Here is a 144,179-nt window from a genome sequence, read left to right as displayed (position 1 = left end):
TGTGCCTCTTTTCAGCTGCATGGCAGGTGAGCCACAAGAGCAGGAGCACCAGCCTGAGGGGCTGATCCTCTTCCCACTAACACCAGTGGAGTATTTCCCACTGCCTTGCATTGCCTGCTGAAGCAGATGAACCCATGCACTATGGTGTAATAAGCATTCTCGTGTCAATAGAAGCACCCCATCCTGCACCACTGTTTCTGGTTGTACTAAACGTTTCAGTTAAGCAGCACTCTTTGATCATGAGCAGAGTATGCAAACCACTGTGTCTATTAGGATACTTAGCAAATAGTGATAATTATAATACAATTCATTGGTCTTCAATCCCAAGGTGTTGCAATCTCATTTCCCATTTAATTGATTTTTACACTTGCAGTAATAACTTCATGCTCAAGCAACAGACAGTATCAGAAAGACTTAAAACAGTTTTACTGTTGTTTTGCACTCATGTTCTAGAAGTTGTTATGCTATATTTGAATATTAAAGCAATATATTAAATCTTCATTTTAAAACCCAGAAAATAACTGATCAGTGAAATCAGTGCTGTCAATTTTTACATAACAAACACAGAATATGAAAACAAACCATTTTGTAAAAATACTGGTTTTCATGGCTCACTTGGCTGAACTGGTATTTGAACAATAGACTTGGCTTTTGCTGCAGTATAAACCAATATTCATTGGTAAATCTCTACCTTTTTTTCTTAACTCGATAAAATGTGTAAAGTTCTTACACTAATAATGAACTTTCATGCTTCTAAAAGTGAGGTTTTTTCTAGAAGACAATAACAATCAGCCTAGTGGGGACAGAAAATAAAACTGAATTTCTTACACATTTTATAATCATCAATCAATTGGCATAAATACCAATTGAGAGGTGCCCTCTCACCACACAACATGCCACCACAGGACCTAAGACATGGGATGGGAGAAGCCATGAGAGCAGCAGTAACACTGGTAAGGTAACAGCTATTGCAGCCATGTTTCTCCTCAGTATATAAGATGCATTCTATCTTTCTCCCATCAGTAATTTAAACCCTTGCAAGCAGGTCAGGTTCTGCAGAGTTGCCACCAGAATCCCAGAAGCCTCTTCAGAAGGGTAGCCAAAATCCTGGGGCAGGTCCCCGGGTAATCTCAGAGCAATGTGACATGAAGGGAGACTGGAAGCAGAGGTGGCAACCAAGGAGCAAAGGTTCAAAGCATCACTTGATGCAAGTGACACAGGGAGGGACACAAAAGCCACATGAATGGCTTACTCATAAACTGCATTGAGACACACAATTGGAATTCAGATGTGGTCAGAAGTCATAGGCTGTCCAAGAGAAACATCAAAAAGATATTGCCTAAATAAAGGTTTTAGTCCTCTGTGCTGCCAAGGCACACATAGCCATTGGAATAGCAGCTCTTAAAGAAAAGCAGATTATTCTCTCCCCAACCCAGTCCCTAGAACAGCCTGGGGAAAGACGACAAGCTTATTGTCCAGCAACCACTACAACTTCCAACATTTGGGTTTAGATAGGATCATGTCCCATAGCCTCTCCACCAAATGACAGAACTGCCCTGGTATCCCTATGCTCTGCTCAAATACTGGTCTTGATTCAAAACAAGAGCCCTCACATTATGCACATTGATTAATGCTCAACCAGTCATGGACCCAGAAAGGAATTTTCATGCTACCAAGGAGATTAGCATCTCTGGGTCATCTCATACTACTGTCCTAACCCCAGGTTACACAAACTGAGGGTTTAAGAAATCACCATGCATTTTCGCCAAATTAAACTAAAAATCTACTCAAATTTAAGAGATATCAGTACAACTGTATTAACAATAGTCTTGTTCTTACAACCGCTTAATTATTTTGTACTTTTTAACAGGTGTGAAAAACTCACATCACCTTTAAATATTCATGGGCATTTTTAGATATTTCATGATCATTTTACAAAATAAGGTCTTTTTGAAAACCCTTCTGTTGTTACGTACAAAACGGCAGTTCTACACTCTCTCATATGCTCCCAGTACAATGTACAGGAATTCTTTTATCTTGTACAAAGCAGACTATAAACATTGACTGCTGCAGAGAAATAATACACTAGAAATAAGGTTTTTCAAAGCTAAAGTGATTATGGAGGCCACACAGCTCCCATTCGAATGAAGAGAAATTGCATTTCTGGATCTCTCATGCAATTTTGAATCATTCATTATTCTAAGATTTTACCAGTTTGAGAGTTGTAAGTTTAGAGTAATAAATGAACAACGTTAGCTCTGATGTGCAGTGGGAAGGCTTCTCAAAGCAGAAGGTTTGGTTTGGTTTTCTAAGAAGCCACAATTGTCGCTTTGTTTTCTGCCCACAGAAAAATGACCCTCCTCATAGAGTATTTTAACTTTAGCAATGAAGCTCTATAAACACATGAGCACATTTAAAATCAACCATCTCACCTCTGCATAAACTACAACACTTAACTACTGTTTCCCTTCCTTCTTATCATCTTTCCTCTGCAGAACAGAAGATGTCCAACCTAAAGAAAACCACAGGCAAATCTTTTAACTGCACATTAACAGCCCTCTCCCCCCATATATATATATTTTAAGGGTCTTTTGAAGCTGCTGAGGTGCAACAGAGTAATAATGGTTTAAGGAAGCTGGGTCCATAAATGGCTAAGACAGTAAGGTAAGGCAGGTGCAAGTCAGTGCTCGGTCGGGCAGGGTGGGGTGGGTTATGGGTCAGTGGCTGGTGAGGTGTTGTATTAGGGACTTGATTTAAACCACGACAATACATCTCACAGATTGTACAGGGTGCATACAATACTGCAATGATTCTCAAAATATAGATCATATGAGAGTAGTAGACATGAACACTTCTGATGGTGTAAGAGAAAGGTAATTCCAGGTTCATTTGTTAATATTCCCTGTATAGCAATAAAAAGTATGAAATGTGTTGTACATAAAGCCTGTTGGCAGACTGTACAAACAGGTAATAAAGGAAAAACTGAGAGAAACAAAAATGCATTACCTTAACATCTCACAGCTCCAAATATAAATATACACACATCAAATATTTTTTTATATAAATACATGTGTATATACACATATATAAATATACACATATGTAAATATATTTCTCAGTATTAAGAAATAGGTGGAGACAATGTAGTTTAACTCATTAAGGGATAACAGTAAATACACTCCCAAACACTTGCCTTTGCCATCAAGATTAGGTTAATGCTCATAATTTCAAGGTTTCCAAACTTGGGTTTACTTTATCTTGTTATTACTTAGTGCTGAGTTATCACAGAACAGGTCTGTTATCCATTCCCTCTCTCTGCTTACCATTGTACAAGCAGCAAAAGAATGCAAGTCACTTACGATCTAGCCAGCTTACAAGTCTATAGATCGGGAGTTAGTTTTACATGTTTCTATGTCATCTTTATTCCCCAGGTATAGGATAAGTATGACAAGCAGAAGACTGAGCAGATAATAAAACCCTTGAAGCAGCAACTACACACAGACTTAATGAAGTTTTGCTTCCGTAACATAAATGGAAGTCAGGAGAACCATGGCTGAGATATTTTTCCTCTTCCTTCAGACAGAAGGGCTTCAAATAAACATCATCTCTTCACTGTTTTAGCCTCCTTTTTACAGCCAAAATAATAGCTTACGTTAGTGATGCAACAGGTTTTATTCAAGCGGTTTCAGTAGCATGATTGCAGTCATTTGATCTACAGTCGTTCAAGAACCAAATACAGGTTAAAAATTACTAGCAATTAAGCAAGTATAAGATGCTCCTATCACTGTAAAGTCATACACAAGAAGTGGAGAAAAGTCACAACATAACAAATATTTTGGTGGGTTTTACCCACATTCATAAGAATTCACAAGATAATGCTTGGACAATGCTGAGATCTTTTCAGGGAACCAAACAGTTCACACAACTTTTAGAAACTGTCAATTAAAAACATTACTAATTGTCTAAAACCAGGTAATAAAGAATCAGATCTGGAAAGTCTTAAGAATCAGATCCTTAAAAGCTAAACTCCAGCTGAAACCGTTGTGCCTACGTGTGTATGCCATAGTTGAAGTTCACGCTTTCCTGCGTTAGGTCTAAGTGAACCTAAAACTTAACCTGGGCACCAGTAAAGGTCACACACTTTGGGCACTAAACCCCAAATAAACAGGAAAAACCATCCCACAAACAGCAGGTTAAATATATACAAATATATTTTTATTTGGTATTCAACCACCATTGTCTTCAAATGACAAATAGAGGCAAGGGATGGAAGGAAGATCTTGAAAGTCATTCCTGCATTGCACTCCTTCACTGTTGACAGCCCTGGTACCCACAGCACACTTAGGCTGCGAGCAGGGAGACTCAGGGATAATTTAGGAGGGGATCACTCAGTATAGCCCCTCAAGGCACAGAGCTGTGTAGCAATCACAGCAGAAGAGACAGGGTATTTTCATATCCCTTGGACAAACTGTGGTGGCACACACCATGAAGCAGGAACTCCAGTAGCCACAGCTGTACATCATTTGTAAGTCACTTCAAAGACTAAAAGTAGAAACCTTTTTAAGTGCTTGTACACCATTACCTGATGTTATTATGGAACACTCACATGTGAGCACTGCTTATTCAAAATAAACAAATAAAAGCCTCTTTTCAAAATTAAACCCATAATTTGTTTCATAGCACATGATAATTCTGTTCCATCAGTGTATGCACTTCATCAATCCCTGCACTTCATCAATCCCTGTCAATCAATCATTCAAAATCCCTTTTACAAATGGAAAAAGACAAAAGTGAAATGCTTTATTTTCTTAAGCAATGTACAGCAAAGAGCACAATGTGCCAACTGCAGGAAGCCAACCAGCATGCAAGCATCTGGGAGCAGTGAGCACTCAATGCAGGAGCAAAGGAGGGAGCCACTGAAGATGATTTACTGAAGCAAGTCGCAAGGCAAGAAGCACTTGGATTAATGGATTTGACTGTATTTATAAAGATTTGTGCTGCCTCTCTGAATCAAAGCAGCATATCTAAAAGCTGAGGAGAACCATGGAAGGCATCCTAAGTGACTTATTGCTTTGCAGGCACACAAACTACTCTGGCATGTAGAACATCCAGTGACGGCTGCGTTCTAGACAGTGAGAATTTCAACACTGATAGACGAGGCAGCAGCTGCTGTTGGACCAGCTGTACCTTTGTGTCTTTGATCATCAGAACCACAGAGCACACTGTGGTATGGCATCAGCCCAGCTGCTCTGCAGGTCAGAGCACAGGTACATAAAGCAGAGCTCTTTAACTGCAGGTAATTAGTATTTTAAGTCACTGTCTCTTTTGAAAAGGCCAAGAAATGAGAAGAGCCCATAATGCCATGCTTCAGCTCAAACCATAACATGGATTTCTCTGCTTACAGAACAACTCTTTACCCAATCCATCTCTTTCATAACTGACACCTATTCCTAGTAGTCACTAAATTTCTGTTCAAGACATAAACAGAAATCGGAGCTCTTACAAATAGATATCTCATGTTTAATATCACAAACATCCTGAAACCTGCATTTGCTGTATGAGGCACAAAATGCAAAATTCCTTTGTAGCTCATCTTGTAGCTTCCCTCTAGGTAGATTAAGATCATAAACCCTACCTGATTCAAGTTATCTGCATGTGTTAACATCTCACCACTGCCCTATGCCTTTTCCCACTAAAAAACAAGAACAGCTTTAGATTCTCTTTCCAGAACTTCAAATAGCAGATGGGAAGATACCTACTAAAGATGTTTCTTACTCAAGTACAAATAATATACTGCCATCAATAAAGCTTCAGAACTTGGACTACTACAACCTCAAGCCTGTGCTGAACTAGAAAACAAAACTCACAATAGAGCTCACCTATTTTTAACAGCACGTGTTGAAGCAGCATACCATAGGTCAAAATAAAGTTCATGGATCATCATGTTACACTGTTCTTAACACATTAAAATGGCTTTAGATTCAAAGTTCATGTGGATAACTAAGGTTAAGACTTCTAAATTTTGTAGAAAATGTTCAAAATTAAGTGCAACATATGTATATGTAGCTTGTTTTAAGAAATTCACTACCTTACAAAAGGAATGTTCAGAGTGACCTAAGAGATGGTGAGACAAATTTTCTGTTGCATATATATGTGTGCCCATATATATATATTTAAATATATATATATATATAAATATACGTTTTACACTTATTTGCTTCTTTTCTCCAAACCACATTGCAGAGTTGGGAAAAAATGTAAAGCAAAAACTATTACTTTGAACATCAGAGTTTATACAGTTGTAGATAACCAAACTCATTCCACTTGGTCAAGCATGCCCAATGAATGGGAATGAACAACTTTCAGGAGTTACACCTTCCAAGACTTGAATGCATGAACAACTTTAGATAGCAACAGCAGCAGTCACAGAAGGAGGTGTTCGCATACCATTATTCTCAACACACAGGAATTACATATTTAAGTCCTTGTCAGAGCCTGCATTAGCTTGTCAGTATTAAGGCACAACAAAAGTCAGTGTCACAGTTAACAACTGGAATGCTTTCCAAATACCAGATTGTGATTGATGATGAACAAAGGCTCTTCTCACTGTTGCCCCAAATCAATGTTCAGGATTTATTGCCAACATTACAAGTTAGTTCCTCTAGCTGTGCACAGTTACATGTAAGCATATTATAGCACGAAGCACATTTGCAGAACAGGTTTACAAAGCGTCCATTAAACTACTTATGTATGAGGAACAAACCCTTCCAATGCCTTATCTGATGCTACATTTCTACGGTCCCCTCATAAATGGCTGTAACATTAATCTTTGTGAAAAAGAAGTGTCACCAACTGCGGTTTACCAAACATATAATGACTTGCCCCAGGTCACACAGGAAATCTGTGGTAATGCATGGAATGGCTCCTGGGACCTCAGAAATCCCATCCCAATATTCCTGCCCTGATCCCATCCATCCTCAGCTGTACTTAATTTGACTGAATTACTGATGGCAACAAACAGCAGAATCTAACTTTCAGATGAGCTGATTTGTACATTGACTCAATCCATAACTTTTGTCTCCTTAAATATAACATGCTGGGCAAACAGCCCATCCAATAACCCTGAAAAGCTTTTGGCTCAGCCTGCAAACACATTAGCATCAACTTAAATCTGCTGCTTTGTTTACTATATGAGATATCTGCTTATGCTCTATAGGCATAGAGACCCAATACAGAGCTTTCAGAACAGCTTACAGCATGAAACTAGAGCTACCCACTAATAAAATATTTAGTCAGCTTTAGCTGGTATTTATTCCTCCAAAACATTATGGTCCTCCAGTCTCCTTTTCTGGTCATGGACTTATCATGATTTACATTCAAAACCTTCATGAAAAGGTGATTCAGACAGTGTCTGAATCTGGATCCACTCCCGCTGCTTCTGAAATGGATTAAGGTGACTCCAGTCCTTCATCTGTATGACTACAGGTTACAGCAAAGGCACCCTTGATTTAAGCTGCCAGAAAGCAAGACAGGAAGATCACTGAAGATGCTGCTCTTTGGTCTGTTTAAACCCATTACAGAACCCACACAGCCATATAGGCACCAGAGTAAATCACCGGGTGGAAGAGGCCCACATTCATCAACAAGAGGCTTTTCTTGTTTCTTTAGTTACAAACATAGCAGGCCTGGGAAGGGTCTAGTGAAAGCTGGAAGGAACACCCAAGCAGCATTGGAAGTGATAATTTATTGACCATACCAGTGTAACTTAACACACCGACTGAAAAGACAAGGATTGTATCTGGACCACTGAATTACCCACAGCTCAGCAGGGTAAGCAGATTGCTGCAGGCCAATGAAGTCATCCGGCAAAGTCATAAGCAAAATTGGTACTAAAAATCATACTTTGCTTTTACTGGTTTTCAGAGAAAGGAAGGAAAAAAAAGTAAGATTTTTCTCATTATTATTTTTAAATGCTTAGAAGCAAGTTGAGGAATCGTTACCAAGACACCCAGCTGGAATCTGGAGTCACTGGTTACCCAGATGGGCAGCAAGGGAGCCAATCCAAAAATCTGGAGTGCCTTTTATCAATCTTTGCAGCTTCCAGATCAAGCGCTAGCATTCCAGAACTGACTTGACTAGTACTGGCTTAACCCTGTAAACCACCAGGTGCCAGCCCTTGCATGTCTCTACCCTTTTAAAAGCACATTGCTGTGGAAATACAAACGATACACAATGCAAAACCAAAGTAATATAGAGCACAGAATGGCGAAAGAGCTTATTTTAATGTGTTTTCTTGCTTTCCTTTACCAATATATTCTTCTGCCTCCTGCCATCAGAAATAGGGAGGGCTTCATCATAAATAACACAGCACGATTCATAAACACATCTTCCCACATGCCACTTCCAGTAACACCTCCACAAAGATCAAGGCCATTTTACAGCAAAATGAGAGAAACAAACAGCTATGGAAGCATTTCATGGACATGACTCCATGTAAATTCACTCATGACAGTTTAAGCATGTTCTTGGAACGTGTTTTCCTTCTTCAATGCTCTACCACAAAGAAAAACAGAACAAAACAACTGAGACTAAATTAGAAAACATGGATTTACATTTCTTCTCTCTTACCCCCCCCCCCCCCCCCCCCCCCCGTACAAACAGATAAGGAAACTGGAAGTAAAAGACAAAGCTAAACCCATCTGTATTTCGAATGCCGACACACCCAGGAGCCTTATTCACTGCTCCAGTCCTGAGTTCTGCACTGTCAGAATCCGCTTGCTGCTGCCAACGAAGTCCTAAGCCTGTAAATCAGCTAACTAGCACTGCTTGTTTAAATTCCGATGGAAATTAAATAGGAAGCACGGGACTTAACATGCTTACCTACTATTGAGGCTCCTTGGTAAGAAGGGGAAAAAGAAAACCTCAGGAACTGAGGACGTTTTTCTTCCCTTGTGAATTTAAATAGAGAAATCGGAGACCCCAACGATCTTCTGCAGCAACCCACTCCCATCACACCGCAAGGACAGCTCTTCACTGAGGGTACAGGAATTACTGGCAAGTCTCACCCTACATGTCCCCAGTCAGGATGATGATTGCTCTTAGCCAAGCACTGTGAAATGCAGGGCTTGGCACCGCTGAGACGAGCCCCCCTTTCATGCAGACCTGCATCCACCAAACCTACACCATGACAGGGCATCACAGAAGAAGATATCTCCACATCTGGCTATTCTAACAGGGATTTACTACCCAGTACCCAGTCCCCCTCACCTATTGCTTTGCCAGACTGCCTGACTCTTCTGGGGGGGGAGGAAGTTCCTATTATCCCTCCCTATTTATCTCAACCATTTCTCACGCAGTATAAGCTCTGGGCTCACGGTCAACAAACCCCAATGGGAAGAAACAAAGCCCCACTAGAGCTATACCAGCAAAGAGAACACCCTCACAAGCTCTCCAAGAGGAAGGGACCCCGGATAACTTACGCCCTCGTGTATCCCCTCTCTCGGCAAAGCGTTTCGGAAAGCCTCCCTTCGCACCGCGCTGCCGTCAGCCAGCGCTGAGAGAAGCCCTCCCTTCTCTCCTCCCTCCTTCCCTCCCTCTCTTCCTCTCCCAGGATGTCAAAGCCACCTCACACCACCTCCTAACCTCAACCTCGACCTCTACAGCGTCACTGGAGATGTGTATTACAGAGCTGCTGGCACCAGTAGCAGGGCTAGCGCTGAGAGAGGGGAAGAACAGAAAAGCAGCTGCTTCAAAGCAGTTTTGCTGGGAGAGCAGCTGACAAACAATGCTGCTTTTGTTGAAAGGCATCTAAGTCTGCTTTATAATACACTTCAGTAACTACAGCTCTGCTAAAATACGGATGCTAGATGTGCAAAGTCTTTGTACGTTACTCAATGTACTGGCTTAGACACCTCAAGCATCAGTATGTTAACAGAGCTGTAGTCACAGAATAAGAGTACATTTAAGCAGTACTGTAAGTAGCATCCAAAGGCAAGAAAAAAGAAGGAAAGGAAAGCCTGGGAGACCTAGAAGGAAGGCATGTCACGGGATAGGGCTGACAGACAGCACGCAGCACTGGTATAAATATCTCATTAAAGGAGCAATTGTTTTTAACCCTCCATGACATGCTGCCTGTTACTTTGGAGGTGGTTTTTCTTCCCCAATTAACTTTAAAAGCTTTAAGCAACAAGTTTAATACAGGAAATCAGAAGCTAATTTCATCACAACAATTAAATCAACTTCAGTTCATCTCCTAACTAGGTCCCATTGAAATAAAAGCTGGTTTTCCTACCAGCTCCTCACACCCACACAGAGAGCAGTCAAGAGGGTTTTTAACATAAATTTGCTAGTCTATCCCATTCTTCATACTACAAGCACAGATGCAAACCTCCTTTTTGAGTGCAAAATAACTTGGCAGGACATCATTGCAGTGGAGAACGGAGCAGGTCAGTGAAACAGGAGTCACTGGGAAACAGAAGGGGATATTCTAGGCCAGCAACACTAGGGTTTATTTTCTAAAGGGTTTTCTGAAAATACCATCATCTACAGTGAGGTTCAAAGATGACAATTAACACCTCTCATGCTTATTCTAATGTATCATAATTTCACCATAGAATGGACAAAGCTGGATGCTCTTACAGTTGTCGGGTTTCCCCATGCAACAGTAGGATCTAACAGGGAAGGCTACTACTTTCCCCAGCTGTGCAGTTTTTTAACCAAGAAAGAAAGCTTTATCTTAAGCATACAAAATCTGGTAGTGCAGGTACAACGATCTTAAAGCTTGAATTGTTTCAGCCACTAAGGCTTGGTAATTTTGGTCAGAAAACATTAAGGCACACATCAAGAAGTAACAGAAGACAGGGTTTGATGTGCTATTGAAACCAGAAATTTTGGAGCAAGGGTTAAAGAAAACAGGAAGTCCAAAGAAATGCAAAAATAGAAAGGACCTATTCTCTGTTGCTGTATACATTAGCTCTGGCCAGTGCTATCTGGAACTGATTCTGAACTAAATCTAACAGTTCTCAATACTGCTTCCATTAAGATCATAAATGGAGATAGTTATGCTGGATTCTTTTAACAAACAGATCTCTTTCTGTACTTACCCCCTAAGCTGAGTTTTGCTCCCATACCACTGACATAAGATGACTGAAGTGACCTACAACTTCATTCCCAGACCAAAGCAAGTGGCACTATTCTTCTTGCAGCCTGCTGAGGCAGAGTATTTTGAATCCTGCAGCACAAAACCTGCACCAAGTATAATACAAAGGGAGCCAGGAATCAAACATGCTAGGAAATTGCTGCATTGAAACACACAGCATGAAACATTCATCTTTCCCCTATTCCTCTTCGACTCATTTTCCAGACACATCTAAGTCATTTCATTCATAGCAAATTAAATCAATAATGCTTTTAAGCTCTAAGTACATAGAGAGTTCAGCATAATGCTGCACCCCTTTCACATCTAACCCCTTTCAGAATTAAACAGGAGCAAATTCCAAGTGTAAAAGGAACGCTGGAGCAGGTCCAGCATAGCCATTTAGGTTGTTTAGGTCGTTTTATAAGTAAATGCGCATCTGGACACCTATATTGGGGCTCTGAAAAGGATGGGGAAAGCAACAATATTTCAGTTATCCTTAGTGGGTTCCACTGGGTGTCAAAGCAGCTTTGTTATGAACCTCTCCTCTCTTGGGGTGGGGAGGAAAGCAAGGCATTTCACCAGTTAATGCTGCTCTCCCACACTTCATTTACTGACAGTTGTGCAGTCCAGGCTTCCTCAGCCTGCCCTGCTTCACCATGAGCAGAACAGAACATCCCATTGAGCTCCAGCCAGAGGATGTGCTTTTGAGGCTGAAAACTTGTGACTCAGCTCAGTAACAAGTTACAACCCCCAGATCAACAGATTACTGCCCAAAGGTGCATTTCCAGGAGAACTCTTACATCCACTGAGCTTTAGAATGTTTTTTCCAGTCACGGAGGTAATGCCTTTATTACTTTACAACATAACTAACAACAAGAAGTGGCCAAAACCACCTTTCACCGACCAGCAGAAGGAACAGTTTCCTCCTACCAAAGAATGCTTCAAGGGTCTCACCATAAGAGTTTTCTTCTGCATAATAACAGACTACTAAAGTAAAGAAAACATCTCTGCAGCAATAATTCCTTCAGCAATAAGCTAATAAAGGCCATCTCTGACAGGAGCCCTTCCTGTCCTACCTCCCAAACCACTGAATGAGGGACAGCTTTCACCTTCCTGGCAAAGCAAGCCACAGAAGCACTTGCCCATGCCCATATATCAGCTTTGAATGACTGTACATCAGAGCCTTGGGTATGGTGGTATTTCAGAGTCAAGTTTGTTAGTTTGGGTTTTTAAGTTCCATTCTTCATGAGGGTTACTTCATGAAGATAACAGCAACAGATGAAGGGATACATCACAGGTTTTTTATGAGCAGCAGGTACATACTCTTCCCAGAGGAGTCTCCACCTGTAGAAAGATCCAGATAACATCTACCCATCTCTTGATGCCAGTTCTGTCCCTCCCTACCTAACCTATCCATTACTAACTCCAAACCAAATCCAAAACTGAGGAGTCACCTTCACCAGAGGGAAAAGCAAAAGAATAAAAGCATGTCACCTATATATCTTCCCAAACCCTGGCAGGCTTGTAGGGATGAGAATCAACAAAATGAAGACAAATTAACAAGTTATGTTAATTTAGTAGGATACGAGGTACTTGTTTTTTGCTTGGAAGGGTAACTTGAAAGAATTGTCCTACACTCATTCCATTTTTCCTCACTGTTTTTCACCTTCCTTTTCCTCGCCCTCAAAGCCTCACTGGTATGAAAGTCTGACTTCATTTACAGTATAGGCAAAATGAAATCCTCCACCGTTTGTTAATTTCCAGCATTAAGTCTTCCTAATTAAATTTCTGTGCATCTCTGCTTAGTGTTTGGAACATAATTGAAGGAAGTGGTTCCTCAGTTCAGTCACTTCTCCAAAGAAGAAGACTCTTCAGGAGACTCTTCCAAAGCCAGGAACAGGAAACTGTCAAACCAACCTAACAACTCCCCTGGAAACCAGAACCACAGCAGATAGCTTCCATTAACATACTTGGAGGTGGCCATGATGTAACCCTTACATACAAACTTGCCCGTGCACATAAACCAAAGCAAAACCAAACTGCCAGGATTTATTGAGAATACCTTTTCCTCTGCACCTAAGTCATGGCTAGGAGAAAGTGTTGAGGAAAATGAGCAGATCCTGAAGCCAAAGAGTGAGATGCTGTCAGGAGGTGGTATAAACAGGGGGAGGATTTTATAGTGTCTTCTATTTCTGATTGAAACCCAAAACTGTTCTCAGCATTGAGATGCACCCCCTCAGCCTGCAGATTCATCTGTACTTTTAAACACAAGCTTTTGTGTTAAATAGCAACAACTGAAAAACCAAAACCCACCCCCTCCTCAGCACACTATGTGTTTTAATGGAACCATCCTTGACGTGTGATATGAAGGCAAATTCGTTTCCTCTCAGCCTGACTCAGTCTAATGGACTTTGAGGCTGATTTTTTTCCACTCCTCTAATGACTTGTTGCAATGGAGATGAGTGCTCTGAGAGCAGCAATGCCATCTCCTGGCACAGTTCCTGTGAGAAAGGGCATTTGCTGAATACCACTGAAAAGAAAACTCCTGTTTTGGGAAGACAGAAACTCAGACTCCACAATAAATCTCAGATTTTTCCCCTCTCCACTGCAGTTACTGTTGGGCTCTAATTGTTCAGGGGGACTGAAAAGAAGCAGTGGGAAGGAACACAGTGCACTGTAGGAGCAAACTCACTCAGATGTCTCTTAAAGGTGCACCAAGACTATCGCCACAAACGAAGATTTACAGCAACTGGAAGGTAAAGCGTTGTGCCTGTGTTGGATGTGTTCAAAGCTCATTAAAGTAGGATGCCAGCAGGAAGGACAAGTAGTCAAACAGAGGCAGCTTTGCCTATCCCTGGGAAAATGCTTTCTGTATCAGCAAACATTTCACGCATCTGACTTACTTTACTTTTGTATTCCCAGCCAGAAAGTCTATATTAAGGAATAGCAAAGATTGAAAACATGTGTGATTTACATTAAGGAAATAAATAAGTGCTAGCAAGTAATGACTTCCTCCCAGTCTGACTTCCTCTCTAATTGGCATTTGGAAGTATAGCAAGACAGGCTTAAGATAAAGATTTCCCACTAAACCTAATACTGATACTCTTTTCACAAACCATTTGTGAGTTTCACACTATATATTGAGAGGACAGACCTTAAAGACTGAATGAAAAATGCAGACCTTAAATTTTTCTCCTCTGAAATAATACTTGAGGAGACAACATTGAGGAGTTATTTGCTGTGCCATTTGATGGCAGGAGACAACCCTGGGCATCACATGTGCTGCAAGGATGCTAACCTTGTCATCTCAGCCAAAAGAGCCCATACCCTGCTGCTTTACAGATACCACAACCGCAACCTGCAGGCAAATTACAGTTGATTCCTTGCTCTCCAACACTGTCATACTGCAACTCATCCAGGGGTGATATGCTCTCCACCAATGAAAAATGATTCAAGGAAATCAGCCACCTTGATTCTCATATGTTGGTTCATTATCAAACTAACTGTCACTTCCATATAGGTATTTTATCAAAGAACAGTCTATTTTAAATGTTTGTGCTTTCATGTATGAGAAAGTTACTTTGGGCTGCAATCTGCAAACTGCTAGAAAAGGTGGAAGTGTTCTGGTTTCATTTCCAACCTCTTTGATGCCTTCCGGTGCTTCTTTCCCACTCTCTATCAGTTTTGTTTTTCACCTCTCTCCCCGACATGATTCTCTCAATTCCCATTACAAAGGGCTTTCCCCAGCTTCCCTGTACAAAAGTTGTCATTTCTTGGTTTTGCAACTAAGTTAAATGCAGTTTTTACAGATGGCTCCCTCTGTAAAGAGTATAGCCTTCATCAACGCTTATAAGTAACCTCTTAACACACATGGTTGGGCAAAGAAAAACTAGAAAACATGAATTTTAGGAAAAAAATAAATATTTACCAGGCTCTTTTTATTATAAAGAAAAATTATATGTTTCAGACTTGTACAACATACATGACAAGTACCACCAAAACAGTCCTCAAAGCACTTCAAGTCCTAGTTTTCTGTCTTACGTTGGTGAACAAGTTAACAGCCTGTACCATCAGGAGCCTCATTTAGGAGATCAATGATCATTATATGCTTTCTACATTCCCAAGTCCCCATCCTCCTTATGGCAGCACCAAAAGCAAGAAGACAGGAGGAGAGTTTGATGCTTTTACAGGCACAGCAGATTTGTCACCTGCCCAACCCTAACAGCAGCATGGCAAAAGATGCTACCTTCCAAATAAGAATAGATTCTTACTGCAAAATGAAACTATTCTGACTTTGCCTAAATCCCTAATCTTTAAATCTTGGCTTTCTATGCTGATGCTGACAAGTATCAGTTTGGTTCGGTCTAACATTTGTTGGAAAGAACAACATTTTTGACAAACAGGGCTGTCTGAATACATCAGCATCTTGGCCTGGCATGGTTTGGAAGGTTATGCCCCAACAGACACTGTTAAAGCATTAAAAGGAAATGAGAGGAAGAAATAGAGTTTTGCAGCCACTGGAACTGCTTCAGGAGCTGCCTCAATTACTTGAATTACATGAAACTCACAACAAGAGCTCATCTCTCAGGTCTTGAGAGAATCTGTATGGGAAAAACACTGACATTAATTCTTAGATGTCTCATGAAAAGAAAACACCAAGCAAACTGTTTCCCACACTAAGTAGGCCTAGAGACTTGTTCCCATCAATTCCCATTAGGCTAAGATCAAGGCTTACATATATGCTCTAGTCTCTCAGCAATTCTTACTAGTTGATACTAATTCTCTTTCAGAAATTTGTTAACATTCCACAATATCAAGAATTTAGATATGAATATACTTTGATCAGATTCCCTGCTCATTCCCTGTCTTATCAAGGCATGGCCTACAGCTGAAGTGTGTTTCTCAACAACTGTTTTCACTTACCCCATGAGCCACTGAAGAGCCAGACTATAAGAACCAGCCAGACAGGCACTTCCAAGAAAACCAGATTCTTACTGGAAGTATCTTCAGTTAAATGAAGTTTATCCTCTGGATACATTTACATAACAATCACTAACAATGTCCTCACATGCATGGTAAATAGAACAAATAGACAACAGCACTCAAAACATGAAGCTGAATAGCTGATAGCATCAGGTTTGGTTTCAAGGCTTTTCCAGCCAAGCATTTTGCTTGTTTCTTCTTTTGTGAGGAAGACCAGTCTTTCAAAATACTAGTTCTTGGGACTTGCCACCCTCATTCTCATCCAATGACAAAGTTAACTTTTTAAACATCATTCAGATGTTCAGTATTTGTCATCATCAAGCAATACAGCCAATAGCACAGTTATGTCTAGCAAATACAAAAAACCTAGAGGATAAGCAATGCTCCAGGAAGGTGACTGATAGGAAAATGGTGCTACTGATGTTTTGGAAGCTGAATATTTAGTTTTCCCTTGGTTTTATTATAAGTTCCCAATTTTAAACGACTCCTGTGTCTCACAGGCACTAAGGCACACGAGACCAAGATGAAAAGCTCTATTTTTTTAATCTTGTTTTTCCATTTCACAAGTGGCACACAGGAGTTAACCACACTTCCAAAACAAAGGGTTGACAATACACCAGGGCCATTTCCAGAGGTGAAAAGGACACAAACTGTCACGTTCAGATGGAGGGGTTTGAAAGCACAAGCTGTATTCTTACCTCAGCTATCACCATTGTTCTCAGTGTGAGAAGACAAGAGACTATCTGAGAAGGTTTTGCAGAGAGATGTGAAATCACAGTCTGCAATCCAACTTCTCATCAGATTAAGAAAAGAAGCAACAATGAAGAACAGGCCACAGACTTAAGATCATTATCTTAGCAGTCTTCTCATACAGGTTTAATATATTCACCCTTTTGTAGGCTCCAACAAAGCTACAGTCAATGAAGATTCTCTTCCTATAGAGGTACCCAAGATATGAAAAAGCTTAGGAAACACAAACCAAATCAAATTAAACAGCACTTAGGGCTAAATATAGTAATTCTGCAGATCAGAAGCCAAACACAGTGGGGGGATTTCCTGTTAAATTATGTCTTCAGAGACTGCCCAACCACACGAACAAGGTCATTTTACACCTGTGCCTAGAGGGTTATTCAGGCAACAGAGCTGTAACTATAGCCTTCCTTTTGCAAGTGCAGATAAAAACCTGAGGAAAGCACAGAAGATGGTCTATGATACATAAGCACAGGCTAACTGAAGTGTGCACACTGATCAGATGTTTGGCTACTTGAGTTATATGACTTCTCTTCCAAAGTTCATGCATCTGGGTAAACACAACCATTTCCTGTGTCTGGTGGTGTCCAAATTCCTCCTGAGTAATCCCAACAATGTAAATTTGGAATCAGAAGTGAAGTATATGTCTTGTCAAATCATGTCCACCAGTAAACAGTTTCCAATAGTATTTTTGTCTGGCAACAACATCAAATAGTAGCAACACCAAGAATTTGGGTTTTGTTTTGCCTTTTTTAACCTGTTTGGGTTGGTTATTGTTTCCCTCCTTGTATTCAAAGTAACATCAATTGGCCCCTCACCACTGCAGCTTCAAAATGAAGTGAATCAGAACCAGGCAATTCTGTGGGTAGCAGATGACATACCTGCTGCTCTCCACCACCTTTCAGAACTGATTCTGCCAGCTTGATGCCAGCTAGACAGATCAGTTGTCTTGCAAACCAGGATTACTGAATGCTCTTTCTTCAAGGAGATGAGACAAGAGTTTTCATCACAACTGATGACTCCTCATCTTAAACAATTGAACAGACTTCTCAACACATGTATGTTGATATTTGAATTGACACAGCTGCTGATCCCTGCTTTTGTAAGTCACATTTGTTGTTTGGTCTGTTGTGGGGCAGACAAAAAGCTTAACACATTCAACCTGCCTAAACCAAGACAAAGAGTAACCTCATCTGCAATCTGCAGCATTTCATTCAGGCTTAGGACAGAGAAGACTCCAATCTTCCCTGATTCCTTCATTCCAAATGTCCTATTCACAAGTGTGAAATTCTCACATCAGTTTTACAGCCCCACAGTGGAGGGGAAAAAAGTCTTCAGTTTAATGACTGAATAGAAATGATATACACCTAGATGCAAAACTGCTTTCACTTCTGTCAGAATACAATCCTCAACAGAGATATGCAATTACAATCAAGGGCTACAGTCTATCCCCATTAGGTTTGTACAGGTATTCCATCTACAGGAGGTATATAGGTCAGACACAAAATGTCCTGTGCAAACCATTATTCAGGGCTTAGAAGGATTTCTCCAAATGCACACTGACTTCTATATGTGTATTTGTTGCTTAAAATTGATACATTGCAAAAAAAATTATACATTAAATGGGCTTTGAGTTAAATACATACTCATTAACATAACTAAAAAAGCAATAAAAACATCACCTTTTATAGATATTTCATTACTTCCTCTTGTTCTTAAGTATGGAAAAGGCAGTGGCTCAGCTACCATAACCTCTGTTACCATGGTAAATATTCTGCCACACACAAATCCCTCTTCCTACAGACAGATACCAAAAATACATTTGTGCCAACTCCAAATCAGACGATTGTTTTTTTCACTTCTGAAAACACATCTATCTTCATAACTGCATTTAGGTAGAGATCATTTTATGACAGCTACAGTCATTATAACTACAGCTATCAAGAGTTTAAAGACAAAGATAAACCAGCCACTTACAATAAGACATTTTTATTGTGTTTGTTTTCAGAATACGTTAATGCTTCACTTTTTCTGCTCTAATCCCTTTAACTTGCTACAATATGAAACACGTATCTTTAGAACGCACCTTAGGCCAGCATTATAAGCCTAGAGGGCTTATTGCCATTTCTTCATTAAACATGAAGTCTTTGGTACATATACTCTATTTGATCCTTAAAATAGGTATAGATTTCCAAAACAGCAGACATCAAGTAAACCTCCATTTTATCTTTCAGCAAAGAGCACAATGCTGTTTTGAGTAAGACTTGATATAGCCTTTTTGACAATAGTGTATGCTCTACAACTGAGCCTCTGTTTAAAGTAGCAGCTTCAGAACATGTTTTATAACACATTGATTTATCTTGGGAACTGCTGAACAAAGACACTATGTATTCTGTAACTGAGCCACTCCAGGCACTTACAGACTCATTCTTCAGGTTGTATGTACAAACCTTAGAAGTTCTATTTGAAATCTAGCTGAATTAGAATTCAAGACAAAACAAGTATTGCTATCCTGTTATCTCTCCAGCCTTTAGCACAGGTTCAGTTTATATCCAGATGTGTTTCCCAACACCATCTTACACCACTTAAAGATCATTGGCAGTGTATTCCACAAGTAGAACTTGACCAAATAGAGTTAAGAACATGCTCTGAAATTTGCCTTCCTTAAGTGGATGCTGATTTTGTGTTGCAGAAACAATACTGCAAATTACAAATACAATAATAAGGGATTTCAAGCTGTAGCTGAAATCAAGGTGACCAACTGTCATGGGTTCAGTCATTTTGACTGCTGCTGCTGAACCCATGACACCAACTTCTTCAGTTCCTTGTTAAATAGCAGCAGACCTGGACGGATTATTGGCTTATGTCCTTGGTTTTTTTGTCATAGCAATAGTGCTGTAGAGAGGTGGAGGCAGCTTGGTTATGCACTATGTGCCATTTCTAGCATTTCAAACCCATGGATCATAATTAGGAAAGTCATTGTGACATTCCAGTGTTAACCTCAAAACAAAAACCATTATGTTGTTGCTCAGCAATTCTGTGACTGAAAAGAATCTCTAACTCTGTGAAGCTTTGATGAAAAGAAAACCAAGAAGGAAAGGGCAGAAATCACAGATGTTTTACATCCATACTTTCACCAGCACCAGTTTGCAGGAGAAGATGAGGATGCTGGATTATTGCTGCCTGTTGGCAATGCACCAGTAAAGCTCAATGTCAAAAGCTCCTGTGGGCACTGGTCAAATTAAAACTCAATGCAACAGGAGATGGCCACCAAATGCCTCAAAGGACAGGTACTCCTAGAAGTTTACATATTTCTACATTAGCAAAGCTTAAAAAGGTAAGTCAACTGCCTTTCCTATAAAGTGGAGGTTACTGGCTCATAAAGGATTGAGATGCATCACTCTGAAACAGGCACAGTTAATAACACAGGCTAACAGATGCTGAGAATACCAAAATATGTTTAATTGCAGTGAGGGCTGTGTCAGGTCACATTACAGATAACAGAGCTTTTTACCACCCCCACCACTGCATCTCACCTCTATGCTCTATCTGCCTACAAGTAGCCCTTGAGGAAGTAATTTAACATTACAGGGTATTATCCAACTTTCTCCAGTGCCTGCTCATCAGCTTACAAACCTTAACACATGCACAATATTTCAGACAAAATGCTTTTATACAGAATTCATACATCCTTGCTTTACTAAATATAGATTCTCTTCTCCAAGCTGAACAAACTGAAGGGAAACTAACAGCTACTGGATCCAAGGGGAGTTTTGCAGAGGTACTTTGACTTCTAAATACTTATACCTAACTCTTCTTGCTCACTATTTGCTCTGTCTTCCCCAACAGCCGTTGTGATCATAGTAAAGCTTCCCCCTTTTGCATTTTAGTGCCACAGAAACCCAAGTTCATCTGTTGTTCTTGCTCCCTTTTTAATTAATACATAGTTTTTTCCAATTGCAAACTAAGAACTTCCTAAGTTACCCTAAAAGAATTACTGGAAATCAAGTTCATTGTTGGTTTGCTTTTCTTCTTTTTCTTTGTCTCAGCAAGTGATCCACTGTTATGATTAATATTAAGCAAACGTTTACTGAAGATAAACTTTTCCCTATAATGGTAAGATGACACACATAACATCTTTGTATTCCTGTAACCTGTAGGAGATAATGAATGCACAAATAGCGCAAATGTGGTAGTCTTACAGGAATGTGGGCTTTGGCTCTAAAGACCTTCCTAAGATCATATGGCTGTTTGAAACCAGATACACAGGAAAATCTGATCTGGCAACTCAAACTGACTGTGCTGAAACATTCAGCCTTGGAATTGCACTGTGCTCATGCCAGGTTTCTACAATAGCATTTGTTCATCTATTGTCATTGCGTGGAAAATCCTCTGTGCTTCTGATCCCTGATAAGGGACCAAAATGAGAGAAACTCAGACCAGAGGGAGGGGTGTTAGACCTGTTTTCTTGTTTTCAGGTATACACCAACATTATCCATATTAGAGAGCCCTAAGATTGCTTGGAATATCCACTGTGTCAAACACCAGGCATGCAGGAGACAGCAAATAACGCATACCAAGACAACAATGAACCCAGCAACCACTCAAGGTAGAGCATTTCCAGTGCAAGCCTCCAATAACTGCAGAGAAGTTTCCCCAGAAATGGTCTCAGTAAAAGGCAGGTTCAGATACAAGAGACTAAATTATTAGTAATGCAGGCTGGATCTAAACTGTCAGTGTTTACCCTGTTACAAGAGCTGCACAAACGCAACAGCCTGTCTGCTATACCAGGGAGCAAACCAGGCTTTGGCTCCTGTGCACTGAGCAGCTGCTGCTCTCAGCAGGAACTAAAGTACCACCTTGAAGCAAGGCCAGGATATCAGCACCCAGCCTGAGCAAGTTCAAGCTCCCAGAATACTCCTGCAGCCACGAAGGAGTTCTACTCATGGCAGAGCGCTTTCATTTCCCCTGCCAGCTCCCACGCCTCCCACCTATGTGCATGGGACACATCAGAGGGAACTGTGGCTGCTGCTGGAACAAAAGGCACATTCCGGAGAGCAGCAGCAGCTGAGGGTCACAGATGAGCAAGGACTGGCAATGGTTCCACATGCAGAGGGGGAGGAAAGATAGATGTCATAAACTAATAAACCCATCTCAGAGGATTCCTGTAGCTGTAAGCACACAGAAACAGCCTATAGAACACACTTCACAACAGTTCTGGGAGCATGCTACATGCTGCTAACTTGGGTCATATAAAAACCAACCCGGTTCAGAATGAACTGCAAAGTTGATTTTCTCCTCTTGGAGTGGGGGTGGGCACCTGGGGAGAGGGGGTGTTTGTGTTGTTTTACTTTAAATCAGAGATTTTGGGTGCATGCTTATTTCTCGTGGTGCACAGGAGTTACAAAATGGAAGTTGCCCACAGTTTGCTATGTTCTGAATATAAGTTGGCCAGTCATCTAGAATTAGTTTTTTCTTTTTTTCTTAAAGAAAAAGAACTGTGAAACTTAGAAAAACTGCAAGAGAAAATTAGTTAAGTCTGGGCACCCTCAATCTTTTCAGATTCATTCTCTTTCTTCTTGGCCCATCCCTGGCAGTGTTCAAGGCTGGGTTGGACAGGGCTTGGAGCAACCTGGTCTAGTGGAAGGTGTCCCTGGCCGTGGCAAAGGAATGGAACTGGATGAGCTCTAAGTTCCCTTCCAACCCAAATCAGTCTGGGTTTCTATGATTATGTAAGTCACCATTAGACACAACATAAACAATAAGAGGATTTACAGCACTGTTTTGTTAGCTCCCATCCAGTCAGTCTGAATACTTGAAATACATCCATTGTGCATTTGGAAACAGCCCATGAGATTGAAGTTCCCATAAACTTACATCAAAACCTCTGACACCTTTTGCACACCATTTCTTCGTGTAAACTTGTGCCTCATACTTCACACCCCCCACAAAGTCATGCTACTCACAACAATTGCATCAATATACCTGTGAGCATGCTCAACATTGCAAAGAGCAACCTCTGGAGGCATCAAAAGGTCCTCCAGGTTGGTGTGTTGTGAAATACATGATCCTTAACTTATTCAGAATAAGCAATAGTGAATGTCATACCTGATGCAGGGGTTCCAGCAAAACTAACCGGGTACCTAAAGAACTCAAAATCCTAAAAGCAGTGAAGAACAGGATGACAGTTACACCATTACCTGTTTGGACCTTCACACTAGCAGCTTGGCATGAAGAGACCAGTCACTTCCATGGAAGATCATCTTAGTAAATAAAGCAATTCAAATAAAGCTCAATAAGAAGGGGGTGTATTTCATGAAGCTTCTTACCCACTTTTCAGCAAGCACAACTTGAAGTTACCAGCAAGACAGCAGGTAACTTCAGAAACTTGCCTTGGTTATCAACAGTCAGAACACCACAGAAAGAGAACAGGTTACCAACTCCATTTCCTGTAGCTACTATTTTATATACACCAGTAGAACTGAACCCAAAGATTTAACAAAGGGGTGAGGGTGGGAGGTTGATGAATTAATCCTTGTTGCATAAACAAAGATTCCCTTAATGCAGGAAGTCCCAGTAACTGTCCCATTACATACTGCACTCTTAGTACTCTATAAAAGCAAGTTCTGCAGATAAACCAAAACACTTCAAGACCAGGCAGCCAAGACAAAACACCCCCCCCCCCCACTCAAACAGTACAAGCAGAGACAAGAAACAAGCTGTAAATACTGTACAGTCCCACAAGTAAACACAGCCCATGTTTTGTCATGTTGGGAATCTCAGGTATGACCTACAACTTGAACAGAACTTAAACTTGATTAATGCAGAGCAGTTTCACGTAATCCATACCAGTAGTTGTGGCACAGAACATGCAAAACCAGATACAGATATTACTCCGGGATGTTATTACAGAACTAAGGCACATTTAAACAGTACTCCCCAAAGTGACTTTGGAAACTGCTTCAGCTCTGAGGGTTACAGTTTTGTGTCCCAGGGCAGGAGGGCAACAAAGCATGACTTCAATGCCATAATCTCATTAGCAAAACTACCATGCTACTGCTGTTGTCTGTCCATTGAGGGCTTAGCACCCACTAACCTAGTTTGGATGTTCAGAGAAACATCAGGACATCAAGCACTGCATATTAGTCATCAGAGGAGAAATGATTTTAGCTAAACTGAAAGAATTCCACCTTGGCACATTCACAGCTCTGGAAGTCTGCAGCACTGCACTGTTAACCCACCTTTTGTACAGCATTACTCCCAACACTTTCAGTGAGGAAAGCCCAGCTTCCAGCTCTAAAGCTTTCCAGCTTTATCAGGTTGTTGCAGCCAGCCACCAGCTCACATTGCTATAAGAAATGTGCCTCAGCAATAGACTTTGAATGCAGCCTGTTTTCCACCCAAGTTCATAAACCTCCATACATTAATGAGCAGCCATTTCTAGCTCACCACCCCCTTTACTGGCTTTTTGTTTGAAGAATATATATCAAAATTACAGATTACTGTCTTTTAATGGTACATTTTGAAGTTTACAACCTGCTAAATACAACAGTTGTGTCTAAAGTCCCAGCTTTCTCACCATAGGGCAACGAGGCACTTAAAGGAGAATAAAAGAGAAAGAAAGGACAGCCACCAGAACAGAACATATTGTGATTAGTCAAATATTTTCCCTACTTTGTTAGTCAGTTCTTTATTGACAGTTAACTAGAAGACTTCTAAAGTCCATTTACCAGTTACTGTTCATACATATAGAAGACATTTCCTTCAATGCAAACACACCAGCAGGAGAGGAGGCCCAGATAAGCTCTCTGTGGACCATATTCTCAGTGACTGTAGCTCGAGACTGACACCTGAGGATGAGCTCAGGTGCTAAAATTATTTTTCTGTTGCTATAAATATATATTTATATATAAAAATAAAAATACATTTTTCTGTTGCTGTGCCTTTTCATTTGTCAGTCCATGTATGACATCCCATGCAGTGATGTATTTCAATATATCATGATAATGACACATTACAGAGAACCAATTCAGGTGGAGCTGTTTCAGGTCCTTGGAGGAAGACAGCCTGAAGAGGCTCAAGTAGTCCACAAAACCCACTCACGCCTAAAATCCCATACAAAGAAATGTCACAATATATACTTCAGAATAGAACTTAAGCCAGACACTCCACATTCTCCATGACCGTTTGCATGTTACTGTTACCTTACAAAGACCTAACCATGGGAGGAAACAACGACAGATACTAAGAGCAACGAGTTATCTTTCCACCATACCTATGTAGGGCTCAGTATTTAGCACCGAAAGGCTCACAGACCTTATGTTGAGGCTTTCAACAGGATTTTTCTTTGTTTTCGTGGTTTTTTACTTACTGACAGGAAGCCCTATTCCTTCAATATTTAACAGGAGAGTTAAGAAGCAAAACCTCTCGGACAAGAGACATGCAGGAGCTTCTTCTTCCAAAGCAAGCAATTGTATTTGCCACTGCACCCCAAAATGGTGGGCAGTGAAGCCAGCCGCTGGGGCAAGGGGGCTCTCCAACTAGTCCCTAAGCAAAACCTTAAACCAAGAGCCAAAGAACCAGTCTTTGGTAACATTGTCATGTCCCTAAGAGAGGGAACACAGCAGAGGGAGGGAGGACAGAATCAGGGAGATGGGAAAGGGGGAAAATATAAGAATTAAAACAAACAACAAACTTAAACTATAAGAAACAAAGTCACACACACACAAGGAGCACAAAAAACAAGCAGGAAACCAAAGTCTCCCCAGAACTACTCATAAGATACACATGAGAAAGCACGCGAATAAACTTGCTAACACAGAGCATCAGAAACAGCAACACAGTAGATCTGATGCTAACACAGAAACCAGTATCAAATTGCAAACCTTAATTCAACCAATTTCTTAAGCATTTATATTAAAAATACAGCAAAATAAAGCACTGATCACCCATGACCAGCCACCCTGTCTTGCAGGCTCTATGTTTCAGCTGCCGGATGCCATGAAAATGGGATTGAATGCCAAGGCCTGCCTGTAATTTTTGCAGTTTTATGTGTTATGCAGACTTTCTGCTGCTTGTTTTTAAGAAGCTCCAGTATCTCTATTGCCTGCCTCAAGATTGTTATTCAGGTGACTGAAACACAAATACTAGGGTATTTGTTGCTATACCCTAATACTAGGGTATAGCAACTGAGGTAACACCATAGCATAGTAATTTTTACGTGCAATCTGCATACACGTAGTTTCATGTGCTAAGTGAAACTAATCTTTTTCTACATCAGCCTACATCTATTATGCAACACGTTTATCACGCATCATGTTTCACATATTAGAAGACATTTTCACATCTTCACAGTTAGAAGACATATTCTAGCACCCATTTCCTTTTGATATGGTTAGCTGACAGACATGTTCTTCCTGCTGTTCTCTACCTAGTGCTGAGATGCCCAATGCTGGTTTTCATGTCATTCTTGGTTTTGAACAAATCAGTCCTAATCCTCAGGAGGCAGAATGCAAAAATAAGCTTGAATCAAATTAAAGTTCAAAGAAACCTTGCAAATGGGGAAATGAAACCGATCTCATTTTTGAAATGATGGAACCAGAATCCATGCCAGCAAAGAGGTGAAGGCAAACACAGTGTCCAAAGCAAAGCAGCTGCATGGGTGGGCTGGGAGTCTAAACCATCCATGTAAAAGAAACTTAAACTCTCCTCAATCCCACAAACAGCAGGAGACAAAGTCCTACAGTAGGAAAAACCGAGGGAGTGGGATAAAGAGCAGTGGGTGAGAAAAGGCAGGACCAAAGCCCACCAGTAGTATGTGAATAGTCAGTAGTATCTATGGCTCAGACATAACACTGCATACAGGGTTTTAGAAGAGTTTGTTTCCTCCTCCTTTACAGGAGAAAAACATACAATGGTAGAAGCCAAAATCTAGTAGCTGGAAGGGGAAACTCCTTGAGAAAAGAACAAAAATAGGAACACTTGCTCATGCAGTTCCACATTTGGAGTGTTCACTGGAATGGGTTTTTGTCGAGCCCTAGGTGGAGACCTCATACCAATCAGACCTCATCTGTTAGAGCTCATGTAGTCTGACAGGCTGAAGAACTGCACCATTTGAGCATAGAGATGGATTGCTATTGCATCCAAAGAACCACGCTTGGCATCATACACAAGGCCAGACACACTTCCTATTTCCTGTATCTCAATGGCTTGTGGTGACTTTGGCTCTGCTAGTAACAAGGTATCAATTAAAACCTGAAGGTCTCATACTGGGGTCTCTTAGTAGTCATGAACATCTCTTGCTTCTATGTATTTACAACAGGGGAGAGCTTCGCCACAGAAACATCCATAGGGAAACAAAGCAACAGGAGTTCTGTGTCTTCCAAAGTCCACCTCCAAATGCATCCAACCATATTCCAGAAACAAGTATCTTAAATAGGAAAAGGAAAATAAGAGGCCCTACACTTCCAGGCAGCATCTTACAGACAGGTCTTTTACCAAAAGAGACTTATGCCATGCCCATTTGCACTTCTTTCTTCTTTACTTCATAGCAAATATTGAAAGGTTTGCCCTAGTGTGAAGCAGGAAAACTCTGGAGCACCTAATATGTTCACAGGACTGGAAAACTACTTCTCACCTAGCTCTAATACAGACTTTATACATGGCATGTTGTCAGGTCTAACCTACCTACACACTAAAACGCTTGGACATTACAACATATTGGGATGCCTGTCCTACAGCTGAATTCTCACTTTTCCCTTTAGAATGCAGCACAGCCACTAGGTATAATTTAGCCCTGCAGAGCACCTGTACCAACAGCAAGACCATGTTCCACCTCTTCTAGTAGAGGTGGCCCTTATGTTCTTCACTAAATCATAGAACTATTATTGCCTAACACAGCATTTAGTATCACCTGTTTCCATTTAACTAAACATACTCAGGTCAGGTTCAAAGCACCTGTGCATTTATTCATGGACTTTGAAATTCTAGTGAAGGTCACACAACAAGTTGTGTGTACTTTATAGTAGAGGATAGCAGAAATGCAGTTAAAATACCAAAATCCACAGCAGCCATAGTCCTTCCTAAACACAATTCATTTTAAGGATGAAGAGGACAAAACACGTGGGAAGACAATGAAACAACTGTAGTAGTCAATACTTTTCATGCATGATTTCTACCTGCTCATTCCAGATATGATGTCATTTTCACCGAGGGTCACAGTTGCAGTTGGAAGTGTTCCTGGTCCCAGCCAGCACACAGAATGAGTTGTATGCAAAGGAGCCTGGTTGTGTGAGGATTCCTGGTGCTTCAGGTGTTCACCTTTTTGCCTTTACTGTCTAGAACTTCTTTCCCCTCCCAGGCAGTTTGTCCTGCTGATGCTGCCAACAGCACCTTGTATGGATTGCAATAAACCAGGGAGATCCCTGCTTGCTGCTCTCCCTCCTAAACTGCAAACTTAGCTAATAAAACCAGACACTTATTTTCCATCCCATTTCCAGCAAGGAACAGGAAGTGCCAGGATCTGTGGGGTGAGGAGGGTAGCTGTTCTCGTGGCATTTCCAGCTGGGGTCGGAAGCAAATCCACACAAAGGCCTTTTTGCTTCAGTTACTCAGCCCAAACTTGCAGAGCATAAGGGGGAGTGACACATTCAGACACTCCTCCAAGCTCTCTGGTGCCTGTCCCAACGGCAGACCCCCGAGGCTGCCTTGCCAGCGGTACTACCAGTGACAATGAACCAAAAACGGGAGCAGGGTAGGATTTCTATTTGGGTTTATGCTGGAGTACATACATACTAAGATAACCTGATCACTCACTGGGAATCCTTTGAAACAGCTTTTTCTTTATGAATTTTATTAATAACCCCAGCGACGTTACAGCCTCAGCAGGAAAGACCAAGCTGGACATGCTCTGTCCCTCCATTTCTGCCTCTCCCATTGCCAGGGAACACCAAGAGCTCATGGCACGAACCGGCCCCCCAAGCAGCTGGACAACCTCAACCCATTCCTATGCCCAACTTCACCGCTCCAAATGTAAATCAATGCAGCAACCACTGCACACCCTTTGCAAGAAGGACGGATGAGCGCTGTGGGAGCAGCTGCTCGCAGACTGCTGCATGCCTGACGTTCATTGAGGTTTCACCCCGAGGTGGTCTCTGCTACAGTGGGAACACACTGACAGACGTGCTGCGCTGCACCACTGCTGCTCGCAGGAGCTGCGCTGCATGCCCGTGGGTGAAATGGTTTTCAGGCACCTGCCCTGTTTGGAATGATGTCGGGGTGGGCATGGGCTGTTTTCCATGGTTTGTTTCGGGGTGGGGGTTGTTGCTTGGTTGGGTTTTTTGGGGGGGGCTGTATTTTATGGGGTGTTTATTGAAGGCCGAGCAGAACTGAAACGCACCTACCCCTCCACCCCTGCACCCTCTGCCATGCTCCCTGCTCCCCATCTCTCTCCATGCCCCCCAGCACCCACCTGGCGAAGGCGCGGCGGGCCGGCGGGGGGAGGCGGACCGGCTCCCGGTGCGGGGGCCGCGGGGGCAGCCATCTTCTCGCCCCTCCGACTCCTTCCCCCGGGGCCCTCCGCTCCTCAGCCCCGAGGCACCATCGCGGGGACCCCGCGGCCCAGCTGCCGCTGACCTTGTCGGCTGCGGAGCTGCGCGGAGGAGGAGGCCCCGGCGCCGATGAGATCATGGACAGCTCCGCGGCTGCCGACGGGAGGGGGCGGAGGAGGACCCGCCTCGACCTCGCATACGCACAGCCTTAGCACACAGGCACATACAACGCTCGCTGCCCTGCATCTACACGCTCCATTAACCATGTGGTTAATTAACCACAGGTGTTAATTAACCACACATGTGGTTAATGGAGCTGTGTGTGGATGCAGTGAGTGTGGGTACACGTTCGCTTTCGGCATTCCGGCATCTGAAGGGGGCCTACAAGGATGCTGGAACGGGACTCTTCGTCAGGGACTAGCAATAGGGCAAGGGGTAACGGGTGTAAACTGAAACAGGGGAAGCTGAGGCTATATGTAAGGGTGTGAGGTGGTGAGGCACTGACACAGGTTGCCCAAGGAAGTGGCAAATTCGACAGGACAGGACCACATCCCTGGCCGTGTTCCAGTGTGGACAGAGCCTTGGGCAACATGGTCTAGTGTGAGGTGGCTGGAACTGAATGATTTTAAGGTCCTTTCCAACCATTCTGATTCTACGACACAAGTAGGGCATCCCTGGGCAGTGGGCTAAGCTCCAGCAACACTGCCCCCCCCCCGCCGGGTCTTCATTTTAAATGATGACAGCTTGTTATAGCTTCTCATTCAGCCCTAAGTTTCAAAACATAGGGATAAAATAGCAATTTGTGTTTCAGCCAAATGCACATATTTTGAGCTCAGGTTGGAAAAGACCTTTAAGATGACCAAGTTCGACCCTTTCCCCAGCACTGCCAAGGCCACCATTAACCATGTCACTGAGGGCCTCATCTGCAGTGCTTGTGAACTCTTGTAGGGGTTGTGACTCCACCATTCCCTGTTCCAACGCCTGAACACCCTCTCAGTGAAGAAATTGCTCCTAATATTCAGTCTAAACCTCCCCTGCACAGTTTGAGGCCATTTCCTCTTGTCCTGTCACTTGTTACTTAAGAGATCACCCTCCACCATTATTATAGTTATTACCAACATGATTATCATCTTTCTACACCCTCTAAACATGCAGGGCTTGCAACTGCCGGTTGGAACATGAAGAGGGGAGAAGGCTTCCTTGTTGCCTGCATTCTGACACATTATGGCCACAAGGGACCCTATCATAGGGGAGTCTCATCTCCCTCAGGCATAAGACAGGAATTTCTGGTGACTCCTAGAGCAAACCCCAAGCAGCTTCTTGACCCACAGTGGTGTCAGAAAGACAGTTTGAAATCACAAAGTTCAAATGAATCCATTATATTATCCCTAGCCAAGTGGTTCCAATGGTTAATTCCACTCCCTTATCTCCATATTTTAGCCACAGGAACTTGTTACGCCGCTGCCTTTCACTCATACTTAAGAATGGCACCATGTCTGTTGCTGTACCAGCCCTGCAGCTGTCAAGCACCACCAGCTAAAGCAGTCTCTGGAAGCACAGACTCAGAAACCACCATGATTTCTGCTGCATAAGGGAGTTGCTCAATTTACTCCTACAAGCTAATTGATTTAAAAACTACTTAGTCTTGCTTGTGAGTGGATTGAGCCAATACCTTTAGTCCCACCTCTGACTTCATATTCCTACATCCTTGCCTTGCCAATGCTTCTAACATGTGACGTGTCTCTTAATGAAATGAGAGATAAGGAAAACCATTAATTCCCAGTTGGGGAATGTTCCACGTGCAGGAGACCTTTTAACAAACCCATAAAAAAGGAAGTTTAGAACTCTAGGAGCATGAAACTCGAGCCAAACACCATTTGAAGATAGATCTTTCTGTTCCCTACAAGAGCTTTCATTCTGTTTACCCTTATTTCTGCCATCAGCACACTCCATCTCCACATACTTCAGAAGCAATGCCTGCCCATGTCATCTCCATCACACAAAGGCACTTCTCATCCTTGGATCTCACTGGGTGCTACAATGCTACATGTGTCAAACAGGTTTACTACCGGCATATTTCCACCCTGCAACAGGTAGGAGGAGCTCAGGAACACCAGGGCCATGGAGAGACTGGGTGGATCTGGAGGAAGAGGAGAGTCAAGAAGCACTAACAACTGGTAGCAGTGGTTGGAATTAGATACTTAGTCAATGACAAAGCTTCAGTTTGAAGTCCACAGTATTTAAAGGTGCTGCTGGAGGGTGGCTGCCAGGGGACCTCATGGCTCCAGTGATGCTGTTCACATTCAGACTTCCTTCCTGTTTCCCTGCAAGTCTATTTGACCACTTATCTCCACAAGTATGAGGCTTCTTTGCCTGTCTCTCCCTTTCCTATCCCCCAAGCCTTTGCCAGGCAGAGGACTTCCCTCACCACTGTGTGGTGATGCAGTGATGCAGTGTGCTCAGGTGCAGCCCACTCCCAGTGTGAAGCTGCTGAGGGCAGGTGGGGACAATCAAGGGCAGTAAAATTCCCAGGAAATTAACTTTCCTGCAAAGCTGATCAAGTGCAGGGAAGTTCCCAGTGACCTTTTACTGTTATGGCCCCTGGGACTTGAAAACCTTCTCTCCTAAGCCCGAATAATCTAGGAAGATTCAGCACTGGGCATGAGGACAGCCCAGGAGAGCCTCAAGATACCACATCCCAGTTTTCTTTCTATGGTGGCAATAAACGTCCCAGCTGGAGGCAAGAAAGAGCAAGCTCTGGTACCCAGTGACTGCCCCCTGGCAGTGAGGAGGGAAGGAAGAAACCAGCCTTTGACCAGCCCAAGGCGCCAGCAGACACAGTGAAACAATACAGATATGTAAGGAATGATTCAACATTTTCAGTTCATCTGCTGTCTTACAGCAGCAGTGCTTCACTCATGGTTTCCCAGCCAGCCTGTGCCCTGCCTGAAGAGGAGGACTAACACTTGTAAAGGCAACTGCTTGCCTTAGAGTAATTGAGGAGAGTACAAAAGGGCAATGCTCATCTACGTTAGTTAAAGCTCTTTGGGGACCTTGCTTCAGCAGAGCATCATGCCCACTGAAGACTTGTCTCTACAGTTCCACCTGCACCACACAGGACATGCACAGCAGGTACTGTTCTTCACCTAACAGTCCTTCACAAAGCACCTTCCAGCTTGAAGGACATACACCACCCTCACGACTGCTAGACCCAACCTGTAGCCCAGAAGCTGTAGCCAAAACAGGTGAGTGCATGCAAGATGCTAACATCAGTCAGGAAAAACCCCACACTGAAACTAAATCCCACACTTGTTAAGATCCCTGGAGCACAGCAGCTTTCTTGCTGCTCATCCAGCTTTGTGTTTCCACATAAGAAGTAAAAACCCGGACTGAAAATGCTCTGTCCCTCAGCCTCTCCCCACCATGTCTGCTCCAACACCATGTTTCAAAACACTACTACTTGGCTTTGGCTCCAGACAGAGGTCTGTGCCAGCAGGAGCTGGATTTGGTTCTGGAGGAGGAGCAGAAACAGAAGCAGAGGGGAAAAATCTGACTACAAATTAGATGGAGGGCAGAGTGGTTATGATTTTTTAGGACCACCTAAGGGATTTGATGAATACATATTTAATCGGGTATTATAATTTTCCAAGCATCTTTGAAACCCTCTGCCAAGACTTATGTACCATTAGTTTTCATGGCCCCCTCTGAGAAGCAGCCTGTTCTATCTCAACACAGAATATAAGCTTCACCTTAATGAGGAAAACCCCTTATCTGCTCAAAGGACTGAGTTATTCAGTCTAGGATATCTCTATTTCTAAGTTGCCCTTTTGTCCTCAGTTATATCCTCTTTATACTATGGTACTAACTCTAATATTGTTCAACCTCTTGGTGATATCTGCAGGTCCTGGATTAAATTACCTCCTGCAAGCAGCTTTATTTCCACCATTTAATGTACCCTCTGCTGTGCCTGGGAGTTCAAGGCCAGGTTGGATGAAGCCTTGGGTGATATGGTTTAGTGTGAGATGTCCCTGCCCATGGCAGAGGGGTTGGAACTGAATGATCTTAAGGTCCTTTCCAACCCTAACTATTCTATGATTCTATGATTCTCAATCACCTGTTAGCATGGCTTTGCCCTGTTACCTGCCTTTTCACTTGGGCAGTAATTTTACACTCCAGTTCTTTTTGGATGACTAGCCTGTAGGATTCATAATAACCAGTTTCCCATGCTAAAATATTTCTAGTATTGGGTCATAAGTACTCTACTGTGATCTTCTGAACAGCCTCTACCCCTGAAAGATCAGGGTTTCTTGAGGGATATTATTACTGGGTATCAAAAACAGGGGCCAGCTTAGTCAGCCTCTGATTTTGTACCTGACAGGAGGATGCTGAAGTCCCCCCATTGCCTGCTGCAGCAGTTCAGAGCATCACTGCTCCAGTAACAGAATGGTGGGCAGAGAATTAACAGCTGGATAATGGATAAATGAGCCTGATCTCACCCTGCCCAGTCCCTACGTGAGGGAAGAGATGCCTTGTTCATATAGAGATCATCAACTTTCACACCCTTGTCAGATGAAGATAACATTTACACAGTGCTGCATCAAGCAGCATGGCTGCTCTTCCTTCTTGTCCTCTCTATCGTGTCTCTACTTTACAGCAGTGCTGTGCTGGCAGCAACAATCCCTTTGGATTGCTGTTATTTTGATTTGCCAAGCGTGAGTGGCGAAAGGCTGAGCTGGATTCTCATACAGCATCATCTCTATTGCTTCTTCAATTAAAAAGCATCACCCTGTACTTTCTGAGGACATGTCCGTGAGAAAGCCTAAGGATATTTGCAGTGGCTGACGCCAATCAGCTCATGCACTGGCTTTGCAGTGCAGCCATGCAACGTGATGCACTCACCGCCTTGTAACAATCATCGTGTGGTGTGTTGGAGAGGAAAGCTGCCTGCAGACAGATCTGCAGACAAAGCAGAGGCACCATGGAAACTGCTAGAGAACAAAGGCATTGCAGAAAGGGATGTAGTAAAGTGGGAAGCAGTGCCACAACCACTGCGGAATACCTAAAGTACTTGTCTTTGCTTGTGTTCACCTCCCAGACTGCAGCATCTGCTGCACCCAACTGAACTGTGACCTGCCTAGGGATTCAGCAGGGTCAGGGTTTGTGCTTCCTCACTTCCAATAAAGAAAACTAATCAGAAATCAGGACAAGCAGATTTATTTTGCACAGAACTGTGTTTTCTATCTCCAAGGTGATGATGTAAAGTAGGGCAGCCTGTGGGAAGTACAGAGGAAGAACATTTACTCTTTAGAAGGTGTCACCAAGGACTGAAAAAGAACCTACCAGAAGGGATAATAAAGTAGGAGTTAAAAGTAGTCTGCACTCTGGAGAGTCAGGGGCCATTTCAAGGAAGCTTCAGCGCCTGTTTATCTATGTTTTTAGTTTTCCCTGTGTGCCAAATGCTGGTGCTAGGGTGCAGAGCTAAAGGAAACCTCAATCCCACCAGGCTACTCTTAATTGTTCTTCATTTTAACATCCGCTGTTAGCCAAATCTTGACCTTATTTGTTGTAAGACAAACCTAGGGAGTGATACTATCTCATTCCAGCTAACAAGAGTCCATGCCATATCTTTGTTGTATAGCAGTTATAGTGGAGCCCATAGGAGGACTCTGACGGTTTTGGCATGAAGCTGACATGCTGAGTCCACCATGTGTCATCTTACTTAATGCAGGAGCAGCTGAAATGCCATGTAACTGTAGTTTTAGTCTAGACTTTGAAACAAATTGTATGTGCTCCTAAGTGAGAGATAATGTGAGCACTTACAAGAGACGGATGTCACTGGAAAACAGTATCTTTACTTTGTGACAAAATTAGTCCTTGCCTTTTGCACAGCAGAGTGTCATGGTTTAAGCCCAGCTGGCAATCCAGAACCACATAGCTGCTCCTTCACTCCCCTCCTTTCCTCTCCCTGCTCCCAGAGGGATGGGGAGGAGAATTGACAGAATGTAACTCCCATGGGTTGAAATAAGAACAGTCCAGTAACTAAGGTGTAACACAAACCACTACTACTACCACCTATAATGATAATGATAAGGGAAATAGTAAGGGAAGAGAATACAACTGCTCACCACCTGCTCACCAATACCCAGCCTGACCCAAGAAGAGAGCTAGACCTTCCAGGTAATTGCTCCTAGTCTGTATATTGGGCATGACATGCTGTGGTATAGAATACCCCTGTAGCTAGTTTGGGTCAGGTGTCCTGTCTCTGCTTCCTCCCGGCTTCCTCTCCTCCCTGGCAGAGCATGAGACTCAGAAAGTCCTTGGTCAGAGTAAATGTTACTTAGCAACAACTAAAAGCATCGGTGTTATCAGTGTTGTTCCCAGGCTGAGAGTCAAAAACACAGCACTGCACCAGCTACTAGGACTGAGAAAAATTACTGCTACTGCTGACCCCAGGACAGTATCCACCCCTTATCCCATACCTTTCATGTCATGCTCAGGTCTCACATTTTCCAGTATACCATCACTCTTGTCACATATATACACACACATATATACATATACATACACACACACACAGAAAGATTGTTCCTTAGTGCATGGACCAATCCCTATAAAGCTGCTGAGTTCACCCAGTCTATGATGTCAGGCTCCATCTCCTGTAACAGTCTTTCAGAGCAGGAGAGGCTGTGTGCAGTGTTGGATTGTTGCTTGATGATGATACTGCAGAACTCGTCTGGTTTCATCAAAGCTCATTCTTTGTTGGGATGATAGAATCACAGAATAGTTAGGGTTGGAAAGGACCTGTCATGGTTTAAACCAATCTGCACAGCTTGTTCACTAACCCCCCTTGCTCCCCCAACTCCCAGAGAGTTAGGAAGGAGAATCCAAAGAATGTAGCCCCCATGGGTTGAGATAAGAACGGTTTAATGGCTAAGGTATAACATAAATCACTACTGCTACTACTACTACAAATAATAATGATAAAGGTAATAACAAGTGAAGAGAATACAACACCTCACCAGCCACCGACCCATAACTCACCCCACCCTGCCCGACCGAGCACCGACCGATACCTCCTCCATTCCCCCAGAGCTCCAGCCCTTCCGGGTAACTCCCCGTTACATCCTGGGTATGACGTGCTATGGTATGGAATACCTCTTTGGCTAGCCTGGGTCGGGTGTCCTGTCTCTCCTTCCTAGCAGAGCATGAAGCTCAGAAAGTCCTTGGACAAACCAAACCTTTGAGCAGTAACTCAAAACATACTTGCTATCAGCAACCGTTCCCAGCCCAAAAGTCAAAACACAGACTGCACCAGCTACCAAGGAGAAAAAATGACTGCTACTGCTGTACCCAGGACAGGACCTCAAGATCATCCAGTTCCAACCCCCCTGCCATGGGCAGGGACACCTCACACTAAACCATATCACCCAAGGCTCTGTCCAACCTGGCCTTGAACACTGCCAGGGATGGAGCATTCACAACCTCCCTGGGCAACCCATTCCAGTGCCTCAGTACCCTAACAGGAAAGAATTTCTTCCTTAGATCCAATCTAAACTTCCCCTGTTTAAGTTTCAACCTGTTACCCCTTGTCCTATCACTACAGTCCCTAATGAAGAGTCCCTCACCAGCATCCCTGTAGGCCCCCTTCAGATACTGGAAGGCTGCTATGAGGTCTCCACGCAGCCTTCTCTTCTCCAGGCTGAACAGCCCCAACTTTTTCAGCCTGTCTTCATATGGGAGGTGCTCCAGTCCCCTGATCATCCTCGTGGCCTCCTCTGGACTTGTTCCAACAGTTCCATGTCCTTTTTATGTTGAGGACCCCAGAACTGCACACAATGCTCCAAGTGAGGTCTCACGAGAACAGAGTAGAGGGGCAGGATCACCTCCTTTGACCTGCTGGTCACACTCCTTTTGATGCAGCCCAGGATACGGTTGGTTTCTGGGCTGTAAGCACACACTGAAGCCGGCTCATGTTCATTTTCTCATTGACCAACACCCCCAAATCCTTCTCCACAAGGCTGACCTGAATCTCTTCTCTGCCCAACCTGTAGCTGTGCCTGGGATTGCTCCTACCCAGGTGTAGGACCTTGCACTTGTCATGGTTAAACTTCATGAGGTTGGCATCAGCCCAGCTCACAAGTGTGTCAAGGTCCCTCTGGATGGCATTCCTTCCCTCCAGTGTACCAACCAAACCACACAGCTTGGTGTCATCGGCAAACTTGCTGAGGGTGCACTCAATCCCACTGTCCATGTCAGCGACAAAGATGTTGAACAGGACCAGTCCCAACAGGGAAGTTAGGGCCAGTTGTTGGTGACCTGAAGACATCTAGTTGGTGGGCTACAAAAGTGCCACACAGCAGGCAACAGCATACAACTGAGTTCATCAGCTGTTATCCCCTAAAATCAAATCCCCTTGAGGTACACATCAGATTTCCTCATCTTCCTGCATTACCCATCAAGTATATCCATGTCCCCGAGCAAAGCAATCCCACAAGTGAGTTTCCCTGAAGCAGGAATAACCCAGGCTGTCTTCCCCAGCAAATTCTTTACGTGCATCACAGGAACTTTGTCCCCTTCTATAATAAGTAAAAGTTCCGACTGGGCTGGGCCAGCCCTGTTAGCAGATCCTCTGGTGTTGACCAACCAGGTGGCCTTTGGTAAATGTGTATCCCAATGCTTGAAAGTTCCCCCACCCATTGCTCTCAGTGTAGTTTTTAACAGCCCATTGTACCGTTCGATTTTCCCAGAGAATGGTGCATGGTAGGGGATGTGACATACCCACTCAATGCCATGTTCTTTGGCCCAGGTGTCTATAAGGTTGTTCTGGAAATGAGTTCCATTGTCTGACTCAGTTCTTTCTGGGGTGCTGTGTCACCACAAAACCTGTCTGTCAAGGCCCAGGATAGTGTTCCGGGCAGTGGCGTGGGGCACAGCATATGTTTCCAGCCATCCAGTGGCTGTTTCCACCATGGTAAGCACATAGCGCTTGCCTTGGCGGGTTGATGGGAGTGTGATGTTATCCATCTGCCAGACCTCCCCATATCTGTACTTCAGCCATCATCCTCCATACCAAAGAGGCTTTAAACACTTGGTTTGTTTAATTGCAGCACGTTTCACACTCATTAATAACCTGGGCTATGGTGTCCATTGTCAAGTCCACTCCTCAATCACGAGCCCATCTATATATTGCATCTCTGCCCTGATGCCCTGAAGTGTCATGGGCCTACGAGGCCAAAAATAATTCACCCTTATGTTGCCAATGTAAGCCCATCTGAGCCACTTCAGTCTTTAGCAGCTTTATCCACTTGTTCTGGTGTTCCTCAGTGGCCTGATTCTTGGGTACAGGAGCATCTCCATGGCATACCTTCACGGCTAGGTTCTGCACCCAGGCAGCAATATCTTGCCACAGTGCAGCAGCCCAGATATGTTTACCTCTGTGTTGCCAGTTGCTCTACTTCCATTACTGCAACCACCCCCCCAGGGCATTTGCCACCATCCATGAGTCAGTATAGAGACTCAAGTTCATACTGAAGTTGTAGCATGTCCAGTACAGCAGCACTCAGTGGTGGTGTGACTTCGTTCAGGCCATGACAGTCTAGTTTGTCTTCACTCTGTTAGACTTTCACACTGGCCATATGGGGCTGTTAAAGGGTGAGCAGGTCCTACTGATCACTCCCTGACCCTCCAGTCTATGGATCAGCTTATGGATGGGAATCAGGGAGTCTTGGTTGGTGCAATATTGCCACCGGTGCACTGTTGTGGTCGCAATTGGCACTTGTTGTTCTTCAACCTTCAGCAATCCCACAACAGAAGGATCCTCTGAGAGACCAGGCAAGGTGGACAGCTGCTCAGCTTCCTCTGTCTCCAAAGCAGCAATACCAAAAGCCCACTGGTACCCTTTTGGGTCTTTGAAGTAGTGTTGTTTCCAGGCTGAAAGTCAAAAACACAGCACTGCACCAGCTACTGAGAAAAATTACTGCTACTGCTGAACCCAGGACACAGAGATACTGTGGTTACACAACCAAGTCAGCTTGCTGAGGCCAAGAATATGATTCACCTCTCCCATGATCTGTGGTCATGCATGCAGTCCCCTGCAGAAAGGATCTGTTCTGCCTGTGTGAGGGGCCACCAACAGCTCCCAGCACTCATCATCTCTCAGCTGCAAATCCCAGGTTGCTTCTTTCTCCTTAAGGATTTTCACACCTCTTTAGCAAGGCAGATCTAGAAGACTGTTGGAAATAACAGGGAAGTACAGTACCATGAGCTTAATATTATCACACCAGCTTGCACCTCATCATTAACACTTGCCTCAGAAAAACAGTACTGAAGGGAACACTGAGAAATCAAAAAGCTTGTTTCACTTGGGAAGCCAAGATGCTCAGCCAAGCTGCGGCTGGTGTCAGTAGAGTTGTCCAAGGGTGCAGACCAGCCTCTTCCAGGAGGTTTCAAGCATGTCCAACTTTAGGGATGATACAAACCAGTCTGTGATACTATGATATATTATGTGGCCACACTCAGTGCCAGCCAGCACATACCTCCCCCCTGCAGAAAATCCAGCCATTACTTTCTGATACAAATTCCTCAGGAAGCTCCCTAAAGGAATGGTCCTTTCTTCTGCACGCACCATTCAGCGCCTACCACCTACCAGTTACTTTAATCTATTTGAATACTTCATAGACATGCAGACTGGCTTAGGTTAGGAAAGGACCTTAAAGCTCTTCCAGTTCTAACCCCCTGCCACAGGCAGGGACACCTTCCACTAGACCAGGTTGCTCCAAGCCATGTCCATCCTGGCCTTGAAGAGCCAGGGATGGGGCTACCATTTCCCTAATGTTATTTGATCATTCCTTAAAACTGTTACTTTCACACATCAAAGAGACAAGTATACACAATTTAGGACAAAATAAATACTGAGTACTTGACCAACAAAGGAAGAAAGTACCTGTTAAGAGGAGTGGGCTACATTGTCATATTTCCCTAAAGGAAAGAATCTAACTCAACCACAGCAAAATACTTTCACAACCGATGGGCTATAAATTGCAGCACAGGAGTTGTAATCAGGGCATCTGAAAAAGGGATGGTGCCAAAGTCAGCCTTTAAAACTGCAAAAGGACTCTGTGTACATCTCCCTGCTGGAAGCTACAGTTGACCCATTCTGCTGCTGCAGCTGTGTCTGTATATAGTTTCACTGAGAGAAAAAAAATTATGGCCATATATATCTATGTACAGGTATAGTCTAAACCCAATTGGGCTGCACAGCTCCATGCTTCATTACCTAAATAACTTTAAATATTTTGCCTCTCATTCGAATTGTATTATTCTGTCTTTTTTTTCCATTAGTGTAAGAGCACAGTGATGGATCTGGCAAAGAGCAATAGGGTTTTAGGCAAGCTTATGGGAAGATCATTAGAGGGCAAGGGGTTCACTTTTAATCCTGGCATCCAGGAAAACACTGACAAAGAGAAAAGGAATGGGCATAAATGGAGGACAGGAAGGAAAAACATTATGTGAATTAACAGGAAAAGGGAAATTATTTCCCTCTTGCTTAGAGTTTACAGAAGACTCACTGTGGTTTTTCCACAGCTCTGATTTTTGGCATAAGAGAAGCTCTGGTGCGAATGCAGATGTTGGGTGCCCACCTGGGTGACCCAAGGCAGAGCAGGGGGCAGCATCAGGGCACAAACCCTTAGCTAAAAGCATAAAACACTGACTAAATCTGCTCATCTCAATCATCTGGCTCTTCTAAGATCAAAATAAACTGTCATCAAGTGATAAACCCAGGAGATGAGGTTGTTTGATACTCTTTTCTGTGCTCTAGGGGCAGAGTTTAATCTACCTTTTCACATTTGACACAAGAGGTATGCACAGCATAAACCAGAAAACACCCCAGAGCTACTGCTGGGAGAAGATGAAGTAAAACATTTGAGGATGAATTGCAGTGGCATAAATAGTAAGCTTTGCAGAAGATGTTTCAGTGCAAGTCAAGGAATTTCAGGGGATTAAAAATTCAGCTTTCAGTTTTGAGAGTGTTAAATGTTGGAATAAAGAGAAAAATAATATCAAAGCAGCATTGTATGTAAGAGAGAAATTATGCCTGAAACTTCAGCCAAATGAATAGGTAGATGTTTCTGTATCTGCCATAGTGTAAGGCATCAGAAGCAAGAAAGCCTACAACAAAGCCTATAACAAAGGAAATATAATATAAAAGGAGGTAAATGGAACAGGTAACAGCCACCATGAAGACAGACCTTAGCTTATAATCAGTGACAGAAAATTCCCACTTTGTTACCTTGCAATAGGAACATATTTATTATTATACAAGAATAACTGATACATATTAATTGCCATAAGGGAGAAAACTCAAAGTTTTTGCATTTACAGTAAGGCTGTTTTGGCAGCCATAAAGCTCAGCCTAGAGAGCACAGCCCTTTTCTGAATCAAGATGTTATCAGTCTGACTAAATTGAGGGAACAGATCAAGTACCCTTTCAATTTGTGCACACAGAAGAGGTCTTCTAAGCTAAACCTTGCAAGAAGTTATCTACTGAGGCACCAGACAGCATGGGCAAGACCTGTGGGAGCTGCTGCATTCCCAAAATACACACCAAACAAATACTACACATATAATACTATAACACTACAAATACTAAGTAACAAAAAAAGCCACTTTTCATAGTAAAATCACATTTCAGTGTGTAGCAAGTAAGGGAAAGGAAAGCAAACAGAAAAACTAGTGCTGGTGGTGAAAAACACAACCAAACCAAAGGAGAAAATGGCACAAAGCATGAAGACAAAAAGGTATTCAGCCATGTCTGCCCAATACATTATTCAGAGGGATGGGGAACTGGAAGAAGCTCCCTCCACAGAGTCAAGGAATCAGTAAGCTTCCTATTTTTGTATTAATTCTTCTTTCTTACCAGAAGCAAAAGAAAATAACACATGTAACCTGCATCCCACACATCACGATGTATGCTCCCACCACCAGACAGCGGAGATCTCTGTGTTGATGAAACCTGCATTCATCTGGTTTGTTATTGACTATGAAGAGTAAATCAGTCCAAACTACCCAAATTTCTCTGTGGATAGCTCTGCTGTTTGAAGCAGGGAGGGTATTCAACCCACATGAAGCAGTTTTAGTTATCCTTGGAAACGTTTTTCCTCAGCTTGATGAGTATTTCTCTTGAATATACTAGTAAAGCATCTTTCTGGTCCAATTAAGGCACTAGATGAGAGCCAAGGATTATGGGCTGATAAATGGGGACCCTATGTCCCAACACCTGGTCACCTTGCAGGCTCCATGGGAATACAGGGGACTTGTTTCTCTCCCCTCCCCACCCCCAATTTATGTACAGAGTTTAATTCATAGGATCAGGTGGGGTGTAAAGCACACTAGATGCAGAGCTGCCCTAAGCATGTGGCAGCTTTGCCCTCTGCTGGCCTGAGCCTCTGTGGGGTCCCTGAAGAGGCCCTGCAGCCCAGGCACAGGCAGGACCCTCCAACCACACAGATGTGTCTAGGAGAGTAGAATAAAAATGGGATTGGAGCCCCAGCTGCTGCCTCCTGCTCTCCTCCCACCCTTTTAAAGGTGAGAGAAACGGGGCAGTTTATGACCTGAAGTAAAATGCCCCTGCAGGAAAACAGGCAGCTTTCAAGTTTGCTCCTTCCCTTTATCTTCCTCCCACTTTTTTCACTCTCGAGGGTTTGTCTGGTTGCACTCGAAATGCCATGAGGCAATAAAACTGCAACAACGATGAGTGAGTTTTGAAGCAACCAAAACCGAGTCACCTTGGCAACAGCAAGCAAAGCTCTCCCATACTCTGTTCCCATCTTTTTATAGTGATTGGTGTGACTTGAATAATGGCTATGCATGCTAAGTACACATCAACACAAGTTCCAGCAAAGGGGAATGAATGGGAGAGCTGGCCTGTGGGTTGCCAAGTTCCCCAAAGAATTGCTTGGCTTACTGGCATCAGCAGCTCTCAGGTTTCAAAGGAGCTAGAAGTAAGTTTTTTTCCTTGACAAACTGATGTTCTCCCAACCATTTCTTTAACACACTGACAAAAACCTACTTGTGTATTAAAAAAGGTGAAACCCACCAGAACATGTTAGCTGTGCACTAGTATTTAATATAAATGTTCTTCAATACTTGCAGGACCAAATTTTTAACCTGCCACAAAAAAAAAGAAATGCATTAGAAATGTCAAGCTTTAATACCAGTGGTACAAATATAACTGTGACATTCTGCATGTGAATTAGCTAAGCAAGCTGTATGCCTCCATTACAGAGCCACTACTGATGCAAATAAAGCGTATCTAATGCTAGGAAGAGTGTTCTACTTTCCTTAGGGAGTAACTTCCTTATCACCTCACAGAAACTTAACCACCTGTAGGTAAGATAACTGTGTTATTTCTCCACTTAGGCACATTTCACAGTCACCCAAGCATACCTTATCTAATTATTTTTTACAGCATTATTCCCATAATTTAATCCCATCTGAAATCATTAGATGCTATGGTACCATTAAGTAAGCAATTATGACAAGTGACCTCTGTTCTAGAGGATGTGGGCAGGCAAGTGCCTTTGTCATCTATCAGAGCGTAGTTTTACAATTTGATCTAGAGCCTCTCTAGAAAAACCTAATTTACTTACCTGTTAGCTTTCAAGGACCCCCTTAAAGTCTGGTTTAAATAGGATACAGAATAGATCCTAATGAGAAAAAACAAACCAAAACAAATCCAGAAGACCAGTATTGGGTGTGTAAGACATAATGGATAAAAGTGGCAAAGTTAAATCAGGCTTGGTCAGATGGTAAAAACATTACAGAATTAGAGTTCTCAAAGAGAAGGACATAGTCTTTGGGAAATACAACATGTCAACAGAAGAAGCAGATAAAGATTTAGCAAGTTCTTTCACTGCAGACATCAACATGCCAGACAAAAGTACTTCAAACACCTCAGGATACTTCTAGTCTCCTATTGGATCTGTAATTCAGTTAAAATTCACTGTAGTATTTTCATTTTTGACTTTCTGCATGCTCCAGGTGACTCTAAGACCTTACAGAAGAAACTCACAAATTAACACAAGGTGTAAAATCAAAAATAATGAAGCTTTCCTGCAATAAAGGAACAGGTAGAAAGAGCAACAGGGTGCAAGCATTGTGCTGCAAGTGGGATTCTGCACTGACAGCAGACTGCTAGCTACTGCAAATGTGCAAGTCCAGTCATCGTGGAGAAAGCTGCTGGGTTTGAGCATGGGTGTTTTACTAAAACCAAGTTCCTCTTTCCAGTGCTTGTACTGCACAAATACAACCTGGGGGAGGCAGAGTCCCAAAATGGGAGGACACATATCTGAAGATGTGGGTAGCATGAGTGTCTGTTAGATGCATGCAGTGGCTCTGTGGCTGACAGCAAGGTGGCCCTGCTGCTCTCTTCCTGCATCACTGAAGTCTGACACTTCCTCATTAAAAATGACTCTTAGTTGCCATCACATCAACCACTGCACACCTCAACTCCCATCCTCCTTGTTGTCCTTCTTGCTCCTGAGCTTTTTATCCATGCAAAGCACACAACAGAGCCTTGGTCCCAGTCAGCAAGTTGGCACCATGAAGGTAACCCATATGGTCCCTGCTGTAAGACAACAGTACTCACTAGACCAACCTCTTAGGCTTTTAAATGTTGGGTCAGAGGAGAAATCAAAGAAGCCTTCAGATGAGAAGATCACAGATGATGAGATTTACAATCATTAGTTTTGGTTTTTAACTGAAGATCCAAATTACAAATGTTCTAGTGGCACTGAAGGCCTCACAAGGTCAGATACAGTCCTGTTGCTACCACACAAAATCTGTGGAAAACAGGCAAAAATGTGAGTGCTAAAAATAATGTCAGATCCAGCCCTACACTAGGTCACAAAGAGCAGAATCAATGCTGGGTTTTGCTCCAGGCATATTTACGTGTAATGACATTCTTCCAAAACACTTAGCAGCCAAGGGAAACAGAAAAATTGGCAAAACCAAATGAGGAGTCCAAGGTTATAAATTCCTATAATTTTAAGGTCTTATCCTGAATTTTAAGTAAGATATGGTATTTCCTGGGGAGATGAGGGGTGTGGAGCTGAAAAGGGTATAAAGTCACTGTTGGAAGTTCCTAGGAATGGATAAACCAAAAGAAAAACAGGACAGAACACTTAAATGTAAGCAACAAACTGAACCACTGCCAGTAGAGGTGCGCCAGACTTCACTAAAGACATCACCCTCCATTGGCACAGCCCTAGAGTACCTCTAGGGATGGTAAAACTCAACAGATGGACTCCTCTTCTTAGCGTATGTTGAAGGGGAGGGCTAACAGATATTAACTATTATATTTTGTGTACTCAAAAACAAGCAAAAAATCCCACAAAACCCCCCAACAAAACAAAACAAACAAAAAACCTAAACCATTCTAGCATACTTAAGAATTGAAGCTCACTTTGTGAGAGGACAAAGACCATGTCCCCCATACCTGACCTCTGAATTAAGTGGCAAAAATACTATTATTCACTTCTTCAGAAAGTATTAAACATCACCTTTTCCTCCTGAAGCCAATTTCTGCACTTGTTTGGAAACAGAGAGGAAAAAAAAGTGATGTTTAATTGTAAAGACTTACCCTGTATAAATATGGAAAGGAACAGAAAGGGTGACTTCTCTTGCTGTGTGTTCAAGTCAGGAATTATTAACAGAAGAGCAAAACTCTACAACTTATGCTTTTGCAATTCTGCTCCACTCTCCACAAAATATAAAAAGCCTGAATCACTCATGATATGAATTATTTACAACATGGATGAAATTTGACTTAAATGAACTTCAGCAGAGAAACCCAAAGCATTTTATCCCGATTAGGCTGTTGGGGTTTTTTTCTCTATCCATCACAGAAGTGGAAAAATAGAATAATCTCCTGTCTTTCAGGCAGGATGCCCAAGAGACATTCACTGACCAAATCCTTTTCCTAGCTAGATATATCAGTTCTCTCCAATGGCTCATCAAGTATCTTACACACTTAGTGTAAGAGAAAAGTTGAACATTAAACAGTAATAATGAAAATCCTGCAACTGGACTAAGTATCTGAATGCTGCTTAAGTGCATTCAGGACACACCAGCACCTGGCACAGGGGTCAGTACCCAGCCTTCCTTCCACAGCCCCCTGGGGGGAATTGTTCATATGCAATTTCCAAGAACCATTAGCAAGCTCTTCCCCTCCATCCTGAAACTTTGTCTCTTATCTTGCACTTTTCCCCTCCATATTTCTGCTGTCTTTATCCTGATCACCACTACACCCTCCTCATTGACTCCTGCTAATCCTCTCCATTCCTCCATCAGCACCCCAGGAGAGGGATGCAGTCTGCTGTCTGCTGGTGGTTCTGATCCTGATCCCAGCCTTGTGGGAGACTTGGTGCTACCTGAGCTTATGGACCATCCAAGGAAACACTCCTGAGCACTTGCTAAATCACAAGTACCAGCACATAAATGGTGCTCCGTGAACACTCCTCCATTCTCATTGTGCTGCTTCTCCACATTATCTATAGCTTGGATAGTTTCATTACAATTCATATGCTTTGGCATCATCTTTTGAAATACAGTTTTTCCCATTTTTTTAACTCCCTTGCCTCTTGTTCTCCCCAACTTCAAAACCACTGTACCTATTATATCCACACTGCTTTCAAGAATTCAGGAGAAATAGCGCAGATTCTTAGCAAAAAATACGCCAGGATCACCAAATTTTATTGGAACACACATCATTAAAATAGCTCCACTGCTGCAGTAATTTGATAGCAAAGAAAAAATGTCAGCCTACCTTACCAACAAAAGCTACAGCTGTTAAACCACCTACAGTGTCATGTGAGTTTCCTTCAAGAGCCTCTGATGGAATCTTAGGAATGTACTTCCAGGTTTCCAGCTAACTTGCTCATCTTCCTATTTATAAGGAAGTTTCACGCTTTCATAAACCAATGTGTTAGCATCTCATTTGCCCTGCAATAAAATACACTAAGGCAATCTCACAAATAAACATGTGAATTTATCTTTACATTAATGGAGAGATCTCTAACAGCACACTTACACATTAATTTGTAACCTTTGCTATTATTCTATCTTTAGGGTTTTTTTATTTGGCTTTTTGTTTTTTAAATACTGCCAATCTACAATGAAATACTTCAAGGCACATTGAGGTCACCAGCTTAACTTGTACACCACACAACTTTGGCACTTATCTGTAAGTCAGAATTACTTCTGGAGCTACAGTAACCAGATGTAACAAACAAAAGGTTTCTTATTTCCTCCTCCCGAAGAGTCTTCTAAAAAGAAAAGTCTACAGTTTAGTGTGCACTTCACACAAGCAGGCTTTCTTCCAGACCTCTCAATGACAGATTTTCTGATAGTTCTAGCCACTGAAAGATACATGGAAGGTTATATAATCATTCTGTTGTAATTCTCAACAGTGTGATGGACTAAACAGAGACCCTAGGGTGAGGTTTATATTTGGCATTAACCAGGTTTATAACTTATAGTGTCATAAAGCAGAATACACAACTGAAAATTTCTCAAGCATTTTATTTCATAACCTAGTGCATAAAACTTTAACATACAACAAAAAAAGCAAACAACAACAACAAAAAAAAGCACAAAACCCAAAGAACAAAACACCCCAAAACCAAAATCAGAAGTGAACTAAAGCAACATCTCATAATACACTACTTTTTTCCCCCAGAAAGCTTTACCTACAGGCACAGAAGGGGTAAACATTCAGCCTATTTCCAAATGGGATTGAGAATAATCTTCATACTTGCAGCCTGCAGAATTATGAATCAAACAGATCAGGTTTTTATGCCTCCTTAGAAAAGGTTTAGTTGCTGTAAGCAGTGGGGTTTGTGGAGTTTGGGGTTTTTAAGTAAGTAGGTCACTTTGAACAGCACAATCAGTCTTGGTCAGTTATTTTCAGTGAAGCGAATATGTTTACTTGTTTGTTGAGTCTTTTCGAGTCTCATTCTTTCAGCTTTAGCAATTAACTGCAAACAGAAAAAACATTGTAGAAAAGGTTAGAGGAAAATCAAATTGTTATAATTTTATCTTGTAACTATGAATATGTTATTCCTCAATTTACCCAACTTCATAAGAAAAAGCTGTTCTGTGAAGAGCTGAGCTAACCCCTACATCTGATAAAAAGAAAAAAAAAAGGTTAAAGTAGCCCCTTCTTTATTGCCTTCAGAAGTATCACAAATAGTAAGGCATCTCTTCAATCTCTGGACACTGCAGCATCTTTCATTCAATCCCTTCTTCCTCCTAATATCATTGAAGGTAAAAAATTGCTTTCAAGAGAATAAATGAATTTCAACTTCAGAAGTCCCAAAACGCAGTTTCATGCAGTAAGTTAAAACTGCATTTATGCTGTTACTGATTTAAGGAAAACAAGGTAACACCATTAATAAAGAACCTTAGGAATACCGTGTCATTTTCTACACTCAGCAAAGAAACAAATCCATGGAAATCCAGATGAAAGGGATCCTTCAGGCCGGGAAAACAGCACAGCACATGCCACAACCCTGCTGAGAATTTATCTTGAGAAATAATGGTGCACTTTGGAAGAACATGATGCTGGAATCCCTCACTCAAAACTGGCTGACCAGGGATGCATGTGTTTTTAGCTGTATTTTAAGGAGACTGCCTGAATTACCAAGGTACCTGGCTAGCTGCTGTCAGTGCTGAGGTAAAAGAAGTAACTCTTGTAGGATGTAACATGCTGATTTCCAGCCTCTGTGTACTGTGTCCTTAGGCACAAAAGCAAAACCCCAGAGAACGTTAAAAGCATTATTGTTTTTAAAGCATCCATACTAGAACACTTAAGGATTTAACCATAGTATTGCAGCAAAGTCATCCTAATAATGCAAAGGTACAAGCTTTGCTACTGTGATGCCCCATTAAGATTCCTCAACCATAAGTAAGAGCTCATGAAGTAACTGTTACATGAATAATAGGAGAAAAAAACCCCAAAACACAACACAGGCTGCCTCATCTGAATAAAAGTGAGAAAGCAGGAAACTGCTGTGAATCTAGGCACATGCATAAGGCACTAGCATAAATACATGTTAACTTATCTGAAGGAGCCTACTAAAACATATTAACTGGTGCTGAGGTTAAAAAAAATTAAAGAAATCTGCTCACCAGGCAGTCCAGTAAAGTTGGCTAGATCTGAAACGTTTTCACCTAGAAATCAAATTATTTACTATTTATCCATGATAAATTTTAAGCCCTGCAAACACCGCATCTCGCACACAGCACAGGAGTACAAGGTGTGGTGCTGCATTGACCCTGGTAGCCAGGAATGACACTCTTACACATATGCTGCCTGGATGTGGTTTGCTATGCTGTAATAAATACAGTTACACTCCCACAGTTTTACTGGTATGTTTCCCTGAGCCCCCAGCATTAAACTTGATTTGTAATCCTTAACATGTTCTCAACAGCATCACAGTAAGTTCTGGTAGAGGACTTTCTCATTCTCCAGAGGCAAAGCTGATGTAAATATGTAACTAGGAGCTACTTTTACTCTCTGGTATCTGAGAAATGGACTAAGAGTTAAACTCTGAATAGAAGTGAGGAGTAAACTGGCTCACTCATTCAACATATGCAATGCAGAATCAGAAACACTGGAAGGAAGGCTCTAGGATGTGAATTAGCCAGTTTGTATCAGCGAGTGTTTCTGTACCTGCACCTCAAAATTTGAAGAGGCCTTAAGGATTCCCATTTTGAGATCATCAATTCAGTATCAGCACCTATTCCTAAGCACATCACTGTTCAGGTACCCAGCCCTTCCATAGATACCAACTTCAGAGAACCAGCAAAAGGGGCTTATCTGTGACTCTCTCCTCCCTCCTCCTACCCCCCCCCCCCCCCTTAGCACAGACTGAGAACATCTTGCAAGGACACAGTCACAGAGCCCCAGGCATAATCAGAAGAGAATAGGGCGGGCTGTGCCCAGGCATTCCCACTATCCTCCTTTCCCATATATTCTGCAAATTATTCCACCCTTCACAAACACCCAATTCTCACTTGCCCACCAAATGCCTTTCACTTCTACCACCACTCCCACCCTCTTAAACTTCCTCCTTCTGGTAAGAGGGTATCCAAGGTGTAAACTGGGTTTAGCAGCACCTCCCCCAGTGGACAAGCACCCAAGTAGAATGCTTACAGCCACTCAGGCCTTTGCTTGGTGCACAGCAGGCTTCAGTCTGGAGAGTTTAAGGCTACAGACCTATAAACTGCCTGAGCTCTGCATAAAACTGGCACTGCCCTGAAGGAATCGTTCTGGCAAGAAGCTTTTTTATCTGTATCACTGAATCACTACAATTGTTTTATTCCTCAGTTGAATAACTGACTAAAGAGAACATGCATTTGGAAGGGACAAGAGAAAGGAGCATAGAGATGATGATGAGTGATGAAGGCCTGGGAGAAAAGCCAGACACTGAACACCTTTTTAACTGCAGAGAATAGCTAGGCACTAGTCACAAGTTCTGGGGAACCCTGGGATGTCTGATCTCTTTTGGACATTTAGGTTACCACAAGAACTATGCCAGAGAAAGTAAATTCTATACCACTTTTTATTATGGGGGTGAGGCGTAACACCAGAAACCCTCTGTTGAAATGATCAGTAACCTTACCCTGTCATGACAGGTTATGATATATCTTAGGCCCAAATTTAACCACACTATCTGAATTAAAGTATAAAGTGCAGCCTTTATTGTAAGTATAAATCAGACAATAGGCAAATGCTAATCTTCAAAGAGAGATCTTGTAAGGGATTTTAAAACAGCATTTGCAAGAAAGATTAACTGATGGCATACACAGACCTATGTGTTTATGAATCATTACTTTTTTCCTTTGTTTTATCCTGACCTTCAAAATACGTCAACTTGTGAGTACTTTGGGAAGAATTTTCAAATGAAAGATTAAAATTAAATAAACGATTAAAAGAAAATAAAATTAGTGAACAGAAAGAAACACTTTTTCTTATTCTCAGTTTGTGTTTCTGGCATACAGATTGCCAAAAAGTAAGTAAAGCATTAAGAGTCATTGACTATAGCGAGCCATTCTTTTCTGGATGCTTTACTTAACAGTGTTAGCATTTAAATAGTATTCACTAAGCTTTGAAGTTAACACCTCCCAGCCTTGCAAGGGGATGGGTAAGGGGGAGGAAGGAGCTTGCACCCTCACTACCATGGTTAAGAGGTCAAACAGTTGATATTTGAAAGCCTCGATGTATGTTATTGGCAAATTTATACCAGTTTGGTCAACAAACATCAAATCTTCAGAAGATGAAGAACAGAAATGTGAGAGCAGAGCACCTACAGTTCAAATCGTATTTTTGTTCAAAAAACTAAAAGTACATTAAAAAAGAAAATAATAATTAAAATAATTTAAAAATACTTATTAAAAAAAGTCACAAAAAACCTGGCACATTCAGTAAAAGGCTGCACATTTCACATCACTTACTGCTTATATTAAAGAATGGCTAGAGTAAATGCCATTTCTAAGTCTTTAAGAAAATTAAATCAGTCACATGGGGAAAAACACCTTTATTCACACTTTGAAAAGAATGAGACTCATTTATCTATGAGGTGCCTGAAAAAATGTTTAAACCAAAAAGGTAATACATGCAAAAATATGCCTTGTGCAAGAAAAGGTTTTGACCTGTACAACTGCTGCTCTTTCAGGTCAACCTAGTATTTCTTTTCAATTAAATATAGAGCAACAAGGGATTTTTAATTGTTTGCATCAATGGAGCACTTAGAAAACAAAAAGCCTCCAAAGTCACCAGCCAATAAGGTCAGATGATTCTGAAGTTTTGCAAGCTCCAGCATAAAGACTACGCTCAAATCCAACTCAGAAGCCTTATCTGCAAGTTGTGTGAAGTAAACCTAGCAATAAAGTGTCTGCAAAATACTCTTTGGCTCCTCTCTGTCAGCTAAGGGATCTGTCTGGCTTAATCAAGAGCCCTTCATGCCTGAAAGGATTTTCAGGGGCAGGAGTGGAGACAGCAGCTTGCAAGTTCATTGCAACACTCCCTCCACACTGTGGCCAGATGGGCACATCATGGTCAAGGCTGGATGGAAATGTCACTAGTTATGGTCTGGAAGCTGCTCAGCTATGGATGCTCACAGCAGCATTTGGATTTGCTGGACCAGAGCAGATACAGCAGAATATAGACTCCTCGACTGCAGCAGGAAAACACTACTGTTCAGAATAGCACAGAACAGTACACTAAAATATTTGTGTAAATTGTAAGAGATTAATTCTTAAGAAAACAATTTTCTTTATCACATCTGGGAGTTAAGACTATACCACTAGACCTTATTACACTAGAGCCAATCAGGACTAATCAACTTTGTTACAAGCACACCAGACATGATTTTAGAGGAAATCCATCTTACAAATTAACTTCATGCCTTTAGTCACAGACTGAACTTGCTCTGGTTGTCTCTATAAAGACAAGCCTTGCATTTGGCAAATGGATCAGGACAACCACATATTCTCTACTCTATGACTGTTAAAATCCTTCAGCAAAATCAGCAGGAAGACATTTAACTGGATTAAAGACAGCACCCAAACTTTACCAAGAAATGTTTATCTACACAGAAATCGAGTCACATTTTCAACCATGGCTGTACAAGAAAAATAAACTGGTCTTGCAGATTACCTTCTCAGTACCCCGCTTCTTTTCTCGAGGCTGGTTAAGCTTAGCTTGTCTGTCCACTAGAATCTTCTGCCAGTAACGTTGTTCATGATCACCTTGAAAAACAAATTAACATTACATGACATGAACAAAAGTATTCAATACCAATGGATACAGTATTTTCAGCTGTGATGGGAATGAATGTTTCCTAGAGTAAATAAATGCATATGAAAATACCTGTTAGAGAAACTCAACAAATATTTCCCTATCAGTCTTAAATTTCAGAACCAGAAGTCACACAGCATTGTAACATCTGACCCCCACACACCAATGTGAACAGAATCAAACTTTTGTGGAAAAGAGACAAGTTTTCCAAAACAAGTAGTTTTACAAACTGAAGAAAACCAACTCAGCGAATATGCTACCACCATCTCTACATGTAGTTAGCAGAAGGAGCTCAGATTTGTCTGAAGTTTCACCACAGCACTATGAAGCCCTTTGATTTACTGATGTACTCAAATCTCTGATGAATTCTGAACATCTATCAAACAGAAAAAAAATTACTGCAAGAATGCCAGAGATAATTTTGTTTCATAAAAACCACTGTTAGAAGCAAGCTCTGGGGTCTTCATGGGCAATTACAAATATCTGAACATGGGGGGGCAATAATTATGCAGCTTTTCTCGGAGCTGTGTTGCAGTAAGAAGTGTGGTCTGCCACGGTTTTCTATGGTTTCTGCCGTAGGAGAATTCTGTGATGTTGTATGGTTTTGTGGGAAATCTTCAGTTGCAGGGAATTTCCCAAGTGATCTTGGAAAAGATTCACACAAAAGTGATAAAATTAACAATTCTGAGAACAAATTTAGCACACATTTTAACAGCATTATGTATATATTCAATCATAATAATATCTACATACATAGCTGCTTCTTACTATCTTGTCAGGTGAAAAACTGCAGATATTTACTCAAGTCCTAAAAAGTGAAATATTACTAGGAAAGCTTTAGTCCCTGCAGCAGGGAGCATTAAAGATTCTTTCCTTACTCTCACCTCATGCCACCAAGAAAAGCTGAAATGCTTGCTGTGAGTCGTTTCTGCATTCCTCAAAAGCCTTTCCATTCTCATTTCAATGAACCATTTGAAAAAAAACCAAACCAAAAAAACCTAAACCGATGAATGGAAGGCTCCTACGATGTAGTACTTACTCCTAAGCTACTGCAACACTCTTTCACATAAGGTTACAAAACCGGAGACAAACACACAGAGCACGCCACTGTAAAATAATATATTTCAAGTTGTTCCTGGACCTCTGGAGCACAGAACAATAGACACAAACGTTTCTCAAAATGACATTAGTAACATTCAGTGAGTCTTCAACTTTAATTAACTTTGATTAAAGCTTAATTCTTCCATTACAGCTCTTCCTTCTGCAGTCCTTAACTGACAATTACAGGGGTTTGTATCACTGAATGGGTGGAATTTGGGCCCAATATTATTCATAAAACTGAAATAGGAATTAAGTTTGATAGTACACTGCCACGAAAAGCGATGTAAATATACCAATATCAAAAGAACAGAACTAAGTGCTAAAGGCAAGAAAAACATTCTAATTTTGCTCTGGATGGTGGCATAAAACCCCATACCCTTTAACCAATATCACTATAACTGCAAAATGGGAAGACTCACAGGATAAAAAATGCCCTTTGCTATGATTGAGTCATCTCAGTATATCCACAGAACTACCACAGAATACTTTTTACCATACTTGTATTCTTAGTACCACTAAACAAAAAACCAAACCAACCAACCAAACAAAAAAGCAAAACCAAAAAACCCCACAAAACAACAAGAAAAAAACTCCAAGAAAAGTCTTACCAGTGAGAACTTCAAATTTCCAGTTGCTTTTGATCTGTATTTCTTTGTATGACTTCATGATAACCTGTGCATCCTCAGGAGTTTTAAAACGGACGTGACATTCTGTGTCTCCCTCCAGCATGTCCACATAAGCAACATCAGCCAGTGCTGCCAAAGCATCCTACCCAAGCACAGGAGAGAACAAGTTTCATAAAACTAATCTAAAAAGAGTGACTTCTGGGGTATTCAATTTGTAGGTCATTGACATTTTCAGAAAGACAATGAAGTAAAAGGCAGTAACAACTTTTACATTTAGTCAATGAACCTCTTGTCAAATAGTTTTGATTTCATGTATTTTCCTAAGAAGGTTATTACATGTGATTTATGAGCCTAAAACATCCATTTATCTCTCGTCCTGCTCTCCAACAGCAACTTGAAACAGGAATTTCTGAAGATTTTTTTGGTGGTTTCTTTTTTTTTGGGGCTTTTTTGTTTTGATCTGATTTTTCTTTTTTTTTTTTATGTGTAATCTTACTAAAGGAGCATCAGTAATTATTCATTTATTTCAATACTTTATCTGTATGGACTTTTTTTTTTAAGAGAAAAGTTATTCGTGTACCATAACATTGATACATGTTGGTCCAAGAGAAAAATATCTGCCTTCATCGCAGGCATGAACTATATGAAAAGCAAGCTCATTCATTGCAGATGATTTGAGAACTGAAGAGTAGTCAACCAGCCCTTGCTATCTTTATGAAGTGACCTCTGGCTGAAAGCTGAAGGAAGAAGAATCAGATGAAATACTTCACTTGTAATACCTGCTGTTAGGGAAATTAAGCACCACTACACATACCAAGTCAATTTTGTTCACAGCAGGCAGCTCAAGTAAGATGCTTCAATTCATGAATTACACACTGCTTTTAACCCTCCACTACCAAGGGCAGCCTTGAAACAAAACAAAATGCAGTGCCATTTGGAGAGGCAACCAAAGACACTTCCCACTTTAAATTCTGGTATTGCAAAGTCATGCTTTAATGGAAAACTACAAAGACCCAAACAGCTTGCTGGAGTTGCATGAGGCAGAGACACACCTTAATAGCAAGATATGGAAGTAGTGAAGTAAAAAATCAAAACATAAAAATAACACCAGAACTACTCTGCAAAGACCATTTATGTGCATGGAAGCAATGAAGCCTGTCTACCATAGTAAGAAACAGATCAATTCTGCAAGTTTAGTAAGGAAAACCCCCTGGATTCATTGCTTTGTGGCAGTGTTTGCTGGAGCTCAAAGAATCCACAAAGACAGGCAAAGCAAGTTTTTGTCAAAGTTATGTCTTGCATAAAAGCAACTAGTATGGAAAGAGAAATGCAATAAACACCGAATACAGTCTGCAGCTTCCACTGCTGACCCAAAGAAAGAGCTGGTGCACCCTAAATATTACTTCTTCCCCCTACAGCTGTATCCTGCAATTATGTGTCTCTCCAAAAAGCCAGCCTTATTTAGGTTGTAAAAACTGTGGGAAATATTCTGCCTATCTACTTAATATGGAAACCAAAGACATGATTAATAACAGCAAGGGCCATCCCAATCTGAGTTCCCTACCCCTTGCCTTTGCTTTCATAAGGCATTACTTGAAACACTTGCCTAATATTAATCCAAAGGAGTAACTGGAAATACCAAACCAGGGTTGTTTTCAGCTATTGTGGAGGAGTAAGCTTACTTCCTGACCACAGTATGTTAAGTTGTGACACCAACTTCACCCAGTATGGTGGGTCAAAGGGCCCTCAAACATTACAGTGACAACTACTATTCTTTCAGTGTCTCCAGCACTCAGACAGCTGCATACAAATGTACCTGGGCAGACAAGACTGATGACATTGAACCCTTGCAATCAGTTTGGTTTCATGGTAATTTCTCTCATGTTGCTTAGGTTTATACACACACTGAACTTCACTTGCAAGCAGCCAGCGACTTCAGGTTGACTACTCAGTCATAAATACAGGTAGTTTGATAAGACACATCAGAGAGCACTTGCCATAGGGGGAAAAAATATAGAAGTGGGTGAGTGAATTACTGGCCTAGGTCTACTGCTGTCACTCTCCCTCAACTTGTTACTAAGAAAGACAAAAATTTTCTCAGAGACTGTTTTCTTGCCCCCAAATTCCTGTTAATGGTAAAAACAGATACATTGTTACAAATTTATTGACCTGAATTGTGCCAGAACGACTGGCACAATGACCAATACAGAACATTGGGCCCACTTTGTCTTCAGCTCCAATTTTTAAGTGTTAAAGAATTACTCATCCTCTAGAGCCTTGTGTCTTTCCAGTATTTTAATTTTAAACTTGACATTGCTTGAAGCAGGCTAATTTGCTTTGAAACATCCTCTCTACCCCATTTTACCTTTGTAAAATCTGCCATTAACAGGTACTAGAGAAGAATCTGTACACAGCTTCTGGCCAAACAAATAGGAAACAAAAACCAAAACACTCAGACTTGTTTAAATGGTATTCCATATTCAAGCATCTGGGGGGCACTGTAAAAGGAAAGGCTAACAGCTACCCTGAGGTTACAAAGGCATTACCTTGATCTGCTTCCTGCCCGGCAGGGGATCAGTGCTAATGATCTTCACAATTACTCCACTCAGGAACTGAGGTCCCATTGTGCTGGCCTTGGCAGAAGAGGCAGAGTCTTCACTGGCAGCTGCTCCGTTTAAAAACGGGAGGGGGGAGAAGGGGGGGGAAAGGGAGGGGGGGAAAAAGAGGATTTTATTTTTCATGTATTAGTTTGACAAGATGATATGAAAACACATAAGCAAAGTGATGGACACAAGTTTCATAACTCCAAATTAACTGCTGGTTGTTTTTTTCTTTATCTAGGATCAAGACTGGTCACAACTTAAAAGTCAATGAGAAAACAGCAGGGAGAGAATGAAGGAAAAAATAGCTCCAAAAAATGAGTTTTAGAGAAGTCTTTGCAAGCCTACAGGGTTGTCTTATAAGAATATTTTATATTTTATTGATTACAATTAGTAGTTGAACGCTCAGTTCTGGTCCTGGAATGATTAAAAATAAGCAACTGGCATTGGAATGTTAAAGTATAGATAATCCAGAGCAAAAAAGAACAAGTCTCACTTGCTGAGAAATGAAGGAATCTAACTACAAGGACATAATTACAAAGCTCCTTTCAAACATAATGCTGATAAAACCCAACTGCTAGCCATTTCTGAACAGCTTAAAATTGTTTTCTCAATTGCTGTATAGTCAAACCTAAGTTACATCACCATACATAAAATCATCCATACGCTTAAGAAGTGCTACTGGAATAGGCTGAAATTACTTGTTTAGTCTTTCTTTACACTATTCCTTAGTTCTAAATCTATGTACACGAGGGGGTTTGCTGTTAATTATATCTGACATTCAGAGAAAGCACCAGTATTATAGAAAATACAGTCATATTGCAGTGTTTCTAGGGGACCTGTGTCTTAAATCCCTTCTGTTTGTGTACAAGAATGATGAAGAAAACAAAACCAAACCCATCACAAACAGGATTACATTTGCCATTTTCAGACTGGGCCTTTTTCTGGGCACAGGATTCTGTTTCCATCTCTCCCACAGGCTCAAGCTTGATTTGAGACATGGTTTTCTTTAATGAGGCCATACTGGCTTTTTGAAGGGCCAAATATTCTTGCTTCAAATCCATCCATTCTGTCCTGTAAATGGCAATAGAGGCATAGGATATCAGTTATAAAGAAGAAAACATTTAAAGCTCGATGACACCCTAAGGCAACAGAGTTTATACACAGCTTAAGCTAAACTTGATGAGCAGTGCACATCCTTCTTAGCATCAGAGGCTCCCTGTGCTTAGGTCAAATTAAACCGTATCACTAGCGGCCTTATTATTTTGCTTTAGCTTTCACTATTCCAGACAAGTTCTAACAAGATCAACCTGTCATTCAGAGACTCCCCAGATTTGGTTTACATATTCAGAAAGCATACACAACAGTTTGGTAAAGTGTTTTCTACTGATGCTAGGCATTAAATTCAGAGTTAATTCAGAGACAGTGAACTCTGAATTCACTGAATTACTTCAATGAACCCATTACTGTGTTACTATATTAAGAATAAGTCCTTTATTTTCTAAAAAAATCATTAATGGAAAACCAACAACTGTTTAAACTAAAGAAAAAAAAAAAGAAACCCCAACAAGAAAAACCCCAACCAAAAAACGTACTTAGATAAGAACATTCCTTACCATTCAAATGCATTTTAGTTAAAAAATACCACCACATGGAAGCAATTTATACATTTACATACATTTAGCATGGAGATGTTTCTGCAAACAGCTAGAGCTTTGCTCCCCAGAAACACAATGCCTGCAGTGCCACTGCGAGAACGACTCATTGTTACCTTAATCTGTGCTATCAAACAAGCTGATAGAGGATTTTTAAAGAGGAGAATATCTTGTGGTAATGGTTTTAGCTCTTAACATTGACAACTGTATACTTCAAAAAAAGCATCCAGACTCACCCAGGATCATACATTCTCAACAGAGCAAAGACATTAAAATAACAAAAGACCCACGTAACGATTCTTGGAGATAAAAAGGCAACACCATTCCATTGCAAGGTATGGTATAAATACAAGCTCAAGGAGCTACTCGCTGTAGACTTAAAGATAGAGAAGACCACGGGAACGTCATGCAAGTATCGGCTATGCCTGTGCTCTTTTGAAACTTTTTCTTTTTAACCTCCTTTGCTATAGTTAACTAAACTTTCTTTGACAGTAACCTCCGGATCCCGGTGGAAGAGGACCAGCATCTCGTTGACAGTTACATGCTTTTTTTGGTTTTGGCATTTTGGGTTTTTTTTCTGGACCCCTTCTACTTTAACATGGAGGTGCTTTCTGTGACTTGAAAAAAGTAAGTGCTTCCATGTTTTAGTAGAGGTGAATCCTGATCGCAGTCCTGAGCAACCATCGAAAATATTGTCATCACTTAAAACTGCAAGATTTTAACCAGGGGAAAGAGGGAAGAATTTTGCCAAAGAACTAAAAGTTAAACGTAAGTGCTCCATTGATCTGTATGTTCCAGATTTTTTTGTTTAATTGTAAAGGACTCCCTTCGCTTTAACATGGAGGTACCTGCTGCCTAAAAAAGTAAGTGCTTCCATGTTTCAGTGGCGGTGGATCCTAATGTTCTTGAAATTAGATACAGCTTAAAGTGTACTTTCCATGTATGTTCTATTGCATCCTAACTTTTTTTTCTAGACTGCTATTTAGTCTTACCCCTGAAGGACCCCCACTACTTCAATGTGGATGTACTTGCTTTGCTCCTGAGTAGTAAGTGCTTCCATGTTTTAGTGATGGTGAATCCTTTCTCAGCTGAAAACACTTCCCTCTTTCTAGAAAACGCATCTAAACAGATACTGAAACAAGCTGTATTTGCACTGCACATGTTATTGCTGTTAAGCATGATTTTGCATCGATATATAGCACAAGATTGCAAGGACCCCCTCGACTTTAACATGGAGTTACTTGCTGGATGCCTAAAAAGTAAGTGCTTCCATGTTTTAGTTGGGGTGACTCCAAAGAGCTCCAAGAGTTACAAACATGAGGAATGGCATGACATGATCCCTGTAAACTTTTTTCCATCTACAGTCTAATACTGTTGCTAATATGCAACTCTGTGTAAAAACTGGAATTGCACTTTAGCAATGGTGATGGACTGTCAGACATGCAAAGGATTTAAATTGTCTGAAATGTGAAATCACTGTCTATTTGCCTGTTAAATAAAAATTCCAATAATAAAACATTCAATTTCTGTAGTTAACAATAAATACATATAACAAACCTGAATATTCCAGGTAAACACTTGCAGTGTAAGTTCACTATTCACTATTCCAAATGCTTGAGAAAGAGGGCAGTTACAAAGTCTCAAGTAAACACTGACTTCCATTACATCATTTGTGAACAAACAAGATGTCCTCACCCAGCAAGTGTACTTCCCCTTCAAGTCAGAAACCAGCCCACCACCGTTTGCCATGAAACCATGGAAAACTGAACAATAAAGGCCTCCTGTTCACCGGATATATTATTGTAAGCTAGTCATTTTGTACGGTTTTGGAACCTACTTGGACAGCACTCTGAGTGGAATGACTTCTTCACCCATTTTGTGTCTTTCTTTGTGCTTTTTCTTGTGTTTCCTTTTAGATTTTGAAAGTGATGAATCTTTTTTATCTTTGTCATCTTCTGCAGAAGCATCTACATTAGCTACAAAGCCCAAAAGAAAAATTTTTTAGTACTAATGACTGAGACTTGGATATATGCATTATATATAATCCAGCCTAAATAAATTCATTAAATGGCACAGCATTTGCTTTTATCAATAATAGTTTAACACTACTTCTTTGATTGCTTTCACAAAACTTGGAGCCTGCTACCTATTTCAGTCCCCCCTGAAAACTACCCAAGTTTAGCCTCTAATGGATTGCAGTTTTAAATAGGGTTTATACTATACTGTCACAATTTGCCTAAGATGAATATTTTTACTTTTGATGAGGTTTAGCAGCTTCAGTGTGTTCTTCCCTATTCTGTAAGCAGCTTCTCTTTGGGATGACTCATTACCCGATTTCAATTTAACTGCAGGGATCACCTAAGTATGTCTCCACCACATTGGAACCACCATCTTACCAGAATCACTTTACCAGTTAACATTCAAAGGTCGAAATTCAGTGTCTGAATATTTCACCAACACTTTTCCTCAGTCTTTCAAGACTCCAAAAGTAATACATTTATATATACACGTATGTTCCTTGTTGCTTTCCAGCTTTGTCCTTTGCATCCCCCCCCCACTTGCTGGCTACCCTCTAGCATAGCAAGAATCAGGTTAATTTAAGGAATGTGGTTTAACTGGAGTTTTTCTCATTATCTGGACTTCACCTCATTATTATCTGGACTATCCCCTCATACAACCTACCATTTGTCATCTGTAAAAAGATACATACATTATGAACATACTAAAAAGATGCAACAAACTACCATTGGAGTCTTTTGGAGCTTCTGTTGTTTCTTCCTTTACAGGAACAATTTCATCCTTTTGGACAGTTTTCCTCACTTTTGAAGCTGAGGTCTCGCAACCTCCAGAACTTGTTCTTTTTCTCTTCCCTGGCCTGCTTTCCCAGGGTGCATCGGAGCTTTCTGTTCTGTCCCATTTTCTTTTTTCTCTCTTTGAGGGCTGCCTGTGAGTCTCAGTTACCTCCCCTTCTGAACACTCGGATGAAGTTCTGTGTCTTTTTGACTTTGGTACTTGCTCTGTTGCAGCATTCGTGTTAGATTCCTTTGTCTCTACAGCAGCCTGCACATTGCTCTCTTTCTTGATTTTAGATTTCTTTTTCTTCTTCTTTTTCTTCTCTTCTGTATTAAAAAATACAATATTTAAAACTGCCATCGATTAAAAACTATCACAATATTATATGTCATTCTAATTTGGGATGTTAAATGAAATGCCTGTCTCTGATACCTCTTAACTACAGGAGAGATACAATAACGCTGTCCCAAAGCTCTACCTAGGCATTTTAAGTAGAAGAGAAAAAACATACAGATTAAGTGTCTCAGTCTCACAAAGTGAGAAAGGGCACAAGGATAGCTTGAACTGCAGGATTCCTGAAGTATTTACTCTCAAATTAAAAAGAAAGGAGCCAGGCTTCTTTGTTTCTTAACAGAAGCATATTTTGTTATGTCATTCACATGCCTTTAGGAAAGGATACCTTCCTCCTTCCAGGACAAAAAGACTGCTGGTTTGTACAATCAATCTAAATAAGTTTATTTTCAATACTGTATACTTTGCTCAAAGGGCAGGATGCATGTGAAGCAGTAGTGGGCATCCTATCTGGGTTTAAAACATGTTTTAAACATTTCCTTGACACACACCTCCCCCCCCCCCAGTTACAGCTGTAACAAAGAATGAGTGATGCTACTGAGGAATGTAATGTATGATTCATCATCACGTGTATGAAAAGGATGGGAACATGTCTAAGGCTGGGAAATTGCATTACATTAGAAACAAGGAAAGATTTTTTTTTTCCAGTCAAAACATTTTTTCCAATCAAAGTTGCAACAATATAAGCCCGCAAAGCTGCTTTGTAAGTTTTAGTAGATAGTATTTGGAAACATGAGCAACTCTGCATTTAGGATTCTTGGGAATATCCTCTTTTTCCCCCTAAGCAATTGTGAATCCTGTAAAGTGGAACTGTAAATATACTATAACAAGTTCATTCTCCTATAGACTGCTGTGCTCAAAGAGCAAGAGTTCCAAAGAAAGGCAAGAATCCACTGGTTTTGTAGTTCTCTCAGGAGAGAAAATATCACAAGCATTGCACTGCAATGTCGGATGATCACAAACTCATCTGAACAGCACTGATGTTTAATTTTACTTTTACGCATGAATATGTCCCTTCAATACTAAATATTTTTAGAATAATCTGAGACAAGTTTATGTTTTGCTCCATGTGTACTTAAAGATTTGCTGTACAGCCTGAAAGCTGCTCTACCAGACTAACAATGACTAAGGATAGCTGGCAGAGAGGAATAAAGAAATTTAAATTATTAATCAAGCAGGAAAATAAGTGGCAGAAATTTCCTGAATTTTAGTTTGACACTTTCACTCTTAAGTCTACATTGGCAAATAAACAAACAGCAATATGTATTTTAACCTTGTAAAGTTTTAAGGAACATGAGTTAACTGCAGTTAACACAGCAGTTCAAACTTCAGAAGCTGAGGCACAAAACTGTTCTTGATCCAGTAATTTAGTAACACTTACCTACTACGTTGCTATTACTTGTATTCAATGCAGGAACAGGCTTATTCTTTACTGTTTTGGGGAAAATCCCAGGTTTCCGAGGTGCTTCTTCTGGTGGGTTATTCAAAAACTTTAAAAAAAAAAATTCACAAACCATTAGTTGTGTGGGGTTTCTTGTTTGGTTTTTTTTTGTTCATTTTTTGGTAAGACTCTATCCTAGTCACAACCAGCAGCCCTAAATTCCCTCAAGATATATGCAGTCCCTCATGACTACAGTGGGAGTCATGTTCTCATGTTCTTTCAGTGGTGTGGTGCCTTTTGTGGATTGTTTTTCTTGTTGCTATAGTTTGCTTTTTAAGTGTAGACTTCCTTATGTTTAATAGCGTGATACCTTTATGTATGTTATCATTGTGTTATTGAAGCATAGATGTTTTTAAACTTTAAAAACCTATAAGTACAGAAAATGAGGTATGACCATGCTTGCCTGACTAAATTTAATAGCCATTATACTGTTACACTGAGATCTTTATTTCACTAAAAGATGCCAAGAGTGGTGAACCAAATTATTCCAAAAAAAACTCACTGTGCTTCACTGAGACTCCAGGTTATGAAGAGAATTTTGCTTTTAAGAAACAGTGGAACTGATCTGAAGTCTGGAGTTAAGAGACAGTAACTGAACTCCTGGTAAGTTTTTAAATTATGTTATATTAGGAATTTCTCTGAAGTCCAGTAGGTAGGTTTGTAAAAACTACTCCATCCATAGCACAAAGTGACAACTGGGAAGAATGTGAGCAGACCAGAGGCACCACTACTCACCTCAATAGCTTTCTCTGCTTGCTCTTTAGTTTCAAATTCAACAAAAGCAAATCCCTTTGGATCGCCACTAGTTTTATACCGGGGTATACTGACATAAACTACATTACCACACTTCCCAAACACCCGCTCAATCCAACTGTGATTGACATTTTTGGGAAGCAGCTCCTAAAAAAAAAAGGGAAAGAAACATCATTTTCTCACTACCATATTACCATTGCATCAGACTGTTTACATCGTCTATTTAAGTTGTCACAACAAAATATGTTTAAATATGAGGTGACAAGACCTCACCTGCAGCTGTGTATCTGCACCATGCAAAAGTGAGACCTCTGAGCAAACACAATTCCATAACAGATAATTCTAGTAGGTCAGGAAAGAGCCAGCTCTCCAGCTGATAAATTCCTGGTAGTAGCTGAAATTTTAAAGCTTAGTAGTTAATACTAACAGCCTGCAGGATCAGATGCAGCAGAAACTTTCTGTCAGCTTCTTGGATGATAGAACTGTCTGATTTTATTTCTATCAACTCAATATAGCAACAATTTTAGCAGCTTGCAGACATCATGTCTCAGTTCCTAAACTTTCCCTTCACCAATCAAAGAGAAATGCTGTCATACAAATTTCTAAGCAGATCCAACTGAAAAGTCCGCACCTCCAATCTCAACTCTATGCCTAAACAAGGGAGACTCAGTAATTCTTCATTGCAATGCTTTCTTTTTCATGGCGAGTTACTGCCCAAAAAGGTTTTCCTTGTAGGAAAACATTATTTATCACACACAGGTAGAAAACTATTTTTGCATGAAATCTGCTTGCCTGAGAAAAAGATTTCATTATAATATAAAGTTGAAAACCCAGTTGCTTGAAGCTTTAACCACGAGATTTTTTCAGAGAAATTTAATGAAAACTTCCCCCAGTTAAATGAGACTGTACAGCCCAAAGTAATGAAGCTACTATTCCTTAAAGAAACACATGTTTAAGTCTCAGTTCTTAATTCAGAAATGAAGCTTTGGCTTCCTGCATAAATTCAGAAAACTAACTACTGTTGAAGACAGTCGTTCACAATGGAGGCTTTAACTGTAACTTTACCACAACACTCTCTGTGCTTCTGCTCCCCCCCACTGCTACATACCAGTCGTTTAACATGGCTTAACACTTCTCCACTATAAAGAGCAGATTCCTCATCTGCTAGTCTTTACAGAGGGAAAAAAAAATCAATCAAAACTTACTAATTTTGGTAGCAGTCAGAGAGATAATGAGTTGCTACATATTCTCTAAACAAATCTCTAGAAATTCAGTAACTTACAAAACACACCAGTTACCTATTTTGGTTTTACAGAAAAGCTTAAAATTAAAAAACTATTTAGCTATGTACTCATGCTATGCATAGACTACATATCTCATTGAATTTAGAGCATCCCATGATACAGACAAAGGATTTCAGAAGTAGCAATCATATTAATCTTATTGCCCTGTAATCATATTAGGGCAATACTATGAGTGGCACATAATATTTAAAGAACTAATAAACTTTTCTGGGCTTTTTTAAAAAACCATAATGATCAGAGCAATCCAGCTTCTCTTTATCTGGATGGACTGGCATTTTGGCCATGATTATGTGTCTCCGTCATGGAAAAAAACATGATGCCTACTTCAGATTACTAGTTCAGCTGCTAACAGCTACAGGTGTACCCATAAATTAACTTTAAATTAAAGTTAATTAAATAACTTTTTAAATTAAAGTTAATGAAATTAAAATTAATTAAATAATAAATTAAGTCAGTGACAGTTCAACAATCCATGCTGCCACTGAAATGGCTCAACAATACTATAATGGCCATTTCACTCTGACACATCTGAACTACCATATTGAGATGTGGCCGTTTTCCAGCAACACAAACTTTTTTCATATCAATTAATATATCATTTCAGAATCAAGGTAGCCACAGGATTAAAAAAGAAAAAAGAAAAGCCTCTTAAAAATACGACTAGCTCATTGAGATACATTCTGCCTCTAGAAGACGCTTGTGTTACAAAACCAGCAGCACTTGTAACAGATTTCATAAGCAGATGTACTTTCTATAGTGCCCTTGATCTTGAAAACTCAGCCATATCCTGTTTGATAAAACTGACAGTTTTAACTATACAGCTTCAATTACATCAAACTCATTTGTAAATACTTCTTCATATCAGTGTTGTTCCTCTAGTGAAATGAACTGAAAAAGCCTGGTGAAAACAGTAATGGCTAAACTGAAAATGCACCTTTTCTCACTAGCATGTGAAGCAGCTCTCTGCTCAGCATTTAAAATAATTTAAGCTGGTACAATAACTAACCCCTTTCTCAATGCAGTCACTGCCAGCACTCGCCTTTTCTTAATTTATTTCCCTTCCACACACCATACAAGTCACAGCAACCAGTCACAGATCCATGTTGACAAGAACACCAATACATAGAACACTTCTAATATAAAAATATCTGCTACATTAAACTTGTACATTAACGCAACTCTGTAAGCTTTAACAACTTCAGTACACCTGTATTTCCCTCCCTCACAAATCAAATACTATTATATTTTCTACTATATTCATATATTTTTATTTTCTATGATATTTTCAATTATATTTACTTTTGGTAAAGGCTTCTTGTACTATATCCAAGATGATCCAAAAAAACCCCTACCTTCTAATTCTGGTAAAACTATGGCTGCTTTATGTTGGTTTTTTGGCTTTTGATACAGTAAATGCTACTATGCAATTAGATTGTCACAAACAACACATAGTGGGGTTTGCACTCTTCATGAATTAACAGCAAGACAGCTTACTGCAGCCTTACCACGTAGACTGTACGACTATCCACATCCTTCGGTTGCTCACCCAGTGGCTGGCGTCTTCTGATCCTTGTTCCTTCTAAATCCAGCTAAAAGTAACAAGAAATGAACAATTTCCATCAGACTATTGCCTACTTTACATTACAGCAACATCAGCAAATGTTGAAGAGTGAAATATGAAATACCTCTACAACAGATGAACTTTTAACTGCTCGGGCTATCAATTTTCCATCAGTTGTCAACTTTTTCATTTTGTTGAAAGAAACAAGAAGTGATATGTCAACATCTAGGAATAAAATAAGGTACAGTGATGAACTCAGGGTAATCTGACATTAAGATTCCACCACTAAAAACAATCTGCAAATCATTAGTGCAGTCTATAACCTTGTTGCTAAGGATTTGGAGAAAATTTTCACCATCAAAATTAAATATTCAAGTAAACCCATCATTTGATTTTCTTTTGTGCCAACCTTTATCAAAGGGATTTTGTTCTTTTACCTCCCCACTGATAACTATTGTCTTCAAAAAGAAAGGAAGAAAACCCCTTTTCTGATGTAGCTTTGCAATACTAAACCAATTTGCATTGAAAACATGCCTCTCCTTCAAGTACTCAATTAAGTGTTTAACCTGGGCTTCTAAAAGAAGCCCCTGCTTGCACTTCAATTGCAATGAGTCATGCTGCTAAAACCTTGACATAAAATTACGTAGTACTAGTCTTATTAATAATAAAAGGAAAAAAAATGGCAAAGACATGCAAGCTCTAATATCTCTAGAAAATGTAGGCTAAGTTTTATTGCTCTGAGGGCCCCTTAATTTAGAGTTGGCTTGAAGTTCAACACAATGGCAGGCTACAGCAAGCAGTTTGAAGGCTATGCTTCACACACAATGCAACTGGACTCATGATTCACCCTTCAAATAAAAATTAAATAGTTAAGAAAACAAAAATAAGTAAACACGTCTGGATTTTTGTTTGTTCTGATGGAGAAGGACTACCTCTTTTTCAAGAGGTATCATGCTCTAGTCCGTCTGGCAGAACTCAATTAATAGAACAATCAGACTTGATAGACTGTATTTACCACAGGTACTGTTTTCTTAAAGCAAAAGCATCCTAGTCACTGCAGCAAAAGTGTAAATTACTTTCTTCAGAAACTGCCAGTTTCAGAACTGAGCTCATTTTCCTACTCTGAAGTCAAATTAGCCACATCAGAAATTGTCTAAAGGAAAGAAAACCCACAGTAGCCTTACATGTAAACACACAATTGCTCACATCAAAAACTTGTGCAGAAAACATGACAAGAAGTATCTATATCTAACCAAAAATCCAAATTGCATTTTAGTTTCTAAATATATCTACCCTACAAGTCAAGTACTGCACCTCCAAGGGCATTTGTTTATTTACTTATAAAATTGCACAAACTCACAGGGGGAAAAAAAAAGATTGAGTATCCCAAACAGTCATTTTTTACCTTCGCATATGCCTGTAACTTAGGGCTAGTAGTAAAGGAAAAGGAAAGACAAACACTAAATACAATTTCTAAAAACTGGTACCAAGCTTTGCCTCCCAGGCCACGAATCCTGCTGCTGGTTTCCAGCATGGAATTACTGCTTTCCCCAGGAACAGATGTGAACCTCAAAATAACTTGTAACTGTCAGCAGAAATACAGTCGAGAATCCATTCATTGAAATATAGTGAATACAAACTTACAGCCATCTCTGGACTTCTCTATTTGCTCTCGGAGAAACCTGTCTTTGTGGAGATTGACATCCCCAAACCAGAAATCCACTTGTTTCGCTATATCTGCGAGCACCTGTTTAACCCTTGACCTCTTTCTTTTCTCTCTCTCTTTCTTTTGTTCAGTGCTTTCTTCCTCCGTGGCTTTGTCTCTCACCGTTTCAGTCTCCATTCCTGTCATTCTGCCAACTGGAAGTTAGATGTAACCTTTGAGAAAAATCAAAATAGTCTTATTTCAAGTAGGAAACATTCTTGGTTTAGCTGACATGAAAAACTTCACGCATCCCCTGTGAGACTGTCATTCATTATTTGCACTGTACAAAAATACAAAGCATACAAGAAGCTGAGGAAAATTAGGTTGCACAACAACTGTGAGGTGAAGACTAAGTTAGAACTCTTGTTTCAAGGCAGCTAGTAGTGCCCTTTTGCACACAGATCCACTGGAGGCAAGTTGGTACCAAACTGCAGGCTTTTAATTTACGATTTGTTTCTGAATGCCTTGGGAACAGCCAGCCCTCACCATCAAATTGCCGACAGCAGCTTTTGAACGCCAGCACCAGTCATGGGATTCACAGTTTCAAATGATGTTGCAAGTTACAGACAAGCAGCACTCTTAAGTATTACATATATATATATATATATATATATAAACATAGAATGATTAGGAAAGGACTAATCATCTAGTTCTAACCCCCTGCTATGGGCAGGGATGCCTCACACTAGACCATGTCACCAAAGGCTCTGTCCAATCTGGCCTTGAATATTGCCAGGAACAGAGTACTGTTGTGCTCTATAACTCAGAACTATGCAGCCACTTATTCACTCCTCCCCCTTCTTCCTCCCTCTACACTCCCAGAGGGATGGGGAGGAGAATTTAAAGAATGTAAAGAGATTGAGATAAGAACAGTCCAGTAAGTAAGGTATAATACAAAACTACTGCTACTATCAATAACAGGAATGATAAGAGAAACAAAAGTGGAGAAAATACAATTGCTCACCACTCGCTGACCAATACCTAGCCCAACCTGAGCAGCAATCTGGGCCTTCCAGGTGACTTGGCCCAGTTTATACACTGGGCATCACATGCTGTGGTATAGAATAAACCTCTGGGTAGTTTGGGTCAGGTGTCCTGTCTCTGCTTCCTCCCGGCTTCCCCTCCTCCTTGGCAGAGCATGAGACTCAGAAAGTCCTTGATTAGAGTAAGCATTACTAGGCAACAACTAAAATCATCTGTGTGTTATCAGCATTGTCCCCAGACTAAAGTAAAAAACACAGCACTGCACCAGCTACTAAGGAAAAAAATGATTGCTACTGCTGAACCCAGGACAAGCATTCACTACTTCTTTGGGCAACCTGCACCAGTGTCTGACCACCCTCACAGGGAAGAACTTTCCCTGTTTCAGTTTGAACCCATCACCCCTTCTCCTATCACTACAGTCCCTGATGGAGAGTCCCTCTCCAGCAACCTTGTAGCCCCCCTTCAGATACTGGAAGGCTGCTATGAGGTCTCCACACAGCTTCTCCAGGCTGAAAGGCTCAAATTTTTTTCATCCTGTCTTCACACAGGAGGTGCTCCAGCCCCTTATTATCCTTGTGGCCTCCTCTGGACTTACTCCAACAGCTCCATGTCCTTCTTGTGTTGAGGACACCAGAACTGCAGACAGTGCTCCAAGTGGGGTCTCACAGGAGCAGAGGGGCAGGATCACCTCCTCTGACCTGCTCCTTTTGATGCAGCCCAGTATATGGTTAGCTTTCTGGCCTGCAAGCACACACCACTGACTCATATATATATATATTGTATATATACATACATATATGAGTTACTTCTTTAAAGCACTCATGCAGGTCACAAGGTATGTTTGTGTTTTAATAATGCATACTTCCCTCTTACCAGAAAAGCAAGCTTCTTGCTAAACAGAGCTTCCAAAAAGTAAATCCAAGCAGCACAAAATTTCCCTCGTAATAAACATGATTTTATTAGACTTGAAAAGAAGACAGAAATAATTTGTTCTCTGCTCCCTGTACAGACCCTTAGAAAGAACAAAAAAAGCCCCAGAGCACTACACACTTCAGAAATTTCTGTAGAAGGCAAAGCAGGAAAGAAAAATAAAAGGTGGATTACATATAGAAGACTCCTGAAAAGGCTGACCCAAGGACCATGCTCAGTGGGAATGTGTCATAAATCCAGTGGTTACAAACAGGTTACACTGACATGCATACAGCAGTTGAAGAGCTTGCTACAAAAATTGATGGTACAACCTCCAAATGAGAAGCATCTATTAATCCTTGTAAATAAATACAAGATAAATTATATATAATTTACATAATACAATATATGAACACATGGCAGGGCTGGTAATAAAAAGGTTTGGGTTTAAAAACTGTCTTAGTTATGCCAACCCTGTAAGCCACTCACTGCCAGTTGCCAGGGCCTAACAAAGAGCAGGAATTAAAACATCATCCAGTCTTGCCTTTGAATATGTTCTAACACATTCCTACTTGCAAGTCCCCATGGCAATCAGTACGTGCTACACTTAGACATTTCCCCTTTCTTTGGTCAGGGCTTTTTCACCAGCTGTCACTGATTTTAATGGTAAAACAAGTTCTGACACAACCTCAGAATCAGGCCCCTAAAAACTGGGGATTAACTAGAGGGAAGTAACTTAAATGTACAGATTTACCTTGAAAAATATAAAATCTTTTTAATGCATCTAATGATCTTTTTTGTTCACATTTCAGTTCACTGTAGCTAGCCCTCCTTGAAAACTGCCAGCCACCACACAGCATCATTTTACACCAGCAAAACAAAGTGGTACTGCCAAAAGCAGACAGCTTTTTGAAAATCAAATTAACATCAAAATTAAAGTAATTAATGTAGCAATCACCATACGAAAGCCTTCTCAGCTCTCTGCCAAAGCACTGTAGAAGGAAAGGTGAGTAGAGTCAGAGAGGAAGCCCACTTCTGCAACAGGATGACAAAAATGGAAATGGTCTTCAAATTATTGTGCAAATGAGGCTACCTTAGCCGGCTATCAGTTTCTCCCCCTGCAGCGACCACTCCAGACAGCCAAAGGTTAACAATCACCTTGGAAAGATAAGCCAGGTAAAAATCCCAACTGAAGCACAAGTTCGAGCTCCACGAAAGCCCTTGAGCAAGGTATTTCTATTAATAATCATCAGAACAATATACTGCTAAGCTGAGGGCTATAGTGAGCTGCACCGTTAACAGTAAAACATAATTATGGGATACTTTTAGTGTCTGAACAGTATTAAATTACTTCAATGACAGATAATGAATGTGGCTTACGTACAGCAAAACTTGATTTTAAGAAGGCATCTGAGTGTTTTGAGTCCCTCAGCCTTGGGTTTTCATTCCCAGGAGGGAGGTTCCCATTCAAGCTTAAAAACAAACAGCTGCAAGCTGTGTTCTTTGCTCCCTCCTATCTCTTCCCCGCCCAGCACACGATCCCCCCCCCCCCCTTCTGTTCTGTGCTAATCGCTTTAGGAAGGTAGTTTAGAGAAAATCACTTTGGAGGAGTTTGTAAATGAAAGTCAGAGCAAATGTCACCCACGAACCTATAATTACAATCTGTACACAACCTTACATGTAGTAGTGCAAACTTCAACTCAACAGTGAAAGCTGCAATGCCAAGGTATGAGATAGCCTGCCGTTTGGAATTGTCAGCTCTTATGCTGCTGGATTCACAACTGCAAGCAGTGCTCTGATAAATAATTATAATCAGCAGCAAGCAAAAGCAGGGTCCAAACGTCTCCCTGTTAAAGCAAGCCAACAACTACCTCTTATCTTCCCTCAAATGAAATAGAACCACAGTGCTTCTATGTGCAAAGGTGAAGCCAGTAAAAGAAGGGATAATTAATCTGAGGGGACTCTAAGAAAGGAAAGATAATGTAAATCAAAGTAATATATAGCCACACAGATCCATAGTAACTTACCTATACTCTCTAAAAGGCAAATATTATATATGTTGGTGCTAACCTGTACACAGCCAAGTTCCCAAGCAAACTGCTGTTGTTATAAAAATCTAGAAAAACATAAATTGATTTTAGTCCAGGGTCTGGAATAAACAGGGGTCCAGTTATAAAATATCCTTTATTCTTTTATATGAAGCACTGATGAAAAGGCTTGCTTGCTTTGGGAATTTTAAACAGCAAAATATGGGGAAGGAGAGGAAAAAGAACCATTCAAAATGTTTACTATGAAAATGTTTCCATACAGTCAGTATGGTTGCTCCTCTGACCATTCACTCCAAAATAAACGCAAGTATTCAGCAACCCTGAAATTACTTGCAAAGACACAATCTGTAATCCACGTGGGGTATTCTTACTCTAACACACACAGCTACAGCTGCAGCAGTTTGAAGTTCCTACCCTGCCTTGTAACCTCACTCTACAGAAAGCGAGCTGAAAAAGGGCAATTCATGGAAACCAACACAATTTTCTCAACCTAAAAACAAAGAAGCTCCTGCTCCTGTGCCAGCCCTGCTGTGCTTACTCTGTCATCACAAATGGATTTTTAATAAGATGCAGGCCAGCAGAACAGAACTATGGTTACATGGATTCAGCTACATGAACCAACAGCTGACACCCAAAAAGCAGCACAGCTCTCATTTGAGTTGCTACACAGTCCTCCCTCAGAGGATCTCACCCTCTGGTGAAGCCAGCTCAATTCAGACCTGAGAAGTTGCTACTTTCTGGTCCTTCCTTGCTGGGTGAGGGGGTAAACCAACTCAAAAACGAGCTTATGAATAAGCTGCAGAGTTGATGAAGGGAAGCAGCAGGAATAAGCACTTGGGAGCAGGACAGAGGTGGCTACAAAAACAAGACACTGTGCTGCCTTGTTAGGAGGTGCATAGTTACGGGAAAATATCTCATTTGTCATTCAAAGGGGAAACATACAATGTGAAATAGATTTTTCTAGCCCCAAACTTTATCTTTGCCAGCTTAACTGCCTAAATCCCGGTTCTGAGAAGGCCAGCTGCACTGGTACTGACCTCTGCAGGTTTCAGCCCTGCTACTGCAACCGCTCATGGACCTAGCGTTCACTCTTTTAAGAGTAAAGCAAGCACACATATCATACAATCACAAAATGGTTTGGGTTGGAAGGGACCTTAAAGATCATCTAGTTCCAAGCCCCTGCCACGGGCAGGGACATCTTCCACTAGGTCGGGTTGCTCCAAGCCCCATACAATCAGGCTTTGAACATTGTCAGCGACAGGGCAGCCACAGCTTTATGTACAACCTGTGCCAGGGCCTCACCACCCTCACAGGAAAGAACTTCCTTATATCTAACCTGAACTTTCCCCGTTTCAATTCGAACCCATCACCCCTTGTCCTATCGCTACAGTCCCTGATGAAGAGTCCCACTCTGGCACCATATCCCAGTCATCCATTCACCATGTACCCCCCTCAACAGGGGACCCTCTCCCAACACAAGGTACCAGGTCTTGACCCCGTGTGAACGCACCTCAGCCACCACCTGAAGGCAAAGTCACCACAGACCCTCAGGGTGATTCTGAGAGACAGCAGCCCTTAAAACCCCGCCAGGAAGTGGCCACACAAGTCGTCACCAGGACGGAAGGAGGCTCAAGGAGCTGGGCATGGGGGAACGGGATATGGAGAACCGCTGCAGTAGAGGCCAAAGCAGGGTAACAAGGGGCACGAATGGCGGCTACCTGTTCAGGCCGCTACCCTGACAGGCCGAGCAGTCAGCTCAGCCCAACGCCCACACGACGCATGCGCGCAACGACGAGCGGCGAGAGAGGCAAGGGAGTGCAGCAGCGCCCCCTGCCCGTACCGCTATCACACACCGCCGGTGCCCCCCCCCGCCGCGCACCACCGACCTGTCACCGAGCCGGGCCGACGTCACGGCAGAGGACACCGATCTGCCGCTGAATGCCCCGGGCCCCGACGTGTCCCCGTCAGCTCCACGACCCCGTCAGCACCGACACCCCGCGGACAGGAACAGCCCCGCGGCGGCGTACACCGCGCGCTCGGGGTCACGTGGCTTCCTTGTCTCTGGTGGCGTGGTGACGTCACGCCGTGGCGGGGAGTTTCGAACGCGGAAGGGAGAGAGCGGAGGCCGCGGCGGGGTCCGTGGGCCCAGTCCCGTCTGCTTGTCCGGCACCGGTGAGTGCGAGGGGGGCGACAGGGCCCCCCCGGGGTTAGGAACGGGGTGGGTGTCCTTGAGGGGCGATCTCTGATGGTGGGTCCTGCCCCGCAGTAGGACACCCGCAGTGGGTCCAAACCTGCTGTACTGAGGGAAAAGTTGGTGGCTGGTGGGTTAAAAGGGGTTTATCGGGTGAAAGTGGTCTCTGCAGGGCTTTATGAAGGAGCGGTGGCAGCTGTCCTGTTCATCCCTGTTCCCATAGTATTCCATATTAAATTACAGTAAGCTACTAAAGGTCAGCCACCTCCCTTTAAAAGCTAAAAGAGTAATTACATATCCTTTAAGGGTATTAATTTTTCTTACCCTAGTAAACAGCTGGGCACTGCTAAGAAAGTGGCAGCTATAAGAAACAGCATGAATCTCTCCCCATCTTAGAATCCCAGGCTGGTTTGGGTTGGAAGGGACCTTAAAGCTCATCCAGCTCCAACCCCTGCCACAGGCAGGGACCCCTTCCACTGGAGCAGCTGCTCCAAGTCCCTGTGTCCAACCTGGCCTTGAACACTGCCAGGGATGGGGCAGCCACAGTTTCTCTGGGCACCCTGTGCCAGCGCCTCAGCACCCTCACAGGGAAGCTTCCTAAGGTCTCATCTAAATCTCCCCTCTGTCAGTTTAAAGCCATGTCCCTTCAAATATTATTAAAAGTTGTCCCTACAGTATTTTTAATGATTTCCTCTAGTATTTGACAGTATGGGCAGCTGCCAATCTCACCCTGTCTCTTGTGATTATTTCCATTGCAGTGATGCTAATGGATTGCGCTAAGGTCCCAAGCACGGACACACAAATCTCATCACTGATCAAATATTATAAGCCAGCATGTGCAACAGTAATTCACAGCCTGTGGAGATGAGTGGCTAAATAATGATTTGCTCCTGGTTTCATTATCAGTTTGAAAATTTACTGTGACCTAAGTTTAAATATGACTTCATGGGTAACTGGTTTTGAGAGTCAGTTATCTTTGCCATAAATTAAGCATGCATGACCAAGTCCAGAGTCAATAAACTGTCAGTAAAATTATTCTGCTAATAGCTTGTATGGTTTTGGTTTGGTTTTGGGTTGGTTTTTTTCTTTTCTGCAGTGTAGCATGTTTAGGATGATTTGTTAAGTCTGAATAGCAGCAAGATCACTGGAGTTTTCAGAGCTGCCAGCCACTCATTTAAACAAATAAATATCCATGAAAGTTAGAAAATATGTTGGCATCCATAAAAATAAAGCTTTTTTTTTTACCAGTAGTCAGTCTGTTAGATTATTTCCAAGGTTTCTCTTTAAAATGCCTACATTATACCCCATTGTTGTCTTGCATATAGCTCTTTGAGGAAAAATAAAATAAAATGAACTGACATCTATTTTTCTGTTAACACATTTTCTTTACAACACTGGCAGATGCTGAACATTTCCTTGTCTCTCAGCCATGTGAAGATGTAAATATTTGTGAAATAAGCTGTTGGATAATTGTTCTGCCAAAGCCATGTCTTCTCAAGAATTTACTGTAAGTTATTTTTAACACTGTGTATGATTTATGTAGAAATAAATTCAGAAGACCCTGTTGCTGCTGTATTATCTAAACATTTTTCTTATTTATCATTATGTCAACATTTTCCGTGTTTCAAACAGGTATTATACACTCACCAAAAACTGAAAAAATCAAAAACGTGGCAAGATGGAATTCTGAAGATCAGAAATGGCAGTAATAAGGTGAGCAACTCAGATTTGATACCCCTGGGTTTAACATCGTCTGCTACTGCTGGACTGTCAGTGGCAATCCGGTGTATCTGTGAAACAAAATTAGTTATTTAAAATTCTATTTTTTCATTGCAGGCTGTCTTGTTTGATGATAAAGGACAATGTTTGGAGAGTATTTTCATAAAATCACAGGTATATTTTGTTTGGGTGGGTTTTTAATGATTTTTATACTTGACTGTGTTTTGTGTTTCAGGAAGCATTTCAAATTCTTACGTGTTAACTGAGGTAGTACTTTTTCTTATAGTGGATACGAAAGTCTGACACAATGCTAGTAATGCAAAGCAAAACCAGCTTCTAATTATTGATAAGTCATACTGTTTATCCAGAACCAGTGTCGAGGTTTTATGGAAATTTACTCCTTTTGGGTAAAAGCAGTGTATTATACTGATACATTAAATACGCATAACTTGAAGCTAAGTGATATATATATATAAAACTACATATTTATCAGGCAGCTGTGCCATACTAGGTGTAAATTTCTGAAATATTTACATGAAAGTATTTAGAAGTCTATAACTACCTATAAGACTGTAATTGTTTGATACATGGCACTCATGTATACTGCTGTTTCTCTCTCCTAGGTGAATGCTGGAGACTGTTTAGAAAGTGAACGCTATTTGATCACAGTTGAAGCAGTAAAAGTGAATGAAAAATCTTTTGAAGACCAGCCAAGGGAAGCAGAAACTCCAACAGTGGATAGGAATGGTGTAAAACCCGGTGTCCCACCTCCAAGGCATCTGTCTGTTGGCTTGAAAATGATATCTACGGTACGTCTTGGTTTCAAAAGCCGTGTCTAATGTGAACATGCCTTTTGAAACACAAAGGGCACGTCTTTTAATGAATGGTAAATACATAAATGATGTCTTCTTGTTTGTTTTTTGAATTGTAAGCTGGAAAGTGTTACAGGTAGCTATTTTTTTCCAGAGTTTACTAAATCTGGTTTAGCAGGATTGCTGTTGCTAAGGCTACAATGAATATCACAAGGGCTTGAGATTACTTCTATACACATGTGGAATTGTCATGTGTTACTTGAGCAGAATACATTTTATGGAGTGTGCCCTACTTTCAACAGTTGATTACAAAATGTGACGTTGATTTCTGAGCAGAATTAATTTAACATTTCTCCCCTAGAATTTCCGAGGGCCACGTCAAGTTGAAAAGATAACATCAACAATGGAAGAGGGAGAAAAACCAACAATGTTGCCTTTATCCAAGCAGAGTGAGGGGGCTTTTCCATCAAAGCTTTATGGTACCTCTCCATTATTTTCTACGATTTGCCAGAAGGATGCAAAAACAAGTTGGTCTGCAGACTTTCATGAAGATAAATGTACAGAGAATAACAGCAAACGCATGTCTCCCCCCTCACTACTTTCAGCTCCATTTCTTGACAGATGTGAGGAGACAGAGAAGCAAAACCCTGATCAGTCAGCCATTATGAGGCCTGAATCTCCTCTAATTTCTAGGCACACCAAATCTAGTAGTTGGAGAGGTGCTCATGAGGCAATGTCACACAGCATCAGGAGCACAGCACAGATTCTGGCTCTTTTGAAGTCTAAACCAGCCCAAGGATACAGACAGCAAACATCTCAAGGCACAGAATGTCTTTCTAGGTTTCAGGCATCGGAAAACACAGATAGCGTATACAGAAGAAAAACCACAATCCTATCTACATTTTCAGGCAAGCCTGCCAAAAGACTCATGGAAAATATTCAGCATCTGCCTTGTACGAAGGGACCCGCATATGATAACAAGGAATGTAATGCTGACATGCTTCTAAATTTAGCTGGACAACCTTGTGATAAAGATGTCACAGGACAGAGACTTGACAAAAAGACAAATAATTTAAGTCAAGATTTACAAGATTCCTGCAGTACCAGTAGTTGTTTCCTACCTGAATCCACCATGAGTAGAGTGAGTGACAGTCAGTTTGTTTCATCCTCAGGTGACATTCTGTATTCAGCACATCCAATCACCTTGGAAAAAAATCTCTCCAGATACAAGGAGCATTTAGGAAGTAACAATCTTGAGGAAAATTCATCTATGAAGTTGCAAAGTGTGTTTCAGCCAAAACAAGCTTCAGAAAGAAGTTTGGAGCTCTCTGCAGACCTAATATTGACTGGAACTGGAACTGTAAAGGAGGAATTAAGTATGCACAGCGAAGACTGTCCAGATGAACAGGTGATGGAAGTTAACTTTAATCTACTGGAGGCTTTTGATTTTAATGACACAGACAATGAAGACCTGTGTGAAAGAGCTCAGAATAAGCTCACTGCAGGAGACAACCTTTCACAAAGTCCTAGCTGCTTAAGGGGAGGAGATGGAGCACAAAATGCTGCACTGAGACTTCATTCTTGCTGTGAAGTAGTGGCACACAGTAAAAACGAAGAACTCAAATGTTTAGCACTTAACAGACAGAATGATGGAAGTCACTACACTGGGAGTATAACATCTCAGCTTTGTGACAGCGATGTCATAGACACAGGTAGAATTGCAGAAGACTCTGAAAACCAAACCAGAATTGCAGTGGAACTTTTGGGTGATGGCCATGACATAAAAGAGATTAATGAAAGGGAAGTAAGTATTGAAGCCACAATTGACAAGAAGGATCCTGATGGCTGTGCAGTGCATACCATTAATGGCACGTCATGGATGAAAAGCAAGCAGCCTGATCTTTCACTTGGTGACACAAATATTAATGAATGTCACCCTAAAACCAGTATGTTTGAAAAAGCTGAAAGTATTTCATGTATTTCTACCAGCAGAATAATTTCTGCAATGGACAAAAATACTGAAAAAGATGTTATACAGCTTGGATGTGTGAAATGCCCAGATGTTGATCTAGAACACTTCTGTGGTACTGAGAGTGATGACATTAAAGCAGACAGTCCTTTGCTGGCTTTGCCACAAAAACCAGATCCTAGTTGTGCCTCATTTCAATACATTGCAGAAAACCCTCAAAAGGTATTTGTCATTCCACATAAGGAGGATAGTCTCCTTTCCAGAAGTTCTACCTGCCCTTTAGAAAAAAGCCATTCATTTCCAGAGGAAACAGCAATATCTGAAACTGAGTTTGAAAATGCAGAGAGCATAAATGCTTTTCATGAAGCTTGCAAAGGTGAACAGTTAGGAATGGATTGCAGGAAATGCCCAGCAATGGCTGACAATTCATCATTTCTTCATTTGGTGGACAACGTCGCTTTTCTAGGAGCTTTAACTCAACATAGCACAGCACTAGAAAGCTTAGAAAAGATGGAGGGAAGTAATAGCATGTTATATGAAGCGGAGACTTCTGAAGAGATATCTGAAACCCTTGTGAAAGATGAAGGTCCGCTTTTATTTTAAAGTGAATTCTATGTGACTGTAACCGACTTCTGTACTATTATCTTTCCTACTGGACAGTCCATATTCAGAAATCATATTTTTGGAGTGATGTGTTATAAAGATTGCCTCATGCAATATGTGGCCTCCAAAGCTGTATCTTTGCTTTAGTTTGGTTAAATTCTATCTGTGCAATTATTTGCATGGGCAAGGTTTGCAAGCCCAGTAAAATGCAGATGTTTTCATGTACAAAGAATACCATAATTGTAACTTACTATGCTTTTCTATGTCATAGCTATAAAACAGTTTACAGAAATGCCTTACTCAGAAAGTATAAAGGCATCTTCACACTTTGATTCTTCTGGCCTTATGGTAACCAATTTTTGACTGTGCATATCTACCTGTACAAGATCTATTCATTTTCCACTTCTAGAAAATAAAATTCTTGGTTTGTGAAACTGCAGAAGTTGAACTAGAAATTGCTCGGAAACATCGAGCATAAAGCTGATAGTGGACACCAGATCTCCTCCTGCAGACCCTATTGCCAATAAATGTTCAGGAGGCCTAATGTATGACAAGAAACAATGCAAATTGTAATATTTACTTATGTTTAATGTCATGTTAGTTGTCTGGTACTTCTTCCCTACCCCATTTTCTTTTACCAGATATTTTTTCTTTTATTTCATTATCTTTTTGGATGCATGGCCTTCCTAGAATTTTAGCTCTTGGATTGAAATATGTTTGTACATCTGTTTTTGCTTCATGCTTCATATTGATTTTTATCTAATGCTCTCACTAGACTTTTTCTTTCAATCCATCCAAAGTGAAAGAAAGATTTTTAGATTAAATGACTGAATTATCCTGTCCCATTTGAAAAAGAAACATACATTTCTTATCCTATTATGGGTTCTTTTGGCTTCCACATTAAAAGGCTGTAATTTAAAATGCTCTCTTGTATAAATGTAAGAGATTTCTTAACTTTTCACTTTAAATAATTATTAAATTGTTAGACTTATGAGCTTTTGATACTTTTTTGTGCAGCCCAACCATGTGCTCAATTTATTACAGAAAAAAGCATCTATTCTACCAACATCTTTCTACCAAAGAGACCCGAGACACCTGACTGCCAGCCAAAGGTACAATTTGAGTGGAACTGAAGTATAATGAACAGTGCCTCTTAAATTTCAACTCTGTGGTTTAGTATTTGTTATGTATCACAATTAGTCCTTATAAAAATGTATTCAAGTCTCATAATGGGCTTTTCATTGTTTTTCAGTACATTTGTCCGTGGGAAGTTTTCCATTGAGAGTCTTAAACTTGAATTTTACAATAGAAAAAGAAGGCATAAACACACTAGATCAGAATATCAGTTTTCTGTTGACAGAGATTTGTTCAAAAACTTTCTTGCTGCTTAGTTGGAGGAGTGCAAAGGAAAAAGAAATACATGGATTTTTTTTTCTCTTCCTTAGTTTCCAACATATTATTTTTGTGGTATGTCTGACAAGTACCTTTACTGACTGTAGATCCAGAACTTATTTTCATTTAATGATAACTCCAATATACCATATAGGCTGTTGTGTTTCAAGGGCACCAAGTAAGGGGATCAGCAGCTAGTGAGATAACGTCAAGAGCTCCCTGCTCACAGCTGGGAGGGCAACACTACACAGGTAATATGGAGTTTGCAGCTGAGAGATTCTTGTCACCCCTGTTTTCAAGCAATGATGTCCTTTCTGACTTCAGACAGGTAAAATAATTTTTTTTCCAAAGTTATTCTTATTTACCTTAGGGTAGGAAAGTCTCCTATAAATGTAGGATAAAAGACAGTTCAACTTTACAACACTACAATTATATCAAGATCACCAAGACCTGAATATAGTGCTTTGTGGTTAAAACCTTGCAGTTAGACAATTATTTGTACTCTTATTTTACTTACCTTTGTTATAGGACTTTGCATTTGTACAATGTAATGCGGTTTGGTTTTTTTTTTTCTCTCTGATGAGTTTCACTTTGAAAAACGTAGATAAGTCATAATGTGTGACATTGAACAAAGCAGTTTCTTCTAGAGAAAAGTGGCAGAGGGCTTTTATAATTATCATTTCCTTCTGGTGGTAGTAAAATATCCACCCCAGCTAGATTTGAAATTTGGTACTGAATTGCTAAGAAAGTTCCAAATCAAGGGTTAAAACTTTCTTTTCTGGGTAATGATTCTGTTCCCTCTGGATGCAAAGAAACATTGCATACAACGTTAAACAAAGTATGTTTTTCTAATGCAGTGTATATTTAAGAGAAATTATATTTCATTTTTTATTTCCAGAATGGGCTGGAGATACTGAAGAATTCTGTCTAGAAATAAGATTTTGAAATAAGCTTAGAAATAGAAAGATAATATTTATATAAAGAAGATAAACAGTTTAATTTCTAACAAGTTTTTGCTTATACTTTTTGGTAAAGTCTCCAGATTCAGGAAGTCTCCATGGGAATACCAGTTTTATTGGGAAAGAGAATTTTCAGAAGAAGCCTGACATTACTGAAGAGTCAAACCCAGATCAGTCCTGTAAGTGAAAGTAGAAGTAGAATGGCAGTAATTGAACAATTCATCTGCATGACTTCTGGCCTTGGTGTGTTTTCCCTAGCATTGGCACTGAACATGTGTTCTGAATTTCCACCATGGACAGTGTCAGGCTCACCATCACTTTCTGACTTGAGACAAACACAGTGGACTTCATGGAAACCCAGTAAGGTGTGAATTGACTGTCTCTTCTAGATCTTTTGGGCTTTTTTTCCTATATGTTCATGGTAGCAGTTTCTAATTTTTGAAAACTGTTTTATGTCAACACTCAGAATAATTTCAATTTTCTATGAAAAAGAGACAGTAAGAAAGAGAATAGTGACAACAAAGCTAGAATGGTTTATTCCAGCCATTCACTTGACATGTTAATTCTTCATCTGTAGATAATTTCATCAGCACAAATGACTTCCTCACTTGATCCAGACCTCACAGTTTCTCCAGCTTCAGGAAGTGAGGAATCCATTGGAGGCATCCAGGAGCCCCTGAAACAGAGGATCTTGCCAAATGGACTGGAACTTTCAGATTTTATTTTCAGTAAGAAATTATAGTTTATAATTGCACTTTGCAGTGTTTTTGCTGGAAAATCTCTGAGGAGTTTTGAAGCACAGTGAGTTGCACTATAATAGACAGTTGCCCTGGGTGCTGAAGTAAGACAGATATGTCTGGGCAACTACAGAATTTAGATCTGTGTTCATCACACGTCTTTCATAGGGGTGTGTGTTACATTTTTAAGCACAATTTCTAACAGCATTTTCCAAATCAGACGAATTAGCCTTGAATTTCATGCTCCCTCCCCCAGTTATATTCTGAACATAATTATCAAGGCCAGGCTGGACAGGGCTTGGAGCAACCTGGACTAGTGGAAGGTGTCCCTGCCCATGGCAGGGGGTTGGGACTGGATGAACTTTAAGGTCGCTTTCAACCCAACCATTCCATGATTCTATGAAAAAGACTTCAGTAGAGTGATTTAATTTTATAAAGAAAAATGAGCTTCTAGTTTTTGGGGAAAAAAGGCTGTAAGCCAAACTTCTAATTCCTATTACTGATTTCACTTATTGCTCTGATATAAGTTTTCTTCTGTATTCAGCTGTCCTCTGACCCACTTCCAGTTGGCACCTACCAATGACTGCTATTTCTTACTGATAGTGAATTTAGTCCTAAAGGATGCTTGTGAAACTAGATAGAAGCCTCTTTATCTACATTGGGTAACATTAATGTACACAGTTGTGGGTATCCATCTGGAAAAGAGCAAATGTTAAGATGGCTGTTTTCCAGTTGGCAGCTGCCACTTACTACCAAGATTATCAGATTAATGACCTCCAAAACATAATAATGTTTAAATAATTTCTACCACATGTTTTTTTTTATACAAGTAGAGTGCCTACAGAAATGTGTTCTGAATGTTGGGGTTTACGTATTAAAAGAATCGGTGGAAATCACATTGAATGGAAATGTAGTGTGGTACTGCACAGGAAGAACTTAGAATTTTTTCATATCTTCTTTTTGCACATCTGAAGTTACTGTCTGTAAGTGCTGCAAGTTGCTTGTAAGATATATCTGCCCTACAGCACAGGAGAAATCCAGCCATCCAGAGGACTGCAACCTCTCAAGAGTCAAACCCCCAGTTAAAAGACAAACTCCATTTGTCACTCTTCCTGCCACTGAGAAGGTTCCTGACACAGTTTATTCAACTGACAGTGAGGAGGCCCAGCAACCTTTTGGCTCTTCGGTAGTCAATTTATGCAACAAGTCAGAGGTATTTCCTATCAGTGCTTTTGGCCCCAAGGACAGAAATTATGAAACCTCTGTGTTTGGAGAGTATAAGGAAAAGAGACAAAGGGAATCTGTTCAACCAGTGTTCCCTAATGTCACTTCACAATATAGAAAAAGCAAGTGGCTAAAATATCAAAAAAGTGCTCAGTGTGACTTGATAACTGTAAACAGCAATGGTAGGGAAGTGACTGATGACATATGTGCTGAAAACCTCCTTGGAATTCTGGTGGGTGACACAGGAGAGTGCAGCACTGTGAATAAAAGCACTCCCTATTCTGCAGCTCTACTGACAGCAAAGAGCACCCTTGGTAAATGCTCTGCAAATACCAACCACCAAGATTTGATTTCAGAGAGGAAGTTACTTTCTCCACACTTCTGTCAGACACCTTTGTCTGAAGCAACACAAAAGGTGTTAAGTCATCTGAGCTGCCACACTGCAACAGGATCCAGCCAGGTGTGTAACTGTTCAAGCAGATAGAGTTAGAAGTGACAGAAAAACATTTTTCTGGACAAAGAAACTGCATTGATCTGATTTCCTGCAAGATATTATCAGTATGATCAAATGCAAAGTTTTTACATATGTAATAACACAATAGCCTCAGCTGCAGAACAGCAGCTTCTGATGTATTGTTTTAAGTGCCATGACTAATCTTTTGTAAAGGTAATTCCTTAGCACATGTGCTGCCAGGTTTAGATTCTTCATCTAAACGTTGATGGCAGCAAGATGAAATAAAAGCTGTTTGGCTATTTTGTCATCTGTAATTAGTAAGAACATGTTTTCAATAAATTTTTCTTCTTAATTGCAAAATCAGCATTGTTTTAATGACCACCTCTGATTTTTAACCAACCCCAAGCCAAGATTTAGAAGTTCCCAGATCACTGTGTTTGAGAATTAATGAAAATGTTAGATTCCCCCCCCCTTTTTTTTGGCACAAACTCAGTATGCTGTGTTTTCTAGTTCTTTAAAGTCATAAATGTGAAGTAGGCATGTGGAAATTACTACTGTATTTCATACACACACTGGTATACATGTTGTGTGGGGTTTATACATATATATACACATATATATATCCAAATATATAAATATATGAAATTAGGGGATTTAAAAAGCTTTCACAGTTTTCATAGTGAAACTTCCAGGGGCTTTCTGGATGTTTTCTATTTAGTTGTACTTATTACTGTGAGCACAACACATAAAAGCAAAAAAGGAAAAAGAGAAGAAATATGGATAGGTTTGGGCACATCTGCAAAGTAGCCATTTATCAACGTTTGTCTCATTCAGGGTGTTGCAAGTTGTAATGGTTTATTTTTATGGTTTTTAGGATATTTCAATTTGTGAGTTGTCTTTTCCTCATGTGGATAAAGTAAAACATGCAAACCTTCCTAAAAGGAAGACTTTCATACCAGCCACGTTTCAGTCTCATGTTCAGTACAAACAGATTTTTAAAGCTGCTCTGATAGGTAGGTATAACACCATGCTATGGAAAATGCTGCTGGTTTTAAACAGTGTATTTCTGCTACTTCACAAAGGAGGATGACAGGGAGAGAAATAATCAATATCACTTACTGGAACAACTCTTGGATTTGGATATATACTGAAATATATTTGGTTTCTTTTAGGATGAGATTAAATATTTTGATTTAGATTTGGAAGTGTCAAATGAAAACATATTTGTTTGAATGTTGTATACTTGTGTAACCATTTTAAGGCTTTACTAATATTTTCTTCTCTGTTCTATGTCAAGAACAATTGAACATAATGCTATTTGAGTTGTCCCAAAGATTCCACAAAGCCCTTTCAAAAGTGGATATATCATTCTACATTTCATTGAAAGATAAGCAAACTGAGAGCAAGGAAAGCTGTGTTCCACTGTGCCATCACATGCATCCTGCTAAGCTTGTTATGGCTAAAAAAGGTCAAAACAAGGTGCTGCTCATTTCTTGTTCACAGTTTGGGGTGTTTGTTTGGTAATAGACCTTATTGTGTGAACAATTATAGGGCAATTGTGTATGATTTACAACTGCAGGTTAAAGTGGTGTGTTATAGAGATCACTTTTAAGATCAGCTGTACTATCCACTAGTGTCCACAACTGTTGATGTAATAGTTTCCTCCATACAGAAACAGTTTTATCTATGTAGAAAGACCTGAATTTTTAATTTTCTTGGTTACGTGGGATTTCAGTAAACTGTGATTACACATACTGGCTTCCGAAGCTAAGAGTACTGAGAAGACACTTGTGGTTTTCAGCCAAGACAGCAAAACCACAACTCTTTATCTGATTATTTCTATAGCAGCAAGTACTGGTCTATTGTTTTACTTTCCCCTCGCCCTTGTTTTGATGTCCTAATTGTCTTTTTTTTCTTCCTTTCTTCACTCTTCCCAGGGTCGTTTATTCTATACCTGTGATGCTCCCAAAGCTGAGCAGTGTTCATTTTTCAAGTGGATAGAAGACATGAACCCCACACAGACAAAATCCAGACCTAGCGTAGTACTTCATGATATAAAAAGTATTGGGACATACCTCCGAAGTCAAAAGATTTCTCTCTATGAGGAATGCCAGCTTTCAGTGAGGTATTCTGAAATGCTATGCACTCTTCACTGCATGGATGAGATCCTCAGTGACATGGCCTTGGCAGTCCTGGTGTAACAGTTGGACTTGATCTTAAAGGTCTTTTCCAATCGAGCTGATTTTATGATTCTATGATTCACATATGCTTATGTGAATTGCAGGATTTATAAACATTCCAGTATATTCACTAGCATTTAACAGACACTTTTACTAACTGTGCTAAAAGAGGCTTACAGTTCTGTGTAGAAATGTCAAAACCAAATTAGTGAGGGAACTCAGCATTCAGGTCAGCACTCTTTTCAGCAAGAATCAAAACTTCTTCCCAGCAATTGATTGATTGTTTAATGAAATCCCCAATGGCTGCTGCATTTGAATTACTGTTTGTTTCATCTTTCATAAGAGAATTTGGTTTATTTTCTTAGTGATTCTAATTTTAATGTTAGAAGTTGTATTGAAGGCTATTCTGTGCTGCTTAACCATAAGGGAAACAATTTAATTCTGTCTGTATGAGAGAGAATTATTTCGCAGTCAAGACAAATGTCTTTAAAACTTGGTAATGTAAGATGATGGACAACTACCAAGGTCTGCGCTGTATAATTCAGTTCAATCTGTGGAGCTTATTTTTGTGGTGAATCCAAAATGTGCTGATTGTGAACATACTCTAAAATTACAATTTAACAGGGAAGGCTTTGAAATTCAAACACAGTCGTGTAGGAAGTTCAAGAAACTGATGGATAAACCTGCCAGATTTGATGATGATTCCAAAACCAAATTATACCTCAAACTAAGCAGAAAGGAGCATTATTCTCTCTACAGCAAAGGTGAGCAGATCTTAAGCATCAGAAGTATTGTCCCTGTCACATTGTGATTTTTAAAGTTTTAATTTATCACCTAAAGAGAAAAACAAATCCTATTTTTAAACTCCTGACAAACATGATAATTCTCATTCTAGAAGGGCAATGAACTATCTCATTAATACATCATTTTTGTTCAGTTGCCTCAGAAAAATATAAATTCCATGTCCTTGGCTTTGAAGTGTGTTAAATCTAAATCATTAAGTTTCAGGAAAGCCAATATTCAAATAGATGATATTTAAGGAAAAACTTCATGTAAAAACTGGTGTTTTAGCAGTTGTTGCATATTTCTTCTAAATTATTAAAATCTAACAAAGTTGGAGGATATTCAGTAATTTATTTCAGATACTTCCTAGACTGAGAATACTTCAGATCTATCAGAAGTCAAATGCTGCTGAGTGCACCAGGAGAGAACTTCACAGTCATCATCAATTTCAGACAGTAACTACTAGAGGAATTGCAAATTATCTATTCAGTCTTTCAGAATTGAACAAGCACTTAGGATTTTCTAATGCCCCCTACTTTGGTGTTAGCAAGGGTTTAATTTGCAGTGTAGTAAATGCTGAGTTGCTTTGCCTAGCTACATTTTCTTTATAAGATAGCAGTAGAAGCTCATGACAACTCTGCGTTTTTCTTAACAGATGATATTTGGGTTGTTTCCAAGACTCTCAACTTTGATCCCCTTGATACTTTCATTGCAACTAGTACTTTCTTTGGACCATCCTCCACCAATGAAATAGAATTGCTACCACTGACAGGCTACTGTCCTTCAGACTGGAGATCAGATAGTGAGTTCTACACCAAATAATTCAGAATTGTGGCAAACAACTGCTGAGGGAAAAATCTGGCCAGTGGTGAAGGATGAGATTCTAACATCTCTATTAATTTATTCCCAGTATTTTCTTTCCTGTACATTTGAGTATGTAATTTGAACACAGTACTTAGTGGAATTAAACCTGCAAAGTGGCTGGTAAGAAAGGGGGATGAAGAAATGGAGATAATATAAATAATGTAGTAAATAATATAATATAGAATGCAAATTGACTGTCAGGAATGCAGCTAACAGGAGCATGTTGTCACTGTCCCTGAAGAACAAACCAACTGAAACCCCAAACAACTCACTATGGAGAATTTATATAAAAAGCCATGTATTAGACCTGTGATTTGGCTCTTCCATCCTTTCTTTCTGTGCCTTTGTTGCTACAATGTAGAATGGCTAAAAATGGGGTTTTCAAAATTCAGGAAAACCAAATCTGTCTTGTTTTAGTTATTTTCACCATTGTGTTTTAAAGTAACTTGGTTTGTACTACAGGAAGCTAATTCCTCTTTTGGCATTTTGTAATTCACTTATCTAGCTGATAAAAATTTTGCCTAATTTCACTTTTTCCTAATCTTGTCTTTCTGTGGCCTTCAGTGTTTGTTCATGCCCTGCTGGTTTGCAATGCTAGTGGTGAGCTTGCATCTTTAAGAAATATAGAGGAGCACTTCAATCCATCTACATTACCGCTAATACCATATCTACTAAAAATGTAAGTTAGTCTTTGAGTGATACTGTAAGCATACAGTGTGCAGACAGGTACAGAACAAACACGAACAAAATCACCATTGAGTCTGCCCTATTAAAAAGTGAAGGAGGAAAACTGAAGACAGAAAAACAGTGCAAAGAACTGCTGATAATGCAATTTTCATTTCTATGGACAAGAAAATGTATTAATTGCTTAACTCAAAATTACAATTTTGTAGGGTTCTTTTTTTTCTTAAAATTTACAACCTAGACATATATATTAGGCATTATTATAACATTAGTCACTAACTGATCTGTATCAAGGTAATGAGTATGCTTCACAGGGATTCAGTGGAACTGTTTTCCCTTCCCATTGTTTAGCATCCCTTGACACAAAACTTAAATATGAAATATTTTCTTGGAGAATAAGAGCAATATAGGGATATTTCCAAAACTGCTTGTGATTCACTGTATAAAACAAGTAATTAAATGAATCCATGCTGCCCCCGACTATGTTCTTCTACCGCTCTTAATTCTGTCAGGCTTGTGCCTTTGAAGCAAGTCAGATGGAAACTGTTAACATAGAGCAAGAATGGTAAAACCCAAAAGCCTTTTTCATGTGATCCAGCTTTTGCCCAGGAAGTAATAAGGGGCAGTGGCTGTTAATCACAAAGCCTCAGCATTTCAATGCCAGGAGAGTAAGAATATCAGAACCATGAATATCAGAACATAGGAACACAAGAATATCAGAACTAATTGCATATATGCAGTATTATAGCACAACTTTTGACCACTGTATTTTCCTTAGGAATTTTGATTTTGAAACTGATACTGATAGAGTCAAGAAAAGCAAATTTACTCCACCTGCCCTCAGCCTGAAACGCACAACAATGGACAGACCGGTCAGCACTGAAGTGGCAATGGGATTAGCTAAAAAGATTATCCAAACATTCTCATTGAACCCAGATCAAGCTACATCACTGCTTCACATAGCTCAGATGATGACCTCCTGTGAAAACACCAATCCAGTGCAAGAACGTCAGATCTTCCCTATCACAATCATACATGGTAAACAGCAAATAATTGTGACATTTGTTGCTATTGCATCTTTGCAGAAATGCTAGTTCATGTATACTGCCAGTGTTTGAGAGAATTTAGGGATATTTCATTGTGATGAAACAGAAGTCTTGCTTCCTTAATCATATATGTACAATTCCAGGCAGACTTAAAGGGAGATTTTTATATCTAGGTAAATGTTCACTTACTTTAAATGGAGTACAAGAGATGAGCTTGATTGAGCTGTCCCTGTGCACAGAATATCCTTTTAAACTCTTTTGTAACATTGCTTTCCTCGCCTACTTCTTGCATTCCCTGAAAATTCTTTTCCTGGATGAGGTCACACTGATAATGATGTTGACATTATAACATCCATTCCCCCAGCATGGAGCTTCTGGTCCTTGAATTTTCATTCTGCCTTTTGAAGAATTTCACATAAGTAGAGTTCTGTCCTAGAACAGAATCTATAAAAATAAAAAAGAAAAAAAAGTTATTTAGTGTCTTCAGCTTATTTTTTTCATATTAACCCACTTTTTTGTCATGTATCACACCTCTGCTATATTGTAATATAATTTTTTTTCTATTATACAATGTTCCTTGTTTTATACTTTCTTAAATCTTTATTTTATCCCTTTTCAAAATGTACAAAAAAGCAAGGCTAGGAACACCCTAGTTCAAAGATTATTTGTTTAAAATCAGTATTGAAAAGCAGTTACTATAAATGCAAGTTCTCAGATCCTTTCAAAGTAAACAAATCAACAATAGTGACACTCTTAGTGCAAGTACCACTGCACTTAAATCGCCTGAGCTTTTATTAGGCTGTCAGGCACATCAATCTACTTTAAATTATCAATCTTTCCAGAATACTCATCTCTCAAACTCCTTATTTTTCACCTTGCTTATGGGATGTGCATGCAGATACTTGTATTGTTTCAGTGTAATGATGAAACTCCTTACCAAGTAATGCCTGTATTCAAACAGAAAATTTAGACAAAATACTATAACTTCCCTTCTGTAGGTTTTTACAAACTTACTGCATGCAGGAAATGGAAAGTGTAAGGCAACTGGTTGCCCCTGGATACCCAGAGCTGCTGAAGCAAGTGTGTGCAATGTCTTTCCAGGAATCATCATATAAAATTAAGTTATCACTGATTAAAACTGTACTTTCTTGAAGAGTTTCACTTGTAACTTCAGCTTTTTTCTCTTGAAATAACAGGTGGTTTTGGAGCTGGGAAGAGCTATCTGCTGTCTGTTGTGATCTTGTTCCTAGTACAGCTCTTTGAAAGCAGTAAAGCTATGGAGGGTTCAAGGCCAGCTCCATGGAAAGTTCTGATTGCTTCTTCTACCAACACTGCTGTTGACAGGGTACTCCTGTGGTAGGTTACTGAAACTGCTCCAAAAACAGTAATGAACATAATAAAGATAATTATGCTGATAATTGTGGTATAATTCCAGTATAACACCTCGAAAGATGGCATTCTTTCCCTAGAAAGTGTCACACATGGGCTTTAAGATCACCCGTGCTCCTTTGCACAGCATGTGCATGCTAAAAGACTAAGGCTAGCTGCACAAAGACTAATAGTGAGCTCTACTCCTCAGTAAATTTACTAGTAAAATCAATCATGACAGAAAGTAGTGCTCACAAATCTTTAGGAAGTAGCAGTAGGGGAAAGGGGGATGGAGAGAGAGGAAGAGGCAGAGAGTCAGACTTGTGAAACACCAGCAAGAAGCTAACATGAAATAAAACTCATGGTTTAGAAGGGTAAAGGAAGGAAGGGCAAGTACAAATGGAAGACTGTTTATGAGAGGAGAATCATTAAGTCTTTAAGCATTTCTGGTATGAATCATGATGAGGTAATTTACTTTGATTTACATGAATTGTGGTCCGAGTTACTTCATCTGGGTAATCAGAGGTTTGTGCTGTAAGGTGTCTGTTAGCCTTTTTAGAGGCTGTATTTTTCAAAATGTCCTTTTACATTTCTGTAACCTCTATCATCTCTTTTTTGTCGAAGTCTACTCGATCTTGGATTTGAGGATTTTATCAGAGTGGGAAGCATCAGAAAAATCACTAAAGCAATTCTACCCCACAGGTAAGAATCTCCATGAATCTAAGATTCACGATAACATGCATGCTGTAAAATGACTATTTTGAAACAGAAACAATGGAAATGCCATTCAAAATGTGTTATGCCTATCTCAGGGTTCAGGCCTCACACAATCCCCTTGATTTGGGAGTGCCACTTGTTGCTTAACAGAGCTGATGCTTTTGAAGGGAATTAGTAGAGGAGAACAAAATATTGGCAGTTACAAATTTGGGAGTTTACACAAGGAGAAAATGCAAAACAGGCAAACTTGAAATAGGTATCTAGTGCTGTAGTGCTAAGACCTAGGAGGAAGTCACCATAAATTTCATGTCCAGTGAATTATTGGTAACAACTCATGAATTCCATACTACTTATCCAAATTATCTTTGCTGTAGTGTTCCGATATTTGTCCTTTAACTACTTAAAAATAAGCAACCTACATAGCACTTTCAACACAATTTGAGAGAAAAAAGTAAAGTTCAAGACAAATAAAGATTAAATTTCTCTTCCTTAGTGTCAGCAGCATAGCAAGGGTATAAAATGAATGAAAAACAGATTGTCAGTCTTAACTCCACTCTGAATTCAGCTGTGTACTTGGAGGAGTCATTTACTACATGTCTGTCTCTGGTTGGGGTGGAAGGGTCTGAGCTGATGAGATAAAGATCTGTTTTAAAACAGGTATTCTAGTAGTCTATCTCAGCTAGATTAATTTAGTGCATTGAGCTGTTACGTATAAAGTATGATTATTTCCTTATATTAAGTGTTCACCCAACACTGAAAGCACTGTTATTTTCAATCATTGTAATGCATGTTATAAAATTTTTTTGAAGTTTACATGCTGGCTCAATCAACGAAAATGATCAGCTAAAAGAACTCCTTACTCTAATGAAAGAAGATTTAACTCCAGCTGAAAAAATATATGTAAGGAAGAGTATTGAGCAACACAAACTGGGGACCAATAAAACCATACTGCAACAGGTAGAGTCAAAGTGAGGGTATGGGAAAGGGAGGATTCACTCCGTCTTATCCACAAGGTCCAGCAAATGGGAACTGGGAATCACCTCTCACACCTGCCAAACTTCTAGTTTTGAACAATAAAATGAATGTTAGGACTAAAACAGGATGGAGCTTACCATCTTGCCTGTGTGTAACTTCTCTGAGTCAATCTTGTGGTTTCTGTTTAGTGATATGAGACAAAAACCCCTTTTGAACTTGATTGCAATCCGATTTAGTATTGCCAATCTGGTTTACAAGGTGGGGAGAGAAAAATCTCTCAGCAGAGCTAGTCTGACTGCCATCTTGAAACTAAAATGTGTAGTCATAAAGGTGAAAGATAAGCACTGAGTTAAATCTATCCTAGCACATCAACTGCCAAGAAGATTTCAAATGTATTTGAAGTAACTTTTCATGAAAGTCTTACCTCTTAAGATTACTGCTACTTCTTGTAGAAACATCTCAATTTCTGAATAACCCAAGCATAAGAAATGGTCCTTGGATCCATCTCCACAGTGCCTTTTACTGGAAGTTAGAACATAATTTTTTGAGACACATGAGTACAACACAGCATGCAACAAAACTGCCAAAACTATAGCTACGTGCTGCGCAGAGCTTAACTATTAAATCATCTTAACTTCTGGTCTACCTGTTTTTCCCTCACTACTAACCAAGGTGAAAGTGGTTGGAGTGACCTGTGCTGCCTGCCTGTTCCCTTGTCTGAATTCTCTTCAGTTTCCTGTTGTGATTCTAGATGAGTGCAGTCAGATGACTGAACCTGCTTCTCTCCTTCCTATTGCAAGGTACAGCCTTCCTTTTGTGTTTCAGCAGAGAAATAACTTCAAGTCAGCAGTGACACAACCTCAAATAATTGCCAGACTTACCAGACTTACACATCTTTTCAAGAACATGAACTCTGAGGTCTCACCTTGGAAAGCAAGAGGAGTGATTTTAAATTGAGACCTGCTCTTCAGTGCCTTGAGTTATTTTCAGGTGGAAAGAGGGCAATGGAGGAGGGAGCCTGATGGAAAGCAACCTGTAATATATAAACACAGCACATGCTTTCATCATGACTAGTTTGCCATCCTTTTCTAGATTTTTTTCTCATTTTTAACATTCTTATTTAGGTTTCAATGTGAAAAGCTAGTCATTGTTGGAGACCCTAAGCAGTTGCCACCAACTATTCAGGGATCTGAGAGTGTTCATGAGAAGGGACTGGAGCAGACTCTCTTTGACCGGCTTTGTCTAATGGTATGTACCAATAACTGGAGATGAAGGGTGAACTGCAGGTCCACTGAAGTCACTGAAAGAGTTCAGTCGTGAGAGGATTAGTGTTTCAGCCTGGTTTTTAATGATGCAGATTCCACTGTAGCGCATTGCTCCATAAAGGTTATTTTTACAGTGCTTGGAAATTTCTAAGCATAACAAATGTAAAACAAGAAGAATTGAAAAATGACAGATTCTCCCTCCTTTTTGTGCAGTTTTCCATCCAGGTAGAAGAACTGGGGGCCACAGTATTTGTTCTGACTTTAGTTGAAGTGAATATACAAAGGTTAAGCGAGCTTACAGCAGGAATTTCTTCCTCTTACATCTTAATCGCCCGAGCTGGCATTGCAAATCATTTAGTAATTCTTTTTCCTTGTCACACTTCCTGTATCATAATTCTTTAGGGACATAAAGCAATAGTTCTTCGCACACAGTACCGATGCCACCCTGCCATCAGTGCCATAGCCAATGACCTGTTCTATGATGGAAATCTGATAGACGGCATTTCTGAGGAAGATCGGAGTCCTTTACTGGACTGGCTCCCAACACTGTGCTTTTATAATGTTAATGGGGTAGAGCAAGTAAGTTTTTAGATTTTTTATATAAAATCTCAATACTGTAGGTTTTCTTTTTTTCTTTTTTTATTTTTTTTTGCATTCTGCTGCCTGTGAGAGCTAAATTGAAGTCATCTTCTTCCCCATTTCCAGATTGAAAGAGACAACAGCTTTTATAACATGCCAGAAGCTCATTTCACAGTCAAGCTTACCCAGGCTCTGATTGGCAGTGGAATAGAAGGATCTGCAGTCGGTGTGATTACTCTTTATAAGTCACAGATGCGTAAGGTTCGTGGAACATATCATCAATAAAAGTTTTCTTCAATATATTTGTTTAGCATACACTTAAGCTCTGGTTTAACTAGGAAGAGTCAGCTAGAAGTGAGAAAGAAACACTGGACAGGCAAATGAATCAGGGGCTTTTACAAACTGGTACATGTGATAAGGATGGGTAACAGTCATCTGCTTGGTAAAGTTGGAGCTGTTCCTCACCCAGTCAGCTACAGCATAACAAGGGCTGCTGTGATTAGTAAGTAACTCATTAGAAACTCATTCATCTTCCATATTTTGTCTACAGATTCAGAACTTGCTCTGTGGAGTACATACCAAGCTTTCCAAAATTAAAGCTGTCAAGGTGTCCACTGTAGATGCATTCCAAGGATCTGAGAAGGAGATCATTGTTTTGTCTTGTGTAAGAACAAGGCAGATGGGGTTCATAGACTCGGAAAAGCGAATGAACGTTGCGCTGACAAGAGCAAGGAGACATCTGTTGATCATTGGGAATCTGTCCTGCTTAAGTAGGAACAGACTGTGGGGAAGAGTAATTCATCACTGCAAAGGTAGTAGCTTCTTTTTCTCTATTTCTGAAATCATGCAGTTCATCCTCTGTAATTATATGTAAGAGACTTTATAGTTTCTGTACATACTATATAATATAGAAAGTATAAGCTATGCATACTATATAAACCAGTATATTTACTACATATAAAATATATGTCAGGAAAATGCAACTATTTGCAAGCTGCATGTTTGCAGTTTTACCTGCAAACTGGTTTTAGACTAGAAGGGCATTTGTTATCTGGTAATGGGACTTCTTTTTCTTCCTTTGATGCCATCAGACAGTGACACAAAGCACACTAGTAACCAAGAGCTGAAACCCAACACTGCATTTCTGGTCCTTTCCCTGTTTGTTTTACATAGCAGACCCAGGCAGAAACAAGTTATAAACACATTCCTCTACACAGCAATATTTCTGCATAGATGGTATTAAATAAAGGAAATAAAAATGTGTAGCATCTTTCTGTAAGTAGAGACTCATTGATTTTGGAAGATAAATTCTGAGTTGCTAATAAAAAAACCCAATGCTATTGGCAATGGGCTAATTCTACCAGGTAATTTCCAATTGCTTTGCTTACAGGTCACTGTCTTCTGAATAGATGTGGTTGTTTCATTAGACCACAGAGGGGAAAAACAGGTTTTGAAAATCAGTTTTTTTACAGTTGTCACAGAATTTGCTGTGAACTTTAACTGTAAATATTTATGCATTTGAAAGCTAATCCTGCTGTAAAAAAAACCCAACAAATGCACCTGTCACCATCGAAATTCTTCTGTGGTAACTTTCTTTGAACTAGACAAACAAAAGTACCAAAAGTACCAAAATAATAAGTTACTTACTTGGTTGGTATCAAGTGAAGCATCTCTTTAATGGCTGAACTCTGAGCAGTTTTCAAAGTAGAAATGTTACAGCAATGTGATAGCAATTACAGCAATGTGGGGAGAATAGATGTTTGCATCACCACAGGCTGACTTAGATGATGGATGCTGCAAAGTAAGATGTAATTATCCTGTTTATCCCTGCTTTTAGAATGGGAAAATGGATTGCAGCATGTAAGCCAGTGTGAGCAGTGGCTAAATGACATTCTTAAGTCTTACTGGGAGGATCAGAAGGAAGAGAAGCAGAGTAAGAAGGAAGAATAAAAGGTGAACCTGTTTGATGAAGAAAAGATGAACTGCGTGACTATAAAAATGATCAGAATGATTGCACACCTAATATTTATATTTAATTGGGGAAACTTTTGTTTGGTTCTCACTGTTCTCATACTTCTGGTTTGAGCCCCTTTCTATGTCTAAAAATTAATAAAGTGACTCATTTACTCGATAACTGAAATCCTTGTATGCTTACAACATACCTAACGTGTTGTTAGTGTTTCATTACGCTTCAGAGTAGTTATATGCACCTAACTTTGTACCTTAGAACAATTGTCAGCTCGCACATTTAGGAATTGGTGAAGACTCCATCCCGAGCCTTCATCCCAACGTGGCCGGCTCCGGATGTCTCTTCCCGTTGCCACGAGATGGCGCTGCCCGCCGGGGAGGCCGATGGATAGACCCTGGAACCGAGATAGACTCGCAGAGCCCCGGGACCCCTTTAGGGACCCCAGGATAGACCCCGTCCTTCATCACTGGCACCGCTCCTGGCTCCAGGGAATGCCGGGATCTCGGGTGTAGAGAAGGGCAAAAGAAGGAGCAGAGCGGGTTGAATGGCACCTTTAAATTCTGGCTGACACCTCTGTCCCAGCTCCCTAAAATCTCAATCAACAAGCCATTAGAACTCGACAGGAGTAAAACTAAATCCTCGTTTAAGTGTATTTATCCACTCCCTTTTCTGTCTTTCAAATGCTAAATCCATTTCAGCATATGCCCCTTCTTTTTCTCGCCTTTCTCTAAAGACCAGCAGCCTGGACCACTCTTGTAAATATGAAAGATGCTAATCATATGACATATCACGTCTCAGTCGGAGCCTGGAATAAAGCCATGAGATTTGGGATCATTGCCTCCAGACAACAGCTTCATCAGCCGGAAAGTTGGTTTTTTTTCTCCTTTCCTTCAACTCTCAATTCCCTCTTTGTCTGGGGGAAAATGCAGCCAACTTGAGCCACCCCAGCCATATGGTTCACTCTGTGTTTTCTTAGTTGAAGCCTGAATTGTTTGTGACTTGCGAAGGGTTCTTTTTCTTTCTTTCCTCCTTTTTTTTGGTGGGGGGGAGAAGTGTGTCTGTATAAAGACATAGAAGAGGTTGCGCTGTACTGGGGCAGCTTTGCGGGGCTAAGAGATGTTCCTCATGTGTTGGTTTCAAACATGCCTTCTGCAGCCACTTCACTGCTCTAAGAGCCATGAGATTGAACCCTCAGCCACAATAACAACCCCAGTCCCAGGAATCTTATTCTCCCTTTGGTTATTTTTCCCTTTGATGAATGGAAACACCTTAAAATGTGATTATTTTGTTCAGACTCATCTGCGGCCCCAGTTTGCATTTGTCTGCAAAACAAGAGAATTCACCTCCCAGCAAATCCCTCCTAGAAATGCCTTGACTAAGAGAATCCCTCAAGTATTTTGAGTAAGGAAGAGCAGCTTTTAAGATCCATACAAAGGAGGAGCTGAATGAGTTTGGTGCACTCCAGTTTAGATAGGCCCTGCTTGCTAGCAGCCTGCCAAACTTTCTTTCTCTCCTTCCTCACACAACCCCCTTCCTCCCCAGCCCCCCAAAAATAATAATATAGAAAAAGCCCTTTCACCAAATCATTAAATACTACAGAGGTGGTCAAGCTAGTCCTGCTTTTCAGGCATCCAAGAAAGAAAAGGGTCCTTGAAGTTTAGAAGATACCCAAGGAAAACTCATTGAATGACATCAAAAGAATGAGTTTCCATAGCTGTTGAAGCACGAGAGCCGTGTAGCTGCACAAAGGCGGGTTGGGGCAGTGGGACTGTCCCACTGCTCTATCCCAGCACAATTGGGTCACTGAAATAGGGAATTAATTACCATTGGAGAGTGGGCAGCCCATTCACTGCTGGCTGAGTTTTATTAAACGCCAATATAAATAACAAAACAACTCTTGTGGCTGCACTATTCCTACACGCCAAAGGAAGGATTATGTTGGGGATTAACATCTTAAAGTCTATGAGACTTTCTGACTCAAGGCTCGGAGCTGGTAATCGTATTTGTCTCCTGGTTCAGCGATTAGTGCTCTCCCTTGCGCACCTTCGCCTGGACAGCCAATGTCCCTTTTTGCAGGCACTGGGGTTTTCACACAATCGGCTGTTCTTTTCCCCACATCTATAGAAAAGAATAAGAAAACTGAAGCGTGTTCACACCATCCTCAAGCTTCTTCTCTTCTTCATGGGAAAGGAAGGACTAGCAGCCTTTTTTCACAAGGCAGGGGGAGGCAAGCCCTGGTTGGGGGGGGGGGCCAGGGTGGCAAAATCGCTCTGCAGGCCTGCACCTGCCATGCAAATCCATTGGGAACAATCAGCCCCCGACGAGGGGCTCAGCTGGGTGGGGGTGGGGGTTTAGGGACAAATTCTGCTTGCTTCAATCCCAAAATGAATGCTGAACTTGCTACTGCAGGTTGAGAATGGGGGGCTGCTCCCCATCCCTCCGGGAAGCACTTTGGTTGGGGTCGGGATGGACCTGGCTGGGGGGACCATGGCACTGCAGCAGCCTCCTACTTCTCCATCTGCACCCCAATATCCTGCTGGGGGACACACGCATTTTCCCCCCCAGTTTACAGGCAGAACCATCACACTCACTGGGTTGTGGGTGCTATCCACAAGGATTGCGATGTGCCCTGGTCCCCCAAACCCTCAGGAGGCTCCCGGGGGGCCTTGGGACACAGAGCTGGGAGGGGTGAGGCCAGGCAAGCCATTAATGCTGGCTCACGACTTGTGGGGTCGGAGTGTGGACAGACTGTATCCAAAGGTCTCTCAGCAACACAGACCCTAAACTTTTAGGGCTATTGGGTCACCTCAGAGTTCAATCTTCTTACAGCAAACAAAGCCTCTCTGAAGGTTTCCCCCGCTGCCTCCCGCACACAAGCTCAGAGGCCTTTATTTCTGGGCTGTGTGATAAGCTTAAATCATTGTGCTCCCATTTCTTGATCGTCGCCTATTTTGTGCCTTTGTTCCCGTAAAGTAGGATTGAGTCTGGCAAAGGGGCTGAAGTTGAACAGTTTGACCCTTGGAAGACAGTTCAGGCAGTGGGCAGCGCTCCCTCTCCCCCCACTGCTCCTAGCAGAGCACCTCTCGGCCGAGCAGCTCAGCCAGGGCTGGCCACAGACCACACAAGCATCCCTTGGACTCTGACTCATCCTTAGGCAACTGCTCAACCCTGTGGAGAAAATCTCTTCATCAGGGAATTGGGTTGAACTCCAGAAGGTGCCTTGATGCTCTCAGCATCGACAGGAGGACACAAATCCCATCAACGGGGTGTGTGCAGCAGGATGGACCGGCCTGGTCACGGGCGACACTGAGATACACTAAAGTGCTGGAAAAGGAAGCAGCTCCCTTTGTGTCACCCCCTTGTGATTCCAAGGGAACCTACAGGTTTCCAGTTTTCAGTAGGAGGGGAGGGTTAAAATCTCTTGGTAGAGCCTTTAGATTCTATACGATTAGAGATTTTCTAACAGCTCAGGTAGATCCCAGTGAGCAGGTGGTCCCTGACGCCAGAGCAGGATGTGTCCACAGAGCCCTCAGCAACATGCTCACTGAGACTCTACCTCTGACATCTATTTTCTGCTATTTTTACCACTGGCAGCAAATAAAAACCCATTTCAGAGTCTGAGTCCCCAGAGGGCCTCAGTGATGGAGCTTCCATGTGGGTAGGATACCATGTGGTCCATCAGGTGCCAGCCCTGGCTTTCTGCCCCAGTGGGTACTCTGAGGGAGTAGGGATGGCATCAGGAAGCTCTCCTGTTGGATTCTTTTGGAAGCAAACTATTCCAAGTCCTTTGTTAAGCCATTATTATTCATTAGATGAGGCATTGGTGTTACCCAGAAGTGAACAGGGTGACTGCATCTGTCTGACAAAAAAAAACACAACCTGAACCCTACAGTGGTTAATAACAGAAACAGTTCACTGTACAGTATGTGCCTAACACACACATCACAAAGTGGTGTAGAAGTGTGTTACAGTGCTCTTCTTTTAATGGAAAAAACCCTTCTCTGTTATCTGACACTGTCTCTGTATCTCCACGTTAGGTTTTAGGAAACAAATGGAAGCTTCGGAAGAGCTACTAACCTACAAACCCATCAGGAACAAAAAGCCAAACCAACATCCCCTTGACACAACACCCTGTAAAGTGGTTGGGGGGGAAGGGCAAAAGGGGGGGGGGGGTGGTTAAGAAGTGTTTTACAGCCCGTTTTGTACCCAAGGGTTGCGTCTGACAGCACCGAGCCCACACAAGACCCTGCTGGTCTCCAGAGGCAATACATCCTACCCCGCTCTCCTCGGGCTTTGTTCTGCTCCGGGCCAAACCCAGCTGCGAGCGGAGGGGAGAAGACACAAGACCCTCACCAACAGCCCCCAGTAATGGGGGGGGGGGGGTGTCCCTCAAACACGTGTGCGTCCGTCCCCTCCAGCAAGCGCCTCTCGGCTCCGAACCCCGTTACCTCCCCCTTACTCAATGAAGCGGCCGCGAGGGAGCCGGCACGCGCAGGCCACGCCGATTGGACGGCGGCAGAGCCTCGGACCCCCCTTCCCCCCCAAGCCTCTCCCGCAGTCCCCATTCATTAATAAATTAGCGGCACGCTCCAGCCGAGCGCGAGGTCTCCGGTTGGGGGGGGGGAGGAGGAGGAGGAGGGGACGAGGATGATGATGAGGGGATGAGGGATGAAGTGGAGGGAGGACGGGACACACGGACGGGAGCCCCCGCGGGCAGGTTTGATTGTTCCCCGCGAGATATATAAGGGGTGTTAAGGAGCGGTCGTGTGCCAGACACGCAGCCGAAGGGCCCCGGGGCGCGTGCCACCGTTGCCCCCCCTTCTTTCTCCCCTCTCCACATCCACCCGACACCCCCCCCCCCCCTTCACCTCACCGTTAAACCCTCGCGCTTTCCACCGTGAGGTGAACGGGAGCGTGCCCGGTGCGGTTTCGGTGCCGCCTGTGCTTCCGTACAAGATGCCGGTGAAAGCGGAGGGGCTGTCGGGGCCCGCCGAGGACGAGCTACTGCTGCTGGCCCTGGCCTCGCCCGCACGTTCGCCTTCGCTGCCGTCCAGCGCCGACGAGGAGGAGGAAGAGGAGGAGGAAGAGGAGGAGGAGCCGCGGCCGGTGGTGGAGGAGGAGGTGGCTGGCGGCCGCGGTGTTCGGCGGCGGTCGGAGGGCAAGCGGCGGCCGGGCCGGAGCCGCGGTACCCCTCGCACGGCGGAGACGGCGCAGAGGCTGAAGCGGAGCCGTCGGCTGAAAGCCAACAACCGGGAGCGCAACCGGATGCACAACCTGAACGCGGCGCTGGACGCCCTCCGAGACGTGCTGCCCACCTTCCCGGAGGACGCCAAGCTCACCAAGATCGAGACCCTCCGCTTCGCACACAACTACATCTGGGCGCTCACCGAGACCCTGAGGCTGGCGGGGGCCCCGCCGGTGCTGCCGGGGGTGGCGGTGGGGGGAGCGGGCAGCCCCTCGTGGAGCGCCGGCACCGCCAGCCCGACCACCTCCGCCTCTCCCCAAGCTTGCACTTTATCACCCGCCAGCCCCGGAGGATCCGCGTCGGATGCCGAGCACTGGCCGCCGCCCCCGGGACGCTTCCCCCCGGCCACGGTGCCGCTGCCCCGCCGCTGCCTTTAGCCCGGTGCTCCCGGTCCCCGTTCCCACCGTCGGGACTGCGGCATCTGCGCCGCTTCCCACGGCTCTGGACCCGTCACCTGCCAAAACCAAACGCTGTGTTTTCCCCCCTCCGATGTGCACTTTGTCCGGCTCCCAAGCCTGTGACCGCGGCTTTCCACACACCCCTCTTCGTTCCGCTCTTCCCCTTCCACCATCTGTCCCGTAGGATTTCTCATGGGGGGGGGGGAAGAGAAAAGAGGGTTAAACCCCTACCCCCACCCCTAAAGTATTTTTTGTTAGAGCTCCGGGTTAGAAGTCATTGTATAATTTGTAGGCTTTGTGAGGGCTGAATGCAAGCGTGGAAATTTAGGCTGAACTCTCTATCAGAAATTAAATAGAGACACCCCCCCCACCCCGGGTGGGGGGAATAGGAATAGGGACGGAGAACCTTCTCATGCATTATTTATTCTGACCTTTAAGGGGACAAGGAACTCCCCCCTTCTTTCAGGAGATGAAAAATAAATCAACAGACTGAAAACCTCAACAGACACGGGACATTACAGTGATCAGCTGCACGTGTGTTCACCATTTATTTATTATAAAGGAAGATTTCATGGAAAAGATGTATTTTTTTTGGTATAATTTACAGAGTTTATTCCGCTATGTATTTACAGCTGAAGAGCAAACGGATTGTTTTTGTGATAAAATATAAATAAAAAGCTCTAATTTTCATATATTTTGGGCTTGCTGCTTGTTTTGGGGTTCCATACCGGAAATTACAGGCCTGGGGGGCTGATTCCTGTCCTGGTTCTGGGTGTAAAAGCCCACAAACTTCTGCCTTCTTAGAAGAAACCCCTTTTTTCTGCATAATACAAAGCTCTTGTAAGAGTCAGTTCAGCCCCAGTGTGGGGCCAAGAGGCCATTCTTTAGGGCTAAAGCTCCTTAGGGAGTCATGGAACCAAACCAAGGAAAAGTTCCCTATTTTTTTTGCAGCCAAGCAAACCTTCCAATGGGTTCTAGATGCTGAAACACATGCAGGACGCAGCCTCCACCTCTCATCATGGCATTTTGGTTCTTGGGTCCCTTGTGTGGCTCATAATGTGAAGGAAACCAGAACTAAGCACAGTAGATACATATATAAATTCAGTGGAAGTTTACTTATGATTTCATTTTGCCTCTTGATACAGAAGATTCTGCACAGTGAATGTGCATTGCATGGATGGATGGATGGATGGATCCAAGGGCGCCTGCCCAAGGACGTCACCATGGAGGAGGATGAGGGGATGCTGGAGGCCACCGATGCCCCTCAATCATCCCCCCCATGTGCCCGGGAGCACTCTGTGACTTGTGGGTCTGAACACCTGGAAATCATTAAATCCCAGCGGAGGCGCCTGAATGTATTAATTAAATACAAGATGCAGCCTGGTGCCTTCCCCTGATCCTGGGAGCGTGAAACCCAGTGCTGGGAGCGACAGCCTCAAAAGGGCAAGAAGGGGGAAAAAACCAACCCCAAAACGTGTGAAAAGAGAATTAGTGAAATTAGGTTAGGCCAATAAAACATGTGGGGGTTCCCCCCACCCTGGCCCCGCAGCCTTGGGCGAGCAGCACGATGGAGCCTGAGCTATTGTTCCCCCCCCTGGCAGGGGGGTTATTGTGTGATAAATAATTCCTTCCAAAAAAGAGGGAAAAAAATTAAGTGGGAGCATTTGCATAATCACTGCTTTGATGTGGGCAGAGCGATGAAGCTGTGTCCCCCCCAAATCTGCCACGGGCCAAGAGGAACAAAACAAGAGGGAGCCTTTCAATCCATTAGCAGTGTGTGGGGCAGCCTTTCATGAGAGGAGGGTTCACCCCTGATCACTTTTCACAACCCCCTTTCAATGATTAAACTCCAGGAATGCCCCCCCCCCCCCCCCCCCCCCCATAAGAAAGCCAGCAGCTCACTCAGCCTCTTTGTCTTTCCTGGCTGGGTCTCATTGTCCTTCCCAGTTTCTCTCTTGCTTTTAAGAGGTGCTGGAGTAGGTGCCTTCGGCTCTTCAGAAGGTTGGGATGGATGGGATGTGCTTCAGGTCGGTCTCAGGTGGCTCAGCCAACCTCCCTCCAACACTCTTTGGGGAGGGATGCTGCTGCTTCCCAAGTCTGTCATCCTGGAGGTGTTTCTTTCCATCCCAGGTACAGACTCTGTTCCATCCACTGTGTGTCTGGGCCATGGCAGTGGGAGACACTATGGGAAAAGGCACATGTAACATTGGAGAATGGATTGGGAGTGGGAGAGTAGTGCTCTGGAGTTTGAGGTGGGTGCCAGCACACAGACCAGACCCTGGTCCCCAGGACAGGCTTGGCTGGAGATGCCCTTGGAGAAGATTGGGAAGGGGCAACAGTGCAGTGCTGGCAAAGGCAGATACAGAGATAGGACTTGTTACCTTCCCCATTAATCCACATCCTGATTTCTCTTCCAAATGGGTGCACAGCCAGACTAGAAGTGAAGGTAGAAGATGTGTCAGGATGATAAGTTCAACTTAGGTCTCTTCCTACATCAATCTGATGAGCCCAGCATGAGGGGTCTAGCCCAAAGGAAAACCCAGTTTCCTAAAGCCCTATTCAGGTGCCTCAGGTTGAGGTTCAGAGTCCACCACTCCCCAGGTGTGACTATTTTATTGTCACAACAGTTCCTTGGTTTCCTGATGGTGAGAATGTTGGGAAACAACTGGATGAGGGTTCACATGCTGCAGGCATCCTATGGTGCTCTCTGATGAGTTTGCTATTGAAACATGTATGACACTAAATAATAAAGTACACACACTAGCTGTCTTTTTGACACTGCATCCATTAGTTATTGCATAACACTGTTTTAATTGAAAAGACTGATCATCTGAGATATGGAAGTTCCATATTTTCTTATTTTTTTAACAAACTATGCATGAAACTTCTGGAAACTCAATGAGAGGTCACCCCACAGTACTTGCAAAATGTATTGTTTGTATATAAAACATGTTTCTCTGCAGATGATCCCACACAATCCTAGTGTTGCTGCCATCTCTCTTGGGATGGGCGCTCAGCTGGAGGGCTTCAGCCTCTGTCCCCTCTTGGTCCTTTACCTCCCTCCTGACTCCCTCATTTCCATTGCAGAGAAGGGAAGTTTTCCCTTTCATTTCAAGCAAGGAAAGGGCCTGCTGCACACACAGCCTCAGACTTCACTTTCCCCATTGGCTTTCTGCATTTCACTGCTTTCTCCTTGGGAAATCCACCTTTCAGTCATTTCATCTGCTGGTCCTCAAATTTCACACTCCTCAGACGGGAATTTCGCAGCCTTTCCTCCTTGAGTTGATTTAATGCCATTAAATACAAGCTGATCTCTCCAAAACCCCCAGATTTTCATTTGTATGGTGTTTTAGATGTACTTCAGAGCAGCTGCTAGGGGAAAGGCCATCACCACCCCAGTTCCCATCATCACAGAGATCCTCTGGCCTCAAGGAGCCTGTTGCCCACACTCTGGTTTGTTCTCACATCCACAACCACCTTCCGGTGTTCCAAGGAAGAACAATCCTAGGGATAGGACCAAAAGCCTTGCACTGCTCTATGCCTAGGAAAGACATCTGAAGCATTCACTGGGGATGTCAAGAAGCCTCAAGTAATCAGACAAACAGCACAGGGTTTGTTCTTGCAGGCCAGGGTTTGGTATAAGGCATGTGTCCAAGTGAATATCAAATGGTTAGTTTGTGATCTTAGGAATCTTCAAGTTTCATGTAGGGTGAAGAGGAGTTCTGCAGGGATGGAGGGGTTGTAATTTATCACTTGGTGTCATAAATAGTACACACCATCCGGTAATTTCAATTTCTATACCATACAGGCAAAAAAACCTCAGGCACCATCTTTTATGTAGTTAACCAGAGCACTGCAGTCCACTTGCATGAACAGCAATCCTGTTGGAATTTGTTCTTTTAAAGCTGGTCCAGGTTGTTGTCTTACTACAGGGCCAGATCTTGCATCTTAAGGTCTAAGACAGACTCTTGCTCTCACAAGCTGTTTCCTTCAGCTGTGCAGGTCCAGCAAACTTCTGGACATCTCCTCATTCCCCTTGACTTCCTGTACTAAATTCAGCCTTCTGCTTAAAGAGAAGTAATACTGTCTTTAACATAAAGCCGGCAGCATGCAGGGAGGGCACAGGGATGGTGCTAGCGTGACTGCGACATGCAGCCATCCCTTTTCCCTCGCTTCCCTTCCCCCTCCTTTGATTAAAAAGAAGAGAGACTGGCCCAAAGCCGATGGCATATTTACCTTCATGAGTTTTAAAAAAGTTAATTACTACTCAGAGCAAGTTGGGATGTTCGTCCTGAGCTGTCTTTTATTAGTAGTCGCCTTCATTAATTTCCCTCGCTGGATTTGCTGCTAATAGCTGCTTGGTCCTGGGCAGCACAAAGCAGCATCTGTGCCATTGAGCAGAAAAGCGGGAGTCAGGCAAAGGGGGGCACTAGAGAGGGGGGGACACGACGCTGTTTGCAAATCAACCTCTATTAACGTGATGGCCTACTCGAAGGGGACAGCAGCCCCAGTGGCCGGCATGGTGGTTTGGGCTTCACTCGAGGGAGAAACTGCTTTGAGTGAAGATGGTGAAAGGATCCACTCCATCTTAAAAATAGCCTGGCAGAGAAGTTTTGTGACTAAAGAATGGGATTCAGTTCTGTCTGGGGCATCACCCTGGGCAGGCTGGGGAGGCTGCAGGCACTATGGATGGGCTCACAGATCTGGGGCAGCAGCAGCAGCCCCATCTGCTCCTGCTCTGCAGAAGGATGTGGGATATTATTTATCCAAGTGCAAAAAAGGAGGGATGGTGTGTGTCATCCCCAGGAGAGGGGTGAGAGCACCACACTGCTGCTGCAGGCTGGCAGCTGTCAGTTGATATCTCATTGCATATATCCCCATTCTGGTTATTTCAAGGTTATAATAGCACATCACACCACCTGTAAGTGCTTAGGGATACAGCTGTGTGTGCTGGGTCTGCTGGCCAGGGGGGGAAAGGATGTGCTGGGAAAACTCCTATGCTGTGTAATGTTAGGTGTTGCCAAAAGAGTAAGAAAATTGTTCTGTCTGTGGTTAACAGGCTTTGGTTGCATCAAGTTTTTCCCTCTTGATATCAAATGTGCTAAATTTTATGCACAAATACATGGCACACAGCAAACGAGATCTCTGCCTTTCACCTGGATACCTGCAGAAAGGTAGGTGGGAGAAACCTCTTTAATCTAATGTCTGCCCTGAAGTACAGGGAAGTGTCATCACCTTGCCAAGAGTGAGATGTTTTGGTGCCAGCACTTACACTTACACTCAAGTCCTTGTGTTGGCTGCTTTAGCCAAGAAAAGGAAATGCTTCTTCAGGCTTTACATCCTCCCACCCCCCAAAAAAAGAAAGAAAGAATTAAGTATTCCTTAAGTCTTGTTCCATTCAAATTACTTTCTTCTGAAACCAGAGGAAACCACAGAACAGAAATTGTAGCTCCAAGATGAAACCTCCAGCCAAAATACCAAATGCTCCATCATCAGTCAACCACTTACCCTCTCCAGTAATCACCTATTTATACCACAAATATGCAATAACACAAGTTTTGTGTATTTCAGGCCATTTATGCCTCAATTCTGAGGCAATGAGGTACAGAGCACATTAATCCCGGATTGCCAGTATCCAAGCCCTGGATGAAGACAGAGATCCTGCATTTGTGAAGGATTGATACCTCTGAATTTGTGCCCAGACCTGTAAAAAGTAAGACCAGTACAAGCTATGGGGTTAAGTATGATGATGTCTGGTTTTAACATGGAACTGGACCAGCTGATACTTAATCCTAACTTTTAACTGTGAGTAGCTGTCGCTTTGTCTGAGGTGGTAAAATACATGCTAAAAACCAACAGAAGAAACCAGCTGCTGAATGAATATTAGGAAGAAGTGAAAACACTAACACTTCCCACAGATGGATTAATTCAGAAACATAACTAAATCTGCATTTCTTCCTTTCCTTGACCAAGAGGCATAGCTGGAACAGACATTACTTTCCAGGGGTCTGAAAGCAGCGTGTGCTACCACAGCAGCCGTTGCAGGGCTGGCTGCTGGCAGCATATTAGGACACTTTGTTCTGCAGAGATTGTCTGAGAGGTTTTGTTTTGCTTTTAATTGTCTCTATAGAGAAGGGAGAGTCTCTGAAGAGAGGTTTTAACACAGCATCTCTGCTGCCTATTAATTCTCCAGATCTTGCTAACAAGCTTTGTTTCCTCTTTAGAGCTCATCGCTCTCTTTTGCTGGAGCACGGAGCTATGTATGTGCAGCGTTTGTCACTTGGTTAAAGCCAGCATTTCCCTACTGCTGCAGACAAGGCTGTTCTTTATTGGCTGTGGAACAAGATAACGGGCTTAATCTTCCCAGTAACACGTGAGTTTTCATGTATCACTTTAATCTGTGAAACACTGGGGCCAAGTGTACCGTCACATGCCGATTTTACTTTTCTATGAGCGACTGACTCCCTGGCTCAATGATGGATTGTTTGCTCGCTTTTAACAACAGTCAAAATGGTGAATGCCCCAGGGTGATAGACACTGTGCAGTGGGAACGGCAGCAAATCTCATGGCCCAGTTCAAGTTCACCTGACAAAGCTGAAGCAGTCTGCAAGCAGCATTAGAGAAAGGATTATTCACACTAGCATTATATATTTGAATGCATTTTTCTTCCTGCGCAGCTGCCCAGCTCCCCAACACTGAAGGTTTATGCACCATAATAAAGAGATTTAATTTTGTTTTCTTCTCTTGCTGCTCCCTCTTTACACCTAGTTCTAATCGGGCAGTGCCGTCATAGGGCATCTTTCCAAACAATTCGGCACAAATATCACCTAGAAAACAATAGCATTGCTAAAAAGATGGAACAAAAGCCTAAAAAAACCTTTGCTGGCTGCAGAAACAAAAGAGGATGGTTTTGTTAAAGCCAATTCTCTGCTGGGGATCCATCTTTTTGTGGAAGTTTGATGCCCTGTTTCCTTTCTCATCAAAAAAATCTCCCCAAAGAAACGATCACAGCCTTTATGCTTGGGGGCAGTGGGACATCAGGGCTTTGGAGGAGAATCTGAAATGAAGGCAGCCTTTCACAGCTGATGGAGGGGGAAAGCCACCTACCATTTCTCACGCACATATTCTGGAGGTGCTGGTATGGTCTTGGAAGAGTAAAATCAAGGTCTCATCTCAGTTTCCTTCAGCTGGAGAGGCAGCAACAAATGTTAGCTCCAATTCTGTGTGTTGCACCAGGCCTGTTTCTCCTGTTTTATGTGTTAAGGGGAATACATAAAACTGCTGCTTGAACTTTCCCAGAAGCAGCTTTTCCACCTGACAGTCAAGCTGGTAACACTGGGAAAGGTGTGCTGGAAGAATATAAGATTACTTTCTGTCTTTGTTTAAGCCCAGCCTGTCACTCGGAAACCATGCAACTGTTCGCTCACTCCCCACCCCCCTGCCTTTCCTCCCCCTGCTCCCAGAGGGATGGGAAGGAGAATCGAAAGAATGTAAAACCCACTGGTTGAGATAAGAACAGTCCAGTAACTAAGGTGTAACACAAATCACTGCTGCTACTACCAGTAATAATAATGATAAGGGAAATAACAAGGGAGAGATGACAACTGCTCACCACCTGCCAACCGATACCCAGCCTGACCAAGCAGTGATCTAGCCCTTCCGGGTAACTGCCCCAGTTTATATACTGGGCATGACATGCTGTGGTATGGAATACCTCATTGGCTAGTTTGGGTCAGGTGTCCTTTCTCTGCTTCCTCCCGACTTCCCCTCCTCCCTGTCAGAGCATGAGACTCAGAATGTCCTTGGTCAGACTAAACATTACTAAGCAGCAACTAAAACCATCGGTGTTATCAGCACTGTTCCCAGGCTGAAAGTCAAAACCACAGCACTGCACCAGCTACTAAGAAGGAGAAAATCGACTGCTACTGCTGACCCCAGGACACTTTCCTTCTCCTGTGGAACAGAAAATCAGCTGCATCCTGTAGATGCAAAGATATTCTTTCTGCTTTTAGTCAAAATCTGCAATGCGTCCTTGACAGAGGCTGAAACAAGTGTCACCCTGGAAGCCCACGCAAGTTAATCACCCCTTGGAAATAAAGGTTGAAGGCCACTCATCCTGGCATGGTAATGCATTAAAAGTCTGGCAGCAGTATATGTAAAATGAGTAGCTGATATTTTTAGGACTTACAAAAAAGGCATCCTAATTGATTTGAAAATGGTTCTTTCATCACTGCCTGAATTTGGGTGATATTGGGAATTGGTTTGTTTTGGTTTTGTTTTCAACCAGACACTCCAGCTGGCTGAATTCAGCACTAGAAGCGAGCAGCATTTTGTGTGAGGAGTTCCTATCCCCTCTCTTTTTATGGCTGTTTTTTCTACAGCAGTTGTATACATGATCTGACCATGGCAGCTGATTTGACTTTTTTCAGCTAACCAGCCTGTGTGGGGAAAAAAGCCATCAAAGGTTTCAGCTGCTCAGCTGAAACTCACCAAGTTGGAAGGGCACTGCTTCCTTCTACCTGCTTTGGAAATACACTGTGACAGAGTGACTCTAGCAGTTGGGTCTCTTGGAGATGGGTGAGGCCTTATCAATTTGTGAATTGCTATAGGTGTCCAAGGAAGTCAGATGAATCAATTGCAAGCTTTAGTTCAAAATAAACTGAAACACACTAAACAGCAAAACAATTAAAACACAAACAAACCAACCACAAAAGATTGTTTCATACAAAGTAAAAGGCTGCAGCTGTCTCTAACTTAGGCAGGCACTGCTGAAGCATATGTGAACACCATGCATGACATGGGCTATTCAGTCCTGGTGTTAAAAATCAGGGGTAGCAGAGTTTTCTTGGCTGTTCCAGCTAAAACCATACTTCCAAATGCTTAGATGTTCTGTGTTCACATATGTACACAGGCATACACACCTCTGAAAGAAACTTAATTTTTAAGCAAACCAATACATCACCATTTGTTCCCCAGAGCATTTATACAACCTTTACAGAAGGTTGAAAGACAGCTCGCTGCTTCTGTCTCTCTCTGTTTCATGTTCTATTTCCAAAGAACAAATGGCACTTGTTGCCCTTACTAGGTCTGAGTGGATCAGAAGCTTATAGTCTTGTAGTACACCTCTAGCTGAATTTGGAAAGCTGTTTTCTTCCTCTTTGTATGCTCTTTTGTTAATTCCTACAGGCTACAACAACATGAGGTTCAGATGGTGCACAGGATGGCAACATGGTGTTGCCAGCCTGGATGCAAAGACCAGAACTTGCCAAACTCATGCAAGTAATGTCCCAGTGACTTCATTTTCTAAGACAATATGCTCCCAAAGCCATGCAGGATGAAATACTGCCTAGCTTAGGGGTCACCTTTTGTGTGACTGTCGTGTGCGACTCTACATTGGCAACACTACTGAGGGTCTCATTGCACTGCATGTGTTGATTATTAAAGAAGTAATATATTCCTTTCTTCCCAAAGTTGGAGCGTGAAACATCTTTGCTATTGAGAGAATGAATCTGTGAGGTAGATGAGGCCTTTCCCATCACCTGTAATCCAGCCTGTGGAAGAAAGGTTTGGTATTGAACACTGCAGCCTTTGTATTACTGCACTCAGGTCTGTCTGTTTTGGCACGGCCACACTCTGTTAATGTCACTTCAGTGATTCCCAGTTTGCCACATGTCAGCAAAAGCAGTTCCCTATGAATATTTAATAAAGTGTTTGTCCCAAAGATACCTGTGTACTAAAGGTTGATCCTGAAAGGTTTTATCCTTGGCTCTCAAGCAAAGAGCTCAAGGAGACTTCATGCAGCTTACCTGCTCTTGCTGCAATACAGTGGAGAACAAGAGGAAGGCAAAAAGTACTTGCAAATACCTCCCTCACTTTACATCATTTAGCAACAGTATATATAGCATATATATATATACACATACACCTCTATATAGCACACTTTTCAAAATGAGAAATGAAGTCTTCACAAGAAATGAAGTTCACTGTAACATAAACCTTGCAGATCCACAACGTCTGTTCCATTGGAGAACTCATAGGTGAAATGGCCACAGGCCAGACCATACTCTGTGGCTTTGTACTCATTCTTTACTACCTTTGTGTAGTTGGACAGCTTCACAAACTCCCCAAGGATATAGGGCTCCATACTCACACATCCTTTTATAGTTCTATCTTCCAGTATCTGAAAAGAGAGGGATAATGACCGTCACGTGAGCAAAGATGTGAAAACAAGGATGCTAAAGCTCCTCTAACTGAAGTCTTCAAGAGAAGAGAGGTGATGAGGGGATGCTACAGCTGCTTCTTCCTTAAATCTAGGTCTCAAAGAAGTTGAGAGAAAGACAATAAATATAAATCGACTAATTTTAGATTAGAAAACAGCAGAAAGTTTCCAGACATCAAGAGAGCAGCTCTGGAATGAGTTCTTAGCGGAAGGGATAAAGGCTAAAATATAAAACACAACGTCCTATGGCTGCTTTTAAGGTAGGACTTAATGAGTATAAAAAGAGATTGTACAGTGTTGTTGACTGTGATATCAGGGCACTGAACGTGATGAATCACAAAGAGAAACTTTGCAGTCCTGTGTTGCTGAAATTCAGCAAATCAACGTGTCTGCAAGAACCTTGCATGTTGGGTTCAGGTGAGGTTTAAGACACTTCTTGTGCTGCTCAAGATGGGTCACTTTGCTGTTCAGATTTCCTAATTACTGCTGAAAATAGATGTTTATATAGTGTTAGATGATATAAAAGGCTCGGTAACTCCTGAACTTCATTTACAAGTGAGGTTCTGGCTTGTAGAAGGCATCTTTTCTGACAGTGCACCCACAAACTTGTAGATCTGCAGGCAGGTGTCTATGCCCTGAAATGTGCAAATGCAGCTACTGGCTAAAATAGTATGTTATCTAGAGGTTGCCTAACTGCTACTATTTTAAAGTCAAAATTGACTGAAGACATTCTTCTCATTGATTCCTTTGTATTGCTTAGAAGATAGCTCTTACCAAGAGTACTGCAGATGGGATGTAAAATATTTGGGTAGGGACTTTTTGCTCATACAGTCATTTGTTGAATTCCATCACATAGTACTGGGCAGTCATTTGCTGTTCCACATCACTGAAACGATAAAAAAACCCCTTTTCTTCCTATATTCTTTCCCAACATACCTAAACAACAAGAGAAGTGGTTGTTGTAGCCAGATTTGCAGCAGATTGCTGCTGGGAAACTCTGCTTATGGTAATGAAACACCACTCCAAAGCAGAGCTTGGCTCTTCAGAAGCAAAGCCAAAGTTGGTAACACATTTAAAATGTCAGTGATTTAAGCTGTGGGTTTTTAGTTTTATAGTTTTTACAGGCCTAAAATGCTGTGCTGGTCAATCCAACCTGATGGTCTGAAGTCAACTTTGCTTGACTCTGAAGGGAGGCCTGACTCAGAGGTACTTAAAATACTGTTCTTAATCCATAATAATTCATAAGCTATTTATAAAACCAATAAAAAATCTACAATTAGCAGAGCTCTCCTCATGCAGAGGCCTTTATGAATTAGGTGATTCTAATCCTGCTTTCAGAGCAGAAGCATTCACTGCATAAACCTGCTGTTAAAGAAAACTAACCGAAAAACCTTTCTGCCCTTAGGTATTGTGAGATATATATATATATAAAGATAGAAAGCCATATATACTGCTAATTATCTAATGCAAAGCTAGAAGTCAAATAAAAAGGAAGCAAGATATAATCTCCTCTAAGATTGTCCCAGTACAGGCAAAGCTAAAGTCAAGCCTTTGTCATGAGCAAATGAACACTAACATGGCTGTTAGAAGATGACAGTAAAGTAGCTTTGTCTTCCCAGAATTTAAAAGGTCGGGAGATATGTGGAGTGTTGGGAGATATGTGGAGTGTTGGTCCTTTGCCACCTTCAGGTAGTCCTCAATGAATATAGTTGTTTCTTGGCCTGTCCAGAGGCCTGATTTCCTTGAGTATTTTAAAAGAAGAGCAGCTACAAAAGGAAAACACCACAAGTAGAATGGACAATTTCACAGGACTGCCGTAAGCTTGTGCTGAGGGGTGAAATAACCAGCACCCAGGAGATAAGATATCCAGGCTTCTCTGAAAGCAACGTACGGGGCTATAACATATATGCTAAGAGGTATATAGGTGCAGAGTTGGATATTTTACAGTAAGAACAAAAAAAACCTTCTTGACAGGCTTGAGACATGCAAGATGGGACAAGTCCTGAGAGGGTTTTACTCAATGAGCTTGATGAGACAGCCTAGCCTTGCTCCTAGCTTCTGTATTTCTTAGTATATCGAGCAAGGGCCTCCATATTAAGGTATGGCTGCTATTTATGGTTAATTTAACAATCATTGTCTTCAATACACAGTTTGCAGGAATAGAATGTGGAATTTAAATGGGCAACAAAACCAGAGACTCAAGTAATGGGGTAGAAAGGGCTTGATTAACTGACACAGTATGTTCAAGCAGGGTCTTGCATGAAGAGATTGAAGCAGGAGGGACTGTATGGGAATGGAGATAGAGCCCATTTCCATGAACTGATGTGCAAATGGGTAAGAAGGAATAGGAGGAAAATGGTTCAAGGGAGTATTTTGCCATTGCTAAAATTCTTATACAAAACCTTGTAAAAGAAAAACAACAAAAAAAGTCTTAATGATGACTAAAACATTGTGTTGAAAAGCCCAAGCTGAGACTCTATGGGAGTACCTGTTGCTGTGAGTAAATGCCCATCACTGTGCAGAAACTTACTGTATGCTTTACGAAGCTGTTTAGACTTAAAAAATCCAGTAGGCATCAATCTCTGGACAAGCCAATTATGTTCTACCCCTACCAGAAGCTGCATGTAATCATCATCTGTCAGAAATGGAGCATCATGGATCTCTTCCTTAATTCTCCCAGGCATGAAGACAAAACCCCTGCCTCTTGGGTTCAGAAGTGGACCTCTAATGGAACTCCTGGGTATCTGTGCTGGTTTGTACCATGAACTCAGGAACGAACTGGATTGGTTTTTGCTGCTCACCATGTTGTGAGACTTTCCTTCATCTTTTTCAGTAGTGGCACAGTAAAAGTGCTTGGTTATGGATATCTTTCCCCTCGAGGGCAAAGCTGTCAGCACACAGGGAGTTGACTGATGCTTTGGAACAAATGCCGTAGGATATTCGTTCAATACTGATGAAATCAAATTCAGTATCATCTATTGTTTCTGCTTGGGTGTCAACTTCAGGCACTTTGAAAGGTCCATTTCCCACCAGCTCAGATTTCCTCAGCCACAGAGAGACAACTGAGGAGTCCCTGGGCCCTCTCATCTCAATGCTTGTTGGTAGTACAGATGCACCTTCATCTGTGGGGGGATGTTCCCCAAATGAGGGATCCTCTATTCTGTCTTCAGCTTCTCCTCCTGGGTGGACCCACACAGGATGTTACCTGGGCTGGGACAGGGAGGTGCTGCTGTCCTTGGTCTTGCAGCCCAGCTCCACCCACGTGAAAGACTTCTCATCCTCCTTCTGCAGCTTGGTAGGAGCAGTTAGGGGTGGAAAGGGAAGGAACCACCTTGTTCACCTCCCTGCCTTTCTCTTCTGAAGAACTCTTTCCATGGTGCCTTCCATCCTGCAGCTCTTCTCTGCAAAGAGACACCTTCTCCAACAGCCTCCCAGCTAGAGTTGTATTGACCTCTAGAGAAGGCTGAGGAGATCCTCCTTGGCTATGTAGAGCCTTTGGCCACAGAGTCTTTCTGAGCTACTTCTGACTGTTGATGAATGAGCATTTCTGCAGTGCCTTTCCTCTGGTACACTATTTCTTCAGTAGTACACATGGTGTCAATGGTTTCAGTCTCTGTTCTTAAGGTTGTGATACAAGCTCCTGCTTGCATTTCTCCTGGGGTGGTTTTATGAATCCTGCAGGTATTAAACACTTGACAAACTGATAGATGATGTTGAGAACGTGTGGTATTTTCTTGACATCTGCTTCCACTCGCAGGATAGATTTTTCCACTGTGCCTTTGTAACTGTCTGGAACGTAAGACCTAGCATCAGAATTAGGGAAGCTTTCCACTTGCAGGTGCTTCTTCATGGATGTGATCATAGACATGATCTCTTTGGCAAGAATCCCCTTTTCTTCCTCTTTGGTAAACAAAGTGCTGTATGAATGCAGTTTTTCCATGGCTTCTCTGCACAGCTGACTCACTTCATGGAGTTTCTCATAGAGCCATCGATGCACAGTTGTGAGGCAGAAAGCAGCTTTAATAAAACTAAGGAGCTCCTGCTTGCTGGTGACAGGGCTCTTGTCATTCTTGGTGAGGAGGCCAATCCTGAAGGATTCTTTGGCTTCTGACAAGTAGAACTTTCTCTTTTCTGGGGAACAGCCCTTGGAGTGACTACAGGACAGCAAACAGACTCCATGGATGTTCTGGGAGGAAATGAAAGAGGAATGAAGGAATTAAACATCTTGACCTCTGACATGTATAAATAAAGGGAGGAAAAAATCCTTCTTTCTCTCATATGATTTGAAGCAAACATCAGCTCTGCCTGTCTGCTGCTGTGCTTCTTGGAGGAAAGAATCTTGCTCTTTTTCCTCTGTCATACAGCTGTAGTTATAGGAGAATCAGCATTTCCAGATGGGCTTGAAAGCCCATCCTCACCTTGTGGCCAGATACTGCTTTCCGCCCGTCTGCTTAGCTTCTGATTGGAGTCCAGAGCAAATGAATCATACCCACAACAAGGACAGAATACCCTGTATGATGCAATGTTTGAAAGCTGAATTTGAGCCAAATTGAACAGCCTGGACCCTGTTCTGATACAAAGAACACTTTCAGAATGAAGACTAATACCACGGTGGAGAGGACAAACAGAGGGGTGTACTGGCTGTAGGCTGCTGCTAGTTTGCAGCTGATAGTAAGCGATGACTGATCTTTCAGATCCAGGAGGGGCAGGTATCTTTATTACCACTAGATCCAGGTTTCACCTTAAAGAGCATTGTGTTTTCCTTAGCATTGCATTTTCCTAAGGTGCTTAATCTTGTGATGTCACCAAAAGCTGCATTAAGCCCTTGGCCAATTATGTGTGGAAAAAAGGGACTGTTTTACCATTGTTTTTCAGAAAAGACCACAGAAATAAAAAATGATGTTTAAGAACTTGTCATCTGACCTTAGACTTGCTAAAAAATCCAGGGTGAAGATGTCTGCAGAGATGGTAGAAGTAATAAATGCTCATCACACATAGCCTAAGAAACAAAGCATCTTTTTTAACACACTCCCTTGCTTATTGTACTGTTTAAGAAACCCCAAATAAACAGAGTTGGAGGAAAGGCAAAGTTCTTGGTGTTGACATGATCAGGGGGGTTTTGTTGGTAATTTGTAATTGGTTCTAGAGGACCCATTAAAAAATAAGGTATGAACATGTAACATACAGATTTATGAACTCTCTCTCTGGAAGGTTTGATCTGTACATGGTAGCTAAGGGTATGCCTAGCTAAAGAGTTAAGAATGCCTTAACCATTAAGTGTATGCTTTCTGCAAAATTCCCTACACATCTTTGCTCCCTTTAATATGTTCTCTGGTTGAGGTTAAGCTTCAAGGTATGGCAGAGGAGAAGTGATGAGCTCTGGGTTTGTGGAATATCTTATGCTGGGCTACAATTATGAAACTTCTTCAAGCATCACCCTAGGACTTGTTAGGGCTTATGTTCACATTCCTGCTTAGCTACGGACACAAGGTGTGACTGTTGGTTCATCTACAGTGGGCAGATTAGCATGGCCAAGCCTCAGAAAGGTGCTCAGGACAGGTACAATAGCTGTTGCAAGGTGTTTAGATCCTGCAGTGTTGGAGAACCGCCATCACCCACCAGAGATAGTGTAGTGCAGCTCAGCAAACAGACATGCTTGGTTACCAGGAAAGAAAAATTAACCTTAGTCCTAATAAATAAGTAAATTAATAAAACCTATGGCTGCATTCTGGGCTTAGTCTGTCCTTGCCTGTGACACCCTCAGTGATGGGTCACTTCAGAGGATTCTGCTTAACGAAAACTATTGCTTTTACTCCCCTGCAGGAAAAAAGGTGTCTGTAAATCTGTGTATGCATGCGGAAACAATGTGTAACACAGACTTCAGACAGAGTATTTGTCCTGCATATTAACTTTGTCTGAGGTGCTTAATTGAAACATTATTGCTGAAGGACTTTTCTGAAGTGAACAAAAGCTAACCTGGAATGATTATTAGACTGGCAAGGATATCCAGAGTGAAAAGGAAATACTACCTTTTTACCTGGTTGAGGAAGTTTGAAATATCCCACAACTGGAGCCCAAATCAACTCTGCTGCCTCATACCATATCCCTGAAATCAATAAGGAAAATAGTCACTAAGGAGGTTAGCACTACAGATGCCTTTCAATATCTCCTGGAGCCAGGAGCCCTCACAACAGTGTAAAAGCATACCACAACATTTTTGCTTTGGTGACACTGAACATTTATCAGTAGCCTTTAGCTTTCGGCTGTGCATAAACGCACATTTTATGCCCATAAAAGACTTCAGATCAACAGTCATGGCAGATGAAAGGTCGAATACCAAGCCAGATAAGCCGAAAACTAGGAATTTTCTTGTCTTGAGAGAAGAAATTGCTGTGATGTATCAGTGATAAACTATCGCATGTCTTTGGGAAGGAAGAGCATCATTGGGACTGCAAACTAAAAACAAAAACAAGTGAGGAATACCTTAAGCCTTACCAAGCTTTTGCAGAATCTGGCCTCTGGTTTGTAAGCAGACTGACTGCACGTGAATCCTGTCACTTTCCTTAGCAAATCACAAGGTGCCTCCAGAAACAGTGGGAAAACTCAGCAGAGAATTAAAAATGTTGCTGTAATTTCAAGCCTCTGAGGCTAACCTAAATCCCAGAATCCCAAGGGTTGGAAGGGACCTCGAAAGATCATCTAGTCCAACCCCCTGCAAGAGCAGGGTAACCTAGAGTACATCACACAGGAACTTGTCCAGTAGGGCCTTGAATATGTCCAATGTAGGAGACTCCACAACCTCCCTGGACAGCCTGTTCCAGTGCTCTGTCACTCTCACAGTAAAGGAGTTCTTCCTGATGTTAACGTGGAACCTCCTGTGCTCCAGTTTACACCCATTGCCCCTTGTCCTATCACTGGATATGACTGAAAAAAGCCTAGCTCCATCATCCTGACACCCACCCTTTACATATCTGTACACACTGATGAGGTCACCCCTCAGTCTCCTCCAAGCTAAAGAGACCCAGCTCCCTCAGCCTCTCCTCATAAGGGAGCTGTTCCACTCCCTTCATCATCTTTGTGGCTCTGCGCTGGACTCTTTCAAGCAATTCCCTGTCCTTGAACTGAGGGGCCCAGAACTGGATGCAATATTCCAGATGTGGCCTCACCAAGGCAGAGTAGAGGGGGAGGAGAACCTCTCTTGCCCTACTAACCACATCCCTTCTAATGCACCCTAGGATGCCATTGGCCTTCTTGGCCACAAGGGCACATGCTGGCTCATGGTCATCCTCCCATCCACCAGGACCCCCAGGTCCCTTTCCGCTTCACTCCTTTCCAGCAGGTCAACCCCCAACCTGTACTGGTACATGGGGTTGTTCTTCCCCAGACGCAAGACTCTACACTTGCCCTTGTTGAAGTTCATCAAGTTTCTCCCTGCCCAACTCTCCAGCCTGTCCAGGTCTCGCTGAATGGCAACACAGCCTTCTGGTGTGTCAGCCACTGCTCCCAGTTCAGTGTCATCAGTGAACTTGCTGAGGGTACACTCGGTTCCCTCATTCAGGTCAAACAGCACTGGTCCCAGCACCGACCCCTGAGGGACTCCACTGGTCACAGACCTCCAGCTGGATTCTGTGCCCTTGACCACAACTCTCTGCCTTCTTCCTTTCAACCAGTTCTTGGTCCACCTCACTACCTGATCATCAAGCCCACACTTCCTTAGCTTATCTATGAGGATGCTGTGGGAGACAGTATCAAATACTTACTGAAATCAAGAAAAAACACCTCTACCATCATCCCTCCACCTAGTCACTTCCTCATAAACCCCAGTAAATTGCCAGAATTTTGCCCAATGAATTGACCTGGTTTGAGCCAGGACTTACATTCAGATAGATCAAAAAGTGACAGTATATTCAGGAATATAAATTGAGAGCTCTATGGGTATGTAGCTTGAGTGACAGCTATATAGAGAATAAAAACAACCTAAAAAGTGAAAGGTATCTCTCTTCTGTAAAGTAACAAAAAGTCCTTCTATATAAAACCAGCAGAGTTCCACTAAAAACAGTCAAAAGGATTAATATGGGATATCTTTGTGGTCACCAATATACACAGCTCAGCAAAATACTTTCAATCATTGGCAAAAAACGTGTTTTTTTCAACTATCAGTACCTCATTAATATTAAAGCAAATGTTTTCATGTTAAGAAAGTGTGGTTAGTTATACAAAGTCTTTTGTTATCAAATCTGTATTGGATTTTGGAATAGAACTAAAATCACTAAGCTTTCCTAAGTATTGTGAACATTGCACTGCAACTCTCAGCACAAAGTTGTGCTGAGTCTCAACAACATGTCTTCAGTGTTAAACAAAAGGTGTTACAATTGGATATTATGGAAATAGGTTTTAAAAAACCACACTCATAAGAAATACTGCAAAAGGATTTTGTATAGCAGTTCTATTGTAATAATGATAGCTGGCATTTTGCTTAAAACACTCTTGCATGAAGGCCCTTCTTGTATGAGAAACCCAGTTCCACACGAAAAACAAACCAACAAAGCCCAGAACAGGCTTCTTATATTTTCCAGGTTTAATGGCTGTAGAGGAACCTGAATTTACTGGTTAAATAACCCCTGCAGGAAAAGAAAATGGAGAACAGATATCAAAACCTAATATATATTGTCTCAAAACCGGAATTAAATCATAATTATGGATATGTTTCTATATCTGTCAGAATAAATTCTTCCCTTTAGAAATACTACACATCCCTCCAGATATGAGACAAAATGCTTGACCAGCAGTGCAGTAATCTGATATAAAGGGGGGGGGGAAAGAGAGTAATTTCTACAAGCATTATCATGCATTAAGAAATAGTCCAACTTTTACAGTTTTGCATGTCTACTCAGCAATAGAAGTGCTGTAAGAACCAGGACTCACTCTATTTATTCTTAACCCCCAAAGATACTAAATAATTACACCACAGTCTGCTACAGGTCTAGAATGAAGTATTCATTCAGTTCATAGGATCAGTGTGAATTTGGAGGATATATATTACCCCAATGATCTGGAGTTTTTTTAGCTGACGGAGTTGTCTTAGTTTTGTAGATCAGTCAATTCCTTGAAATTGGTTCACATTTTAAATTTCTCTGGGCAGAGAAATTAGCAGGAAAGTGGTTAATCCAGAACATTTTCCACCTAAGGGAAGATATTCAAGGATGAATTACGGACATTTCAGAACAAAGTTGGAACTTCCACATTTTAGCAAAGAAGGCTGAAGAAAATAGGGACGTGATGTAAATGGTTGTTACTGAGGCAGACTGGCTGTATTTGAAGATTGTGTGACTGTTGAAATTAATATCAAAATCACATCAAAACAGCAACTATAAAATTGGAAAAGAATTATATATGTACCTGTTGCTCCATTGTCATTAGTCTGCTTAGGATAGATTCAGCTTTTAAAAGTTCACCTGATAGAAGATAGAAAGAGAAGATAGAAAATTAGTATTAAAATGTATCATGTGACATGAAGTGAACAAAAATATGAATCAGTGAAAGCCTCTACAAGTTGTACTCTTCTTCAGTACAATTAATTGTGCACTGCAGGCGCTACCCCATGCTCAGGAATAGCTGACATGGCCAATTTCACATACACATGTAAAGTAGAAAAGACGGTTGAGGCAACTGCTGTTGAGGGTCCTGAAGGAGCTGGTGAATGAAGCTGCAAAGCCACTGGCCATCATATTGAAAAATCATGTCAGTCAGGTGAAGTTCCTGGAAAAAGGGAAATACAACCCCCATGTTCAAGAAGGGAAAATGGATGACCCAGGGAATTACAGAGCAGTCAGTGTCACCTCTGTGCCTGGCAACATCTGGGAGCAGATTCTCTTGGAAGGCATGCTAGGGCACATGAAAAACAACCAGGTGCTTGGTGACAGCAGCAGGGCTTTACTAGGGGGAAATCCTGTCTGATCAATAGGGTGGCCTTCTATGATGGGGCTACAGAACTGATGGACAGGGGTAGAGCAGTTGATGTCACCTACCTGGACTTGTGCAAAGCATTCGACACTGTCCCACATGACATCCTTGTCTCTAAATTGGAGAGACATCAATTTGATAGGTGGACCACTCAGTGGGTAAAGAACTGTCTGGATGGCTGCATGCAAAGAGTTGTGGTCAGTGTCTTACTGTCCAGCTGGAGACCAGTAACAAGTGGTGTCCCTCAGGGATCGGTGTTGGGACCGGTCTTGTTCAACATCTTTGTTGGTGACATGGACAGTGGGATTGAGTGCACCCTCAGCAAGTTTGCTGATGACACCAAGCTGTGTGGTTTGGTTGGTACACTGGAGGGAAGGAATGCCATCCAGAGGGACCTTGACACACTTGTGAGGTGGGCTGATGCCAACCTCATGAAGTTTAACCATGACAAGTGCAAGGTCCTACACCTGGGTCAGAGCAATCCCAGGCACAGCTGCAGGTTGGGCAAAAAGGAAATTCATGGCAGTCCTGCGGAGAAGGATTTGGGGGTGTTGGTCAATGAGAAAATGAACATGAGCCAGCTTCAGTGTGTGCTCACAGCCCAGAAAGCAACCACATCCTGGGCTGCATCAAAAGGAGCGTGACCAGCAGGTCAAAGGAGGTGATCCTGCCCCTCTACTCTGCTCTCGTGAGACCTCACCTGGAGCATTGTGTGCAGTTCTGGTGACCTCAACATAAAAAGGACATGGAACTGTTGGAACAAGTCCAGAGGAGGCCACGAGGATGATCAGGGACTGGAGCACCTCCTGTATGGAGCCAGGCTGAGAAAGTTGTGGCTGTTCAGCCTGGAGAAGAGAAGCTGTGTGGAGACCTCATAGCAGCCTTCCAGCATCTGAAGGGGGCCTACAGGGATGCTGGGGAGGGACTATTCATTAGGGACTGTAGAGACAGGACAAGGGGTAACGGGTTGAAACTTAAACAGCAGAGGTTTAGATTGGATCTAAGGAAGAAATTCTTTACCATGAGGGTGCTGAGGCACTGGAATGGGTTGCCCAGGGAGGTTGTGAATGCTCCATCCCTGGCAGTGTTCAAGGCCAGGTTGGATAAAGCTTTGGGTGACATGGTTTAATGTGAGGTGTCCCTGCCCATGACAGGGGGTTGGAACTGGATGATCTTAAGGTCCCTTCCAACCCAAACTATTCTATAATTCTATGATATATAGAGTTTGTCAGGACAGGAAGCTCTTCAGATGCACTTCAAAGCCAGCTGGCCTGACATCCCATCAAACAAAGCATAGCCACAAGCTATGCTGCCTCCCTGTCACTCTCTACCTAGCTTTGAAGAGCCATCTTAAGCACTGAATATATAGTCTTAACATGCCTTAAGGTCTAATTTTATCAGCTTGAATCATGTAGAACCTTGGGTTTTGTTGGGTCTGGCTGAAGTCAACCACACTGCTCCAGCCAGTGGAGTAGTGTAAATGTTGGCTGAACTAGCCCATCAACTGGTGTGTGCCAGTATCCAGACCCGATGGCAACAGGAGCATAACAAGTCCACAGACACAAATAAAAATGGCTATGCAGAGAACTAACAGTTCTGTTCTCTGCAAATAAAATACCCCTCCACTGAGTTTTTCAGAGCAGGATTGCCTGGCTTTATTTGCTTCTTCCCAGTGGGACAGTGGGAAGATGCATTAAAAACCCTTCAGGTGTTGCCAACATTATAGGAATGATGGAATTTAATTTTTTCTTAAATCAGTTTATCCTCGAGGGGTTGTAAGCTGCATTGTTTGCATAGTCAAGTGGTCCCACTGAAGAAAAAAAAGCAGCTGGGACAGTGCAGGGAAAATGCCAGGATTCTAATTTACTTTATAGAGGCCCTTGGTCAGAAGGATAGCAATTCAGATATCCCTGTTTGAAACCAGCAGGGAAGATTTGTTAAGGAACAAAAGCTCCAATTAGTATTTTCCACATCTTTTCACAATTTTCTCTCCTGCTTTTGGCTCTGAAACCCTTTATACTACCCCCTTTGTCCTGTGCTAGGGGTGACAGGCTTACAGCCCCAATGCCATCTTTTCGAACGCACAGCCCACTCCCAGCCCCCTTGAGCTCTCCCAGCTCCTCTCACTAGCACAAAGTGTCTTCAAAGTCAAATAGTTCCTAATTGGGCTTGAGCTGAAAGAAGGGAGCGGTACCTGTGTTGATGGAGAGGTGAGCCTGGCGGATGAGCACCTGAGGACTGGTTGGTATGGTGGGCTGCAGCCTGTGCAGACCCGTGGCAGTTTGAAGACGTTGGCTGGAGGCATCAATCCAGTACAGGAACCAGTCAATCAGGAACACAATAGCAGTGGCTATCATGCAGTCGTTGACCATGATGGAGGCCTTCAAATAAACCTGGAAAGTGCCAGGGGACAGCCTTTGAGAAACTCACCTTGCAGAGGCTCAGTGAACTGCTTACAGAAAAGAGAAACAGAATCCCAGGCTGGTTTGGGTTGGAAGGGACCTTAAACCTCATCCAGTTCCAACCCCTGCTACAGGCAGAGACACCTTCTGCTAGAGCAGGTTGCTCCAAGCCCTGTCCAGCCTGGTCTTAAACAGTGCCAGGGATCGGGCAGCCAAACCTCTGGGCAACCTGTGACAGGGTCTCAGCACCCTCACAGGGAAGAACTTCCTTCATCTAGCCTGAACTTCCCTTGTTTAAGTTTGAAACTCCTGATCATATTCCCATTTTTTAAGACAGGAAGGTTGCAGCTGTTTATGTTATTTGTTCTGTGGTATCATTCCTGATTATTTTTCTCTTTCTAATTGTTGTTCAGTGTTTGGAATCACACCATTTTGTGCTCTGTTAACGAATTCAAATGATGCCCAACAGATCACTAGAAGTAATAGCAATTAGTTTAAAAGGGAGACATGAATCTGGAAAGACTGGAAAATAGTCCCTATGGCCATTATCCTAGATGAAGCTCAAGCCATGCACCTCTTTGTACACCACAAACAAGCAAACAGGCCAGGAGCCTGATGTTTTTCCCTTGCAGGTCATCTTTCATGACTATCGAGTCTGTATGAACTGCCTTGGATTCACACAGCTGTTGATCACTCACACTGACATGAGGGATCAGCCACAGCTCCTGAGGTAGCATGTTCTGAAGAGGACAGGAGGCCAGCAAAGACAGCAATGAGGAGGCACACAGCCTCATCATGATTGCAGAAGTCCACATGAACATCTATCAAAACATGAGCCCTTCTCATGGTGGGCAGGGGTTGGTTCTTCTGCCCCATGAAGAAAGGAGGTGCTTCACATGCTGACATCCAGGCAATGCCCTTTTTGCCCTGAGAAGCCATGGCTGCCCCATCCTTGGCAGTGTTCAAGGCCAGGCTCCTTCCCTTGCCTTCCTAGCGTAAACTCGTGGCAGAGCCAGCAACATCCAAGGACTGCTTTAGGCACCACTCAGGCTTCTTGAACTTCTCCACAGCCTCATTCCTCTCCTCTTTGCTTTTAGCTCAAAGCCCCACAATCTGGCAGCACAACTCCCATCTGAGGTGTGCAGGGGAAAGCCCACCTCCAACCATCTGAATAGCCTGCAGTACATGGCAGGAAAGCACAGATCTGTTGCAAGCATTTGCCTGTTTGCACATCATCTGGGTGGATTTGTACAGATTTCCTTCCCCCGCCTCCCACTGAGCCTGAGTTGGATTGTGAAGAGGATTTTCCAAGAGTATGGCACTTGAAAAACATTCCACACACAACTCTGCTTGTGCCAGCCAACAATGGAGGAATCCCCCTCTCCAAGCACCTGTAAACTGACACTGCAAACCAGCCATTTGAAATGCTCATCAACAGGCCATATATTTAAGCACAGATCATCGACTAATCTATTTTTTTTCCTCCCCTCCTTCCTTTAATAGATTGAAGCACAAAAGCCTGAGAGAGGGTGACTTACCAAACAAAAGAGCCTTTGAGTTCCTAGGAAAAGTAGACTTGGAGGAAGATGGAAGGAATCCAAGTGGCCCTATTATTTCCACTTGCACTAATTAGACATTTTTCTGTCAGCTATTGAGCACTGCTGAGAGGCCAAACTCACTGAATTAATTTCTAAAGTGTTTACAGAAGTTTGCATCTGTTTGTGTCTCTTCAGGAGGAAAATAAGCACTTCAATAGCATTGTGGAAAATCTAAACCAAGCAACCTATTCTGAAGGGCTTGGCAGTCCTGCAGCTGCATAATTTGATTTTCTGCTCAATGCTGAAGCCTCTTGTGTCCCTCTCCAAACCCAAATGGACACAAAATGTAGAAAAGTCAAAGTAGGGAAAGAAACTTGGCTATTTTAGTTTAAAGGCAGGGCTGCATGCTGTGTGGCACACAGGAATACACAGGAATACGGATTGGTGTTGAGCTTTGCAGTGACGTTCCCCCTGTCCTAAGCAGCACACCAAGAAATTAATACCCACTCCTTTCATTTCCTGTGGCTGGAAAATTCCTTAGCACCTACTGCTCATGCACCCGTGGGCAAAGACTCTGACATGGAACAGGGGGAGTGGTCCCCATCACCCAGCCCTGGGTGGGGAAACCAAGGGGACCTCCAAAGTGTCAGAGTACCCCAAGACAATCAGACACTCACCACATCTGGGCACTTTGTTCTGCGTGGCAGGATAGTGCCCTCAATAGATTTACTCACTTTCTTTATCACTTTAAAACCAAAGGGTGTTGGTACATCTACAGAGAGAGAGAAAGAGAAAGAGCAAGGTCTGCACGCACTTTGTTTTCACATCTGTGTCCATGATGAGAAATGCATATGTCTAATTGAGTTTATGACACAAAAGGAACCTCACGGCTGGGAAGTGGAATCGGGTGGTGAGAGAATTAAATTTGCACCAGATTTCTATACATGGACCATTGGGGAAAATGCAAAACAGCCTTTAGTGAAGGGGGTTTTATTCCTTTCCTTAATAGCGATGAGTGGGAGGGTGTGCTGTTTGCACATTTTCCTGTATTACTGGGTTAGCTCCTCCCCAGCCAGGGCCGAAGTTTGGGTCCCAGCTTTGGGTTCAAAGCCACGACGCCTCCTTTTCATTGACAATAGGGGCTGATCCCAAGAGAAGGGAGAAGCTCAGAACTGGGGCCATCTGGCACTGGGACTGGCAGGAAAGCGTCAAAGGGAAATTATTGGTGCATAGTAAATGAGGAAGAGGAGAAGGGGAAGAAAATAGGGGAAAATCTTCATGTGGCAGCTGATGTAAGAGGAATTACAAGCCCAAATAAATGAAATATTGATTTAATTCACTCTCTCTGCCCTCTTTATAAAGAGAAGATCCCAGAGGAACACACCACACACCCCCCCCAGCCTGTGGGCTTTGGAGGGTTCCCTTTGGAACAACACTTGTGTAAGGGTGAGGTTAGAAAGCAGGGGCAGGAATCATTTCATTTTCAGTGTACCCACAGTTTTGCAGACACTCTGGGTTTCAGTCCTTGCTTATATCCATTTGTCTCAGACTGCTGCGGTCTTTGTTTCATTTGTAGCTGCGGTGGAGGTTTAAAACCTTAAAAACACAACAAACAAAATCATGGGCAGTCTTCAAAGAACCCCTGATTCCGTGCACAAAACAGGATGGCAGTGGCATGCACATCCAGGTGCTTTAGTTCTCTCCCAAGAGCAGCTCCTAGTTAGCACTTCACTGAACCCTAATAAATTGCTCCGTTTTCTTTCCCCCTGCATTCGTCCCCTGTCAGATTAAACACAGAGTCACAACACCAATGGATTTGGCTGAAGGCTTTCACCCCTTTCTACCCCACGCACTGTTAGCAAAGCCTGTCTTTCCAAGAGACCAAAGCTGCTGTCACTGCACGGGACTGCTCTATCAATCTTTGCCTTTCAGCTGGCAATCACAGCCTGCTCAACAAATAGCAAGGAATTAAGCCTCCCACCACCTCTGTGATGGGCAGAAGAAAGCATGTCCGTGAAGTGCAGACAGATACGCTTGAAACACAAGAGACAGTAAAGTAAAATAGCTGCAGGGTGAGGAACAAGAAGCTCCCGGACACTTGCTCTCTGCAGAGCATTACCATTTAACAGTTAACATTAACCATTTAACAGCTTGAGCTGCTGAAGCTGTTAATTAGCTCATTATTCATCCTGAAGGCAATGGAGACTTGGGTGTTTATTCAATGGGAGCAGCATTAGGTCCCTTATTAGCAGTTCAAAACATCACAGAAGTTTTCACAACCGACCACATCTTGCCTTGCAACTGAGGAAGTACCAGAGTGATAATAACTCCCACTTTCCTCAAGAGCCCCCTGGTTTGTTTTGTGATTTATCTTGCCACTAGTTGCATTTAACTCCTATGGGATGTTCCACACACTGCTCTCAGCTTCCCAGTTGAGAGCCATTGCTGTTTGCAGGAAGCAGGGCTCCAGCAGAGCAGTGCCATCCCACCAGCTCTGTCCCTTGCGGGATGGACAGAGCTTCCCACAGCCCATCAGCATGAGGCTGAGATGGCAACATCCCTGATCAAGCTGCTCTTGGCATGTAACTGTCAGTGTTGGATAATGAAGGGATTGAACATACTCATGGGGACAAGTGGGAGAACCATCTGTGTGATGAACTGGAGTGGTCTCAGGAGGGAGAAGAGCAGCAAGCAGTGCAGGGTTCTGCTGCTGTCCTTGCCTAAAACTGAAGCAACAATCCTTTTGTGGCCCTGATTTGTCCTGCTGTGCTCTAGTTCCAGACTATTTAAAACTATTGTGGTAATTCCCTGTGGTACATTAAAATACTGTGTTGAAGGGGGAATTTAATACTTAATAATAGCTGAGTGCCAGTGACAGAACCACCACAGGAAGGTGTCGTCAAGACCATTATGAGCAGCTAAAAATCCAAGAGTCTCTTTCCTCAAATCATCAATCCACAGTTTAATTTGGGAGGAAAACACAACATAGGGATCTCAGTAATACAACATTCACAGTCTTTTCCAGGGAGGGAATACTCCATGAGTAGCTGCATCTGAGAAGAGGGAAGCCTACCCATGAGCAAAGTGAACTGGCAGGCACCCAGGATCCAACTTCCTGCTTTTATTTGGTGCTTCACAGGAATTCTGCAGCAGTTTTCCCACACAGACAGGGGAAGGCTGAGTGCTTTGCAGCACTGCATACTGGCACCATCAGGGCAGTCACCCTGCACATGATTCCTGACACATAAGTACCAGGGATTGTGCAGTGTAGGGCAGTCTGAGATGCCATGGGTTCCTCTCAGGCTGAATTCAGCCCACAACCATGGCTCTCCCTTACATCACTTTCTGGGTTTACTGTGATCACTCAAGAAGAGCTCTTATGAGGCAGGTAGCAGAAGGCCAGCCTGAACAGCCAAGATCCCACACCTAGGGGATCTTGGGTTTAATTTTACTGTTACCACACCAACAGGTACAAGGAGGAGAAAACTAAATTCTCAGCCCCCACTTTAGTTCTTTTCAAAAGCTCACAGATCTTAAGTGCCACATACACCCCTAAGGGTAGTTGGGGCATGTCCCTCAGAATGGTTTCCCTCATGACAATTCATCAGTACCTATCCCAGCAGATAATGATCCATGGCTGAATGCCTGGATGCAGGAGCTATTGATACTTATGATAAAAAAGAAGTAAAATCTCACATCATTACAATGGGTTTGCAAACAAGCTCTGATCTTACACACACACAAACAAGTTAACATATTAATGTATCATCCCACAAGAGAACTACTTGGGTGCACAGAGTTGTCCCCCAGTGAAACCCACCACAGGGTTTGTGGGATCAAAGCATGTGTACATGGGCATGTTGCCCTCTATTGGCTGGTCACTGAGTGTTAAGGCTCCTTCTAATCCTTGGGATAGCGAAGATCTGCAGAAAGGGTAACCGCTGGAAGCCTCCCTTTTGAGTCTGTAGCCGCAGTCGGAACCCCACAGTGCATGTGGTATTTGGAGAGAAACAGTAACCCCTCCTTATCTCTAATTCTCAGCAAGGATGCTGTTACCATTCTGATTTTGCTTTGATTTGCTGATAACAAAAATCCCAGTGCTCTCCAGTTTTTGCTGTGTATACAGATGTTGGTGTCACCCTTCAAGTGCAGATTCCCATCCGAGTGTTCAGGTGGAGCTGGAGGCTGCAGGATAGGCTTGGTTTGCTGACCGGGACATATTGCTAGGACAATATGGAAACCAGTGTGCTGAGTTTGTTGAAGTGGGTGTGTGGGCTCTGTATTGGTTGGTGAATCCCTTGCAGGAAAAAGAAAGGGGAAAAAAACCCAACACATAACACATCCCCCCAGAACACCTTCTAGAAGATGCAAACACTGTAAAACCAGAAGTGCTGGTTTGCCTCAAGGGTTATAGTAAATCTGTTGCCTTAAAATCCTTAGGAGGTTCAGTCATTTCATATAATGGAGAGGGAGGAGCAAAACCCTCAGGAAAATGTGCCCTGAGCCCTGCTCTAGCAGCAGTGAACCCAGTGAGCCCAGGCTGCACTGAGACAGTGCTGAAGAAAGCCTGGCTTGCCACTGCCCTGCTCCCCCAGCTGGTTTTGCCATGTTTTCCTATGGCTCCATTGTGCAGGAGCAAAGTGCATCCCACAGCAAAAGGGAAGAAGAGCACTGGAAAAGGCTGTAGGTGCAGGTGATGTGTCCAATGGGTATCCCACTTTTTAAAGTGCAACACTAAGGCAAACCCTTGAAGGCAAAGCCTAATCCACTTACCCACTGTGCTGGTCTCATGGAGCTTTTCAGCCTACTCCCATCCTTGTGGTGAAGGTGGGTAGGCAGCTCTGCTCCCGTGGAACACCACCAGTGTGTTATGGTAATGAAGTGCCTTTCATTCATGGATCTCAAAGCACTTTTTAAATTCAATGAATTACGGTTTAAGAGCTTATTTGAAGCATGGCAAATTAAAATAAACAGAGGTGGACATTTTAAAGGGTTTTTTTCTGAACAATAAACCCACAAAGACATTTTTTTTCCCCTCCAGGGAATTAAATTGTCCTTCTGGGGCTCATGCCAAAGAAGAAGAAAGTTGCTCACACTTTTATCTTTCCTCATCACACTGTAATCACTTCTCTTCAGCCTCATTTTCTCCCCCCCCTCCCCCAGCTCTTTATTCAGAGAACTGAAGCAGCCTTTGCTCTGCCTTGAAATTTTATTGAAATAAAAAAGGGGAAGGGGACGAATGGATGAAGGGAAAAGAAAAAAGTCCCTTTCTCTGACTAATACTAATAATACAGGTCAAAATGTCAGTCAGTCTACAATTAAATGAAAAACAAAAAAGGTTTTCCCTTTTTCCCATGGTATAATGACACTGGAATATCAATTACTGATGAAGATGAAATAATACTTCAAAGCACATGGGGAAAGGTAGCACAACATTTACAAAGTATTTTCAGCCTCAGGATGAAATACTGGAGACAACGGTAACCCATGGACTTCAGGGGGTGTCAGTGAATAGTCTGACACTAGCATGCAGTAGGATGTTAGGTCCCTATAGTCTATGAACCCATGATATGCTTTGTTTAACAAGGGCAGCTGCAGTTATCAACAGATATTTCAGCAATAAATAAGGGAATCATAGAATAGTTAGGGTTGGAAGGGACTTTAAGATCATCCAGTTCCAACCCCCCTGCCATGGGCAGGGACACCTCACACTAAACCATATCACCCAAGGCTCTGTCCAACCTGGCCTTGAACACTGCCAGGGATGGAGCATTCACAACCTCCCTGGGCAACCCATTCCAGTGCCTCACCACCCTAACAGTAAAGAACTTCTTCCCTATATCCAATCTAAACTTCCCCTGATAATTGGTATCATCATCATAAATAATTGGACCCATCTACCTGGGGAGAGGACATAATGCTGCAAATGCTGCTCCACTATTACAGCCACATTAATCTCCCATCTAGCCAAGCCTTTCAGGGTGTTTACTGCAAGTGTTTTCCTGGGAGAGAGTAGACAAATGCTCCCAAACCCACACAGGGGTTGTAAAGGAGGTCAACCTCTGCCATAGATTTCTGTCTAAGGCCACACACACCAAAGAGAAGAAGAAAACAAATAACCAAGAGATAGCCACTCGCAACCCTACCCAAGCAAACCTAGGATCCCTGCAACATGGGATGCTGGCAAGGCAGTGCTGGAGCTGACACTTCCCAACCCTCTGCTTGGATTTTCTGAGCTTCAGCTTGCTCAGCACTACTCAAAGTCACTATCATCCTCAGATTTGCTGGCCTTATATTTGCAAGGGCTCTCTCTCAAGCAGGTGAAATCTCCTGGCTGCCTTGGAGTTAACATCAGTTTTGCAGCAAGGGTTCCTTGCCCTAAACCCCAGATTTCTGGCTGTACTGCCCCTTTCCACAGGGAATGAGACACAGCTTCAGTTATGCACCATAAGAAGTTAAAAAAAAAGCCCAAAACATCACAAACTTCATCTTTACTTTATGTCTGTCCTGTCAAAGAGATACTCATTAGCCTAGATACTACATTTACCATTGAAAAGGGAGTCCTAAAGTGGATGACAAGAAAGCTGGAGAGGGACTTTTAAGAAGGGCAGGTAGTGGCAGGACAAGGGGGAATGGTTTCAACCTGACAGAAGGGAGATTGAGATGAGACCTTAGGCAGAAGCTCTTCCCTGTGAGGGTGCTGAGGCCCTGGCACAGGGTGCCCAGAGCAGCTGTGGCTGCCCCATCCCTGGCAGTGCTCAAGACCAGGTTGGATGGGGTTTGGAGCAACCTGCTCTAGTGGAAGATGTCCCTGCCTATGCCAGGGGCTTGGAACTGGATGATTCCTTCCAACCCAAACCAGTCTGTGATCTATGAAAATCAAAAAAGCAAGAAACAATCCACATTTCTTGCTGCTTTCTAATCTTTAAGCTCAAACTCATCACCTTGCAGGATGGGATCCCCAAGCACCTGCAGCTCCTTACCCAGTCAAGTATCCTTTTACTCACATGACAAGCCACATTAAATTCTTCCCTTTCCTTCCTACATTTTGGGCAGCTATGGTTCTCAAAGGAGTCCTGTCAAGTAATTTTCTTTAAAAACAAGAGGAATTGTGCAAGTCCTACTAAAGGGAGTAATCCTCATCACCTCCTAGCACTGCTGAATTAAACTAGGCACAGCATTTGTTTCAAACTCTAAGGTTTTGTAAAAACTGTATATGAACAGTATGAACTGTATATATACATATATGTATATGCATTTTAGTTTTATAATAATGACAGTTCTTCCAGGAAGAGGTAAACATGACCTTAGTGGAAACAGAACTGCCCTGTCAAATCAGAGGAACAGACAAAGCAAGTGCCAAACTAGCACGGGATAAGCACGAAAGTGAGCAGATATAGAGCATAAAGTCACCACTGCATGTTTCAATGAATGAGATTGGTGTTTTGCAAGGCGCTCAATGCATGGACAATCCCTATATGCCCCTGTGCTCGTTTCTACACAAGCCAGATCCAGTGGCCTCTGCTCTGCTGTGTCTTTGGCATCAGTATCTAGGCACTTCTTCTTGCACAGCTTTAGCCAAACACCTGGATATACTCAAAACTTTTATCACGCAAATCCGTTTTATCTTCCCTGCAGTGGGAACCAGCAGAGGTACCAGCAAGACCTCAAACCAACAGCCTCATTTGGCATTGCACAGCCACCCAACAGACCAGATGCCTAAGCCTGGGGCAGAGAACCCACTGATCTCACAACCTCAGCTTGGTTGCAGTGGCAGAAAGGACAGGACCTTCCTTGCCTTGGAAGATGAAGTGGGGACAAAGAGATGAGCTGACTCACAAGGAGGAGGACACCCTGATTCACACATGTTGCTTCATAGTGTTCTAGTGTTCGCAAACTATGTAGACGAGGCCCTCGGTGACAAGGTCTAGTGGTGGTCTTGGCAGTGCTGGGGTAATGGTTGGACTTGATGATCTTAAAGGTCTTTTCCAACCCAGTTGATTCTATGATTAGCAACTTTAATAAAAAATAAAGAAAAAGGAAACTATATGTAGATTCTAGATACCTCTCTTGTCTAAGGACAAAACTAAGCAGAACTCACACTTCTATTTTGGCTCTATGGCCTTTGTGAATAGCCCATCTCAACACAGCCTTGTTCACCTCTGCTTGTCCAGCAGTTCCTCACCTGCTGCTGCCACTGTGCATAAAACCAAGCCCTTGAACCCAGAGGTGAAATTACCTACGAGGGCTCTGTGCACCCTCAAGAACCTCAGCAGGACATTTCACACAACAGATGTGTTCATCTTTATACCAGCAGCTCAGGGAGCCTTGCACTGTTCAGATCTTGTTTTGTCTTCTGGGCAGAGGTCTTGTTTGTATTGCCATTTCTCTGGTACAAAGGGCCACTTCATTTCCTTTGCCTCCTCCAGAAGGGTCCTCAAGTCCTGGGGAAGCAAAGCTGAAAAGGTCAAAGAGCAGGTAAAGATTGCAGCTATCCGAAGACAGAGCACCAATCCTGCAGAGAGCATTCCTCCCCTCCCCTCTTGTACCTTCTCTCTTAGCTCTTGTCACCAGCCTCAGGAGGAGGGAAGGGGAGCTGCCTATTAGTTTCCCTTGGCTGCTCTGCCCTGCAGGTAAATGGGAGCCATCAGCTATTAAAAAGGCTTTTAGGAGGAAGTCAAGCCTCCTTTGGTGGCTGGCTGGGCGTGAAGAGCTGCTCCCAGAGGGACAGAAAGCAACCTGTTCCCATGTGTGTTCCATGTGTGACAGGATTCTTGGCAGAGCAAATGGGGCCACAGCACGGACTACCCTTACTCAGGGCTTGCTGATGACAGTGGCAGTCAGAACTGGGAGATAAAACTGGACTGTATAAAGCAGTAAATCAAAGATCTAAAGGGATGTAATGAAAAACAAGCAGATGTTCCTGAGAATAATTATTTACCTGCTAGTTTTTTGACTATCAGTCAAAGAAATAGTTGTTGGCCAGAGTTACTCAACCTTCTCTCAAAGCCATAGCTGTAGGCTACCCGACACATTTTCCCTCAGCAGAAGAGAACTCCCTGCTAAAGCAAGATGAAATGGTTTAAGCCATGTGCCTGGGGACCACTCTATTAACAAAGCAGTCTGAGTCCTTAGAATCATTGAATCAACCAGGTTGGAAAAGGTGTTTAAGATCAAGTCCAACTGCTACCCCAGCACTGCCAAGGCCATCACTAACCCATGTCACTGAGGGCCTCATGTGCATGGTTTGTGAACACTGTCAGGGATGGTGATTCCAAAGCCTTGCTACGAGATTCCCTGTTTGAAGCTAATGCATGTTCTTAGACAAGTAATTCACTTGCTAGCTGAGGAGCTGGCCTGAGCTTCTGCAGTTTGCCAGAGAAGTTAAAACCAGTTTAAGAGGAGAAAGCTCCCTTTGTCAAAACCAAACCCTACCCAAAGCACAGCTTCCCTCCCAGCTGGAAAGGTCAAGTACAAAGGAATCAAAAGACAGATTTTGGGAGGCTTTAGATGAAGGTAAGTGCTCCCAGCTCCCAAGAATGCTCATCCTGTGAAGTGCCAGAGCTCACAAGGCAAAGTGCAGTTTCACTCATATGCCTTGCTCCCTCCCTTCACCTCCTGCATAGCCATCAGCTCTGACTGGATCTCCAGTCTGACCCAGTTAAGGATGTGAATGTTAGTAGGAGCACACAGGTAGGGATCTGGGCTTGGACTTCTCCCCTCCTTTCAGATGCAGCCTACATTTAAATTTGCCTTGCAAGAGGAGTGAAGCTGCAGCCTGAGTGTGCTGTGTTGTGCTAAGCACTTGGCTGGCCAGACTTTCTGGCTAATAAAAGTGGATTAAGAAGGATTATTGACCAGATGGGGCTAATGGTGATCATCAGCTGCAGATCTAGCCCCTTCTAGCCATTAATTCCCAGGAAAAAACCTGCTCAGAGACCATCATTGCTTTAACGAGGCAATGAAATAAATATATCCCTACATATTTTTTAATCAACTGTTTGTGGAGGACTGTAGAAAATGAACTACGTGAAAACTCTACTTCACCCTCCTATTATAGTGCGTTTATTGGCATGTTTTTCCTAAGAAAAAGTGGGAAATTGAATATTTAGAGCCCTTTTTCCAGAAAGTCACCATTACAAATATACCACTTTTCCCAACCTACATTTTCTCACTTGTTGCAGCAGCTCTGGACACGCTTCCCATTACAGATCTCAGTTTCACATGCAACCACATTTCCCTGCCCTTCTGAAGCAGTGCCTGCAGGGGTTCAGCCCTCCACATTGAGTCAAAGTGGCCAAGTAGCAGATCTAGAGGGTCATGCACCCACCTTCACACCTCATCACAACAACCACAACATGATGGACACAGCAGTTTATCCCAAAATCTTTCCCGAAGGAAGATGGGGGCACCTTCAGGCGGTCACAACAGACACATTTACCCACACAATCCCATAGGACTGACATTCTTCTCTACTTTGTTCTGTCTTTTCCACATGAACTCATACTTACTTGAATAACAGTAAATCCGGCAATCCAGGAGCCTTCAGTCATCTGTGGGGTTTGACGTGTGTAAGCCCAGCAGGATACTGCTTCTAGCCTTGCTGTGAGGTCTAGTTGTCACCCCATGGAAACAAGCACGATTAGTACGTCCATGGCAATACAACGATGGTGTATCACAATAGCACCCACTACCACACCAACCAGTGGGGACCTTGCGTGAACAGCTAAAATCTAACTCCCAGGACAAGAGTTCACTCTTGTAACCAATAGTTGTTCTCATCGCAGGCAATATACATTCATTCATTAGCAATAAATGAATGAAGGTTGTGCTGGTGCAGAAGTAGGTTGGACTGATTTCTAGCTTAAAAAGAAGAAGCTACCCAGACCCACCTAAAATCCCTTCCTCCCCTTCAGCCAAAGCAAAGTAAGGATGTGCTCTTCCTCTTCCTTCTGCCTCCCATTTTATGTATTTGGCTTTCAGTTCCTCCTGCCAGAGAAGGAGAATGCCAAAGCAAACAAGGGGGAGAGAGGGGCCAAGAAACCCCTCACCTCTGTGCTGGGAGGGTCCCTCTGAAGCCTCCCCCAGCAGTTATTGATGTCCATGTCACCACCCCACTGTTGGTTATGTTTCTTTCAGCTGATGGGAACATGGTCCTTGGAAAAGCCCAAGCAACACTTCAGGCCCTGATTGCCCATTTCCTGAAGCAGTTTACCTGAAGGACCATGTCTAATTGAGTGATTATAAGGGGGCTGATTTACCTTATCTGGAACTAAACTGATTATTTCTTATACTTTGTGGTATTTAATAGGAGAAAAGGAGGGAGAAGGATGAAGGGAAAAAAGTGCTAGCTGATTAGGAGCTCAACAGCCTATTCTAAGGAGCCACAATAAACCTTAAAGAATTCATGACGAGGGAACAAAGTACCTTTGTTGAAAACAAAAAGGAGAAGAGAAGAATCTTCCAGTATCCATATTAGAAACCCACCATCGAAAACAGACTTAGGTGCTTCAGAAGTCAGCTGACCTCCCAGCAAGAACAAGGCCAGGCAGAAAAACATATTCCCAATGGCTCTGTGCTCCAAGACACACAAAGGGTTTTAAAGATCAAATTAATGTTATGGCCGAGTCGCTCATGCACAGCAGAACTAAACATTATTAACACTGAACTGGAGAATGGACAGTGCTGCAGATGTGTCATGCAAAGGAAAACCTGCACACCAATAGATCTTCTTTAATGGGTTTTTGTACCCCCCTCCTCCCACCCCATGTGGCAGAGACCTCCCTACCCTGTACTGATAGGTGTAATTCAAACAAGTCCAGCAATTCAAACGTATATGAAGAGTAAAGAAGCTGTGGCAATGAAGTTATATAGCCCTCTGAAAGTCTGAACCTAGAGGATACAGAACGGAGTGTATTACATCCTTTCATGGTCAGGATTTCCACTGGATTGAGAAATAATAACTGTCTTTTTACAAACCACTCTCAAAGCACCCTGTCAGTACAAAAACAAATGCTGGTTTCAAGCAAGTATTGCCAACATTAAAACAAATGCAGAACCCTTCTATTACAGCACTTGCTTCCTTTCCTGGTTATTTTACCCAGCCATTAGCCAGCTTGGATTTTCCTTTCAAGAAGAATATTGCAAGCTTCTTTTTTCCTTGGACACCACTTATAGAGGTCACAGATTTTACAAGAGAAAGATTCAAGCAATAAACTCTTTAATATATTAGGAGAAGCTGACAAACAGAAAAGGCCATATGAAAGGAGAGGAAATCTGTGCCCTTATTCAGAAGCTGCATCCTTTCTTGTTTTTCCTTTCTTGTTTTTCCTTTCTTGTTTTTCCTTTCTTTTCCTTTTTTTTTATTTTAATAACTGAAATTTATGTGCATCAGCAAACTTCTGGGCATTGTTCTGACCAAAATAAACTGTTCCTTACAGCCTCATGTTTACTGAAGCCTAAAATTGGAACTGACAGCAATTCACTGCAACAAAGTGGACTTCTTTCCCTGCCTGCCTGTAGCACACGTCCCATTCACAGCCTCGAAGTCCAGGCATCTCTTGACACTCATCTGCCAGGAGAAGAAAACTAGGGCAGGGCTGAGAATGGGTGGCTGCTGCTGCATCTCCTGGGGACCTCACCTTGGCACCGCTGGTGTTCTCTCTCATCTTCCTTGCCCATGTCAGCCTGTGCTGACAGAAGCATGTCCAGAGCTCACTTGCACTCCTGCAGCAACACGGCCACAGTGCTTTGATTATTCATGAAGGCTGATCCCACTGGGCTGTGAAGTGGGTGTCCGTGGGTGCAGGGTGATCAAGAGAAGACACAGATTCTGAATGAAAAGGATCCCTTCAAGGCTGAGGTACTTGGCAAACAAAGGAAGGGGGAAAATATTAACTAAAGTATCATCAATTATCTGAAAGGCTCAAGCAGGGAGAAAGAATAGGGGAAATACATGAAAATACATTACAGCCTCAGAAGACTTTATTAAAGGAGTGTGTGAGATTACAGCAGGGTCTTGGTGACAAACTGTGCGAGGTGAGCATCTCCGAGGTGCCAGGGAGAAAGGACAGGTTCTCCAGTCTTGGAGCTGTGAAGACCAAAGCAGGGAAGTGATCAATCAGGCTGCACCAAAGCCCTTTGCACTTGGGAGGCTCAGGCTGTTGCACACAGTCAGGATTGAATGGCAGAGCTCTAAGCTTGAGGAGGATGCTGTGTGTTTAGCAGAGCAGGGGATGTCTTACTCTGGGACATGTGAGCACATCGCTTTTACACCTCCTCTCACACTAGCCCCACTCCTGCTACATAACACTGTGTTCTACCACACAAAGGGCTTTTGACCACCTTGTCTGGGTCTCCCACAATCCATGCAGCCTTTCCAAACCTGCCAGTGTCAGCTTGGACTGCTCCTGCCCAAGGCTGGCTCTTCAACATTCACCAAGCTCTCTGGCCTGCTAAAACTTTTCCACTGGAAGTCCTTCAAGTGGTTAGGACATTAAGTTTTAGATGCTCCAGGTTAGATATAAGGAAGAAGTTCTTTACTGTGAGGGTTCTGAGGCGCTGAACAGGTTGCCCAAAGAAGTGGTAAATGCTCCATTCCTGGCAGTGTTCAAGGCCAGGTTGGACAGAGCCTTGGGTGACATGGTCTAGTATGAGGTGCCCCTGCCCATGGCAGCAGGGTTGATCTTAAGGTCCTTTCCAACCCAAACCATTATATGATGCTGTGACATTGCCAACAGCAGTGCCAAAACCCCACAGTTTCCATCCCAGTTACCTGGCTGAGCATTTGCCAAAACAGCAGGGCAGCTTTCAATAACTAAGGATGAAATAAATACTTTGGGGTTATTTTCTTCATCAATTTGGTTTCACTTAGAATAACTGCTCCACAGTTTGAAGCAATGTAGTTAGAAACAACTTCTGTGAAAACACTTCTAAAATGGGGGAAACAGTACAGCTATGAAGGAGGAAGGGGAGTGCAAATGAGCACACACACAGGCACAGTTTGCTTTGCTGACTTGAAATGACTTACATTTTAGCAACTAAACTTCCAGACTTTCTTTTCCTAACTTTCTGGTGCAGCTCTGTGCTGGCTGACTCCCGCAGGTGGTGGCAGATAGCCTGTGTTATCAAGGCCACCAAGTAAGAGCAAGCTGACAGATTGAAAAGCAGCCAGAAAGAGATTCACTCATGCGAAAGCAGACAGGATCAGAGAGCCTGCCGTGGAAGGACAGGTGGAGCAGGGCAAAAGACGGGATTCATCAGCCAAGAGCCTGGAGGCAGGAGCCAGTCAGTGGGGCTGTGACTGATTCTGTAGACAAATGTCAGAGAAAGAAGACATTTAAACATTAGTCATAAAAGGAGGCTGAGGGCAGGAGCTCAGGCACACAAGAGCAACTGGAGAGTGGTGTGGACCAGCAAAAGATCAGCTAGAAGGAGAAAGAAACATGGATAAAAACTGAGGCAGGACTAACAGTGTTAAATGTTCAATCATACAAATGCAGTCTTCAACCAGCTGCAAAAGCTGACTCTAGTCTCCACGATCTGAAGGGAACACATCATCCTCTAGTAAGAATTAGAGTCACAGAATAGACTCATAGAATATCTGAAGCAGGAAGGGAACACAAAGGATCTTCAAGTTCAGCTCCCTATGCAGGGCATCTCAAAAGTACAGCATTGGACTGAGATATGGAGGAGCCAGGTCCAGTTCTTAGGTCTGCTGTTGATGTCCTGGTGATGTCAAGTCACATATCCATGCTGTATTTTGCCTTGTCACATAGACAGAAGAGACACAGAGATGCCATCTGAGATCAAGCTGGTCTGCTGGGCCTCTGAATGGACAGCTAGAAACCTGGGTGCTGGGAAGTCAAGTTTATCAGGGTCTTCTAGATTTGGGATCACCCCACACATAGCAAAGGGATGGACCAGGCACAGGGCCCATTTAGGGGCTCTCATCAGGAGCAAAAAGAGACACGACCAGAGACAGGACTCGAGACACAGCTACAGCCTGGTTCAACATCCACCCAGGAAACGGAGCTGAACTATCCCTCACTGCCAAAGATCAGTCTAAAAGAAGGTCTCCACACTGATGGAATTTGCTCACAGCACAGGGTCCCAGTGTGCATCCTAGATCACAGAGATCCTCTTCTCCCTAAGCACCTCCAAGTCAAGGACAGGCAGCTGAACTTGGTGACAGTGCCTGGAAAGTGGGCTCAGGAAAAGAAGAGCTCTCTCCTACCCTGCCAGGTCTAAGAAAACTGACCCAGTTGGAGGGGAAAGAAGAGCAGAAAAGCAGGTCCCTCTGCTAGAATCACAGTAACACACCTATGCTAGTGTTGCTTGCTCTGTAAACTGTGCTAATTGATTTAGCTGATTACCCAGCCCTGTGGGAGCAAGCATGAGGCTGTCCCAGGAGCCCTTCCCAGGTTGGGACGCAGCATCCCTGCCATCTGGCGCTGACTCCATTCCTTTGTGTAATTGATTTCTCAAAACATTCTCGTTTTCTAGGGAGTCATCTCTAGTAACATATGTACACTTAAATCCACTGTGAACATCAGTCCCACTGAGCAGAGGGGACTGCTTCAAGAGCATGCCAGAGAAAGCCTGCATTAAACTGCCACCTCCCAGCCCTGGAAAACACATGTTCCTAAACACAATTTGCTATGAAGATGCACTAAAACAAACAAGCACTGGTATATTCACCTTTACAAAATAACATGTGGCATTAAGAGCATCCAAGGGAGCTTAGAGATGTGCTTAATTTATCTGTGTTCAGGCCACAGCCCATGACTTTTAAAGTCATGGAAAGGCTGGAGGTCTGCAGGACTGCGGCCTGGAAGATGCCATTGGGTCTTTACTTTAAGCAGGAGCCCACGGGCCAGCAGGTTCACCAAAAAGTGATGGGGCTTAGTGATGAAGCTTAAATTAGTGTAGAAGTACAGCTCTTGGCTTCCTAGGATTGTCACTCACCAGGAAACTGCCAGATCTCTAACAGGGATATATGACTATCAGCGAGCCAGACATTTTTCTTCAAGTCCATTTATCCACAGAGCTGAATAAGCAGCAAGGACACTTAAAGTAATAAATGCTGATTTACAACAGCAAGGACAACAAAGTGCTGGAACCGTGTAGAAAAAGTGCAATAAACTGTACATTACTGCTCAGAAGGAAGATAAGCTTTTTGAGCCCCATCAGTAGGGGCAATGCCTCGCATCATAAAAGCAGCTTAAAAAGCACTGAAGAGCTGTAAGCTATAGCAGCATCCTTTATATAGACGCCACTTTGTAAGTTGTGTTTTGTGACAGCTGTGGCATTGAATGACAGCTGGGACGTAAAAAACCCAAGCACGCAGCTCCCAGACCAGGGGCAAACGCAGGTCCAGAGACTAAAATCAAACAGCAGAACCAGCAAAACCTTCTAGAGGCCTTTAGAACCCCCTCAGTGTTCAATGCTTGCTAATTAGCTTCCTTCAAGTCCTGTTCAATCCTAACAAACAGCACTTTAAGGAGACTACAGTTGTGAAGTGAGAAAAGCTGCAGCTTGATAGAGTGCAAAAATATCTAGATAAGGATTCTAAGGACACACTAACAAATGCTGCAGCTTTCAGAACACATAATAAAAAGTATTTTGCATCAGATTGAGGACAGGAGCATTTGGTGTTTTTTTGGTGACAGGAAAGCTCCTTGAATGCTGGTTTTGGGCACAGAGTGGATTTAAATGGTTGATGCAATTGGTAGATGCTTTAAAACAGAAACAATGAAAAACAAATCTGTGGCATTCCTGGTTGGAGCCTGGATTGAAACAATTTTTTGCATCAAA

The 144,179-nt window shown here is 42.3% G+C and overlaps 4 protein-coding genes across 9 annotated transcripts; 2 read left to right on the top strand and 2 right to left on the bottom strand.

Annotated features, from left to right (window-relative positions):
- Positions 1-47,977: 47,977 nt before the first annotated feature.
- Positions 47,978-97,260, bottom strand: LARP7 (La ribonucleoprotein 7, transcriptional regulator). 6 transcript variants are annotated; one of them, XM_034064842.1, is made up of 17 exons: positions 96,210-97,260; positions 94,712-94,819; positions 94,211-94,308; positions 90,916-91,170; positions 76,948-77,090; positions 69,108-69,341; positions 67,588-67,688; positions 67,408-67,491; positions 64,581-64,745; positions 63,786-63,894; positions 62,005-62,379; positions 61,098-61,236; positions 58,522-58,679; positions 57,552-57,670; positions 54,988-55,147; positions 53,138-53,229; positions 47,978-48,452 (listed from the first exon to the last, which is right to left on the bottom strand). In XM_034064842.1, the coding sequence occupies exons 6-17, from the start codon at positions 69,313-69,315 to the stop codon at positions 48,372-48,374; spliced, it is 1,791 nt and encodes a 596-aa protein (XP_033920733.1). In that variant the 5' UTR covers positions 69,316-69,341; positions 76,948-77,090; positions 90,916-91,170; positions 94,211-94,308; positions 94,712-94,819; positions 96,210-97,260; the 3' UTR covers positions 47,978-48,371. The 6 variants fall into 6 exon arrangements, with proteins under 6 accessions (XP_033920733.1, XP_033920731.1, XP_033920734.1 ...); XM_034064840.1 differs by lacking the exon at positions 94,712-94,819; XM_034064843.1 differs by lacking the exons at positions 94,712-94,819; positions 96,210-97,260 and adding an exon at positions 95,043-95,624.
- Positions 75,202-97,743, top strand: ZGRF1 (zinc finger GRF-type containing 1). Its single transcript, XM_031051083.2, is given in 30 exon segments — positions 75,202-75,281; positions 76,702-76,807; positions 76,933-77,013; positions 77,137-77,193; positions 77,643-77,828; positions 78,193-80,386; positions 80,675-80,751; positions 81,421-81,484; positions 81,487-81,515; positions 81,950-82,123; positions 82,831-82,933; positions 83,013-83,119; positions 83,332-83,482; positions 84,517-85,175; positions 86,044-86,182; positions 86,467-86,648; positions 87,107-87,294; positions 87,974-88,113; positions 88,788-88,934; positions 89,561-89,675; positions 90,459-90,718; positions 91,923-92,082; positions 92,719-92,796; positions 93,621-93,768; positions 94,459-94,586; positions 94,911-95,034; positions 95,454-95,630; positions 95,757-95,891; positions 96,181-96,442; positions 97,468-97,743. Coding segments are annotated over 29 exon segments (6,399 nt in total). The 5' UTR covers positions 75,202-75,281; positions 76,702-76,786; the 3' UTR covers positions 97,581-97,743.
- Positions 97,744-102,555: 4,812 nt separating this feature from the next.
- On the top strand, positions 102,556-103,276 carry NEUROG2 (neurogenin 2). Its single transcript, XM_005151572.3, has one exon. The coding sequence runs from the start codon at positions 102,556-102,558 to the stop codon at positions 103,219-103,221; it is 666 nt and encodes a 221-aa protein (XP_005151629.2). The 3' UTR covers positions 103,222-103,276.
- A 9,262-nt stretch (positions 103,277-112,538) lies between these two features.
- ALPK1 (alpha kinase 1) lies at positions 112,539-140,126 on the bottom strand. The gene is given in 20 exon segments (XM_034064467.1): positions 112,539-112,749; positions 112,751-112,793; positions 113,239-113,422; positions 114,236-114,378; positions 114,381-114,397; positions 115,038-115,227; positions 115,992-116,410; positions 116,412-116,750; positions 116,752-116,943; positions 116,990-117,188; positions 117,191-117,647; positions 118,069-118,174; positions 119,438-119,567; positions 119,957-120,043; positions 122,861-122,884; positions 122,887-122,916; positions 125,619-125,817; positions 135,676-135,712; positions 135,714-135,822; positions 140,006-140,126. Coding segments are annotated over 20 exon segments (3,237 nt in total).
- Positions 140,127-144,179: the final 4,053 nt, after the last annotated feature.

This window comes from Melopsittacus undulatus, chromosome 7 (genome assembly GCF_012275295.1).
Source record: "Melopsittacus undulatus isolate bMelUnd1 chromosome 7, bMelUnd1.mat.Z, whole genome shotgun sequence".
NCBI classification, from domain to species: Eukaryota; Metazoa; Chordata; class Aves; order Psittaciformes; family Psittaculidae; genus Melopsittacus; species Melopsittacus undulatus.
Note: the sequence above shows the minus strand (reverse complement) of the source record. Positions and strands in the feature narration are given on the sequence as shown.

Bases quoted from the DNA above. Each gene is read 5' to 3' on its own strand.
- LARP7 (XM_034064842.1), bottom strand. From the start codon at position 69,315: ATGACAGGAATGGAGACTGAAACGGTGAGAGACAAAGCCACGGAGGAA. The intron at 64,746-67,407 runs GTAAGGCTGCAG...TTTTTTTTTTAG, and splicing joins ATAGTCGTACAGTCTACGTG to GAGCTGCTTCCCAAAAATGT. The intron at 48,453-53,137 runs GTAATCTGCAAG...TTCTGTTTGCAG, and splicing joins AGAAGCGGGGTACTGAGAAG to TTAATTGCTAAAGCTGAAAG.
- NEUROG2 (XM_005151572.3), top strand. From the start codon at position 102,556: ATGCCGGTGAAAGCGGAGGGGCTGTCGGGGCCCGCCGAGGACGAGCTA.